The sequence below is a fragment of the Notothenia rossii genome (genome assembly GCF_949606895.1).
Source record: "Notothenia rossii genome assembly, chromosome: 1".
Lineage (NCBI taxonomy): Eukaryota > Metazoa > Chordata > Actinopteri > Perciformes > Nototheniidae > Notothenia > Notothenia rossii.
Window position 1 is genome coordinate 5880323 of NC_136912.1, and position 123148 is coordinate 6003470.

Consider the following 123148-nt stretch of genomic DNA (forward strand, 5'->3'; position numbering starts at 1 on the left):
GTGTTAGATGGCTGAGTAAATAACAAACAGTAACTGGACTCACCAAAATCGACAGCAAAAAACTCTTGTTTACATAAATGCCACGTAAATCCAGTGCGCAACACTTTATTCGCTGTCCTGCACGATAACGTCCACCTTTCCATATGTTTGGTTTGCGTTGAGGAACACCAACGCATCGACATGTGAGGGAAGGAGGCTTGACCGCTTTCGGGTGACAGTGTTGCCTGCCAGGGAAAAAACCCTCTCACTCGGGGTGCTTGTGGCTGGAATAGCCAGGTAGCTCCTCGAAAGCGGGGGAAGCGGTGCACGTTTTCTGCCCACCACTCCAGTGGATTATCCATTGTGGGGATATGCGGTGTCCGCTGGCAGTAACCCCGTAGCTCATCATCCGCATCACTGTTGACCCATGTTTTCTTGCTGCTCGTCTGCCTCTGTTCAGTGCTGACGCCGGTTCGTTGCTCACTGGTGCTAGCATTACTGCTAGTGCTGGCTGTCGGCAGCGGGTGTTTCATCTTCAGATGGTTGCGCATAACAGATGTATTTTTGTTGTACTTCAGTACAGCTGTACACAACTGACACTTCACTGTGGAGTTGGTTACATCTTCGTTGAAGTACTGCCATACATAAGAATGTCGGACGTGTTTTGGAGCATTTTGCAGAACCTCGTTTACCTCCATTTTTTTCAAGACTATTTGACTAGGGCCTACAGCGCCGACTAGTGGTAAAGGTAGTCGATTAGTTGGTGAAACCCCTAGTGTGTGTGTGTGTGTGTGTGTGTGTGTGTGTGTGTGTGTGTGTGTGTGTGTGTGTGTGTGTGTGTGTGTGCGATAAATAAAATAGCATTAAAAAAAGTAGAAAATAGACATGTTGAAAAAAAAAATTATGTACAGTAACAAAATATAAAGCATGATATTATAAACACATTAAGTGTGTAAGGAATGGAGTATTAAACATTAAATGGAATATAAATGTAAAATTATAGAAATAGATGGCGACTCGGCATGCCCCCAATTTAGAAAAGCTGACAAATCAGTGCAATGCTATGGACAGAGACAGCATGCCTTTATATGAACACTTTAGAAAGATGTTCCTGCTGATATCAAACTTTAACACTTCCTATGTGAAGTGAAATGATCCCAGAGTTTCAGGATCAGCAATCTGGACAGCGAGCCGACTGTGACAACTGGGAACGATCAGGCCATGATAACGTTTTATCCACAAATGATGAACTAATAACAATGTGAAAATATATATTGTTCATTATATGATCGTGTTTGTTAGTTAATGTTAACTTCTTCTCCTCCAGATGCTCCAAAGCCTCCCTCTGTGTCAGTGAGTCCCTCTGCTGAGATAGAGGAGGGCAGTTCAGTGACTCTGACCTGTAGCAGTGATGCTAACCCAGCAGCTAAATACACCTGGTACAAGAAGAGTGGAAACTTTGCATCTCTGAACAAAAGGCCAAAGCTTGTCTTCAGCTCCATCCAGTCCTCTGACTCTGCAGAGTATTTCTGTACAGCTGAGAACGAGCTGGGGAGGACATCTAAAAACGTCTTTATCAATGTAAAATGTGAGAGAAACGGCACCTTTTTAAAATGTAAAACAGAACTACTGAGTGTCTTAAAACAGTTGAATTTCTGTAATAACATTTCAACATTTATCTTTCAGACTCTCCGAAGCTTCCCTCTGTGTCAGTGAGTCCCTCTGAGATAAAGGAGGGCAGTTCAGTGACTCTGACCTGTAGCAGTGATGCTAACCCAGCAGCTAACTACACCTGGTACAAGGAGGATGGAAACTTTGCATCTCTGAATAAAAGGCCAGAGCTTGTCTTCAACTCCATCCAGTCCTCTGACTCTGCAGAGTATTTCTGTACAGCTGAGAACGAGCTGGGGAGCACATCTAGAAACGTCTTTATCAATGTAAAATGTGAGAGAAACGGCACCTTTTTAAAATGTAAAACAGAACTACTGAGTGTCTTAAAACAGTTGAATTTCTGTAATAACATTTAAACACTTCTCCTCCAGATGGTCCAAAGCTCCCCTCTGTGTCAGTGAGTCCCTCTGCTGAGATAGAGGAGGGCAGTTCAGTGACTCTGACCTGTAGCAGTGATGCTAACCCAGCAGCTAACTACACCTGGTACAAGGAGGATGAAGACTCTCCAAAAGCTTCAGGACAGATCTTCAACATCACTGACTTCAGAGCTGAACACAGTGGGAGTTATTCCTGTGGAGCCCAGAACAAGTTAGGACGTAGTAACTCCACCTTACAGCTCAGTGTTGTGGCAGGTAGGTCATACTCGTGGGAGTTAACATGACTTAAAGGTCACACATTATGCTAAATACACTTCTTCATGCATACACATGTCTCTTCTGCATCAACATGTGTCCCCTCTTCTTCATGTCTCTTCTGCATCAACATGTGTCCCCTCTTCTTCATGTCTCTTCTACATCAACATGTGTCCCCTCTTCTCCATGTCTCTTCTACATCAACATGTGTCCCCTCTTCTCCATGTCTCTTCTACATCAACACGTGTCCCCTCTTCTTCATGTCTCTTCTACATCAACATGTGTCCCCTCTGTGTAAAGAGACTCTGAAAGTTTCAGGAACAAAGATTCTCTCTCTTTTTGTCCTGATCCATTTCTATAAAGACCTGTCCGAAAATGAGCTGATCAGATTTTGGCCACTTTATGATGTCATAACGATGTGTTGGCTTGTGTAACCATTAGCCAATCAGCAACCAAGGTAACCCCCCCCCCACCCCTTATCACCTGAATCCAGGGCCGTATTCATGGAGTCAACATTGGGGGGGACCAAAAATTCCATAAAAATTTGAATACTAATTTCCTGCCACTCTAAAGGAAAATACATAAAAAATCACAAACACATTGGATACTTTAAAACCTGTTTAACCCCATGCCCCTGCCCGTGGGGGCAAAACACAACAATAGTCACGAAACTGAGAAGCATCCTCAATGTGGTTGGGACAATTTGACGGTGGGTGTGGGCGGGTGGGGGACCTAACCTCCTCTAGGGGGGTCCGGGGGCATGCTCCCCCGGGAAGAACATTTTTTAAATGTTGAAGTTAAAAGCATCAATCTGGTGCACTTTGAGAGCAACATTAGGGACTAAATCTATGGATACATCTCAACAACACCCATGTGAAACAGAACTGAACAGATTTACTTTTTCTTTATGCATATTTTACAAATCACTCCCTTTTTAAACTGTAGTATGAGTTGGAATGATTTCATACCTGTTATTCTCTTATTCTCTTATTTTGTATAACTATAATGAACATATAAAGGTGTGCCTTGGAAATATTTGTTTTGCATCAATCTTGATACAGGGTACTTATTATGTTATAGTTTGGATTCCTAAAGCTTTTAGTCTACTATCCCATCATTCAAGGGTGGTTTTCACAATAAGTAATGGTTTATGTTTTGCACGGACACTATCATTTACATTTTTTTACTATGTTCAAACTGAATTTACTTTAAAAACATCTATATTGATTCTGACTTTTTCTACATCCAACTCACAGGTTTATCATTGCTTTGAGAAAAAAGATTATTAATTTAACCATTTTTAGAAGCGAAGATATAGTCAATTGTTCTGCATCGCCCGTTGCCTTGTACTTTAGAAGCTGGCTTAAATTCCCACTCTCCTTCTGATCGCCTCGAAAAGCCAGACCTTGCCGCGCCAAGTACCTCACACCCTCAACAATCTTCATCAGATTTCTTCTTGCTTGTTGCTGCCGTCTTTCAAGCACACGTGAAAGTTGCACATTAGCAGGCTCTGGCTCCTGAATCCTAGTCATCACAGCTAATTTGTGACACTGGCTGTGTTTATGCACACAACATTTCTCCAGTGCCTTCTTCCAATTGTTAAAACCAGTCTTCACAAACGCTGAATCTGCTTTTGACGCAAGCTATGCAAAGTATTTAGCACAATAGAAACAGAGGACCCCTTTTACTGGGCTGTAATGGAGCCATGTATGATCTTCAAACCACTTCTCCTGAAAGTAGAGTTTTCTATGTGATAGGGTTTGACTGGTTATGACTTTCACATTTGGATGATTTGGGCAAAGTCCAAGCTCCTCCCCTTCCTTTCCTGTACCTTCATTTTCGCCTGCCTGGCTGCTCTCTCTCTCATTGTCAAACTCACTCTCCCTGCTTGATGATATTATCTGAAATACATATGAGGATGATCTCATCTTAAATTAACATTAACATTAGACTGCTATGTTGTCATTATTCTGTCTTAACCATCAATATAGCTCCTTTCTGACTTACCTCCATGTCACCAGCGCACACTCTCCCTGTCTGGTCGCCATGCTCACATTCTCTCTCTCCGTCTCTCTCTTTACTCTGAACACACCAGAGTGAACATGGAAGAAATATCAGTAAACTATTGACTAGAAAGACTGTTGATACACATTATACATATGGGGGGACACAGGAGTCTGTACATTAAAGTGGACCTATCATGCTATATTTGAATAATATAGTGTAGGACCATACCTATATAAGGCATATTTATACTTTAAATTTTTTTTTTTTTTAAAAACAGATCATGCATTTGAGCCATTCCTCATTTCGCTCAAATCAACACTGAGCCTGACATTTTGGATTCAATGAGAACAGCACCATCTTTTGGCCTTTTAAATGTACTACAGCTTCTCCAGCGCCTTAGAACGGCAAAGCAAGTGGCTTTCTCCTCCTTATTGGTGGAGTTGGCCCAATAGCCGTAGCGCCACCGACCTGACGTCAGGACGGTGCTCAATCTGGATCCGTTTTTTTCAGATCCGTTGCAGCCCCTTTTTTAGAGATTTGGGCACGGAGGAAAATAGAGAGGGTTGTGTTTTCTGACTCTTGGTGAGTTCCCTGACGCACCGGGGACACATATTCATGTTTAAAAGACGTACAAAGGTGCATTTTGCATGATATGTCCCCTTTAACATTAGACTGCTATGTTGTCATTATTCTATCTTAACCATCAATCTAGCTCCTTTCTGGCTTACCTCCATGTCACCAGCGCACACTCTCCCTGTATGGTCGCCATGCTCACATTCTCTCTCTCCCTCTCTCTCTTTACTCTGAACACACCAGAGTGAACATGGAAGAAATATAAGTAAACTATTGACTAGAAAGACTGTTGATACACATTATACATGGGGGGACACAGGAGTCTGTACATTAACATTAGACTGCTATGTCGTCATTATTCTGTCTTAACCATCAATATAGCTCCTTTCTGGCTTACCTCCATGTCACCAGCGCACACTCTCCCTGTCTGGTCGCCATGCTCACATTCTCTCTCTCCCTCTCTCTCTTTACTCTGAACACACAAGAGTGAACATGGAAGAAATATTATCAGTAAACAAGCTATCTGACTGGTAACAATACTCACTTTCTCACTGCTCTTAACTTACTTTTTTTCTTTTCTGAGGCTGCCCAAAAAACTGTCTAATGTCACTGCCACCCTTCCTCTTGCTCATGCTTACAGCTTGACCTCGGCGATCTGCAGTTGCTGATGCGATGAATACGGGTCAGCAGCGCTGGATATAAGATAATTAAACATGTTTATTAGCAATTCTGAGCGTTCTAAACCCAGCACAAGCTATGATGCACACTGCAAACCTCCTGCGTGTGAGTATCTTTTAAATGCTTCTGACGATTATGAAATACTATTTCATAATAATTGTAGAGTATTTATTATTTAATTAATTCTGGCACCTTTGGTATTCCATAGATGTCACACATCACAGTTTTAAATCTTTCCACACCCTACAAATTACAAAATAAAATAGAAATAATCCACATGAATAAATATCTATTGGATTACATCCAAAACGACACCATCATTTTCCACATAGCTGACACACCCGTCAAACCCTGGCTAACAACTGAAACCAGCTAGCCCACAGCTAGTTAGCTACTATTCCTGAAAAGTTCGGTTTTAACATCAGAACTACAAGTTACTTACACAAAGAAGCTAAACCGGAGGGTTCATTAACATTACCATTACGAAATAAAATAATATAGATTACTTTAGGGCTAACTAGAAAAGATACCAGAACTGATGGAGGGCAAATTAAAACATGACTGACCTGCTTGGAGCATCAAGCTAACTGAAGGTGGACTCAGACGTGCAACAGCGAAATACACCCCGGGTACAAAATAAGGAACCAATTTACATATGAAAAGAAATATCATTTTGGTGAAGTTCACAATAACAGAAAATATAGATTTTCAAGTATACAAATAAACAAAATAAAGAAGTCATAGAATAGCAATTTTATTTTAATTAAAAAATCCTAAAATGTAAACTTTTTTTTTATTTTTTATTGGGGGGGACAATTTGAGTGTATCTGAATATTGGGGGGGATATGTCCCCCCAATGTATATGGTGAATACGGCCCTGCCTGAATCTCCTCCTAGAGCACCATTGAGTTATTTTTAACAAAATCTCTCTCAGAGGGGCGTGGGGAGGGGCTCCTTATTTTTATCTAAAGTAACAGACAGAGAATCAGCAGTTTACTTCCAGACCATCCGGAAGATAGGTTTAAAATTGCATAAAAACGGAAAGCAGAACAGTTTGACGGACTTAAACATCCTGTATTGAAATTCCTTTTATTGCACAGATGCGTTGAGGTCACACATTGGGATAACACTCAGTTTCCTCCTGTTCATCATCATCATCATCTTCATCATCCTCTCTGCCTATCTGCGGACTAAGTGAGCTTTCCTATGACTATACTAACTAACACTAAGAATTCAGCAATTATAATCAAATGTTTTAATTGTATTTGTTTTTTCACCACCACTATCAAGAAGATACAGTTTGACCAATCAACGGCGCAAGCTCAGACAGACACTGAACAGCATTGCACAGGTGAGAGGAAGCGTTGAAAGATGTGTGCTATGCTATGCTAGCTCAATGGCTGTAAGGACGGAACATTTACTGGGTTGGTCTGAGTCGGAAAATATCTTATTTTAAGTGTTCTGTCGCGCCATCATAAGGCTCTTGTTTTAATCACATATCTCAGCAATGAATTGTAATATGTTTGATCTTCTGAGCCCTTACTCTAGCTATTTAATTGAACTGTTCATATCTTACACTGCACTGTAACTTTTATCCATGTATTTTTTCTTTGATTTTTAATGAATTTTTTAAATGCCATTTTCTTAATGTCTTTCATTTTTGTAAAGCACTTTGAATTGCCTTGTGTTGAAAAGTGCTATATAAATAAACTTGCCTTGCCTTATCAATTGTATTTATATATTACTATATTGTAATTTACACATTTATCTCAGGGGGATTTACATGCATGCTAGCTTGCTAAACTGTGATGGTAGACACTGTGTACATTATAACATGTTACCTCTCTCGTTTCAGACCCTGCCGCCCCTTACCTGCCCTCAGTTTGTCCACACAGTGTTTTCTGCTCTGACCAATCACCTGACCCGTATCATTCGTACACGCTGGCGTGCTGAATGCTCATCGATTTGATCTGAGAAAAGTTTTTATTCCCTCAGCAACATTGGAAATAAAATGATTGTTATGAAAACAAATATTTTTGCAAATGTTTGAGTCTGTCTTCATTTTTTCAAGAGAGGCTTGTCGGTGTGTTGCACAAAGTCTAACTTAGTCATACTTCCTGCTTTCTTACAGTGAAGACACTTTTCTGCCTGTTCTCGCCTCTGCTTCATTTTTCTGCAGAAATTCTTATTTATCTTCTCCGAAAACTTGAAGCGCCGGCTCCTAAACATTTATTAAAGGTGGTAGGTGTTTCCAAAGGATCTGAATATCTGAGTATCTCTTCCCTATAGTTTGCTGGGTGATATATCTGTTAATCATCCAATCAAAAAGTCAGGTGGAGAATTGACTGCCGAAAAAATCTGATGTAAGGTGGAGATATGACGTCCTAACTTGTTCTGGGCTCCACAGGAATGCACCACGTCTTTTTTTCCGTTCGGGTCTTGGAAGCTGTGGGGTTCATAAAAACATGTTCTTACTCAATATCAAGCACGAAACTTACTACCAATAGAAATACATTGCTTTTAAAATAGTTCTGTGTGACACGAAAAAAAGGGGGAAATCGTGTTGGTGAACACGAATCAATAGATTAAATGTTTTGACTATAACACGAAATGCCGTGAGACTGGGTTGTAGGAGATGGAGAAAAATCATCTTCAGTCACAGTATGACTCAACAATGTTTGGGTTTGAGTCTGTGGAGTTAGCTGAATACTAATCTTGCCATGAGACTAATATTTCAAAGCTTTTATATTGTCCATACTTATAATATGATGCAACCTAGGTCTGGTCTGCACTGTAAGCCATTGACTCACTGTGCGTGTCGTCTGTATGAATTATGATGTTATCAATACTAAAACTCTATAGAATAAAGCATCTTAAATCATCCACGTGATGTTTTAACACTCTGTAAATCATCTTTAAAATAATATATATTTATAAATAAATTGCAAATTGATGTGCTGATGATCAGTAATTTCTTCCCCCACATGCAGTTCCTTAAAATCAGAACCTGAATCCTTCAATGTTGAATAATTACCCATCTCTATTACTCCCTTTATATTATGAAGCTGATTTAAAAAAGCTCAATAACTTTTGAGCATAAATGACATTTTATACACGTAATAATCTGGCTTCAGACTCGTCATGGTTCTGAAGTGAAGACTCCTGTGAAACGAGCTCATCATTATTTACTGTTTATTACATCTGTGTTTAACTCATAAATGCCTAAAGCCCCTTGTATGTGTATGCTTCTAAATACACATTTAAATGTTAAACAACAAATTAGACCTTTCTTAACTGTCAGTGCTGCAAAGTCATACCTCCACTGTATGATTCTATCCCACATTGAATACTATTTGACAAACTGGTCGTTTGCTTGTGCCACAAACCTGAAACCCATAGAACAGCTGTTCAAGAGAGCTATCAAGGTGTTTGACAGAAAGACATATTGATACCACCACTGCACCATCCTTGATAAACACAATGTCCTGAGTTTGGACAATTTTAAGTCTTTTAAAAATATGTGTTTTTTTTATAAATGTTTACATTCCCCCCCCCCCAAAGCTCAAAGCTAAGTCTGGCACTGTTACGCTTGATACATTTGAATGTTTTAAGTGTTCATCAATGTGCTTTGTCCCTGCTAAATAAACGATTAAAGAAAAGAAAATTATCCAAAGTTACTTATTAATATTAAACATTTATGTACATCACTAACACTGTTTGTTGTGTGAATTCACTGTAACCTCATTCACTAAATGCAAACATGTTGTTGTACTCATGTGCAATGACAATAACGTTGAATATAATCTAATCTGTAAATGGACGGCATCTTCACATTCAGTGAGGCACCAGGAGTTCGTTATTTGCCAATTATTAAAATACAGGATTTCTCTCACATCTGGACATTTCCATCACAGAACATTACAACGGTTTGACTGTAGAGGGCAGGGGTACATCTTTACAAAACACAATCTGACTAACGTTTCTCATGTGCTCTGTGTTTGTGAAAAAGGACCCAAAGTGATACATTAGTGCTCTGTATTACTGTTATTCTGTCAATCAGGAGAGACCTATTTTTTGCCGTAAAGAACGTATATTGACACATGCACGATATGATAGAAATGTTAAAAGTCTTTGGTGATAAGAATCCAATCCTAAAATCGTATATCTTGAGGGCGTAGTGCAACCGGGATAATAGGAGTAGGCATTGGTGGTGGTGTTGAAGATCTTTATTGATGAGTTTTTTTTTTATTATTATTGGCAAGAAAATCTACAAGAGATTGTACAGTGCAATCAGAGAGATACAGTATGTCCACGTTTTTGAGCAAGTCCACGAATCCAGTCTTTGTCAAGTCTGTCACCACCTTCGCGCAGCTTCTGGCGCCACTTCGTCCGGTCCTCCGCCAGCCTCTCCCAGTTGTCCGTCGCAATGTCCAGGGCCTTCATGTCACGTTTTACGACATCCTTGAAGCGCAGCAGTGGTCGTCCTCTGCCTCTGGAACCAGCGCTCAGCTCGCTGTATAAGATGTCCTTCGGCAGGCGGCCATCTGCCATTCTGTGAAGGTGACCGAGCCACCGCAGCCTCCTGACCTTCAGTGTTTGGAACATTGACCTGTACGCGCCAGCACCGCCTCGTTCGTGACCTTGTCCCGCCATGTGATCCAGAGGATGTTGCGCAGGCACCGCATGTGAAAAGCATTTAGCTCTCTTTCGTGCCACGCGTAAGTTGACCACGCCTCGGAACCATACAGCAGGACGCTGACCACGCAACATTGGTAGATGTAGATGGACGTGTCTTAGTGCGCTCGGTGAGGTATTTGTTGCTCCAGGCTCTTGAGCGCAAACGACTGAAAGACGTTGCGGCTTTGCCGATACGAGTCTGGATCTCCTTAACTAATGACAGGTCACTGCTGATTGTTGAGCCAAGATACGTGAGCTGGTCAACAGTCTCCAGCACATGCTCGTTCACCATTACCGGCGACGCTGCGCTTCCCGCTTGGTGCATAACAACTGTCTTTTTGATGTTGATGATCAGTGCAAATTCAGAGCATGCTGCACTGAATCTGTCCATCAGGCGATGTAGACCAGCTGCGCTGTGAGACACCAGAGCTGCGTCGTCCGCGAACAACAGCTCACCAACTAGCACCTTCCGTACCTTTCTTTTCGCGCGCAGTCGGGCCAGATTAAACCGCTTCCCATCTGACAGCGTGTGCAGGAAAACGCTGTCTTTGTCCACGTGATCGCTGGATGCATGATGCAGCACAACAGAGAAGAAGATGCCGAAGAGCATGGGCGCTAACACGCAGCCTTGTTTCACTCCACTGCGAACGGAGAAGCTGTCTGAAGTAGATCCTTCAAAGAAAACCGTTGCTGACATGTCCTCGTGAAGCGATTTGACCTGCCCGAGCAGTGTCGGTGGGCATCCCAGTTTATGCAAGATGGCGAACAGTCCTTCCCGACTCACCATGTCGAACGCCTTCGTCAGGTCGACAAACGCCATGTGCAGTGGTTTGTTTTGCTCTCTGCACTTTTCCTGCACCTGGCGCACCGTGAAGACCATGTCAGTTGTTGATCGGCCACTTCGAAACCCGCACTGTGACTCTGGGTATACGCGAGCGGCCAGTTTCTGGAGCCGCACCAGCAGAATTCTGGAGAAGACCTTGCCAAGCACGCTCAGTAGCGAAATGCCACGGTAGTTGTTACAGTCCCCTTTGTCGCCTTTGTTCTTGTAAAGCGTGATCATCTTGGCGTCCTTCATGTCCGATGGGAAAGCGCTCGCTTGCCAGCATTGACAGAGCAGCTTGTGCATGTGCGGCAGTAAGCAGCTGTCACATTTGAGGAGATCAGCCGGGATGCCGTCCGTGCCCGCAGCTTTGCCCTCAGCAGTGTGCTTCAGCGCGTTCAGTAGCTCTTCCATGGTTGGCAAGTTGTCCAGCTCAGCATTGATGTCAAAGCTGGGTGTTGAGGCCAAAGCCACGTGGCTGATGCTCCTTGGTTTGCCATAGAGCTCTGAGTAGTGCTCAACCCATCGTGACATCTGTTGCCCTGTGTCAGTGATCAGTGCTCCTTCTGCAGACTTCAGTGGACAAACCTTCTTTGCTCTCAGCCCAATAGCCTTGGTCAGGCCCCTGTACAGTTCCCGCAGGTTACCAGTGTCTGAAGCCTGTTGGATGTCATCGCAGAGCTTGTTCCAGTACTGGTTAGCACAGGATCGAGCTGTCCTCTGAAGTTCATGCTGCGCATCCTTGAGTGCAGTGAGAGAACTCTGTGGACTACAGCATTTTCGGCCATCCGGTCTTCTTGCGGCGGCCTTTTCGTGCCAAAAGATTCGGTAGCCGCGTCATGCAGAGCAGCTCGCAGGCCGGTACTGCTTGCAGCCATCTTCTTTGCAAACGGCTTCCGGAATGCTATGACATTTTCTGCGCATTTCATTCTTGCGGTGTTTGGGCGCGGCTTCTCTTTTTGTCTTGGGGTAGGTTTTTGTTTAGGCATATTCATCTGGATTAGAACAAGCGAGTGGTCGGTATCACCACCAGCAGTGTGGTAAGTTCTGGAGCATCTGACTAGGCCAATGTCACGTCTTCTGACCAAAGCTAAGTCTAGCTGGTGCCAGTGCTTGGACCGTGGCTGCATCCATGTCACCCGCCGAAGTTGCTTCTGCTGGAACCAAGTGTTTGTGATGCAGAGCCCATGTTGACTGCACAGCTCGAGCACTCGCTGTCTGTTTTCGTTGATTTTCCAAACACCAAAGTGACCGATTGCATTGCCATGCCAGATAATCGGCGCCGACACGAGCATTGAAATCGCCGAGCAGCATCACGCAGTCCTCGGGGGTAATCTTGTTCAAGACGCCAGCCAGGCTGTCGTAGAACTGGTCCTTGACCCTAGCTTCACTCTGCAGTGTGGGGGCGTAGGCACATATCAGATGTATTGGGCTGGCAGATTGCTTGAGCGTCAGGGAAATTATCCTTTCTGACACACAGACAGGGGTGACAAACTCTTTCACCAGCTTGTTGGACACTGCAAAGCCTACGCCGTGTGAGCGGTGTTCATCTTTGGCTTTTCCCATCCAGAAGAAAGTGTAGTTTTGCTCTTTGATAGAACCAGAATCGGCTAGTCTGGTTTCCTGTAGCGCTGCGACGTCGACTGCAAGCTTGGCCAGCTCGGCCAGCTCCCGGTCGATCAGTGCTGTTTTGCGTGTTGCACCTTGACTTTGTACGTTGCAGTCTGGATCCGTAGTGAATCCCGGACACATGGTGCGAACATTCCAGCTTCCCAGCCGGAGATGTACATTTAAATTGAAATTGGAATTGTTATCTTTATTACGGTTTAGAGTTTTTCTTTGATTGGTAGGTGAGATTTTAACGTCCATGGTTGCTGCGACCACCCCATCGAAGCAATAGACGTGGCGGGTCAGAACCTAACTGGCCAGGGGCTGCCTGGCTTGAGGCGGGCGGTTGATGACCCTTGGGGCACGATGACCCCTCCCACCGACGCAGAGAACCCGTGGCGCTCCGTCTTATGCCAATCTGACTGGAGCATATAACCCGTAGACTTTCGCTCTGCCGTGGTGTTTCCCCGGCGTCTTTACGCCGCCGCGATGAAGTGTTCTCTCCATTGCGCTTGCCCGGGTGGGAATGAGGGCTCCAGCGTTGCCCAAGCTGCAGGAACCACACTTGGCCTCCGCTGACAGGACTCCAAGGAAAGACAGAGGTCAATACGTTGGCACCAACATTGGCTGTAGGAGATGGCCGTTGGCTCACGAGGAGCTCATCCGCCCTTTGACAGGTTTTGTATTTAGTCCTGCTGGGTGTCTCCATCACCCTCCACACAAGACCGAGGCCAGGTGGGGGAGCCGGTTTAGTCGCCGACGACCCGACCATGGAACAGCTAGCACTGGTTTACATGGTACCAGTGGAAGTCAAGGACTTAGCTGACACCATATCTGGATTGATGAGGTGTGGTTTTTGGATTGGCTCAACCTGGGTACTGGATATGATGACTTGATGTTTGAAACAGCTGAAATCACACCTGACTGCAGGAGAGGGGAGAGCAGATGAAGTTTGACTGCGGCACAATGATTGGCTGCTGGAAATTTTGGTAAAATGTAATTAAAAGTGGACGCCCATATTTAGCTGATTATATGCAGTAGGATGAATACTACGGATGAAGAAGAAATGCTTACTTTAATGATGATTTTTTCTTCATTTTAACATACTGTATCTTGTAACTGTTAAGAGGAAGGAAACAAGGGCAGCTTTTAACACATTGATATATTTTTAACCCAGCTGCACGAGTGACAGAGAAAACCCCCTACTCCATGTACAAACGTTTTTGGTGACTCACTGACAAACAGTATTTCTCCTGCATGTGATCTACCTGATGGTTTATCAGAGACGTGAGGAGCAGCTATGAGTCTACCAGCAGCAGCGAGAGGATTTCTCGTCTTCCTTCTCGTTGTACCAGGTACTGTACATCTACATTTATAGTGTTTGCTCCCTTTGGCATGGTACAACTATGTCTGTGTTGATTGAAATAATGACTGTGAATATTACGAAACAAGACTTTTTTAAATTTAAATAATTGTTAATTAAAATGTATCGTTCTGATGAACTTCCTCTTTCATCCTGCAGTCCTCACCACTTAACTTTAGCAAGTGTTTCTCAGCATTATACATTCAGCAGCTGTATTTGATAATGTAATTAATATAAGAAACTTACGGTAGGAGTTGCAACGTGGATAAAAAGTCACAAATGAATAATCATCTGACTTCAATCATCTCATCTTTTAGCGTATTGTTTTTCTTTTATTGCCAACAACTTTACTGTTTGTAGCTGCGCGCAGCAACGGATCGCTCTTTCTCTCTTTATGGCGGCCACAGTTTTGGCCCTAGGAGCCCGACATTTTACATGAAGGTCAAGTGTGTGTGAAGGTGTGTGTCCGTGAATGCATGAACGTCAGTTTGCATGCATGTACTGATCGTAGCTTTTGCATTTTATTCATTTCTTGCCTCCATTGGACGGTGAAAAGTGTAAAGACTTACTGGAAACAGGAAGAGAGTTCTGGGTATGACATGCAAAAAAGGCGCCGGGGCGATCACAGTAACAAGTTAGCGCTGTAACTCCCTATCAACGCAAAGTGCTATATGCCGCTTTCTTCAATTAATAGCCTCTCAAAGCTCTACACTTCAGACATCACCAAAATAAGGATAGACAAAGTTACTGCAGCATGAAGATGGGGACATAGCAGTATTTATCTGACAAAACAAGACTGAACATTGGATTTATGTTAAGAGTCATTTAGAAACATGACTTTATATAAATACTCATGTGGTTTAGTGGATATTGTTGCTTTGATAAATATCTAATTTCTGCAGAGAAGCCAGATGCTTTCTTTTACCTGACGATGAGGAGACCTAGGTGCAACATGCAACATGTGTGTTAACCTTTGTAAGCAATTAGCAGTCCAATAATTAGAAATAAACTCTCTGTCAGTCATTTGTTATCTTAATATCACACGCCTCAATGTTCTGCTTTTCTTAGAAGTTTCCATTCACGCCCTGCAGCAGCCTGATCACTGAGAGAAAAGCAAGCCAGAAAGAGGACTCATTGTTATGATCCACACCCTCTGATATTTGATTCTCATCTTTTTCTAAGGTTTGAAATCTAAGTATTTATCTTAGTATTTATCAGGTAAACACTGCGTTAAAGGTTAAATACACTGCAGCATGATGTCCTACGTCAACATTATATATGTTTTCCTGCCTCTGTTCACTGGAAACAACATTACAACTTTTTAAAAGTACAAACCCAGTTAGAAACAAACATCAAAACATTCCTCTGTATGCAAATTAATATTATTTGAAATAGTAAAAAGATGTGTTTGATAATGCTATGAAAGTCTAATGAGTCTGATTCTAGTTTCTGATGTGCTCTGTGTTTCAGTGGTTCAGGGTCAGGATGACTGGGGAGTGACTTACAATTCTACTGAGATCTGTGCAGTGAAAGGATCAACAGTGGAGATAAGATGCAGCTTCACATACCCATCCAGATGGAAAGGAAGTGTAAACAGAGTGGAGAAAACATTCTGGTTTAATTACAAGAAAGATGGTGAACCTGTAGATCTGACCACAGCCTCAGAGTATGCAGGTCGTGTAGAGGATCGCTGTGGAAACAACATCTGCACTCTGAGAATTAGAAACCTGACAGAGAGCGACTCAGCTGAGTACAGGTTCAGGTTCACAACAAACCAAAAAGGTGGAAAATATAGTGGTTCACCTGGAGTCACTTTGTCTCTCACAGGTAACACCAATCAGTTCCAAATGTTGAACAAAAATAATACAAAATATATTAAAATATAAAAGTATAACAGAATTTACTTTATCATCAGTTTGAGACGTTAAATAATATTGCTTCTTTTACTAACGTCCAGCTCTCCAGGTGCAGGTGATCAGAGCAAAGGTCTTCAACTATTCTACTGAGGCAGAGCTGAAGTGTCACAGCAGCTGCAGTCCAGCTGGTCCTCTGAACTACGTCTGGTTCAAGAACGGAGAGAATATCACATCCATGAATACATCTTCTTTTGAAGGCTTGTTTCAGCCCAGGGACAACATCTCATGTGCTCTGGAAGGACATGAAGACTTCCCGTCTCCTGCAGTGTGTGAGTTTACTCATACACAAACACTGACATTACAATACAATTACAATCTCAGAAAAAAACAAGACAGTAGTCTTATGATCGTAATGCAGACGCAGCAGTATTATTTATAGAGACAAAAATCTTTTCTAAGTAAAGCAACATACAGATTAAATAGATTTTGGTAGAGACCGCATTTACAACATATCAGAGGTAAAAACATAACAATGTCACCATACTTGGGATATGGACACACTATTTAATCCTTTAAATGTACATGTTGCACAATTGCAATTTACACCCATAATTTATTTATGTATCCCCAGATGGTCCAAGGATTCCTTCTTTGTCAAGACCCTCTGGGGAGATAGAGGAGGGCAGTTCAGTGACTCTGACCTGTAGCAGTGATGCTAACCCTGCAGCTAAATACACCTGGTACAAGAAGGATGGCAATGCAGACCTTCCTCCTCTCAGTGAAGAACCACAGCTTGTCTTCAGCTCCACCCAGTCCTCTGACTCTGGACAGTATTTCTGTAGAGCTGAGAACGAGCTGGGGAATAGCACATCTGAAAACATCTTTATTAATGTGAAATGTGAGTAATCATAACTTCTTTCTTACATCTAGGCTACTTGATTTATATTTACAGTCTGCTGTAAAAGACTGAGCAGCTTCAGGAGATAACAGAGGCTTAGTGTAGTTTAAGGACCTAGATTTAAATCGTGAACCATCCATTGGTCAGACCACCTTCAAAGTATACGATGCAGTTACACATAGCTTCTCACATTTTGTGATTTAAAATATCCTGTACAACATGTAATGTTAAAACACTCATTTAAACCTAGAAAATGATTTGTTTTTGCATCTCCTCCAGATGCTCCAAAGCTCCCCTCTGTGTCAGTGAGACCCTCTGCTGAGATAGAGGAGGGCCGTTCAGTGACTCTGACCTGTAGCAGTGATGCTAACCCAGCAGCTAACTACACCTGGTACAAGGAGAATAGAAATGCAGACCTTCCTCCTCTCACCACAGAACCACAGCTTGTCTTCAGATCCATCCAGTCCTCTGACTCTGGACAGTATTTCTGTAGAGCTGAGAACAAGCTGGGGAGGAGGACATCTGAAAACATCCTTATTGATGTGAAATGTGAGTAAGACAGTTTATTTAAAGATAACAAGCTTATATCTGTCTAGTTGTTTCTAGAGAAGATGTTACTTATCATCACTACTTTCTTCAGCTCAGCTTGCTTTACATTACATGGGATCCAGGGAACAAGTTGCTAATGATGACATCATTGAGGATCGACTGTTAAATATTGTTATATTTAACTAATTTAAATTAGTTCTACGCACGAAAGGTTTATTATTCCGCCAACTTATTTTGCCGCGATTCTCCTCCCGCATTGAACATCGCAGAAACTCCGTTCAAAAATCAAAACGTTCAGCTCGGTCGGGAATCGATTGCTTTTACTTTTTCTCATTCATAACTTTCATAATTCCAGAGATACATCCCATAATACATCCCATTTTTAACCATTGAAGTCAATGGAGAAATTCCTCAGACTTCAACAAATCTTCATGCAAATTGAACTGCTAACTGTTCATTCATACTTTCACTCAGAAACCTCATTCCAACTTTAAAATGTTACACATCTTTCTGACATTCTCCATGTAAAACAACTTTTAAATCTGATTCTTACTTTTAGAGATATTAAAAATTGTTCAGACCTTCCTTGTTTTAGAGGTTTTCTTCAGATTTTAACATTAACTAGAGTGCGTGATGTCACAGGGTAGAAGATATTGAAATTTGCGTTCATATATTTTTTTTAAACTGCCATAATTCCCAAACCCTACATTCCTGAGACATAATTTTTCATGACAAACGTAGGAAAACATCTCGTAGCTTGAAAAATGACAAATAATTAAGCAAAAATAATGAAACAAAATGCCTCTTGAGGGCATGAAGTGACAAAAACATTCAACATTCCTCCATTAAAACCCATTGTAATTTCAGGAGCCAGCAGCAGCCGCACACCTTTAGTGAAACTGCCAAAAAGGCCACATTATTGACCCGAAACTACATAAAAATTACACTTCAGATACTGAACTTCCTTGACATGCTTCACGTTTTGAAATTTCACAGATATCTGTTACGGTTCTTCAACAAAACGTTCACATGTAAGAGGTTTATCTCTCATTCAGAACAATGGAAACCTTTGATCTCTGGACGCCTCGTTAGCTCAACTATAAACACCTGTGTCATGGAACACGATGATGTCATCGCTCCAACTGACATGCTCAGAGCAGCAGACTTCAGATAAAGGTTAACGGTCCTGCCCTCAACAGCTCTACGTCAATTATGGGGTGTCATCATCATATGCCGAAGAGAGAGAGAAGAGAGAGAGTAATGTAATAAAACACAGTTCTCTCATAACTTCAGTCAAAATCCTCCAAACAACCCAAAACTTCACAGGTTTGGTAACGATGCAGCCATCAACGCATCTAAGCGTATTATGGAGTGTCTTCAAATGCCGTTGCCATGGCGACAGACAACTAGCCATGAAACAGGATGTCGCTGTAAGTCCAATGGACACGGTCCAATTGTCCCCCAATCTTCACTTGTATATCACCGGTCCATGCATCAACAGCTCTACGCCAAATCTGAGATCTCACCATATGCCGTTTCAATGGAAACGCATCCCTCGCCATAAAACGTGATGTCACTAAAACTCCTATGAAAATGTTTAAAAAGTGCTCAAACTTCACATGTGTGCTAACAGTCCAGCCGTGAAGACATCTACGGGACAGTTTTGAGATTTCTTCAAATGCCGTTGCCATGGCAACACAATGCTCGCCATGAAACATGGTTTTCTCATAACTTCAGTGAAACTGCTCCAAACGCCCTAAAACTTCACAGGTTTGGTAACGATGCAGCCATCAACGCATTTTATGCTACGTTCAGACCTGACGCAATGCAACGTTTGGGGGCGGCGCGATTACATGTAAAGTCAATGCAGAGACGCGATCAGATGCGAATTTGCTCCGACGGCGCGCATGAAGCGGTGGATGCGGCGCGAATCACGTGATTGAGGCGATTGAAGGGCGCCGCGTCAAACGCGAGAGTTCAATCAGCGTTGGGATTCCCTCTGACGTCCTGCTGTTGATCCTTACTTAGCTGAGACATATTGACAGGCGCTCCGCAGCTTAGAGGGATAGCCTGTAGTTTGTGTCCATCCGGGAAATCCTGACACCAACCCGAGCTAGAAGATCATCAAACTGGACACAGGTCATCCTAAAGTACCGCTGGAAACGGCAGCCATCCAGGCGCAGTTCCTTGATTAAACAATGATATTCACCAAACTGTGTGCGACGCTTGATTACATTGAACCCAGACAGAGCGGCGTTTGTTGCTACGTTTGTAGGACTTCCACAGAAGGTACAAAGCAGCAATAGTTGTTATATCCTCCATAGTCGACGACAGAAATAACTTTTCGATCTTGCATGGAAGTGTAAACAACCTCAACTGTCCGTCAACCGTGTGGAGCGGCGCGTCAACGGTATGTCTGTTTTGAATGACGCGATAAAACAAACTGCAAGCCGCGGTGAAACTTGAGCGATTAGAGCGAAGCGAATATTCGCATCGCGTCCGGTGTGAACGTAGCATAAGCGTAGTATGGGGTGTCACCAAATGCCGTTGCCATGGCGACAGATCATTCGCCATCAAGTTAGTTCAGAAGTTTGCAGTTCAAATATTCTGCTGCTTTTCCAAGTCTTTTTACTTTCTTTTCTTCTCTCATCACACATTCAAGCCCCCAGTGTTCACGTATCATTTCAATCTAAATTATTCACTTTCTTCTTACACATTACATTTCAGCATAGCAGTTTAGTGTCAGCTTTTCAGCATAAAGCATTCCCACTAGCAATTTCTTCAGGAATTGCATTCTCTAGTATTTACTGGTATTAACTGTACAAGGCTATCTCTAAATCCTTAAATTCCATTTCTCAATTCATGTTGTTACTTGGTAAAGTACTACACTAAACGGTATTTAACCAATAACAAATCATTACTTTATTATGACGAATAAGAATTCAGAAATAGCCATGAACAATTATTAACGTTACATATTAATTAATTTACATAATAAGACTTCAATTCTATTCACCTTTTGGACAAAGATTCAATCCGTCAAACATGCATTTTGTCAAACCATGTTCGAAGTCCAAAATGCAGCTACAGTTCATTCAGCGTTCAATAATGTAGATACTCTTTGAGCTAATCTAGTGAGCAACACATTTTTTATATGTTATGTTATAAAAATGTCATCTCCTCCAGATGCTCCAACTATTCCCTCTGTGTCAGTGAGTCCCTCTGCTGAGATAGAGGAGGGCAGTTCAGTGACTCTGACCTGTAGCAGTGATGCTAACCCAGCAGCTAACTACACCTGGTACAAGGAGAATAGAAATGCAGACGTTCCTCCTCTGAGTACAGAACCAAAGCTTGTCTTCAGATCCATCCAGTCCTCTGACTCTGGACAGTATTTCTGTAGAGCTGAGAACAGGCTGGGGAGTAGCACATCTGTTAACACCTTTATTGATGTGAAATGTGAGTAAGACAGTTTATTTAAAGATAACAAGCTTATATCTGTCTAGTTGTTTCAAGAGAAGATGTTACTTATCATCACTACTTTCTTCAGCTCAGCTTGCTTTACATTACATGGGATCCAGGGAACAAGTGGGTAATGAAAAGTGAACTGGCAGTATCTTCTAATCACATTTTATAGAGTTGCTAATGATGACATCATTGAGAAACGACTGTTCAATATTGTTATATTTAACTCATATTTACTGTTATTAACAAGGCTATCTCTAAATCCTTAAATTCCATGACTCAATTCATAGTTGTTACTTGATAAAGTGATACACTAAACTAAATTTAACCAATGACAAATCATTACTTTATTATGACCAATAAGAATTCAGAATTAGCCATGAACAATTATTAACGTTACATATGAATTAATTTACATAATAAGACTTCAATTCTATTCACCTTTTGGACAAAGATTCAATCCGTCAAACATGCATTTTATCAAACCATGTTCGAAGTCCAAAATGCAGCTACAGTTCATTCAGCGTTCAATAATGTAGATACTCTTTGAGCTGATAGTGAGCAACACATTTTTTATATGTTATGTTATAAAAATGTCATCTCCTGCAGATGCTCCAACTATTCCCTCTGTGTCAGTGAGTCCCTCTGATGAGATAGAGGAGGGCAGTTCAGTGACTCTGACCTGTAGCAGTGATGCTAACCCGGCAGCTAACTACACCTGGTACAAGAGGAATAACAATTCAGACCTTCCTCCTCTCAGTGAAGGACAACGTCTTGTCTTCAGATCCATCCAGTCCTCTGATTCTGGACAGTACTACTGTACAGCTGAGAATAAGCTGGGGATGAAGACATCTAAAGACATCTCTATTGATGTGAAATGTGAGTATCAGTTATTATCGATGTAATTTACAGTCAGTTGTAATTCAGCTTAAATCTGTCTAGTTCTCCATGAGAAGATTTGAATGATCATAAAAGCTCTCTTCAACTCCACCTGCTTCACATTGCATGGAATCCAGATAACAAATAGGTAACACATGATGTACAGGCAGTAACTTCTAATCACATTTTATAAAGTAGGTAATGTTTACCTAATTGCGAAACACTGAATGAACATTTTGTAAATTAACTAATGAGCAGTTGGTTCCTCACTTCTTTCCTTTTAAATACTAAACATTTAGTGCAATGTATCGTGGTTTAAGGGTGACATTTTATGCAGATTTGGGACCCAGATTCAAACCGTCAAACATGCGTTTTGTAGGACCACGTTCAATCCAAAATTCAGCTTCACTCTGGAAGAAAGAGCCTTATCCAAGTTCTCCTACAGAGAGAAGTACAGCTCAATATCATGTTTATTATCCTAATCTCCGAGAACACATCTTAGTGCACAGTGATTAACATCACAGTCTTCATACAGGGTTAGAGTTAGTCTGCTAGTAACATTAAGATATTCAAGTTTAAAATGAATAAAGATGTGTTTGTGACTGTCAGTGCTCATCAGCAGGAGGTGTTAAACATCCAGGATCTACATTACAATGTCACCATACTTGGGATATGGACACACTATTTACTCCTTTAAATGTACATGTTGCACAATTGCAATTGACACCCATAATTTATTTATGTATCCCCAGATGGTCCAAGGATTCCTTCTTTGTCAAGACCCTCTGGGGAGATAGAGGAGGGCAGTTCAATGGCTCTGACCTGTAGCAGTGATGCTAACCCAGCAGCTAACTACACCTGGTTCAGGGAGAATGGCAATGCAGACCTTCCTCCTCTCAGTGAAGAAGCACAGCTTGTCTTCAGATCCATCCAGTCCTCTGACTCTGGACAGTATTTCTGTAGAGCTGAGAACGAGCTGGGGAGGAGCACATCTGTAAACACCTTTATTAATGTGAAATGTGAGTAATCATAACTCTTTCTTACATCTAGGCCACTTGATTTATATTTACAGTCTGCTGTAAAAGACTGAGCAGCTTCAGGAGATAACAGAGGCTTAGTGTAGTTTAAGGACCTAGATTTAAATCGTGAACCATCCATTGGTCAGACCACCTTCAAAGTATACAATGCAGTTACACATAGCTTCTCACATTTTGTGATTTAAAATATCCTGTACAACATGTAATGTTAAAACACTAATTTAAACCTAGAAAATGATTTGTTTTTGCATCTCCTCCAGATGCTCCAAAGCTCCCCTCTGTGTCAGTGAGACCCTCTGCTGAGATAGAGGAGGGCCGTTCAGTGACTCTGACCTGTAGCAGTGATGCTAACCCAGCAGCTAACTACACCTGGTACAAGAGGAATAGAAATGCAGACGTTCCTCCTCTCACTACAGAACCACAGCTTGTCTTCAGATCCATCCAGTCCTCTGACTCTGGACAGTATTTCTGTAGAGCTGAGAACAAGCTGGGGAGGAGGACATCTGTAAACATCCGTATTGATGTGAAATGTGAGTAAGACAGTTTATCTAAAGATAACAAGCTTATATCTGTCTAGTTGTTTCAAGAGAAGATGTTACTTATCATCACTACTTTCTTCAGCTCAGCTTGCTTTACATTACATGGGATCCAGGGAACAAGTGGGTAATGAAAAGTGAACTGGCAGTATCTTCTAATCACATTTTATAGAGTTGCTAATGATGACATCACTGAGAAATGACTGTTAAATCTTGTTATATTTAACTCATATTTAGTGTTATTAACTTTACAAGGCTATCTCTAAATCCTTAAATTCCACGACTCAATTCATAGTTGTTACTTGATAAAGTGATACACTAAACTAAATTTAACCAATGACAAATCATTACTTTATTATGACCAATAAGAATTCAGAATTAGCCATGAACAATTATTAACGTTACATATTAATTAATTTACATAATAAGACTTCAATTCTATTCACCTTTTGGACAAAGATTCAATCCGTCAAACATGCATTTTGTCAAACCATGTTCGAAGTCCAAAATGCAGCTACAGTTCATTCAGCGTTCAATAATGTAGATACTCTTTGAGCTAATAGTGAGCAACACATTTTTTATATGTTATGTTATAAAAATGTCATCTCCTCCAGATGCTCCAACTATTCCCTCTGTGTCAGTGAGTCCCTCTGATGAGATAGAGGAGGGCAGTTCAGTGACTCTGACCTGTAGCAGTGATGCTAACCCGGCAGCTAACTACACCTGGTACAAGAGGAATAACAATTCAGACCTTCCTCCTCTCAGTGAAGGACAACGTCTTGTCTTCAGATCCATCCAGTCCTCTGATTCTGGACAGTACTACTGTTCAGCTGAGAATAAGCTGGGGATGAAGACATCTAAAGACATCTCTATTGATGTGAAATGTGAGTATCGGTTATTATCGATGTAATTTACAGTCAGTTGTAATTCAGCTTAAATCTGTCTAGTTCTGCATGAGAAGATTTGAATGATCATAAAAGCTCTCTTCAACTCTACCTGCTTCACATTGCATGGAATCCAGATAACAAATAGGTAACACATGATGTACAGGCAGTAACTTCTTATCACATTTTATAAAGTAGGTAATGTTTACTTAATTGCGAAACACTTAATGAACATTTTGTAAATTAACTAATGAGCAGTTGGTTCCTCACTTCTTTCCTTTTAAATACTAAACATTTAGTGCAATGTATCGTGGTTTAAGGGTGACATTTTATGCAGATTTGGGACCCAGATTCAAACCGTCAAACATGCGTTTTGTAGGACCACGTTCAATCCAAAATTCAGCTTCACTCTGGAAGAAAGAGCCTTATCCAAGTTCTCCTACAGAGAGAAGTACAGCTCAATATCATGTTTATTATCCTAATCTCCGAGAACACATCTTAGTGCACAGTGATTAACATCACAGTCTTCATACAGGGTTAGAGTTAGTCTGCTAGTAACATTAAGATATTCAAGTTTAAAATGAATAAAGATGTGTTTGTGACTGTCAGTGCTCATCAGCAGGAGGTGTTAAACATCCAGGATCTACATTACAATGTCACCATACTTGGGATATGGACACACTATTTACTCCTTTAAATGTACATGTTGCACAATTGCAATTTACACCCATAAATTATTTATGTATCCCCAGATGGTCCAAGGATTCCTTCTTTGTCAAGACCCTCTGGGGAGATAAATGAGGGCAGTTCAGTGACTCTGACCTGTAGCAGTGATGCTAACCCAGCAGCTAACTACACCTGGTACAAGAAGGATGGCAATGCAGACCTTCCTCCTCTCAGTGAAGAAGCGCAGCTTGTCTTCAGCTCCATCCAGTCCTCTGACTCTGGACAGTATTACTGTAGAGCTGAGAACGAGCTGGGGAATAGCACATCTGTAGACATCTTTATTAATGTGAAATGTGAGTAATCATAACTCTTTCTTACATCTAGGCTACTTGATTTATATTTACTGTCTGCTGTAAAAGACTGAGCAGCTTCAGGAGATAACAGAGGCTTAGTGTAGTTTAAGGACCTAGATTTAAATCGTGAACCATCCATTGGTCAGACCACCTTCAAAGTATACAATGCAGTTACACATAGCTTCTCACATTTTGTGATTTAAAATATCCTGTACAACGTGTAATGTTAAAACACTCATTTAAACCTAGAAAATGATTTGTTTTTGCATCTCCTGCAGATGCTCCAAAGCTCCCCTCTGTGTCAGTGAGACCCTCTGCTGAGGTAGAGGAGGGCAGTTCAGTGAATCTGACCTGTAGCAGTGATGCTAACCCAGCAGCTAACTACACCTGGTACAAGAGGAATAGAAATGCAGACGTTCCTCCTCTCACCACAGAACCACAGCTTGTCTTCAGATCCATCCAGTCCTCTGACTCTGGACAGTATTTCTGTAGAGCTGAGAACGAGCTGGGGAGGAGCACATCTGAAAACACATTTATTGATGTGAAATGTGAGTGAGACAGTTTATTTAAAGATAACAAGCTTATATCTGTCTCGTTGTTTCAAGAGAAGATGTTACTTATCATCACTACTTTCTTCAGCTCAGCTTGCTTTACATTACATGGGATCCAGGGAACAAGTGGGTAATGAAAAGTGAACTGGCAGTATCTTCTAATCACATTTTATAGAGTTGCTAATGATGACATCATTGAGAAATAACTGTTAAATATTGTTATATTTAACTAATATTTACTGTTATTAACTTTACAAGGCTATCTCTAAATCCTTAAATTCCACGACTCAATTCATGTTGTTACTTGATAAAGTGATACACTAAACGAAATTTAACCAATGACAAATCATTACTTTATTATGACCAATAAGAATTCAGAATTAGCCATGAACAATTATTAACGTTACATATTAATTAATTTACATAATAAGACTTCAATTCTATTCACCTTTTGGACAAAGATTCAATCCGTCAAACATGCATTTTGTCAAACCATGTTCGAAGTCCAAAATGCAGCTACAGTTCATTCAGCGTTCAATAATGTAGATACTCTTTGAGCTAATAGTGAGCAACACATTTTTTATATGTTATGTTATAAAAATGTCATCTCCTCCAGATGCTCCAACTATTCCCTCTGTGTCAGTGAGTCCCTCTGATGAGATAGAGGAGGGCAGTTCAGTGACTCTGACCTGTAGCAGTGATGCTAACCCAGCAACTAACTACACCTGGTACAAGAGGAATAACAATTCAGACCTTCCTCCTCTCAGTGAAGGACAACGTCTTGTCTTCAGATCCATCCAGTCCTCTGATTCTGGACAGTACTACTGTACAGCTGAGAATAAGCTGGGGATGAAGACATCTAAAGACATCTCTATTGATGTGAAATGTGAGTATCGGTTATTATCGATGTAATTTACAGTCAGTTGTAATTCAGCTTAAATCTGTCTAGTTCTCCATGAGAAGATTTGAATGATCATAAAAGCTCTCTTCAACTCCACCTGCTTCACATTGCATGGAATCCAGATAACAAATAGGTAACACATGATGTACAGGCAGTAACTTCTAATCACATTTTATAAAGTAGGTAATGTTTACCTAATTGCGAAACACTTGATGAACATTTTGTAAATTAACTAATGAGCAGTTGGTTCCTCACTTCTTTCCTTTTAAATACTAAACATTTAGTGCAATGTATCGTGGTTTAAGGGTGACATTTTATGCAGATTTGGGACCCAGATTCAAACCGTCAAACATGCGTTTTGTAGGACCACGTTCAATCCAAAATTCAGCTTCACTCTGGAAGAAAGAGCCTTATCCAAGTTCTCCTACAGAGAGAAGTACAGCTCAATATCATGTTTATTATCCTAATCTCCGAGAACACATCTTAGTGCACAGTGATTAACATCACAGTCTTCATACAGGGTTAGAGTTAGTCTGCTAGTAACATTAAGATATTCAAGTTTAAAATGAATAAAGATGTGTTTGTGACTGTCAGTGCTCATCAGCAGGAGGTGTTAAACATCCAGGATCTACATTACAATGTCAACATACTTGGGATATGGACACACTATTTACTCCTTTAAATGTACATGTTGCACAATTGCAATTTACACCCATAATTTATTTATGTATCCCCAGATGGTCCAAGGATTCCTTCTTTGTCAAGACCCTCTGGGGAGATAGAGGAGGGCAGTTCAATGGCTCTGACCTGTAGCAGTGATGCTAACCCAGCAGCTAACTACACCTGGTTCAGGGAGAATGGCAATGCAGACCTTCCTCCTCTCAGTGAAGAAGCACAGCTTGTCTTCAGCTCCACCCAGTCCTCTGACTCTGGACAGTATTTCTGTAGAGCTGAGAACGAGCTGGGGAATAGCACATCTGTAAACATCTTTATTAATGTGAAATGTGAGTAATCATAACTTCTTTCTTACATCTAGGCTACTTGATTTATATTTACAGTCTGCTGTAAAAGACTGAGCAGCTTCAGGAGATAACAGAGGCTTAGTGTAGTTTAAGGACCTAGATTTAAATCGTGAACCATCCATTGGTCAGACCACCTTCAAAGTATACAATGCAGTTACATATAGCTTCTCACATTTTGTGATTTAAAATATCCTGAACAACATGTAATGTTAAAACACTCATTTAAACCTAGAAAATGATTTGTTTTTGCATCTCCTCCAGATGCTCCAAAGCTCCCCTCTGTGTCAGTGAGACCCTCTGCTGAGATAGAGGAGGGCCGTTCAGTGACTCTGACCTGTAGCAGTGATACTAACCCAGCAGCTAACTACACCTGGTACAAGAAGAATAGAAATGCAGACGTTCCTCCTCTCACCACAGAACCAAAGCTTGTCTTCAGATCCATCCAGTCCTCTGACTCTGGACAGTATTTCTGTAGAGCTGAGAACAAGCTGGGGAGGAGCACATCTGAAACCATCCTTATTGATGTGAAATGTGAGTAAGACAGTTTATTTAAAGATAACAAGCTTATATCTGTCTAGTTGTTTCAAGAGAAGATGTTACTTATCATCACTACTTTCTTCAGCTCAGCTTGCTTTACATTACATGGGATCCAGGGAACAATTGGGTAATGAAAAGTGAACTGGCAGTATCTTCTAATCACATTTTATAGAGTTGCTAATGATGACATCATTGAGAAATGACTGTTAAATATTGTTATATTTAACTAATATTTACTGTTATTAACTTTACAAGGCTATCTCTAAATCCTTAAATTCCATGACTCAATTCATAGTTGTTACTTGATAAAGTGATACACTAAACTAAATTTAACCAATGACAAATCATTACTTTATTATGACCAATAAGAATTCAGAATTAGCCATGAACAATTATTAACGTTACATATTAATTAATTTACATAATAAGACTTCAATTCTATTCACCTTTTGGACAAAGATTCAATCCGTCAAACATGCATTTTGTCAAACCATGTTCAAAGTCCAAAATGCAGCAACAGTTCATTCAGCGTTCAATAATGTAGATACTCTTTGTGCTAATAGTGAGCAACACATTTTTTATATGTTATGTTATAAAAATGTCATCTCCTCCAGATGCTCCAACTATTCCCTCTGTGTCAGTGAGTCCCTCTGATGAGATAGAGGAGGGCAGTTCAGTGACTCTGACCTGTAGCAGTGATGCTAACCCAGCAGCTAACTACACCTGGTACAAGAGGAATAACAATTCAGACCTTCCTCCTCTCAGTGAAGGACAACGTCTTTTCTTCAGCTCCATCCAGTCCTCTGACTCTGGACAGTACTACTGTACAGCTGAGAATAAGCTGGGGATGAAGACATCTAAAGACATCTCTATTGATGTGAAATGTGAGTATCAGTTATTATCAATGTAATTTACAGTCAGTTATAAGAAGATTTGAATGATCATAAAAACTCTCTTCAACTCTGCTTCACATTGCATGGAGTCCAGATAACAAATAGGTAACACATGATGTACAGGCAGTAACTTCTAATCACATTTTATAAAGTAGGTAATATTTACTTAATTGCAAAATACCTATTGAATATTTTGTAAATTAACTAATGTTTACTTTAATTAATGTAAATAGGTATCTCAAAATCCTTCCTAAACCCTTATGTTGCGTTTGGGTCTCCCGTGACCCGTTTCAATTTCAAATTATATAATAACTACGCTCTAGTTTTTTTTTGATCAGAACAAGGCTTCATGATATTCTCTAACAGCTATATAAACACTACTGTACAAAAGAGATTTTGACAATTTTAGCCACGTCTGAAGGTCTCTCAAAAGAAAGTGTATAATTTGGTGTTCGGGTCTGGGGAGACCCAGCAGAATTGTTTTGGGTGACTCGGGGTAACATTTGGCCCAATCAAGATTCATCTTTGACTTTTAACCCTTTTTTATGACCCACCAATTGTTTATATATTTGTCTTATTGGTGGTAACATACTCAGTAACAACCAACAAGTCAGTACTGGGCACCATTTGACTGGAGGAGAGAGAAGTACAAACGAATATGTGGTTCATCATAAAGTCAGGATTTGTTATTGGTTAGGGGCTTTTTAGTGCAGTACACGGAAGCAATTGAGAGCTATGCATTTCTCACGAGATACTCAACAACTGAGATTAAGATATGGATATCTATGAGCAGTTGGTTCCTCACTTCTTTCCTTGTAACTACTAAACATTTTGTGCAATGTGTATGACATTTTAATGCAGATTTGGGACCCAGATTCAAACCGTCCCAGAGGCACATTGCTACACAAACTGTTGAGAAATGTTGTTTGTCTAGTGTGAGAAGATTTGAAGTCACTAAAATTGTTCTCAAAAAGAAGAGGCCGTGAAAAGAAAACTTGTGGCCAAATGTCATCATCAGGTCTATCAGGAACTATTTTAATCTGCTATCTTTGCAGAGGTGATAACACCCTGTCCCGTGGAGCATGTATTGTAGATGGATACTGTAGTGAGCTTACTCATTGTGTTGCTGCTTCTGGTTTGTTGTAGCCATATGCCCAAACAACTGGTTTCTCTCTTTTGTCCTCCAGATGCTCCAAAGACTTCCTCTGTGTCAGCGAGTCCCTCTGCTGAGATAGAGATTGGCAAATCATTGCAGCTGACCTGTAAAGGTGGCGCTAATCCAGCAGCTAACTACACCTGGTACAAGGACAACCAAACACTGCCTTGGGCGTCAAATGACATTCATCAACTCGCCTCCATCACGTTAGAGGACAAAGGGAACTACCACTGTGCATCGAAGAATAAGTACGGCCAGATCAACTCTACATCAGTACACATAGATGTCCAATGTAAGTCTGAAACATCAACAAGTCACCTAATATACATGTGTTGAGTAGAGATAGTGATTGTTAACATGTGATGATTTTTCCCTGGTAATAACATTATCTGAAATAAATTCATAGAGGACGTCTATCACCTTTTGATGACTAACATATTCACATGCCATGTGTATGTTAAAGGGGACCTATCATGCAAAATGCACTTTGTGATGTCTTTTATACATACATATGTGTCCCCGGTGCGTCGGGGAACTCACGCAGCGTCAGAAAATAAAACCCTTTCTCTTTTCTTCCGTACCCAAATATAAAAAAAACGGGTGTACAACGAGCGGATGCAGATTTCCATCCGAGGTGACGTCGGCGGACCCACAGAAAGTTGCTATCAGAAACAATGCCTGACGTGTTTTGGACGTCTTTGTTTACATTAGCAAGCCTCGCTAACACTCAGAGCTAACCTGTACTGTAGAGCACATGTGTTTAAAAAGCAGGAAATAAAAAGGGAACTCACCTTGTGATAAACCCGCAAGAGAAAAAGCATTTGAGCTCCATACTGTTTCAGAAATAATCCTTGATGTGGTTTAGAACAGGATGGCGTTTTATCACAACCTAATTTAAAGGGGACCTATCATGCAAAATGCACTTTTGTATGTCTTTTCTACATGAATATGTGTCCCCGGTGCGTCAGGGAACTCACCAAGAGTCAGAAAACACAACCCTCTCTATTTCCCTCCATACCCAAATCTCTAAAAGCGGGGCTGCAACGGATCTGATACAGACTGATCCAGATTAGAAATTGTTCTGACGTCAGAAACGGGGTGCTCCGCCTATATGGCAACTCTCCATCTATCAGGGGAATGAGAGGTTGCGTGGCATGGTAACAGCATGGTAACAGCATGGTAACAGCATGGCAACATGACGCTCGCAGTGTTAATTTCGTCAACGAAAACTATGACGAAAAATGTTCGTCAACGACCTTTTTTACATGACTAAGACGAGACGATGACGAGCTAAAAATAGATTCTTGATAACGAAATGTATATTTAGTTTTCATTGACGAGACGAGACAGGACTAAGGTGTTAATGGTGGACTATCGGACATTCAAAATGCAGCATATTTTCCCCCAAGTGTCCGTCTTGTCTCTCAAAATGCATCTTACGTTTCTAATTAGCAATATCATTGCTTCCGCTCTCTTCACTCCAGAAGAGCGATCTCCCTGTGTCTTTCTGTGTGCGGGGGGCGGGGCCTAACATATATGCTGCAGCGGACACAGAGATCTGCCGGGGACGGAGCGTTCAGAGAGTATAGAGACACATTTTGACTAAAATGTAATTTTTCATTGACTAAAAGTTGACTAAAACGTTTTGAGTTTTCGTCGACTAAAAATAGACTAAAACTACGAAGGATAGGAATGACTAAAATGTGACTAAAACTAATAACCATTTTCGTCTAAAGACTAAGACTAAATCAAAAACAGCTGCCAAAATTAACACTGGACGCTCGTGCCTCGCACCCCTCCTTTGCAGGGGGGCGTGGTCAGCTGCAGCTCATTTGCCGTAGAATCAGCCCTTGTGAAGACAGGGCTGGAATACAGCAAATAGAGCGAAATGAGGCAAGGCTAAAATGCATGATCTGTTTGGTATTTTGAAAAAAATACTTCACATACATGTTTTATATACTGTAGGTATGGCCCTACAATATATTATTAAAATATAGCATGATAGGTCCACTATAACTTTAACTCCGCTAGAATTTTGATCAGGCATTAGCTCCGCCTCCTCTTCTTTCTTTTTTTTCAAGCTAAGGACCCAAGATCTGCGTTTCTCTAACAGGGCTGCAAAAGAGGGGGTTTGAGCAGTATGAGGTGTGGCTACAATGGGGGATCTGTTTGGTATTTTGAAAAACACTTCACAGACATGTTTTGTATAGGTATGGCCCTACAATATATGTTTCAAATATAGCATGATAGGTCCACTTTAAATAAAGGTTTGTGATTCCTTGACTCCTTCCTCCAGTCCATGCCAGCTTGGAAGCAATGCCCCTAAAAAGAGTTGGATTTCATGTAATGCTAATATGTTACTGTTACTTCTAAGGTTTCATTTGTTTTAGTACAAAATGCCTCTGTGTTTAATAAAGGGATGACTCTTTATTGGCTGCAGCTGAAGGATTTGTGCCATTCGTGACATGAGCTCTCCATAAGTTACTCCATGATTTGCCTACTTGGCTTTCTTCATGTAAATCTTAGGGATGAACACATTTTTCATTTTTCTAGTTTTATTTTTTTTGGTCCACTTATGTCTGCTGAGAGAGTAAACCAACGTTTCAAATCAAATAAACTGTAGCTTTCAACTAAGGATACGACTCGAGCTAAGTGGCACAATCTCTGCAGGAACAAAGTACACATCGTAGGATCAAGAACATGTGTTTGCTGCTAATAGATTGATTGACTAACGATCTTATCAATCTCCTAAAATATTGCATGGTACAGAATCTAAATTGCAGTGCTCAGGTCACAAGCAAGGCCACAGGGAGAAATGTCCAGTTTGTTTCCCCTTCTGCACACCTTGATGATATCAAGTGGGGAATTAGTAGATCTACTTTACTAAAGATACACTTCTGCACATTCTCCTCCAGATGCTCCAGAGCTCCCCTCTGTGTCAGTGAGTCCCTCTGCTGAGATAGAGGAGGGCAGTTCAGTGACTCTGACCTGTAGCAGTGATGCTAACCCAGCAGCTAACTACACCTGGTACAAGGAGGATGAAGACTCTCCAAAAGCTTCAGGACAAATCTTCACCATCACTGACTTCAGAGCTGAACACAGTGGGAGTTATTCCTGTGGAGCCCAGAACAAGTTAGGACGTAGTAACTCCACCTTTCATCTGAGTGTTGGGGCAGGTAAATCATTTCGCACCACAGGACCTCCCAAGAGGCAAAGCAACTTACAAGTTCATATCATGCATGTAGTAAAGTCTCTGAACAACTACAGTTCTTTGAAGAGCCAAGATGCAATTTACTGTTACACTCTCTGGAAAGAATTTCTACAACACTCCCTCCTTCACATTCACAATCTGCTGCAGCTTTAGGAGATGTTAGCAGTTTGAATGCAGCTTTTGGACCCAGATTCAAACCTTAAAACATCCATTTGTCAGGACATCTTCAAAGTCTAAAATACAGCTTAACAAAGCCATAACCAATTTGTCATTTAAATTAGTAGAGATTAAATAGGACAAGATAAACTCCACATCCATACATATCAACACAAATGTGCAAATCTCTTCAACATACAGTGAGTTTAACTTGAATTGAGGGAAACAGTTATAAATATTTTATTTATATTTTATTACGTTTAGCTCACACTTTGTCCAAGTGCAATCAACCATGAGGATATAACAACATACAAGTATCTGACAAAGACTAACAGGAGACCAGGACTTAAAAACTAACATAATGTTGAATCTTCGTCAAAAACACAAAGGTAGCAGGTTAAATAATCAGGATGGGGCGGACAAACACACAGGCGGGAAAACACAAAGCCAGGAAGTGAAAACTAAAAAGTTGACTGAAATGGGAAGTTTAGAGAATGTCATGTCCTAGGTTCAGTGGACACAGATTTGGTTTTCAGTCTATGACTTTCTGCTGTTCTGGTAGCAATGGGGAACTCCTTCTACCAGTGTGGAGCCAGGATAGCTAACAGGCGTGTGTTTGTTGAGGGGTTCCTGGATCCCACTCACAGTTAAAGTATCTGACAACTGTTTACCTCCTTTTCTAGATACATCCCCAATGATGGTGAACATCACCAGGTTCTCTGTGGTGGTTCTGGTGCTGATTCCTCTGCTCCTTGTCTGTCTCTGGATGAGGTGAGACTATTCAACTTCCGCATTGACATTTATCATTTGGGGTACTTAGAGAAACACTTTTACTTATTGATCTGACTATGATTGAACACAATTCAGGAAGAAGAAGGCTGTGAGCTCCACCACTGAAGCGAATGAACCCATAGAGACTGTGGAGGTGAGATCCAACTCCAGCAAAGTGATATTACAGAATTGTTAATAATTGTGTTCACAAGGAGAATGTAATAATTCCTTGCTTCTTGATATACAATGACCAATATGTACTAATCCTCCTGTCATTCGTATCAAAAGAGAAATATATAAAACAGTCTTTCCGTTATTGAAAGGTTTAATTGTATCCAAATGACTTGAACGTTCATCTTTTCTTGTCTCGACTCTTCAGTTGGAGTCTGATCCTGTGTATGAGAACGTCTCAGACCTGAACATGGTCTCTGCAGAGCAGTCAGAAGAACAAGAGGAGCAGGAGGACCTGGTGTGAAGGTCAGCCAGCTATCAGTCAGCAGCATGGGGTGTTGAGTCATCTTTTAGTTAATTCCTATCTATTTGTGTAGACACATATGTTCAGACTTTAGAGGTTATAGGTCTTTCAAAACTCCTTAATGCTTAATACCAACGTTTTCCGACGGAGGAAAACATGTACTTTTTGTCCATTGCTGACGTTAAATTGACCGGACTTCCATCGGCGGATTGATTTGACGGCACTTAGTCCCTTGATCAAAGCGACCAAAGCAAAAAAAGAGCAGACCTCAGAATGTTTAAAAGTGTCCAATCAGCATAGAGTATTCAACAAAGCCAGTTTATTTATATAGCACCTTTCAACAAAAGGCTATTCAGAGTGCTTTACAAAAATGAAAAACATTAAGAGCATTCAGAAATAGTGCAGCAGAAACACAATGTGCACATGCTAACGTCCATCATCCTGAATGCCTATCATATTTACAGCATTCGTTCATTTTGTATACATGTCATAGTCAAAAGGTTATAATATTAGTGGAGTTGGGAAAATATAAAATAATGAAGAGAAAACAAAGGAAAATAAATGAGATTATCTTTTTCTAAAGAAGGTGTATAAATATATTTAAACACATATACATCTGTACAAACCTACACACACACAAACACATCCTCATATTTAATCAATATTTTCAAATATTATTATACTTCATTCGTTTTTTTTACTATGTTATTGTTTCTGGTTCTTAAATGATGGTTGAGTTGTAATCAGTTCCTCATTTCTCTTAGCTCTACTTCTAAGTATTCTTTATAAATAACTGTAACATGTTTTCTTCCTCTTTCAACAGAGTCTTAACCTCAGCCTCTTGTCCTTCAGCGTAGCACAAGCCTTATTTTATGTGTTTTTGGAAATGTTATTATTATTTGTCCTTATGAAACATGTTTAGTCATAGATCTTGTAAAGGGGTATGCTCTTGGTTGCTTTCTCTTTTTTAAATTGTCAAAGTATTTTTTAAGTTGTGAATTGTCTTTTAATTCTGAATGAGTATTTGTAAATATATTTGCAATCCTTTTGACCAAACCTTTGTCACATTGTCATTATTATACATTTATGTTTTCATATTGAGTTGTATAGAGTATGTCTATTCCATCTGTTTTACCCTTTCGAGTGTGCAGTGTCTTTTCTATCGAAGAGCACTTAGCTGTTGTGTTATCATTACTCCATTGTATTGCCTATGTGTTTTGTATATGAAATAAAGAAGTTAAAGGAAATACCTTTTTAAAGTGTATTTATTTAAAAACCATCAAACCTTTTCACTGGTAACCCCCAAAGTGTCAGACTCTACCAACCAGCATTAGTCTCAGTTAACTCCAGGTCCCAATGAGGCGTGTAGTAAAATGTGAATATTATTGACCTCTGCTGGTGACCAGCAGGTGTTACAACATCAAACAGACTAGTTAGTCTACTACATTTATGCTTAACCTTGCCTGAAAATTACAATTAAAAATGTTAATGCAGGATTTGATTTTACAAGACATAAGGGCAGGAATTCAGAGGAAAAGGAGCCGTTTTGAGCTCTGCTACTAAAAACTGCTTTTTTTTAACGTCATACGTCAAACGCGTCATATTACGTCACATGAGGGAGTTAACTTTCTCGGACTCGTTCTCTGCCCAATCCGCGGTAGTAGTTTGTAGTTGGTTTGAGCGGTTGTGATTTAGTGAGCTGGTATTTTTTCGGTAATTTTACATTACATTTCACCATTTGTAATCATAGTGATTATGTGATGATGTCAGTGTCAGGGCATCGAGTCCACAGTTTCCCTCACGGGAAAAGGACCGGAGCTAGCGTTCGTTCCTAGGTGCGTTGTGCATCCACCTCCCTGCAGCACATACTCCGTCTCCACAACTTTATCAAGAAACCGTATTACTTCTCTCTCCCCCCCTTCGCTGCTCTCTCTCCCCTCCGGTACACGGCACCGTAAGACGTAGTGTGGAGTTACATTAGATAACGCTGTGGTGGCTGTACTGCTCCAGCCGTCTCCTTTGTGTTTGTTTGTTTCCCCCTGTCTGTGTTATTTGTGTGTGCGTGGTGGCTGTCACTCCTGGCTCCCGGCTCAACATCCACTCACCTAATGCAATCAGCTGTGCACCCTCCCCGACTACACACCTGCTTACCATCAAGCCATTTACAACGACATATCAACGGAGGCTCCACAACCGCCAGATCGTCAAGTATCAGCCGTATCTCGCGTCTCCCCTCCGGTACACAGCACCGCAGTGGAGTTGCATTACGTAACGCCAGATACGGCTGATACTTGCGCATTAGTTTCTGTTATGGATCAGTATCAACAGTCCTGCCAGTAACGTTACTATATTATCAATACTACTTTAGTTATAGACTGATATATGATAGCTAACTTTACAGTGATGTGACTGACGTTAGCTAACATGCTAACGCCGGTCACTCACCAAGACAGCTGCTCTGTTCTCCACTGGTTCTCCTCACACCCAAAGCTCAATTTCTCTCCGATGGCCGTTATTTTTTCTAATCCTTGGCTGCTCCTGGTCTCTTGGACGCCTAGCAGGCTCATAATTATAATCATATGTATTCGAATATATATTTTCAACCTCTTCTGTGTCAAAACTAGCATTCTGATCCATGTTTATTAATACGTAACACCGGCTGCTCTCCCCCTTGTTTCCCCCATGTTACGTCACACGCGGGAGGTCACATGCCGAGGCTTTTTTATGCGGAAGTGAAAATGTCTTACTAAAACGACGCCAGATGTCACTGTAGTGTATATTTCTGTATATTTTTTGGAAAATCTAGTGTATTCATCATTTTCCTACACATTTATTCACTGGTGTCTCTAACCTACAAGTTGCTCTTTAAGAAAAAGTAGAAATACTATGAACTTGATTACAAGTTAAAGTTAGGAACTGAAAATGAGATTTAAGTAGAAGTACAGAAGAATCAGTCAATTGTAATCCAAATATCAAACTAAAAGTACTCATATTGCAGAATTGTCGTTTAACAGTATTGAATCAGCAAAGTATTTTAGAATATTATAATTGGGTTTTCATCCCCAGTGTACTATTTCAATGTTAAGCAATTGTTCAAGTACTCTTGTTGCCAAGTAGCACAGTACTGTATCATGTCATATCAAGTGTTTATATGTAAATAGAAGCTAAAACTGATAAATAAATGTAGTGGAGTAAAAATGTAGCTTTAAAGGTCTACTGTTATACAATTTTTAGGAATATAAATTATAGGTCTCAGATATATAATAACATGTCTATAAAGTGTTTTGCTCAACATACCAAACAGATCACCCAGTCTAGCCTCAAACCCCTCGATTTAACGCCATATTATGATTATGATGTGTCCATAGCTTTCAAAAATAATATTAAAAGAAAGAGAGGAGAGCTCATGCAGGAGAGTTCTACCCAGATTCTCAGCTAAAACGCTGCCGTGATTTAACGCCATATTATGTTCCAAACCACATCAAGGATTATTTCTGAAACAGTATGGAACTCAAATGCTTTCTCTCTCTCAGGTTAACCACAAGGTGAGTTCCTTTAACATCCTGCTTCTTCACACATGCTCTCTCCAGTACAGGTTAGCTCTGAGTGCTAGCTATGCTAATGTAAACAAAGACCATATTATATTCCCAAAACAGGCCGTGCATTGTTTCTGATAGCGACGTTTCTGATAGGGCCGTGGGCACATTTGAGTAATGTCGTCATGAAATCATGCAAATCTGGATCAGCTCCGTTGTACCCCCGTTTTTAGAGATGTGGGTAAGGAGGAAAAGAGAGGGGGTTGTATTTTCAGACACTTTGTGAGTCTCCTGTCACCAGCGGCACATATTTATGTATAAAAGACATCAAAAGGTGCATTCTGCTTGATAGGTGACCTTTAAGCTCTACTGTTGAGTAACCCCACAGAGCACATTTGTATCAGGTGGTTTGTTTAATACTACTGGATCATCTATCAACAAGGATTTGTCATGTTTACAGATAGTACGTTTCTCACTTTGTAACTTCTTTCTCCTTATTCAGTCGTTTTATCTCAGTATCTATACAACGATGCAACTATTTTGATGGCATTATTCTCAAGGGACACGTCCGTCTGTAGTAATGATGGTAGCAGGTGAGTTGTTAGTTCAAGTACACCTCCCACCTCAGCTATGACCTCCCATCTCAGCCGTGACCTCCCACCTCAGCTACCTCAGCTGTGACCTCCCACCTCGGCTGTACACCTCCCACCTCAGCTGTGACCTCCCACCTCAGCCGTGACCTCCCACCTCAGCTGTGACCTCCCACCTCAGCTGTACACCTCCCACCTCAGCCGTGACCTCCCACCTCAGCCGTGACCTCCCACCTCAGCAGTGACCTCCCACCTCAGCCGTGACCTCCCACCTCAGCCGTGACCTCCCACCTCAGCTACCTCAGCTGTGACCTCCCACCTCAGCTGTGACCTCCAACCTCAGCTGTACACCTCCCACCTCAGCCGTGACCTCCCACCTCAGCAGTGACCTCCCACCTCAGCAGTGACCTCCCACCTCAGCCGTGACCTCCCACCTCAGCTACCTCAGCTGTGACCTCCCACCTCAGCCGTGACCTCCCACCTCAGCTACCTCAGCTGTGACCTCTCACCTCAGCTGTGACCTCCCACCTCAGCTGTACACCTCCCACCTCAGCTGTACACCTCCCACCTCAGCTGTGACCTCCCACCTCAGCAGTGACCTCCCACCTCAGCTGTGACCTCCCACCTCAGCTACCTCAGCAGTGACCTCCCACCTCAGCTGTGACCTCCCTCCCACCTCAGCTGTGACCTCCCACCTCAGCTGTGACCTCCCACCTCAGCTGTGACCTCCCTCCCACCTCAGCTGTGACCTCCCACCTCAGCTGTGACCTCCCACCTCAGCTGTGACCTCTCACCTCAGCTGTGACCTCCCACCTCAGCTGTGACCTCTCACCTCAGCTGTGACCTCCCACCTCAGCTGTTCCTTTTCTAAAACCACAACCACAAGTCTTTCTGAAACTCTAACAGGAAGCTCTGATGATGTATAGACGCAAACCACATCCAAACGTCTGCTCTCAAACATTCTCTCTACAACGTGCACTCTGTCTACCGCCTTAATGTTAACATTGAGAAAGCCATGAGGTACAAATAAAGTAAATGTGGTTGTCTTTTCCTCTCTGAAGAACCAGCACCTTACCGTGGTAGAGAGGTTTGTGTGCCCTGATGAACCTGGGGGCTGTGTTGTCTGGAACCTTGTGTTCCTGGTAGGGTCTCCCATGGCAAATTGGTCTCAGGCAAGGGGCCAGACTAAGATTGGTTCACAAGACCTCATGAAAGAAAAACAAAGAAGTGAGGATACCCGGCCCGGAGGAAGCCCGGGGTCCCCTTCTGGAGCCAGGCCCAGAAGGAGGACTCGTCGACGAGCGTCTGGTGGCCGGGCTTGCCACGGAGCCCGGCCGGGCACAGCCCGAAAAGGCAACGTGGGCAACACCTCCGCTTCTCCGTCTCGCGGGCCCACCACTTACGGGAAACAGCGATGGGGTCGGGTGCGCTGCCAGAAAGGTGGCAGTGAAGGCAGAGGGTCTTGACGGACCAGACCCAGGCGACAGAAGGAGGCTTTCGGGACGTGGAACGTCACCTCTCTGGGGGGGAAGGAGTCGGAGCTTGTGCGGGAGGTGGAGCGTTACCAGTTGGATCTGGTTGGGCTCACCTCTACGCACAGCGTTGGCTCTGGAACCTTACTTCTGGATAGGGGTTGGACTCTATTCTTCTCCGGAGTTGCTCAAGGTGTGAGGCGCCGGGCGGGTGTGGGGATACTCACAAGTCCTCGGTTGGGTGCTTCGTTGTTGGAGTCTATCCCAGTGGACGAGAGGGTTGCCTCCCTACGCCTGCGGGTTATGGGGGGGAAAACTCTGACTGTTGTGTGTGCTTATGCACCCAACAGCAGTTCAGAGTATACGGCCTTCTTGGAGACCCTGGCAAGAGTCCTGTATGGGGCTCCTGAAGGGGACTCTTTAATCTGGCTGGGAGACTTCAACGCACATGTGGGCAATGATGGAGACACTTGGAGGGGAGTGATTGGGAGGAACGGCCCCCCTGATCTGAACCGGAGTGGTGGTTTGTTAATGGACTTCTGTGCTAGTCATGGATTGGCCATAACAAACACCATGTTCGAACATAAGGATGCTCATAAGTGTGCGTGGTACCAGAGCACCCTAGGCAGAAGGGCCGTATGTTTTGGACACTCGGGTAAAGAGAGGGGCGGAGTTGTCAACTGATCACCATCTGGTGGTGAGTTTGGTTGAGTGGCGGGGGAAGCCTCTGGATAGACCTGGTAAGCCCAAACGTGTAGTTCTGGTGAACTGGGAACGTCTGGAGGAGGCCCAAGTTCAGGAGGCCTTCAACTCACACCTCCGGTGGAGCTTTTCGGGCATTCCTGTGGAGGTTGGGGACATTGAACCAGAGTGGTCGGTGTTCAAAGCCTCTATTGCCGAATCCGCGGCGGGGAGCTGTGGTCTCAAGGTCCTAGGTGCCTCAAGGGGCGGTAACCCTCGAACCTCCTGGTGGACACCGGTGGTCAGGGAAGCCGTCCGACTGAAGAAGGAGGCCTTCAGGAATTTGTTATCCCGGGGGACTCCCGAGGCAGTTGCAAGGTACCGACAGGCCCGAAGGGCAGCAGCCTCAGCCGTGGCCGTGGCAAAGCAGCGGGTGTGGGAGAAGTTCGGAGAAGACATGGAAAAGGACTTTCGGGTGGCACCAAAGTTGTTCTGGAAAACTGTCCGACACCTCAGGAGGGGGAAGCAGGGAACCATCCAAGCTGTGTACAGTAAGGATGGGACGTTGTTGACCTCAACTGATGGAGTGTTAGGGCGTTGGAAGGAGCACTTTGGGGAACTCATGAACCCGACAACTCCGCCCTCTATGTTAGAGGCAGAGCTGGAGTATGACGGGGGATCGACACCAATCTCCCGGGGGAGGTCACTGAGGTCGTCAAACAACTTCACAGTGGCAAAGCCCCAGGGGTGGATGAGATCCGCCCAGTAATTCATGTGCTCATGTATATTAATAATGTAAAGAGGAAGGAAACCAGGCTGGCTTTAAACAGCAGCCGCAGAAGGAACACACTGTCTTCAAAGAACACATCCTCCTGTAGAAATGTTTCTGGTGATATACTGATAGAGTATCTCTCATGTGTGATCTACCTGCAAATCTAACAGAGACCTGAGGAGCAGCTATGAGGTTAAATGCAGCAGCGGGTGTTTTGGTGGTCTTCCTTCTCTCTGTGCAAGGTACAGTACATCTACATTGATATAAGTCAGTTAACACACCTCAGACAAACTGAGTGTTTGTCTGTGTGGGTAGAAATGATGACTGTACATAATAATTGCATTAGTAAACAAAACATGCTTTGAATAATTGCATATTAGAATTCATCGCCCTGTTGAACTTCCTCTGTCGTCCTGCAGTCCTCAACACTTAACTTTAGCGAGTCGTTCTCCGCATTAGAACACATTTAGAACTATTTGATCATGTAATAAATCAGAAACATATCATGAGCTTGTGTCATGTCTTTAGTGTTTTAAGAGATAACTTATGGTGGGAGTTGCAACGTGGATAAAAAGCTTCACTAATGAATAATCTTGAAATGAACAATGAGTCAAAGGAATGAGGGGCTGCTTGTAGAAATGAAAACACAATAATAATCACCTCACTAAAGTTTACGCTTCTTTTAGAGTACTGTTTGCTTTTATGGCCAAAAACTCTGTTTTTCAGCTGCGCCCTGCAACTGAACGCTCTTTCTCTCTTTTATGCTGGCCAGTTTTAGCCCTGCAGGTCAAGTGAGTGTGAAGGTGTGTGTCCGTGAATGCATGAACGTCAGTTTGCATGCATGTACCTGATCATAGCTTTTGCATTTTATTCATTTTTGGCCTCCGTTGGACGGTGAAAAGTGTAAAGACTTACTGGAAACAGGAAGAGAGTTCTGGGTATGACATGCAAAAAAGGCGCCGGGGCGATCACAGTAACAAGTTACTCACTATCAACACAAGGAACTATGCAGCTTTCTTCAATTAAAAGCCTCTCAAAGCTCTACACTTCAGACATTACCAAAATAAGGATAGACAAAGTTACTGCAGCATGAAGATGGGGACATAGCAGTATTTATCTGACAAAACAAGACTGAACATTGGATTTATGTTAAGAGTCATTTAGAAACATGACTTTATATAAATGCTCATGTGGTTTAGTGGATATTGTTGCTTTGATAAATATCTAATTTCTGCAGAGAAGTCAGATTCTTTCTTTTACCTGACGATGAGGAGACCTAGGTGCAACATGCAACGTTTGTGTTAACCTTTGTAAGCAATTAGCAGTCCAATAATTAGAAATAAACTCTCTGTCAGTCATTTGTTATCTTAATATCACACGCCTCAATGTTCTGCTTTTCTTAGAAGTTTCCATTCACGCCCTGCAGCAGCCTGATCACTGAGAGAAAAGCAAGCCAGAAAGAAGACTCATTGTTATGATCCACACCCTCTGATATTTTATTCTCATCTTTTTCTAAGGTTTGAAATCTAAGTATAAATCTTAGTATTTATCAGGTAAATACTGCGATAAAGGTTAAATACACTGCAGCACGATGTCCTACGTCAACATTATATATGTTTTCCTGCCTCTGTTCACTGGAAACAACATTAAAACTTTTTAAAAGTATAAACCCAGTTTGAAACAAACATCAGAACATTCCTCTGTATGTAAATTGGGTAACACTTTATATTAAGGTACACAAATTAACCATCAACTAATTGCATATTAACATGCTAACATGCATATTAGCAGTATATTGGCTCTTTAGTAGTCATAATAAAACACTTATTAATGCCTTATTCTACATCACCATATTCTACTAAGTAATAAGCCATTAGTTGAGAGTTTTTCCTCAATAACCCTCTAATTAGTGCTTATTTGTTAGAAGTAAGGAACTTATTGTACATGAGTTTTGGTCTTAATATGCGCTGCTCAATATGGGCCTAATAAGGCAGTAGTACCACAAGAATAGTAATTCTCCCATAATAACACTTAACAAATATGATCTATTCTTATGGAACAAGACATGAAACTTCAAGTGTTAATTAAGTCTAAACAACTCAAAATTAGGTATTTATATCTAAGAACATGTTCCCTATTCTAAAGTGAAGTCTTGTTCATAACCAATAAGCTAGTAGTTTGACTCTAATTAGGTATTTCTATCTAAGAACATGTTCCCTATTTTAAAGTGAAGTCTTGTTCATAACCAATAAGCTATTAGTTTGACTCTAATTGACCTGAACATGTTCCCTATTCTAAAGTTGCCTCCTCTTCACACTAAGTAAATACATTATAGCACACAACTACTGAAATTAACCTCAACAGTACATGAACAAAGTAGGCACACGTTGAAATATCTGTTTTATTAATGAACCACGAAAGAGAGGTTCAGACACATACCAAAACATGTCAAGTTTCTCCAAGGCTGAGAACACATAATGCAGCCTGTACTTTTTGATTTTTAACAGAGTTTATGTATTTGTGATCATACTGTGTGACCTGCTTGTATGTTCTGACACAATAGGTGTACTGTTCTCTCTCTGTGTTGTACTGTCTCAGTCAGTGCTTGAATTGGAATAAAAAAGGTGCCAGTACTCTAAATCAGCAACTGTTTCAAGTCAATTTATTTATACAGCCCAAAAACAAGTATTTGGCTCAAAGTCATAGTATATCCTATAATGCTGGTGGGTTTGTCTCTTTACTGTATATTTTAGAAAGGCTCACTGTACTTAAACACAATGACTCAGGGTGCATCTGAGATTAGAGGGGGTGCAGTGGTAAAGTGCTATTTTTATAAGTGGGGAGTGGACCTGACACCCTCTAGGGCAGTGGTTTTCAAAGTGTGAGGCGCGCCTCCCCTGGGGGGCGCCAGAGAGCTTCAGGGGAGGCGCAGCGTGAGACACAAAAGAACGAGAAAAAGACGAGTAAAGTGACACTTGCCCACTTGTGGCTGTCTGTGGAGACCGAGTTCCCCCACCTCGCCAAAAAGGCTGTAAAAGTGCTCATTCCCTTTCCCTCCACCTACCTGTGTGAGTGCAGGTTTTCCGCATTGACTTTGATCAAAAGCAAGTACCGGTGAAGGCTGCAGCCAGAGGATGATCTGCGTTTATTCCTGTGTGCATCAAATATGCAGACTCATTGTTCCCACTAAAGTAGGGGGGAGTGTAATAAGGAGGCAAAGTTGGCGTGCCGTGTGTTGCCGGGAGCATAGGATTTATCCACCATGTTGAAAATGTTAAAAAAAATATGTCTTGAGAACACGGCGTGCGGAAATATACGGATCGTGCTGCAGCTAGATGTGCCTGTCCTCTGTAAGAAGGTGTCGGCGACTGACATGCAAGGAAGAACGGCTGTCCACAGGCTGTTCCAACTTTAACAACTGTATTAACTTCCAGGGTAGTGAATTGAACATGCAATTGTAATTGGGTGTGTGGTATATTTTCATGCACGTCCACATGTTACACAACACACAAACTGAACAACACTCAATTTTCCGATCGCTACCAGCGTCCTTGCGATCTTGTTATAATAACAAGTGCACGTTACTGATGCAATATGGTTGAGACCATTCGGGCTTATTCTAGAGGGGTGCAAGGAATAGTCCAAGTAGTGGGGGAGTTTTATAAAATATGTTAAAAAAACATAAAAATAAAAAGGTTTAAAAAAGTTATTGTTTAATGTTTTAAGGAGGTGACGCTACTCAGCCAATCAAATCGGTGCAGTCAGCACGATAGATTCAAACACACACACACAGAGACGAGACAAGAGGAGAGAAGCAGTCGGAGTAATTTCAAATGGCGGAAGGTAGACAGCGAAAACAGAGCATTTAATTACATTTTCTCTTACTGGACCTCTTTGAAATGCAATTGAATACCCCTGCATTATAGCAACAACAACCATAATAATAATAATAATAATAATAATAATAACAGCAATAATAATTGGGAGGGGGGGCGCGGCTGTTCTTATGTTCTCTGAGGGGAGGCTCACCCTACCCACACTTTGAAAATCCCTGCTCTAGGGGGTTCCGGGGACATACTCCACCGGGAAGATTTTTTTTAAATATTGAAGTTAGATGCATCAATCTGGTGCACTTTGAGAGCAATTAATTTTTTCTTTATGGATATAAAAGAAAGTAAAGCCTGACTCCTACTGGCGGCTGGTTAAATGACTCCTTGTCCCTGAGTACACTCACCATCTTTCAGCAGGAAAGGAGAGAGGGAATCCTTGTCCGTCTCCCCCCTCTCCCCCCTGCTCCTCTTTGAGGCAACAGCAAAGACTAGTTTTAGCTCTCAACAAGTTTCTCTTACCTTTTTTCACATAGTTAACATTTTATTTGTATTATTCATGCATATTTTACTAATCACTACCCCCTCAAATGGAAATATGTGTTTACATAAATGGTGACCGACCGTTTGAGACCCACTAAGATAACTTACACTAAGTTAACTATCTAAACACTCAGAGAGTCATTTACTGAGCTGTAGTTATCAGCCTCTCAGTCTGACAGCATACAGGGCTGCCAACACTCACGCATTGACCGTGAGAGTCACGCAATTAACCCATATCTCACGCACTCACGCCACACTTGCCTTTCCTCACGCTAAGTTTTCGTCCAAAATAAATGTACATAAATATAAAAATAAAGTGAAGGAACAACAAACCGAGCGGTCTACGAAATGAGACAAGTCTTCTGGCTTAGTTCAGTAAAGTTGGAACGATATTTGGAGATTCTGATTTCACGGATCAATAACTCATGAACAAAACGTTATTCTGACACAAATGACGTCTCATAAGTACCGTGGTAAGGTTGAAAAAAAGCCAATACGCGCCGTCCTCCAAGCTGGACACATTACATTGGTCTCTATCCGCAGCCGGAGTAGAAACGAGTGCTCAGGGACCGTCTGCAAAGTGCAACTCAGAAGAAAGAGAATACAATAATATTAAATCAATATTATACAGCTTATTATTACTACCAAACTCACCACACATCAATAGTCTCCTGTGTCATACTACAGCAAGGAGTTTGGAAGAATATGCTTTTGAATAATTGTGGGGAATATTTAAGGCATTTTCTTAAATAACGTTACTATTATACAGTATATTTCTACCAAACTCACTATTTGCATTGTTGTTGTTAGCATCTGGTTAGCTAGCTGCGCTAACGGATATTAGAAGCTGTTTTTAAAACAAGGAAAGGGAGAGCTCTGCCCTGTCAGACTGAGATAATTACAGCTCAGTGAGGTAAGGGACTCTATTTAGATAGTTAACTTTAGTCTTGTTATCTCAGTGGGTCTCAAAAGTTTTGGTCACCATTTATGAGAATAAATGAAAAACAGTTATGAAATACTATATGGCAATTAAACAAGAATACAGTTTAAAGGGTGATTGATTTGTAAAATATCCATAAAGAAAAAGAAAATCTGTGTACAGTTCTGTTTCCTATGGGTGTTGAGAGATGTATCCATAAATTCCTTTTACTCTCAAAGTGCACCAGATTGATGCATTTAACTTCAATATAAAAAAAAAAAAAAGATCTTCCCGGGGGAGCATGCCCCGGACCCCCCTAGAGGAAGTGAGGACCCCCCCCCCACTTGCTTACACCTATATGACATTTTATATGCTGTGAGCTGATTATCGAGCCTTCATTGTAAGAGTCTTCCACTGTAGCCCCGGTACATTAATGGGAAACCCTAGTTTGTAACACTGAACACATGAAAGTTTCTTTTTTCGGTTCACCAAAAAAAAATCTCACTCCAAGCTGAACTCAAATGTTGGCAGCCCTGCACAGGACTCTCCCCCCACCTTGTTGTTGAAACAGCTGAGCTCCTTATATCCATTAGCGCAGCTAGCTAGCACCAGATGCTAACAACAATACACGTAACCGGTGCGCGCGCTTTCTCGCTCGCTCGCGCCACACATACACTAACACACACCCTCCTAATAATTAAAGCTGCGAGCAGCGTTGAGCGGGTCTTCGACGCTCCGCAGGCTGTTGTCCGCACGTCGACGTCAGGCAGATGTCTCGAGGACTCGGCCGTTGGCAAACGTGGGAAGTTTCAGGCCGATCGGACAACGTACACAGGAGTTACAGCAGTATCACAAACATTGTGTTTGATGGGGAGTGATCTGTCGCCATGGCAACGGAATTTGATGACACCCCATAATACGCCTAGATGTGTTGAGGGCTGCATCGTTATCAAACCTGTGAAGTTTTGGGCCGTTTGGAGCAAGTTAACTGGAGTTATGAGAGAACCGTGTTTCACGGCGACCATTTAGTTACCATAGCAACGACATTTGACGAAATCTCAAAACTGACACATATATGTCTCGAGGGGTTGACCGTTAGCACACATGTGAAATTTGAACACTTTTTGAACATTTAAACAGGAGTTTTAGCAATATCGTGTTTAACGGCGAGGGATGCGTTGCCATGGCAACAGCTTTTGAGGAAAAGTCACTATTGTCACATTGAGGTGTTGAGGGCCGGACCATTAACTGTGATCTGAAGTCTGGTGCCGTTTGGACCATTTTCCATTGAGTTAACACAACATCGTGTTTTTTGGCGAGGGATGCGTTGCCATGGAAACGGCATATGATGACATCGCATAATTGGCGTAGAGCTGTTGAGGGCCGGACCATTAGCCATCATCTGAAGTCTGTTGCCGTTTGGACGATTTTCCATTGAGTTAACACAACACCGTGTGTTATGGCGAGGGATCCGTTGCCATGGTAACGCCATATTAAGTAACATCGGATTTGACTTAGAGCTGTTAAGGGCCGCAGTGTTAATCATCATGTGAAGTTCGGTGGCGTTCTGAGCATGTCAGTTTGAATTATGACATCATCGTGTTCCATGGCGAGGGATGGCCTAGCATCGAGCGAACGCGAACTTTGGCGCCAAATCACGGCTGCGCCGTGCGAAAGACAAAAAGTTCCATGATAACTTTAGATCGCCCAAAAAAGTTCCGTGATAACTTTAGATCGCCCATTTGTCGAGAAGCTACCCGACGAATTTGGAGTCGTACGGATAAATTCCCTAGGAGGAGTTCGTTAAAGTGCGGAGGACGAAAAACGCGATAAATCGCGTTTTTCCAATGCCAAATTCAAAATGGCCGACTTGCTGTACGTTATTTTATACCCCTCCAAGAGGCTTTTTTGCTCGTCTCCGCACCCTAGATATGCGTAGCGAGTTTCGTTGGTTTACGTGAAAGTTAAAGTAGGGGGAGTTAACGTTAAAAACGGAAGTGGGCGTGGTCTACGCAATTTTTTACGCAAAGTTCCGGTACCAATTACACATCGCTATTTTCACGACTTGTGATGCGCATGCGAAATTTGGTGAGTTTTCACATATGTTGCGGGGGTCAAAAGTGCGCGCAATGTATTCAAATAATAATCAGAAGAAGAATAACAATAATAATAATCGGACCGATATCAATCATGTTTATGGACGGCCTAGGATGGCGCGAGCGCCCATGTGACTCGGTTGGCGTGGGCTACCTACTGTCATGATTTAGGCCACTTTTGCCCGTCTTTTGCCCTGTTTTGTGTGTTTCTGTTCTGCGCGACCGATTTCAATAGGGTCTTCGCCGACCTAGGTCTCAGACCCTAATAATAGATTTAATTTGTTAGCGCTTTTACAGGTGCTCAAAGACGCTTTACAGATAATAGTGAAGAGAAAAAGAAAAGAGAAGAAAGGAACAACAAATAAATATATAGTTAAAGTTAATGTCAAATAATACAAAAACAATCACACATGAAAAGCCAGATTGAAGAGGTGAGTTTTTGTGAGTTTTTTGAAGGTGGTGAGGTCGGTGCAGTCTCTGATGGGTTGTGGGAGTGAGTTCCAGAGGGAGGGGGCAGCGACGGAGAAGGCTCTGTCCCCCCAGGTCCGGTGATTGGTGCGGGTGGGGATGGATAGGAGGTTGGCTTCTGATGAGCGGAGGCAGCGGGAAGGGGTGTGGTGGTGCAGCAGGTCTGTGAGGTAGGGGGGGGCCTGGTTGTTGAGGGCTTTGTAAGTTATGAGGAGGACTTTGAAGTGGATTCTTTGACGGACGGGGAGCCAGTGGAGGTTCTGGAGGATGGGAGTGATGTGGTCTCGGGAGCGGGTGTGGGTGAGGAGGCGGGCAGCAGAGTTCTGGATATGTTGGAGTTTATTGAGGAGGTTGGATGGTATGCCATAGAGGATGCTATTGCAGTAGTCGAGTCGTGAAGTGATGAATGCTTGAATCAGGATTTCAGCAGCAGAGGAGGAGAGTGATGGGCGGAGACGGGCAATGTTTTTGAGGTGGAAAAAAAGGGGGTCCTGGTGATGTGATTTATGTGGTGGTTGAATTTGAGCTGACTGTCGAAAATGACTCCGAGGTTGCGGATGTGAGGGGGGGGAGATAGAGTGTGGCTGTCAATGGTGAAGTTGAAATTCTGGATGTCTTTGATACGGGATGGGGGGCCGATGATGATGAAACAAAAACAATTAACACTTATAGTTTCATGTCTTGTTACATAAGAATAGATCATATTTGTTATTATGGGAGAATTACTATTCTTGTGGTACTACTGCCTTATTAGGCCCATATTGAGCAGCGCATATTAAGACCAAAACTCATGTACAACAACTTCCTTACTTGCAATAAATAAGCACTAATTAGAGGGTTATTGAGGAAAAACTCTCAACTAATGGCTTATTACTTGTAGAATATGCTCATGTAGAATAAGGCATTAATAAGTGTTTTATAATGACTAATAAAGACCCAATATACTGCTAATATGCATGCTAATTAACAACTAGTTGATGGTTAATTTGTGTACCTTAATATAAAGTGTTACCGTAAATTGATATAATATAAAATAGTAAAAAGATGTGTTTGATAATGCTAAGAAAGCCTGTCTACTGACGAGTCTGATTCTAGTTTCTGATGTGCTCTGTGTTTCAGTGGTTCAGGGTCAGGATGACTGGGGAGTGACTTTCTCTTCTACTGAGATCTGTGCAGAGAAAGGATCAACAGTGGAGATAAGATGCAGCTTCACATACCCATCCAGATGGAAAGGCAGTGTTAACACAGTGGAGAAAACATTCTGGTTTGTTGAAAAGAAAGATGGTGAACCTGTAGATCTGACCACAGCCTCAGAGTATGCAGGTCGTGTAGAGGATCTCTGTGAAAACAGCACCTGCACTCTGAGAATCAGAAACCTGAGAGAGAGAGACTCAGCTGAGTACAAGTTCAGGATCGAAACAAACCAAGACGTTTATGCTAGTGGACCAGTCACTCTGTCTTTCACAGGTAACACTTTGTTTGTAACTATGTAAGTTAGCTCAACATTTGGTCAACACTGCAGTGAATGTCAGTGCATCTACTACACGTACAATGACAGTTCAGTTTAACATGTTTGTTTCCTCACAAATCCAGGTTTACAGGTGAAGGTGACCAAAACAAGTTCCTGCTATCAAGAAAGCTGTATATATGCAGACCTGGAGTGTCTCAGCAGTTGTCCTCAAGCTTCTCGTCCTTCCTACATCTGGTACAAGAATGGACTGAAATCGACAGAAACAAGAAAATCTTTTAATTACTATTTATATTCTAGAGAAAGCTTTGCCTGTGCTGTTAAAGGATATGAGAATTCCCCCTCTCCTTCAGTGTGTGAGTTAACTTACAGTCTTCCACCAACATGATGCTATACCTTATTACATAAAAGGGAGACACTGTCCACAGCAATACATTCAGCCCCGAGTTAAGGCAATTACATTTTCATAATAATTAACCAAAGATATTTCATTTTTCAGGTGTTTATGGTCAAGCCTGCAATACAGTGGCTTACAGTGAAAGAAGCATCTGTGCCCCCAAAGGATCCTCAGTGGACATTTCCTGCACGTTCAGCAGTTATAAAGACGATGTTAAATCTAAATTCTGGTTCAGTCCTGAGCGTAGTCATCAGGGACGGAATCCCTCTCAACCTGAGGACCTTAGTGAAGACTCCCAGTATGCAGGTCGTGTTCAGATCCTTGAGACAGAGAGAGGACGCTCCACTCTGAGGATCTCTGACCTGAGAGACTCAGATTCAGCTCAGTATCGCTTCAAATTCAAAACACCAAGCTTTGAATGGAGGAGTGATTTACCTGGAACCACTCTGACTGTCACAGGTACTGATCAACACACACTGATGTATACTGTATACACCAACACATTACAATTAGAGAATACTGGAAGTTGAGTTTGTGTGATTAATGTTGGATGAGTTTATTTGTTCAGCTACTTTAGAATGTTGTGTTGATGGTTATATATATTTATCATCAGTTTCATTTTAGACCTTGCTTATAATATTGTTTATTTTTCTCATATCCAGCTCTGCAGGTGCAGGTGATCACAGCAACAGTCCAGCAGTCTGATACCTTAGCAGAGCTGAAGTGTCACAGCAGCTGCAGTCCAGCTGGTGTTTCCTACGTCTGGTTCAAGAACGACGAGAAAATCCTGACGACGGTGACATCTTCTTATAAAGGCTTGTTTCACCACGCAGACAGGATCTCATGTGCTCTGGAAGTTCATGTAGGCTTCCCCTCTCCTGCAGTTCGTGAGTTTACTCACACACACACACTGACATTACAATACAATGACAATTTCAGAGGAGTCTTCTGAATCTGACTACAGATGCTGCAGTTATATATCGAAAAAGAAAGCTTAACTACAGCCAGTAAAAAAGCCATCTCGGGTAAAGAGATATAAAGAAGACATAGATTTTGGTGGAGACCTCATTTTAAATAAAGAAGAGTTACAAAGAAAACTAAATATCAACATTAACAGAAAATAATTCAGTCACCAATATACCCCACAAAGAAAGATATCATAAATTAGGTCATTCAAGGTTGCAGGTCCAAGATGAGAACACTTATATTTTGCAAGCACCTGCAGCGTAATTTAATCTTGATGAGAGCCCACAAGATCATTTAAGGAGGTGAAAAAACAAAAGCAGTAGCTATGAGTTTAATTGCAGTGGATTTGTTGTCTTCCTCCTCTCTGTGAGATGTACTGTACGATCTACATTTATATTGTATGATAGTTTAAACACTTCAGAAATACAGCAGCATTTAACATGCTAAAACTATGTCTGCATGGATGGAAATAGTGACTGTACATACAGTACCTACATTAACAAACAACACATGCTTTAAATAATTTGTTTAAACGGCATAATAATAAGGACGATCGTCCGTTCTGTGATTCTCCAGAACACACAAGTTATGATATTAGGGTCATGCAGAGTGAGATGAGATCGCTGTCCCTTTAAGAGAGAGAGAGAGGGGTGCGGCTTGTGCGTGTGTGTTTGTGAATGGTAGAGCGACAGTGAGGGAACGTGTGTTTCTGGAAGTGAAACGGGAAAGCACAAAAACAGAGGTCTGTGATGTCTTTTGTGAAACAGAAGAACAGCTAAATAAATGCAACGTCCTCCCAAGAACAGCTCGCCTCTCTCCAGTCATTTAAGCTAAAGTGGGTTATTGAACCTGAAGCTTGTTGCTTCTGCCCTCCTCGACTACGGTCTGGGATGGCCAGTCCGCCCCTTTGTAGCATATTATTTCGATGAGAGATGAGCAGATCGCCACTGGGCTTTCAACTAAATAAACACAGCCACGCAAAAACTGCGTCATTTGTACAGCTCCTTATGGGTACTGCAATTAGTGAAGTGCTTTCCTCCGTGGTGAAACGATCAGCACTGCACCACGGAGGAAAGCGGTAGAAAGTCACCTGGAGATAAAGAGAGCGGGGCTGCGTTGCGTGCATGGCTTCCTTCTGCAGGTAACGGGGAGACGCGCTCTGGCGGCGGTCTCGCGTTCAGGATCCGAAAATTAATTTAAATATTTTGCACACTTATTCCACTTATTCCTAGTGTGCCGCTGGTTACGGTGCCGCGTGCCAGTGCTGGCACGCGTGCCAGGGGTTGCCGACCCCTGGTTTAGAGGTTCAACACGTGGTGCATGTTGTCCTGCCTCAGTGCACTAACATCACTTACTCATAACTCTATACCTTAGACACTATGGCATAACATGGAAACAGCACTAAAGTTATATTCACAATATATTCAACCCATTAAGGTAAATTATTATAATATGAACACTGTAAGAAAAACCTTTAATAGTGAGTTTTGTAGAGTTTCCCCAAGCTCCTCAACCCAAAACCAGGTTAAGGAGGTGAACAAACAATAAGATAATTACAAATAAATAAAACAAGGTTCTCATACAGAGAGATGTACAACATTATAATAATCTTCAATAATACATTTGAGTTCATAGTGATTAACATCACAGTCTTCATTCGTTGCCCTGCATAGAATAAAAATCAAGTGTAAAGTTTCAATGTTGTGCACCTTTTGGACAAAGGTTAAATCCGTCCAACAAGCATTTTGTCAAACCATGTTCAAAGTCCAAAATAAAGCAACAGTTCATTCAGCGTTCAATAATGTAGATACCCTTTGAGCTAATCTAGTGAGAAACACATTCTAAATATTTTCTCTTTACACTTCTCCTCCAGATGCTCCAAAGCTCCCCTCTGTGTCAGTGAGACCCTCTGCTGAGATAGAGGAGGGCAGTTCAGTGAATCTGACCTGTAGCAGTGATGCTAACCCAGCAGCTAACTACACCTGGTACAAGAAGAATAGCAACGCAGACGTCCCTCTTCTCAGTGAAGGACCACAGCTTGTCTTCAGATCCATCCAGTCCTCTGACTCTGGACAGTATTTCTGTAGAGCTGAGAACGAGCTGGGGAGGAGCACATCTGCAAACATCTTTATTGACGTGAAATGTGAGTAAGACAGTTTATTTAAAGATAACAAGCTTATATCTGTCTAGTTGTTTCTAGAGAAGATGTTACTTATCATCACTACTTTCTTCAGCTCAGCTTGCATTACATTACATGGGATCCAGGGAACAAGTGGGTAACGAAAAGTGAACTGGCAGTATCTTCTAATCACATTTTATAGAGTTGCTAATGATGACATCATTGAGAAACGGCTGTTAAATCTTGTTATATTTAACTAATATTTACTGTTATTAACAAGGCTATCTCTAAATCCTTAAATTCCATCACTCAATTCATACTTTTGACTTGATTAAAGAGCCTGTGAAACGAGTTTCCCCCATCATCCAAACCCATCAATTTGAGTAAATATTTTCCCCTTGAAAACCGTTACTGAACTGATTTTGGATATTTGTACTTTGATAACCATTAATCTGCCTTTCAATGTTCACCATTTTCTGGATCTGCTCGGGGATTATTCAAGTCCCGTCATTCAAGGTTGCAGGTCCAAGATGAGAACACTTATATTTTGCAAGCACCTGCAGCGTAATTTAATCTTGATGAGAGCCCACAAGATCATTTAAGGAGGTGTAAAAACAAAAGCAGCAGCTATGAGTTTAACTGCAGTGGATTTGTTGTCTTCCTCCTCTCTGTGAGACGTACTGTACGATCTACATTTATATTGTATGATAGTTCAAACACTTCAGAAATACAGCAGCATTTAGCATGCTAAAACTATGTCTGCATGGATGGAAATAGTGACTGTACATACAGTACCTACATTAACAAACAACACATGCTTTAAATAATTGCCAATTCATGGCTGTGTTGAACTTCCTCTATCGTCCTGCAGTCCTCAACATAACTTTAAATGAATGTTGTTCAGTGGATATTGTAGCTTTGATAAATATCAAGACATTTCTGCAGAGATGCCAGATGCTTTCCTTCTGTCAATGAGGAGAGATGTAGCAGGTGCAACATGCAGGAAGTAATCGATGCTTTTGTCGACTTGAAATCAATTAGCAGTCGAATACTTAAAAATAAACTCTCTGTCAGTAATTTGTTATCTTAGTTTTACACACGTCAATGTTCTGCTTTTCTTTCAAGTTTCCATTCACACCCTGCAGCAGCCTTTCCACAGAGAAACACTCACCATAGCAAAGAAGACTCTTTTTATGTTCCACACCCTCTAATATTTATTCATTTATTTTGTGTAAGAAATAATGTGTTAAAGTTTAGAGGTTCAACACGTGGTGCATGTTGTCCTGCCTCAGTGCACTAACGTCACTTACTCATAACTCTATACCTCAGACACTATGGCATAACATGGAAACAGCACTAAAGTTATATTCACAATATATTCAACCCATTAAGGTAAATTATTATAATATGAACAATGTAAGAAAAACCTTTCATACTGAGTTTTGTAGAGTTTCCCCAAGCTCCTCAAGCCAAAACCAGGTTAAGGAGGTGAACAAACAATAAGATAATTAAAAATAAATAAAACAAGGTTCTCATACAGAGAGATGTACAACATTATAATAATCTTCAATAATACATTTGAGTTCATAGTGATTAACATCACAGTCTTCATTCGTTGCCCTGCATAGACTAAAAATCAAGTGTAAAGTTTCAATGTTGTGCACCTTTTGGACAAAGGTTAAATCCGTCCAACAAGCATTTTGTCAAACCGTGTTCAAAGTCCAAAATAAAGCAACAGTTCATTCAAAGTTCAATAATGTAGATACCCTTTGAGCTAATCGAGTGAGCAACACATTCTTAATATTCACTGTCCACTCTTCTCATCCAGACTCTCCAAAGCTCCCCTCTGTGTCAGTGAGATCCTCTGGTGAGATAAAGGAGGGCAGTTCAGTGACTCTGAACTGTAGCAGTGATGCTAACCCAGCAGCTAACTACACCTGGTACAAGGAGGATGGAAACTTAACATCTCTGAATAAAGGACCACAGCTTGTCTTCAGCTCCATCCAGTCCTCTGACTCTGGAGAGTATTTCTGTTCAGCTGAGAACGAGCTGGGGAAGAGGACGTCTGAAAAAGTCTTCATTGATGTAAAATGTGAGAGAAATTGTTTATTTAAAGCTAAAATGTGCCCAGTACCTGGATGGGCAACGTTTACTGATCTGAATTTCTACAACACTCCCTCCTTCAAATTCACAATCTGCTGCAGCTTTAGGAGATGTTAGCAGTTTGAATGCAGCTTTTGGATCCAGATTCAAACCTTAAAACATCCATTAGTCAGGACATCTTCAAAGTCTAAAATACAGCTTCACAAAGCCATAACCAATTTGTTATTTAAATTAGTAGAGCTTAAATAGGACAAGATAAACTCCACATCCATACATATCAACACAAATGTGCAAATCTCTTCAACATACAGTGAGTTTAACTTGAATTGAGGGAAACAGTTATTTATTTTCTTTATATTTTATTACGTTTAGCTCACACTTTGTCCAAGTGCAATCAACCCTGAGGATATAACAACATACAAGTATCTGACAAAGACTCACAGGAGACCAGGACTTAAATACTAACAGAAATAACATAGACAAGACATAGTCGAGAGAGGAGGCAAAAACACAAGGGTAGACGGTTAAATAATACGGATGGGGCGGACAAACACACAGGCGGGAAAAAACAAAGCCAGGAAGTAAAAACAGATTTAACACAAAGTGCCCAAAACCTTTTCAAATAAAACATGAAGCAAAAAAAAGTGACCGAAATGGGAAGTTTAGAGAATGTCATGTCCTAGGTTCAGTGGACACAGATTTGGTTTTCAGTCTATGACTTTCTGCTGTTCTGATAGCAATGGGGAACTCCTTCTACCAGTGTGGAGCCAGGATAGCAAACAGGCGTGTGTTTGTTGAGGGGTTCCTGGATCCCACTCACAGTTAAAGTATCTGACAACTGTTTACCTCCTTTTCTAGATACATCCCCAATGATCGAGAACATCACCAGGTTCTCTGTGGTGGTTCTGGTGCTGATTCCTCTGCTCCTTGTCTGTCTCTGGATGAGGTGAGACTATTCAACTTCCGCATTGACATTTATCATTTGGGGTACTTAGAGAAACACTTTTACTTATTGATCTGACTATGATTGAACACAATTCAGGAAGAAGAAGGCTGTGAGCTCCACCACTGAAGCGAATGAACCCATAGAGACTGTGGAGGTGAGATCCAACTCCAGCAAAGTGATATTACAGAATTGTTAATAATTGTGTTCACAAGGAGAATGTAATAATTCCTTGCTTCTTGATATACAATGACCAATATGTACTAATCCTCCTGTCATTCGAATCAAAAGAGAAATATATAAAACAGTCTTTCCGTTATTGAAAGGTTTAATTGTATCCAAATGACTTGAACGTTCATCTTTTCTTGTCTCTACTCTTCAGTTAGACCCTTTTTCTGTGAATGAGAACGTCTCAGACCTGAACATGGTCTCTGCAGAACAGTCAGAAGAACCAGAGGAGCAGGAGGACCTGGTCTGAAGGTCAGCCAGCTATCATTCAGCAGCATGGGGTGTTGAGTCATCTTTTAGTTAATTCCTATCTATTTGTGTAGACACATATGTTCAGACTTTAGAGGTTATAGGTCTTTCAAAACTCCTTAATGCTTAATACCAACGTTTTCCGACAGAAGAAAACATGTACTTTTTGTCCATTGCTGACGTTAAATTGACCGGACTTCCATCGGCGGATTGATTTGACCGCACTTAGTCCCTTGATCAGAGCGACCAAAGCAAAAAAAGAGCAGAACTCAGGATGTTTAAAAATGGTCCAATCAGCATAGAGTATTCAACAAAGCCAGTTTATTTATATAGCACCTTTCAACAAAAAGCTATTCAGAGTGCTTTACAAAAATCAAAAACATTAAGAGCATTCAGAAATAGTGCAGCAGAAACACAATGTGCACATGCTAATGTCCATCATCCTGAATGCCTATCATATTTACAGCATTCGTTCATTTTGTATACATGTCATAGTCAAAAGGTTATAATATTAGTGAAGTTGGGAAAATATAAAATAATGAAGAGAAAACAAAGGAAAATAAATGAGATTATCTTTTTCTAAAGAAGGTGTATACATATATTTAAACACATATACATACATCTGTACAAACCTACACACACACAAACACATCCTCATTTTTAATCAATATTTTCAAATATTATTATACTTCATTCGTTTTTTTTACTATGTTATTGTTTCTGGTTCTTAAATGATGGTTGAGTTGTAATCAGTTCCTCATTTCTCTTAGCTCTACTTCTAAGTATTCTTTATAAATAACTGTAACATGTTTTCTCGCTCTTTCAAAAGAGTCTTAACCTCAGCCTCTTGTCCTTCAGCGTAGCACAAGCCTTATTTTATGTGTTTTTGGAAATGTTATTATTATTTGTCCTTATGAAACATGTTTAGTCATATATCTTGTAAAGGGGTACGCTCTTGGTTGCTTTCTCTTTTTTAAATTGTCAAAGTATTTTTTAAGTTGTGAATTGTCTTTTAATTCTGAATGAGTATTTGTAAATACATTTGCAATCCTTTTGACCAAACCTTTGTCACATTGTCATTAATATACATTCATGTTTTCATATTGAGTTGTATAGAGTATGTCTATTCCATCTGTTTTACCCTTTCGAGTGTGCAGTGTCTTTTCTATCAAAAAGCGCTTAGCTGTTGTGTTATCATTACTCCATTGTATTGCCTATGTGTTTTGTATATGAAATAAAGAAGTTAAAGGAAAGACCTTTTTAAAGTGTATTTATTTAAAAACCATCAAACCTTTTCACTGGTAACCCCCAAAGTGTCAGACTCTACCAACCAGCATTAGTCTCAGTTAACTCCAGGTCCCAATGAGGCGTGTAGTAAAATGTGAATATTATTGACCTCTGCTGGTGACCAGCAGGTGTTACAACATCAAACAGACTAGTTAGTCTACTACATTTATGCTTAACCTTGCCTGAAAATTACAATTAACAATGTTAATGCAGAATTTGATTTTAAAAGACATAAGGGCAGGAATTCAGAGGAAAAGGAGCCGTTTTGAGCTCTGCTACTAAAAACTGCTTTTTTTTACGTCATACGTCAAACGTTTCATATTACGTAACATGAGGGAGTTAACTTTCTCGGACTCGTTCTCTGCCCAATCCGCGGTAGTAGTTTGTAGTTGGTTTGAGCGGTTGTGATTTAGTGAGCTGGTATTTTTTCGGTAATTTTACATTGCATTTCACCATTTGTAATCATAGTGAGCTTGAGTTTTTGCAGGTTGCACAAACTCAAGCCTGTCAGTGTCAAGGCATCGAGTCCACAGTTTCCCTCACGGGAAAAGGACCGGAGCTAGCGTTCGTTCTTAGGTGCGTTGTGCATCCACCTCCCTGCAGCACATACTCCGTCTCCACAACTTGATCAAGAAACCGTATTACTTCTCTCTCCCCCTTCGCTGCTCTCTCTCCCCTCCGGTACACGGCACCGTAAGACGTAGTGTGGAGTTACATTAGGTAACGCTGTGGTGGCTGTACTGCTCCAGCCGTCTCCTTTGTGTTTGTTTGTTTCCCCCTGTCTGTGTTATTTGTGTGTGCGTGGTGGCTGTCACTCCTGGCTCCCGGCTCAACCTCCACTCACCTGCTGCAATCAGCTGTGCACCCTCCCCGACTACACACCTGCTTTCCATCAAGCCATTTACAACGGCATATCAACGGAGGCTCCACAACCTTTCTCCTCCAGATCGTCAAGTATCAGCCGTATCTCGCGTCTCCCCTCCGGTACACAGCACCGCAGTGGAGTTGCATTAGGTAACGCCAGATACGGCTGATACTTGCGCATTAGTTTCTGTTATGGATCAGTATCAACAGTCCTGCCAGTAACGTTACTATATTATCAATACTACGTTAGTAATAGCCTGATATATGATAGCTAACTTTACAATGTTGTGATGTGACTGACGTTAGCTAACATGCTAACGCCGGTCACTCACCAAGACAGCTGCTCTGTTCTCCACTGGTTCTCCACACACCAAAGCTCAATTTCTCTCCGATGGCCGTTATTTTTTCTAATCCTTGGCTGCTCCTGGTCTCTTGGACGCCTAGCAGGCTCATAATTATAATCATATGTATTCGAATATATATTTTCAACCTCTACTGTGTCAAAACTAGCATTCTGATCCATGTTTATTAATACGTTACACCGGCCGCTCTCCCCCTTGTTACGTCACACGCGGGAGGTCACGTGCCGAGGCTTTTTTATGCGGAAGTGAAAATGTCTTACTAAAACGACGCCAGATGTCACTGTAGTGTATATTTCTGTATATTTTTGGGAAAATCTAGTGTATTCATCATTTTCCTACACATTTATTCACTGGTGTCTCTAACCTGCAAGTTGCTCTTTAAGAAAAAGTAGAAATACTATGAACTTGATTACAAGTTAAAGTTAGGAATTGGAAATGTGACTTGAGTAGAAGTACAGAAGAATCAGTCAATTGTAATCCAAATATCAAACTAAAAGTACTCATATTGCAGAATTGTCCTTTAACAGTATTGAATCAGCAAAGTATTTTAGAATATTATAATTGGGTTTTCATCCCCAGTGTACTATTTCAATGTTAAGCAATTGTTCAAGTACTCTTGTTGCCAAGTAGCACAGTACTGTATCATGTCATATCAAGTGTTTATATGTAAATAGAAGCTAAAACTGATAAATAAATGTAGTGGAGTAAAAATGTAGCTTTAAAGGTCTCCTATTATGCAATTTTTAGGAATATATATTATAGGTCTCAGATATATAATAACATGTCTATGAAGTGTTTTGCTCAACATACCAAACAGATCACCCAGTCTAGCCTCAAACCCCTCTATTTCAGCCCTGTTAGAGAACGGCTGATTCTGTGTCCGTAGCTTTCAAAAATTAAATTAAATGAAAGAGAGGAGAGCTCAAGCAGAAGAGTTTCACCCAGATTCTCAGCTAAAACGCTGCCGTGATTTAACGCCATATTATGATCCAAACCACATCAAGGATTATTTCTGAAACAGTATGGAACTCAAATGCTTTCTCTCTCAGGTTAACCACAAGGTGAGTTCCTTTAACTCCCTGCTTCTTCACACATGCTCTCTCCAGTACAGGTTAGCTCTGAGTGCTAGCTATGCTAATGTAAACAAAGACCATATTATATTCCCAAAACAGGCCGTGCATTGTTTCTGATAGCGACGTTTCTGATAGGGCCGTGGGCACATTTGAGTAATGTCGTCATGACGCAGCAAATCTGGATCAGCTTCGTTGTACCCCCGTTTTTAGAGATGTGGGTAAGGAGGAAAAGAGAGGGGGTTGTATTTTCAGACACTTTGTGAGTCTCCTGTCACCAGCGGCACATATTTATGTGTAAAAGACATCAAAAGGTGCATTCTGCTTGATAGGTGACCTTTAAGCTCTACTGTTGAGTAACCCCGCAGAGCACATTTGTATCAGGTGGTTTGTTTAATACTACTTGATCATCTATCAACAAGGATTTGTCATGTTGACAGATAGTACGTTTCTCACTTTGTAACTTCTTTCTCCTTATTCAGTCGTTTTATCTCAGTATCTATACAACGATGCAACTATTTTGATGGCGTTATTCTCGAGGGACACGTCCGTCTGTAGCAATGATGGTAGCAGGTGAGTTGTTAGTTCAAGTACACCTCCCACCTCAGCTATGACCTCCCATCTCAGCCGTGACCTCCCACCTCAGCTACCTCAGCTGTGACCTCCCACCTCAGCTGTACACCTCCCACCTCAGCCGTGACCTCCCATCTCAGCCGTGACCTCCAACATCAGCTACCTCAGCTGTGACCTCCCACCTCAGCTGTGACCTCCCACCTCAGCTGTACACCTCCCACCTCAGCCGTGACCTCCCACCTCAGCCGTGACCTCCCACCTCAGCCGTGACCTCCCACCTCAGCCGTGACCTCCCACCTCAGCTACCTCAGCTGTGACCTCCCACCTCAGCTGTGACCTCCCACCTCAGCTGTACACCTCCCACCTCAGCTGTGACCTCCCACCTCAGCTGTGACCTCCCACCTCAGCAGTGACCTCCCACCTCAGCTGTGACCTCCCACCTCAGCTACCTCAGCCGTGACCTCCCACCTCAGCTGTGACCTCCCACCTCAGCTGTGACCTCCCTCCCACCTCAGCTGTGACCTCCCACCTCAGCTGTGACCTCCCACCTCAGCCGTGACCTCCCACCTCAGCTGTGACCTCCCACCTCAGCTGTGACCTCCCTCCCACCTCAGCTGTGACTTCCCACCTCAGCTGTGACCTCCCACCTCAGCTGTTCCTTTTCTAAAACCACAACCACAAGTCTTTCTGAAACTCTAACAGGAAGCTCTGATGATGTATAGACGCAAACCACATCCAAACGTCTGCTCTCAAACATTCTCTCTACAACGTGCACTCTGTCTATCGCCTTAATGTTAACATTGAGAAAGCCATGAGGTACAAATAAAGTAAATGTGGTTGTCTTTTCCTCTCTGAAGAACCAGCACCTTACCGTGGTAGAGAGGTTTGTGTGCCCTGATGAACCTGGGGGCTGTGTTGTCTGGAACCTTGTGTTCCTGGTAGGGTCTCCCATGGCAAATTGGTCTCAGGCAAGGGGCCAGACTAAGATTGGTTCACAAGACCTCATGAAAGAAAAACACAGAAGTGAGGATACCCGGCCCGGAGGAAGCCCGGGGTCCCCTTCTGGAGCCAGGCCCAGAAGGAGGACTCGTCGACGAGCGTCTGGTGGCCGGGCTTGCCACGGAGCCCGGCCGGGCACAGCCCGAAAAGGCAACGTGGGCAACACCTCCGCTTCTCCGTCTCGCGGGCCCACCACTTACGGGAAACAGCGATGGGGTCGGGTGCGCTGCCAGAAAGGTGGCAGTGAAGGCAGAGGGTCTTGACGGACCAGACCCAGGCGACAGAAGGAGGCTTTCGGGACGTGGAACGTCACCTCTCTGGGGGGGAAGGAGTCGGAGCTTGTGCGGGAGGTGGAGCGTTACTAGTTGGATCTGGTTGGGCTCACCTCTACGCACAGCGTTGGCTCTGGAACCTTACTTCTGGATAGGGGTTGGACTCTATTCTTCTCCGGAGTTGCTCAAGGTGTGAGGCGCCGGGCGGGTGTGGGGATACTCACAAGTCCTCGGTTGGGTGCTTCGTTGTTGGAGTCTATCCCAGTGGACGAGAGGGTTGCCTCCCTACGCCTGCGGGTTATGGGGGGGAAAACTCTGACTGTTGTGTGTGCTTATGCACCCAACAGCAGTTCAGAGTATACGGCCTTCTTGGAGACCCTGGCAAGAGTCCTGTATGGGGCTCCTGAAGGGGACTCTTTAATCTGGCTGGGAGACTTCAACGCACATGTGGGCAATGATGGAGACACTTGGAGGGGAGTGATTGGGAGGAACGGCCCCCCTGATCTGAACCGGAGTGGTGGTTTGTTAATGGACTTCTGTGCTAGTCATGGATTGGCCATAACAAACACCATGTTCGAACATAAGGATGCTCATAAGTGTGCGTGGTACCAGAGCACCCTAGGCAGAAGGGCCGTATGTTTTGGACACTCGGGTAAAGAGAGGGGCGGAGTTGTCAACTGATCACCATCTGGTGGTGAGTTTGGTTGAGTGGCGGGGGAAGCCTCTGGATAGACCTGGTAAGCCCAAACGTGTAGTTCTGGTGAACTGGGAACGTCTGGAGGAGGCCCAAGTTCAGGAGGCCTTCAACTCACACCTCCGGTGGAGCTTTTCGGGCATTCCTGTGGAGGTTGGGGACATTGAACCAGAGTGGTCGGTGTTCAAAGCCTCTATTACCGAATCCGCGGCGGGGAGCTGTGGTCTCAAGGTCCTAGGTGCCTCAAGGGGCGGTAACCCTCGAACCTCCTGGTGGACACCGGTGGTCAGGGAAGCCGTCCGACTGAAGAAGGAGGCCTTCAGGAATTTGTTATCCCGGGGGACTCCCGAGGCAGTTGCAAGGTACCGACAGGCCCGAAGGGCAGCAGCCTCAGCCGTGGCCGTGGCAAAGCAGCGGGTGTGGGAGAAGTTCGGAGAAGACATGGAAAAGGACTTTCGGGTGGCACCAAAGTTGTTCTGGAAAACTGTCCGACACCTCAGGAGGGGGAAGCAGGGAACCATCCAAGCTGTGTACAGTAAGGATGGGACGTTGTTGACCTCAACTGATGGAGTGTTAGGGCGTTGGAAGGAGCACTTTGGGGAACTCATGAACCCGACAACTCCGCCCTCTATGTTAGAGGCAGAGCTGGAGTATGACGGGGGATCGACACCAATCTCCCGGGGGAGGTCACTGAGGTCGTCAAACAACTTCACAGTGGCAAAGCCCCAGGGGTGGATGAGATCCGCCCAGTAATTCATGTGCTCATGTATATTAATAATGTAAAGAGGAAGGAAACCAGGCTGGCTTTAAACAGCAGCCGCAGAAGGAACACACTGTCTTCAAAGAACACATCCTCCTGTAGAAATGTTTCTGGTGATATACTGATAGAGTATCTCTCATGTGTGATCTACCTGCAAATCTAACAGAGACCTGAGGAGCAGCTATGAGGTTAAATGCAGCAGCGGGTGTTTTGGTGGTCTTCCTTCTCTCTGTGCAAGGTACAGTACATCTACATTGATATAAGTCAGTTAACACACCTCAGACAAACTGAGTGTAAACTGAGTGTTTGTCTGTGTGGGTAGAAATGATGACTGTACATAATAATTGCATTAGTAAACAAAACATGCTTTGAATAATTGCATATTAGAATTCATCGCCCTGTTGAACTTCCTCTGTCGTCCTGCAGTCCTCAACACTTAACTTTAGCGAGTCGTTCTCCGCATTAGAACACATTTAGAACTATTTGATCATGTAATAAATCAGAAACATATCATGAGCTTGTGTCATGTCTTTAGTGTTTTAAGAGATAACTTATGGTGGGAGTTGCAACGTGGATAAAAAGCTTCACTAATGAATAATCTTGAAATGAACAATGAGTCAAAGGAATTAGGGGCTGCTTGTAGAAATGAAAACACAATAATAATCACCTCACTAAAGTTTACGCTTCTTTTAGAGTACTGTTTGCTTTTATGGCCAAAAACTCTGTTTTTCAGCTGCGCCCTGCAACTGAACGCTCTTTCTCTCTTTTATGCTGGCCAGTTTTAGCCCTGCAGGTCAAGTGAGTGTGAAGGTGTGTGTCCGTGAATGCATGAACGTCAGTTTGCATGCATGTACCTGATCGTAGCTTTTGCATTTTATTCATTTTTGGCCTCCGTTGGACGGTGAAAAGTGTAAAGACTTACTGGAAACAGGAAGAGAGTTCTGGGTATGACATGCAAAAAAGGCGCCGGGGCGATCACAGTAACAAGTTACTCACTATCAACACAAGGAACTATGCAGCTTTCTTCAATTAAAAGCCTCTCAAAGCTCTACACTTCAGACATTACCAAAATAAGGATAGACAAAGTTACTGCAGCATGAAGATGGGGACATAGCAGTATTTATCTGACAAAACAAGACTGAACATTGGATTTATGTTAAGAGTCATTTAGAAACATGACTTTATATAAATGCTCATGTGGTTTAGTGGATATTGTTGCTTTGATAAATATCTAATTTCTGCAGAGAAGTCAGATTCTTTCTTTTACCTGACGATGAGGAGACCTAGGTGCAACATGCAACGTTTGTGTTAACCTTTGTAAGCAATTAGCAGTCCAATAATTAGAAATAAACTCTCTGTCAGTCATTTGTTATCTTAATATCACACGCCTCAATGTTCTGCTTTTCTTAGAAGTTTCCATTCACGCCCTGCAGCAGCCTGATCACTGAGAGAAAAGCAAGCCAGAAAGAAGACTCATTGTTATGATCCACACCCTCTGATATTTTATTCTCATCTTTTTCTAAGGTTTGAAATCTAAGTATAAATCTTAGTATTTATCAGGTAAATACTGCGATAAAGGTTAAATACACTGCAGCACGATGTCCTACGTCAACATTATATATGTTTTCCTGCCTCTGTTCACTGGAAACAACATTAAAACTTTTTAAAAGTATAAACCCAGTTTGAAACAAACATCAGAACATTCCTCTGTATGTAAATTGGGTAACACTTTATATTAAGGTACACAAATTAACCATCAACTAATTGCATATTAACATGCTAACATGCATATTAGCAGTATATTGGCTCTTTAGTAGTCATAATAAAACACTTATTAATGCCTTATTCTACATCACCATATTCTACTAAGTAATAAGCCATTAGTTGAGAGTTTTTCCTCAATAACCCTCTAATTAGTGCTTATTTGTTAGAAGTAAGGAACTTATTGTACATGAGTTTTGGTCTTAATATGCGCTGCCCAATATGGGCCTAATAAGGCAGTAGTACCACAAGAATAGTAATTCTCCCATAATAACACTTAACAAATATGATCTATTCTTATGGAACAAGACATGAAACTTCAAGTGTTAATTAAGTCTAAACAACTCAAAATTAGGTATTTATATCTAAGAACATGTTCCCTATTCTAAAGTGAAGTCTTGTTCATAACCAATAAGCTATTAGTTTGACTCTAATTGACCTGAACATGTTCCCTATTCTAAAGTTGCCTCCTCTTCACACTAAGTAAATACATTATAGCACACAACTACTGAAATTAACCTCAACAGTACATGAACAAAGTAGGCACACGTTGAAATATCTGTTTTATTAATGAACCACGAAAGAGAGGTTCAGACACATACCAAAACATGTCAAGTTTCTCCAAGGCTGAGAACACATAATGCAGCCTGTACTTTTAGATTTTTAACAGAGTTGATGTATTTGTGATCATACTGTGTGACCTGCTTGTATGTTCTGACACAATAGGTGTACTGTTCTCTCTCTGTGTTGTACTGTCTCAGTCAGTGCTTGAATTGGAATAAAAAAGGTGCCAGTAATCTAAATCAGCAACTGTTTCAAGTCAATTTATTTATACAGCCCAAAAACAAGTATTTGGCTCAAAGTCATAGTGTATCCTATAATGCTGGTGGGTTTGTCTCTTTACTGTATATTTTAGAAAGGCTCACTGTACTTTAACACAATGACTCAGGGTGCATCTGAGATTAGAGGGGGTGCAGTGGTAAAGTGCTGTTTTTATAAGTGGGGAGTGGACCTGACACCCTCTAGGGCAGTGGTTTTCAAAGTGTGAGGCGCGCCTCCCCTGGGGGGCGCCAGAGAGCTTCAGGGGAGGCGCAGCGTGAGACACAAAAGAACGAGAAAAAGACGAGTAAAGTGACACTTGCCCACTTGTGGCTGTCTGTGGAGACCGAGTTCCCCCACCTCGCCAAAAAGGCTGTAAAAGTGCTCATTCCCTTCCCCTCCACCTACCTGTGTGAGTGCAGGTTTTCCGCATTGACTTTGATCAAAAGCAAGTACCGGTGAAGGCTGCAGCCAGAGGATGATCTGCGTTTATTCCTGTGTGCATCAAAGATGCAGACTCATTGTTCCCACTAAAGTAGGGGTGAGTGTAATAAGGAGGCAAAGTTGACGTGCTGTGTGTTGCCGGGAGCATAGGATTTATCCACCATGTTGAAAATGTTAAAAAAAATATGTCTTGAGAACACGGCGTGCGGAAATATACGGGTCGTGCTGCAGCTAAATGTGCCTGTCCTCTGTAAGAAGGTGTCGGCGACTGACATGCAAGGAAGAACGGCTGTCCACAGGCTGTTCCAAGTTTAACAACTGTATTAACTTCCAGGGTAGTGAATTGAACATGCAATTGTAATTGGGTGTGTGGTATATTTTCATGCACGTCCACATGTTACACAACACACAAACTGAACAACACTCAATTTTCCGATCGCTATCAGTGTCCTTGCGATCTTGTTATAATAACAAGTGCACGTTACTGATGCAATATGGTTGAGACCATTCGGGCTTATTCTAGAGGGGTGCAAGGAATAGTCCAAGTAGTGGGGGAGTTTTATACAATATGTTTAAAACATAAAAATAAAAAGGTTTAAAAAAGTTATTGTTTAATGTTTTAAGGAGGTGACGCTACTCAGCCAATCAAATCGGTGCAGTCAGCACGATAGATTCAAACACAGAGACGAGACAAGAGGAGAGAAACAGTCGGAGTAATTTCAAATGGCGGAAGGTAGACAGCGAAAACAGAGCATTTAATTACATTTTCTCTACTGGACCTCTTTGAAATGCAATTGAATACCCCTGCATTATAGCAACAACAACCATAATAATAATAATAATAATAATAATAATAATAATAATAATAATAACAGCAATAATAATTGGGAGGGGGGGCGCGGCTGTTCTTATGTTCTCTGAGGGGAGGCTCACCTACCCAAACTTTGAAAATCCCTGCTCTAGGGGGTTCCGGGGACATACTCCACCGGGAAGATTTTTTTTTAAATATTGAAGTTAGATGCATCAATCTGGTGCACTTTGAGAGCAATACAATTTTTCTTTATGGATATAAAAGAAAGCAAAGCCTGACTCCTACTGGCGGCTGGTTAAATGACTCCTCATCCCTGAGTACACTCACCATCTTTCAGCAGGAAAGGAGAGAGGGAATCCTTGTCCGGCGACAACCGCAGTCTTTTCGCACTATTATTAAGCCACGCTAACATTTTCGAAATGCTAACGTTATGTGATGTCTTTTCTGCTCTAGTCTATCGCTGCAGCGCGTCATAGGTACGCTGGACATATTTGTTGTCATGCGTCAATCAGGGCCGGACTGGGACAATAAGTCAGGCCGGGAATTATACACCCAGCCAGGCCAGTACCAGTTTTATGAGCCATTTTGCTGGATTTATTTGTCAATATTTACAGCGTTGCTAGTTTAAATCTACTACCCAAAAATAAACATATGGACATGGGTTACTATTTTTAAAAAATGTGCAAATCTATTTAGGAACCTGTCCATGTGAACATATTTTAAGTGGGGGTGGACCTCAGAATCCTATAGGGGGGTCTCCCGGTAAAACATTTTTTAAAGGATGGACTTAAATGCTTCAATCTGGTGCACTTTGAGGGGGAAATAAAGAGAGACTAAACACATATGAAACAGAACTGTATACATTTAAATAATCATAAAATCATAAGTACATGGCCATAACCAATAACATACCATATCCAATATGAAAAAACATTGAAACTTGTTTATTTATTTGTTTTTGGTTCATTTATAGTTGTGAGTGTGTCTGTGCTCCTGAATCAGCCTCTCCTGTCTCCCCCCTCTCCCCCCTGCTCCTCTTTGAGGCAGCAGCAAAGACTAGTTTTAGCTCTCAACAAGTTTCTCTTACCTTTTTTCACATAGTTAACATTTTATTTGTATTATTCATGCATATTTTACTAATCACTACCCCCTCAAATGGAAATATGTGTTTACATAAATGGTGACGGAACCGTTTGAGACCCACTAAGATAACTTAGACTAAGTTAACTATCTAAACACTCAGAGAGTCATTTACTGAGCTGTAGTTATCAGCCTCTCAGTCTGACAGCATACAGGGCTGCCAACACTCACGCATTGAGCGTGAGAGTCACGCAATTAACCCATATCTCACGCACTCACGCCACACTTGCCTTTCCTCACGCTAAGTTTTCGTCCAAAATAAATGTACATAAATATAAAAATAAGGTGAAGGAACAACAAACCGAGCGGTCTACGAAATGAGACAAGTCTTCTGGCTTAGTTCAGTAAAGTTGGAACGATATTTGGAGATTCTGATTTCACGGATCAATAACTCATGAACAAAACGTTATTCTGACACAAATGACGTCTCCTAAGTACCGTGGTAAGGTTGAAAAAAAGCCAATACGCGCCGTCCTCCAAGCTGGACACATTACATTGGTCTCTATCCGCAGCCGGAGTAGAAACGAGTGCTCAGGGACCGTCTGCAAAGTGCAACTCAGAAGAAAGAGAATACAATAATATTAAATCACTATTATACAGCTTATTATTACTACCAAACTCACCACACATCAATAGTCTCCTGTGTCATACTACAGCAAGGAGTTTGGAAGAATATGCTTTTGAATAATTGTGGGGAATATTTAAGGCATTTTCTTAAATAACGTTACTATTATACAGTATATTTCTACCAAACTCACTATTTGCATTGTTGTTGTTAGCATCTGGTTAGCTAGCTGCGCTAACGGATATTAGAAGCTGTTTTTAAAACAAGGAAAGGGAGAGCTCTGCCCTGTCAGACTGAGATAATTACAGCTCAGTGAGGTAAGGGACTCTATTTAGATCAGGGATGGGCAACTTTGAGGATAGTGAGGGCCAAAAAAAAATGTCCTCACTACCAGAGGGCCACTTCGTGACCATTCACTTCCATCGGCAGGATACTATATCCACGACATTTAAATAGCCAACTTTAGCTACTAATTTAATGAAAATAACTAAATATATATAGGCAATAAATGTTTATTGTACCAAACACCAACACTGAGTTTAACAACGAATATTCATCTTTGTATTGTGTTTCTATGCTTCCCTCACATTCCATACATAAAACCAAGAACATATGCATTTTTCTGAACTTCACCCACAGCTGGATCAGTAAGCTATACATCTTAATGAGATACTTGTGGCCTCTCCTGCTGCTGCACAATAGACTGAATGTCAATATCAACATTTGTACATCCGATTTGCATGAGATGGAACAGTGTCTCATCTGTCAGTCTGTTTCTCTCCCTTGACTTGATGTGCTTCATCATAGAGAAGTTGCTCTCGCAGATGTAAGTGCTGCCAAACATGCTGGCCATTGAGAGCGCAAAAATCCCTGAGGAGTGGAAAGCGGGACTCGGGTAGCAGTCTCCAAAAGGAAATTCCCCTCTCCTGGCGCTTTGCTAGAAAGGGGTCTGACTGTAGTTCGCACATTTCAAGCTGCAACTCAGGGGGCTGCTCGATGATTGCAGCCGAGAGGGGGTTTGTGAATAACTCGATGCGTGGCTGCATGGTGTGGAAATCTTGAAAGTGCTTCTTAAACTGCTGCTGCAGTGTTTCTATGTCGGCTCTGTACTTGGGTAATGTTTTCTCACATTCGGGGGCATCTTTGCGCATCTCTTCACATGACGGGAAGTGCGCCAGATTAGGACGGTCGGCTGAAAATCCGTCTTTAAACAGAGTCAGTTTAGTAACAAATGCGTTCATGTGCGCATATAGATCCGACACGGTTTGGCATCTTCCCTGTAACCGCATATTCAGGTGATTAAGATGCGAGGTAATGTCCGCAAGGAAAGCCATGTCGAGAAGAAAATCTGTATTCCTGAGTTTTGCGCAGTACGCACTTGTATCACATTGGATGGTGTCCTCCAAGAACACAGGGATTTCTGCGCGTAGCGCGAAAAACCTCTCCAAACATTTTCCACGGCTCATCCACCTTATCTCTGTGTGCATCTGTAAATCACCGTACGCGGCGTTCACTTCATCCAAAAAGGCTATACACTTCCTGTGATTGAGAGACCGGTTCCCTCCTCGAATGAGATTAGTAGTCTTTGTAACTAAATCCATGACATGGCTAAAGTTCATTGATTTGGCACAAAGAGCCTCCTGCAATATCAAAACGAAATTTGATTTAGCCTGATTTTTTTTTTTACAAAGAATGCCCACATTCAAAACCATTAGAATAGCTAACAATAATGTTACCCACCTGATGTATGATGCAGTGCAGTCTTGGACAGTCAACGCCACTCTGGCGGAGGAGGCCGGCGAATCCAGTGCGCTTTCCTTGCATTGCTGGCGCACCATCGGTAACAACAGCTGAGAGCTTGTGAAATCCTCCGTGCGCACTTACAACATTTTCAACAGCGGCGAAAATATCTTGTCCTTTGGTAGTGCCATGCAAAGAAGCCAGTTTCAATAACTCCTCGTGCACTTCAAATGAACTGTTAATGGCCCGTGTGTAGATGAGAAGCTGGCTCACATCAGTCACATCAGTGCTCTCATCCAACGCTAAGGAAAAGTATGCACAGTCATGCATGACTTGTTTTACCTTTTGTTCGACATGATTTTGTATATCAAATATTCTTTGTGTCACTGTCCTACGAGACAAAGAGACGGTTTCAAAGTTTTTAGCCATGTTGTCATCTCCAAATGCTTTAGCCATCTGGACTGCACAACTCTTCACCATTTCGCCGTCAGACAGGGGCTTCTTAGCTTTAGCAAGCTCAAGGGAAACGGCATAAGACGCCGTGAGAGACGATTGCTGTGTAGTCGTGGCTCTGGTAAAAAAGGTCTGCTGCTGGCATATTTTCCCTTTTAGGTCAGCAACGATGGCGACTCTGGCAGCTCCTGTGTGCTTTTCATATTTGTCTTTATGGGTGCTGTTGTAGTGGCGACTTAAATTGTAGTCCTTCATTGCCGATTTAGTTTCAAGACACACCAAACACATAGGTTTGCCTTTGAATTCTGTAAACAGATAATCTATTTTCCATTTTGGCTGAAAGAGACGGTTTTCTAGGTTCAGTTTTCTTTTTTGGGCGCTCCTGTTTCTTTTCCCACTAACGGAGGAAAGCCGCGAGGTAAACAGAAGACAATATACACTTGGCTGCAGGCCTCATTAATTTGGGGGGAGCGCCCTCTAGCGGTGAATATTATTAATTACAAGTGGGGTCTGGTTCAAATGATTTGCTTGTTTACAACTGTGAAACCAATATATTTTTGTAAATTGACTCGCGGGCCGCACAAAGTGAGGGCGGTGGCCACATGCGGCCCGCGGGCCGCCAGTTGCCCATCCCTGATTTAGATAGTTAACTTTAGTCTAGTTATCTCAGTGGGTCTCAAACGTTTTGGTCACCATTTATGAGAATAAATGAAAAACAGTTATGAAATACTATATGGCAGTAAAACAAGAATACAGTTTAAAAGGTGAGTGTTTTGTAAAATATCCATAAAGAAAAAGAAAATCTGTGTACAGTTCTGTTTCATATGGGTGTTGAGAGATGTATCCTTACATTCCTTTTGCTCTCAAAGTGCACCAGATTGATGCATTTAACTTCAATATAAAAAATATCTTCCCGGGGGAGCATGCCCCGGACCCCCCAAGAGAAAGTGAGGACCCCCCCCACTTGTAAAATAGCACTTTACCTCTGCTTACACCTATATGACATTTTATATGCTGTGAGCTGATTATCGAGCCTTCATTGTAAGAGTCTTCCACTGTAGCCCCGGTACATTAATGGGAAACCCTAGTTTGTAACACTGAACACATGAACGTTTCTTTTTTTGGTTCCCCCGAAAAAAAATCTCACTCCAAGCTGAACTCAAATATTGGAAGCCCTGCACAGGACTCTGCCCCCACCTTGTTGTTGAAACAGCTGAGCTCCTTATGTCCGTTAGCGCAGCTAGCTAGCACCAGATGCTAACAACAATACACGTAACCGGTGCGCGCGCTTTCTCGCTCGCTCGCGCCACACATACACACTAACACACACCCTCCCGAGCTTGAATGACACACAGAGACCAATGGAGGGCATTAGTATGATCTGTATGAAAGTGGCCATGTCGGCAGGCCACATCATGTAGATAGCCAGATAGTCAGACCCACATTTGCGCAGCGTTGCGTTCACAATACATAGGCTACGTATTTAAAAAAATCCTCAGGCCAGCAGACCACTTAACAGGCCAGGCCATCGGGAAACCTCCCGGTCCTCCTGATGGCCAGTCCGGGCCGTCATGACGTGCCGCCGGCGGCTGAGTAACGTACGCAGTCACAACTTGAAGCTATCCCCCAAGAAGTGCTTCTTCCTGCGGAGAACAGTGAAGTTTCTCGGCCATATCGTGGTGAAAATGGTGTTTCAACTGATCCATCTAAGGTGGAGAGCATCGCGAACATGACGAGTGCAGACCTCATGGAGCTGGATGGCAAGACACCGTCTCAGAAGATTCCTTGGGATGGTCAATTATTATCAGCATTTCGTGCCAAGGTTCTCTGCTGTTGCCAAGCCGCTGTTTGACCTGTTGAAAGGTGTGAAAAGAAAGAGTAAACGGCCTAACGTCAAAGTGCAGGAGGTTGTGTGAGTCTGATTGGACTCATGAGCAGGAGCAGTCTTTTGGCGACCTAAAGGCTTCACTAATCTGCAGTGCTGTCCTGGCTCACCCTGACTTCACCCGTCCATTCTTGTTGTCAACTGATGCATCCCTTGATGGATTAGGGGCTGTTCTGTCTCAAGTCCAGGAGGGTGATACACGTGCCAGACCCATTGCTTTCGCCAGCAAGTCACTCTCTCAGTCACAGAAGAACTATCCAGCGCACCGGTTGGAGTTTCTGGCTCTGAAGTGGTCCGTGTGTGACAAGTTTAGTCATTGGCTAAAGGGCCACAAGTTCACGGTTTGGACGGACAATAACCCGCTGACTTATATCCAAACGTTTCCAGTATGTTGTTCCTGATTCACTCAAGACAATCGTTTTGCAAGGGGTCCATGACCGAGCCGGACACCAAGCCCAGTCCAGAACTCTTAGTTTAACACGACAGAGGTTCTTTTGGCCAAGTTTGGACAAAGACGTGAGAGATTATGTGCATCATTGTAAGAGATGCATAGTGAGTCAGACAGCTGAGCCTGATGGGAGAGCCCCTCTGGAGAGTATAACATCTAAAAGGCCGCTGGAACTAGTCTGTATAGACTTTTGGTCAGCTGAAGACTCCAAGAACAAGTCCATCGATGTTCTAGTAATAACAGACCATTTCACAAAGATGGCTCAGGCATTTCCCTGTAGGGACCAAACAGCTAAACAAGTCGAGAAAGTGCTGTGGGATCGGTACTTCTGTGTGTATGGATTTCCTGAGAGGATCCATAGTGATCAAGGTGCTAACTTTGAGAGTCATCTCATAAGTGAGCTTCTCAGAGTGTCTGGCATCAGAAAGTCACACACAACCCCCTACCACCCCATGGGAAATGGGAGTGTGGAACGTTTCAACCGCAACCAGGTGGTATGATTCGTGCATTGCCGCCTGAGGAGAAAAGTGACTGGCCAAGACGGTTACAGACCCTAACATTCATGTTCAACTGTACAGCCCACGAGACAACGGGATATGCGACTTTCTACCTCATGTTTGGCCGTGTCCCTCGCCTACCTGTTGATGTGCTTTTTAGTACAGTCTTCCATGACTCTGCTGTGATGAGTTACGACAAATATGTAGCCTGTCTTGCTGTTGACCTGAAGGAAGCAATGGAGGTCGCTCAGGCTCATGCTGGAAAGGAGCAGTGCAGACATGCACAGTTGTACAACAGGAAAGTGAAAGGCTCTACCATTGACGTTTGTCACAGGGTGTTAATGGTCAACAGGAGAGACAGAGGAAAAAATGTGGCCTTTTTTAACGTCGATTTAGAGGAATATCTGAATTTAAATTAACATTAAGACTGTTGTGATGTCTTCACCCCCATGCCAGCTGCTCTCCCTGCACTGTCGGCCTCCTCATGCTTATAGTCTTAATAATTGACCAGCACAAGTAGAAATGAAAACAATTGTAACAAGAAAAAGTTTGACAAATAAAATACATTTATTTATAAAATGTCAATATAAAAGAAAACATAGCAGCCTTTTAAGAAACAATAGCAGCCTTTTCCTTTAGTGCATTTTTTTTTTTAAGTGTAACAAAATTAGAACCAGAATAATATATATATAATATATATTATACAAAAATAAAAGTGCATGTTTTTGTTTGTGTGTTTTGGTTTACATGACATGTCTCATGTTGTAGGTGTTTGTGGCAGATTTTGATGCCTTGATGACAGAGGGAGGGGGCTCCCATTTGAAACACTGTGGCTCAAGGTTTGCCATCTTCACAGTCATGATGGATGATAGAGTTCCATCAAGAGCCAAACTGTTTTGGGTTTTGGTTTTGTTCAGTCCCACCACAGAGAACACTCGTTCAGCATTTGAATGTGGAAGTACCAACACCAACTTGGCAATACGAGAGAGCCTCCCTAATCTGCTCATACTGGTCACCTTTGAAAAATGTACATAGGAAGCCTAATTACTCTCAAGTATTTTTGTATAGAATTAAGTTGATTACGTCAATGGGTATTTCAAAGGGTGCAGAATAATTCTTACCTTATTCTTCATTGATGCCATGTTCCCCCAAAAGCTCTCAATGTCGAACGTGGTTGGGTCTTCGGGCATGGCAATGTCCATGGACTGGTAGTCCAGAAACTCCTCACTCAGTTTGTCACGCTCGTCAGGTCCGTTGTATGGGAGAAGTTTAGGAAACCTAAAAATAACACAATGTGGTAATGTAGCTGAAACGGGTTGTTTTTCAGATGTGGTCATTAAACTTTACAATCTATTAAGAAAATGTTAAGAAAATGTGACAAGAGCCAAGAGTCTACCTGACATCTTTCAGACTTTCAAACTAACGGACAAACATCAGACAGAAATCGAAGTATACAGTTAAGGAATGAATGATCCAGTCTCAAAAGATAGCTACATGTTACTGTTTGATTGATTGAATATTGTATTCGACAGAAATGCAAACAGCACAGGTACAGTACTTTAAATTCCCTTAGCTCATAGCAAGTATCCAGATTAGCTCACAAACGCAAATACGTGATGATTTAACTAACACTGCTATTAGTCACGGTTGTTTGTTGTTAAACCCACCGCAGCAACCTGCCACACTGCTCACCAGCAGCCTTTATAACGTTCAGTCTCAAGTAGTCAGACCCAAGGTTGACTTCATCAAAATAAAAATATTTGTAAAAATAATGTGTTTGTAAAAATGAAGTGGTCACCTACCGTTTAACCTCCCGCTTCAGATGAAAATGTCAGTCACGGCATTATTGAGGCGCTGACAGACATCTCACGTTTACTTTTCAATTTATCCGCCATAAGTGTTGTTCTCATAGAGTTGTCTTCATAGGATAGAGACGCAATGACCCGCCCTAAGCTGCCTCTGATTGGTTTGTATACGTGGTGCCTTTCGTTGGGGGCTGATGATTGGTTATCACATATCTCGGTCAGCCAATCGGGGGCAGAATAGGGCGGGCTCACCCTGTCCCTGACTCGAACTACGGAAAGCCTCAAGCAACAAGTTATGGAAATATATATGATTAAATAAAAACATTATTATAAAGTAGTGAGAGGGGGAAAAAGCGTGTGAAATGGCAAGTGTGGCGTGAGGCGTGTGAAGAGGTTAAATTGCGTGACTCTCACTCTCAAAGGGTGAGACTTGGCAGCTCTGCTATAAATAAGCTAGTATGAATAAATACTAAAGTGACATTGAAGTGAGTGCTGCGGAGGATGCGCAGCGTGGATTCAAGGAGAATATTGTTTTTGTTCTCAGTCCTCAGAATAAATGCCAGAAAACACCCCAGATGCTTCGCTGTCGTAAATTGAATGATAACAGGTCGCTTACAGTTGTGACCCGTTACACTAGCATGTATGCTGACGCTACCGTGTATGCTAACGGTAGCGTGAATGCTAACGCAAATGCTAGTGCAAATGCTAACACATTTTCTCATTGTGTTTAAACATTTCCACATGTCATCACATAAACACAATACATGTTACTAATCCTTACAGTGTAAGTGTAAGGCTCACACTTACAGTCATTGCTTTCTGACGGACTTGACCCTTTTACTCTTCAGGCTGCATAGGGAAAATTAGTGGCAGTGTCATGGATGTCTACTGGTCTACTGCCATTCTATTCAGTTCACATTCTCCTACTTCCTGTACCCGGTTTCCTGTCTAACCTTCAGTACAAATTTTACAAAAATATAAATGTGCAAATATGAAACATAGAGGTCAATATCACCTTGCTATTGGTAGCTGAACTGTCAATACCCCAAAACATATTATATATATATATATATACATACCTAATTTTGAGTTATTCAGACACAATTAACACTTATAGTTTCATGTCTTGTTACATAAGAATAGATCATATTTGTTATTATGTGAGAATTATTATTCTTGTGGTACTACTGCCTTATTAGGCCCATATTGAGCAGAGCATATTAAGACCAAAACTCATGTACAACAACTTCCTTACTTGCAATAAATAAGCACTAATTAGAGGGTTATTGAGGAAAAACTCTCAACTAATGGCTTATTACTTGTGGAATATGGTCATGTAGAATAAGGCATTAATAAGTGTTTTATAATGACTAATAAAGACCCAATATACTGCTAATATGCATGCTAATTAACAACTAGTTGATGGTTAATTTGTGTACCTTAATATAAAGTGTTACCGTAAATTGATATAATATAAAATAGTAAAAAGATGTGTTTGATAATGCTAAGAAAGCCTGTCTACTGACGAGTCTGATTCTAGTTTCTGATGTGCTCTGTGTTTCAGTGGTTCAGGGTCAGGATGACTGGGGAGTGACTTTCTCTTCTACTGAGATCTGTGCAGAGAAAGGATCAACAGTGGAGATAAGATGCAGCTTCACATACCCATCCAGATGGAAAGGCAGTGTTAACACAGTGGAGAAAACATTCTGGTTTGTTGAAAAGAAAGATGGTGAACCTGTAGATCTGACCACAGCCTCAGAGTATGCAGGTCGTGTAGAGGATCTCTGTGAAAACAGCACCTGCACTCTGAGAATCAGAAACCTGAGAGAGAGAGACTCAGCTGAGTACAAGTTCAGGATCGAAACAAACCAAGACGTTTATGCTAGTGGACCAGTCACTCTGTCTGTCACAGGTAAGATTTTGTTTGTAACTATGTAAGTTAGCTCAACATTTGGTCAACACTGCAGTGAATGTCAGTGCATCTACTACACGTACAATGACAGTTCAGTTTAACATGTTTGTTCCTCACAAATCCAGGTTTACAGGTGAAGGTGACCGAAACACATTACTGCATAGGAAGCTGTATATGGGCAGACCTGGAGTGTCTCAGCAGTTGTCCTCAACTTTCTCGTCCTTCCTACATCTGGTACAAGAATGGACTGAAATCGACAGAAACAACAAAAACATTTAATTACTATTTCTATCCTGAAGAAAGCTTTGCCTGTGCTGTTAAAGGATATGAGAATTCCCCCTCTCCTTCAGTGTGTGAGTTCACTTACAGTCTTCCACCAACATGATGCCATACCTTATTACATAAAAGGGAGACACTGTCCACAGCAATACATTCAGCCCTGAGTTAAGGCAATTACATTTTCATAATAATTAACCAAAGATATTTCATTTTTTAGGTGTTTATGGTCAAGCCTGCAATACAGTGGCTTACAGTGAAAGAAGCATCTGTGCCCCCAAAGGATCCTCAGTGGACATTTCCTGCACGTACAGCAGCTTTGAAGATGATGTTAAATCTAAATTCTGGTTCAGTCCTGAGCGTAGTCATCAGGGACAGAATCCCTCTCAACCTGAGGACCTTAGTGAAGACTCCCAGTATGCAGGTCGTGTTCAGATCCTTGAGACAGAGAGAGGACGCTCCACTCTGAGGGTCTCTGACCTGAGAGACTCAGATTCAGCTCAGTATCGCTTCAAATTCAAAACACCAAGCTTTGAATGGAGGAGTGATTTACCTGGAACAACTCTGACTGTCACAGGTACTGATCAACACACACTGATGTATACTGTACACACCAACACATTACAATTAGAGAATACTGGAAGTTGAGTTTGTGTGATTAATGTTGGATGAGTTTATTTGTTCAGCTACTTTAGAATGTTGTGTTAATGGTTATACATATTTATCATCAATTTCATTTTAGACCTTGCTTATAATATTCTTTATTTTTCTCATATCCAGCTCTGCAGGTGCAGGTGATCACAGCAACAGTCCAGCAGTCTGATACCTTAGCAGAGCTGAAGTGTCACAGCAGCTGCAGTCCAGCTGGTGTTTCCTACGTCTGGTTCAAGAACGGAGAGAAAATCCACACAACAACGATATCTTCTTATAAAGGCTTGCTTCACCACGCAGACAGGATCTCATGTGCTCTGGAAGGACATGTAGGCTTCCCCTCTCCTGCAGTTCGTGAGTTTACTCACACACACACACTGACATTACAATACAATGACAATTTCAGAGGAGTCTTCTGAATCTGACTACAGATGCTGCAGTTATATATCGAAAAAGAAAGCTTAACTACAGCCAGTAGAACACTTATATTTTGCAAGCACCTGCAGCGTAATTTAATCTTGATGAGAGCCCACAAGATCATTTAAGGAGGTGAAAAAACAAAAGCAGCAGCTATGAGTTTAACTGCCGTGGATTTGTTGTCTTCCTCCTCTCTGTGAGACGTACTGTACGATCTACATTTATATTGTAAGATAGTTTAAACACTTCAGAAATACAGCAGCATTTAGCATGCTAAAACTATGTCTGTGTGGATGGAAATAGTGACTGTACATACAGTACCTACATTAACAAACAACACATGCTTTAAATAATTGCCAATTCATCGCTGTGTTGAACTTCCTCTATCGTCCTGCAGTCCTCAACATAACTTTAAATGAATGTTGTTCAGTGGATATTGTAGCTTTGATAAATATCAAGACATTTCTGCAGAGATGCCAGATGCTTTCCTTCTGTCAATGAGGAGAGATGTAGCAGGTGCAGCATACAGGAAGTAATCGATGCTTTTGTCGACTTGAAATCAATTAGCAGTCGAATACTTAAAAATAAACTCTCTGTCAGTAATTTGTTATCTTAGTTTTACACGCGTCAATGTTCTGCTTTTCTTTAAAGTTTCCATTCACACCCTGCAGCAGCCTTTCCACAGAGAAACACTCACCATAGCAAAGAAGACTCTTTTTATGCACCACACCCTCTAATATTTATTCATTTATTTTGTGTAAGAAATAATGTGTTAAAGTTTAGAGGTTCAACACGTGGTGCATGTTGTCCTGCCTCAGTGCACTAACGTCACTTACTCATAACTCTATACCTCAGACACCATGGCATAACATGGAAACAGCACTAAAGTTATATTCACAATATATTTAACCCATTAAGGTAAATTATTATAATATGAACAATGTAAGAAAAACCTTTCATACTGAGTTTTGTAGAGTTTCCCCAAGCTCCTCAACCCAAATACAGGTTAAGGAGGTGAACAAACAATAAGATAATTAAAAATAAATAAAACAAGGTTCTCATACAGAGAGATGTACAACATTATAATAATCTTCAATAATACATTTGAGTTCATAGTGATTAACATCACAGTCTTCATTCGTTGCCCTGCATAGACTAAAAATCAAGTGTAAAGTTTCAATGTTGTGCATCTTTTGGACAAAGGTTAAATCCGTCCAACAAGCATTTTGTCAAACCATGTTCAAAGTCCAAAATAAAGCAACAGTTCATTCAGCGTTCAATAATGTAGATACCCTTTGTGCTAATCTGGTGAGAAACACATTCTTAATATTTTCTCTTTACACATTTCCTCCAGATGCTCCGAGGACTCCCTCTGTGTCAGTGAGACCCTCTGATGAGATAGAGGAGGGCAGTTCAGTGAATCTGACCTGTAGCAGTGATGCTAACCCAGCAGCTAACTACACCTGGTACAAGGAGAATAGCAACGCAGACGTCCCTCTTCTCAGTGAAGGACCACAGCTTGTCTTCAGATCCATCCAGTCCTCTGACTCTGGACAGTATTTCTGTAGAGCTGAGAACGAGCTGGGGAGGAGGCAATCTGCAAACACCTTTATTGACGTGAAATGTGAGTGAGATAGTTTATTTAAAGATAACAAGCTTATATCTGTCTAGTTGTTTCAAGAGAAGATGTTACTTATCATCACTACTTTCTTCAGCTCAGCTTGCTTTACATTACATGGGATCCAGGGAACAAGTGGGTAATGAAAAGTGAACTGGCAGTATCTTCTAATCACATTTTATAGAGTTGCTAATGATGACATCATTGAGAGACAACTGTTAAATATTGTTATATTTAACTAATATTTACTGTTATTAACAAGGCTATCTCTAAATCCTTAAATTCCATCACTCAATTCATAGTTTTGACTTGATTAAAGAGCCTGTGACACGAGTTTCCCCCATCATCCAAACCCATCAATTTGAGTAAATATTGTCCCCTTGAAAACCGTTACTGAACTGATTTTGGATATTTGTACTTTGATAACCATTAATCTGCCCATTTTCTCATCCACTGAGAGATGTCTGCTAGGCAAGCAGAGATGCGTGCGACGACCTGGGTCTCTGAGCGGGGAAAGGACAGAATTAGTTGGGTGTCGTCAGTGTAGCAGTGGTATGAAAAACCATGCGGGCTAATGACTGATCCGAGCGAGTTTGTGTACAAGGAGAAGAGGAGGGGACCAAGAACAGAGCCCTGAGGGACCCCTGTAGTTAATTGACAAGGGTCGGACTTGGACCCTCTCCAAGTAACCCTGTGGGTGCGGTCTTTGAGGTATGAGGTGAGGAGGGAAAGTGCAGTGCCTGAAACTCCAAGTTCTTGGAGAGTGCGAAGGAGGATCTGATGGTTCACCGTGTCGAATGCAGCAGACAGGTCCAGAAGGATGATGACAGAGGAGAGGGAGGCTGCTTTAGCCGTGTGCAGTTCCTCAGAGACAGCAAGGAGAGCAGTTTCTGCTGAGTGACCTGCCTTGAAACCAGACTGGTGCGGATCCAGAAGGTTGTTCTGATGGAGATAACAGGAGAGTTGTTTAAAGACAGCGCGTTTAAGTGTTTTAGACAGGAACGGGAGGAGAGAGACAGGCCTGTAGTTTATAACATCAGACGGGTTGAAAGTGGGTTTCTTTAGGAGAGGGTTTACTCTTGCCTCCTTGAGACTGTTTGGAAAGTGACCAGAAGTTAGAGAAGTGTTGATGAAATGGGTGAGAAACGGTAGAATATCAGGAGCGATAGTCTGAAGGAGGTTTGAGGGGATAGGGTCCAGAGGACAGGTGGTAGGACGGGCAGAGGTAACGAGGGTAAGAACCTCACTTGGAGAGAGAGGGGAGAAGGAGGTCAGTGTGTGGGTGAAGGGGGGTCAGGTGACCCAGCGGTGAGTAAAGGTGAGTCAGAAAAAGAAGAGCGAATATCATCAACCTTTTTTTCAAAGTGGTTAACAAAGTCGTTTGACAGAAGGGAGGAGGGGGGAGGGGCTTTGGGGGGGTCCAAGAGGGTGGAGAAGATAGAAAAGTTTTTTGGGATTGGAATAGGAAGATTGGATCTTATCTTGAAAGAAAGTGCTTTTTGCCTGAGAGATGTAAGCAGAGAAAGAGGAGAGGAGAGCCTGATAGGTTAGGAGGTCGTCATGGTGTTTGGATTGCCACCATTTCCGCTCTGCTGCCCAAAGGATGGTTCTTTTAGCACGCAGTGCGTCATTTAGCCAGGGAGCAGGAGGGGACTGACGAGCCGGCCGAGATGTGAGAGGACAGAGAGAGTCCAGAGAGGATGAGAGAGTAGAGAGGAGAGTTTCTGCAGCCGAGTTTGGAGGCAGGAGTTTGAACGAATCAGAGGAAGGGAGGGCTGAGAGTACCGATGAGGCAAAGGTAGAGGGGGAGAGGGAACGAAGGTTGCGGCGGACAGGTGCAAGATGAGAAGAGATTAGGTTGTTATGTTTGGAAAGGGGTAGAGAGAATGAAAAATCAAGTGTAAAGTTTCAATGTTGTGCACCTTTTGGACAAAGGTTAAATCCGTCCAACAAGCATTTTGTCAAACCATGTTCAAAGTCCAAAATAAAGCAACAGTTCATTCAGCGTTCAATAATGTAGATACCCTTTGAGCTAATAGTGAGAAACACATTCTAAATATTTACTGTTCACACATCTCCTCCAGACTCTCCAGAGCTCCCCTCTGTGTCAGTGAGACCCTCTGCTGAGATAAAGGAGGGCCGTTCAGTGACTCTGACCTGTAGCAGTGATGCTAACCCAGCAGCTAACTACACCTGGTACAAGGAGAATAGCAACGCAGACGTCCCTCTTCTCAGTGAAGGACCACAGCTTGTCTTCAGATCCATCCAGTCCTCTGACTCTGGACAGTATTTCTGTAGAGCTGAGAACGAGCTGGGGAGGACATCTGCAAACACCTTTATTGACGTGAAATGTGAGTAAGACAGTTTATCTAAAGATAACAAGCTTATATCTGTCTAGTTGTTTCAAGAGAAGATGTTACTTATCATCACTACTTTCTTCAGCTCAGCTTGCTTTACATTACATGGGATCCAGGGAACAAGTGGGTAATGAAAAGTGAACTGGCAGTATCTTCTAATCACATTTTAGAGTTGCTAATGATGACATCATTGAGAAACGACTGTTAAATCTTGTTATATTTAACTAATATTTACTGTTATTAACAAGGCTATCTCTAAATCCTTAAATTCCATCACTCAATTCATAGTTTTGACTTGATTAAAGAGCCTGACACGAGTTTCCCCCATCATCCAAACCCATCAATTTGAGTAAATATTGTCCCCTTGAAAACCGTTACTGAACTGATTTTGGATATTTGTACTTTGATAACCATTAATCTGCCTTTCAATGTTCACCATTTTCTGGATCTTCTCGGGGATTATTCAAGTCCCGTCATTCAAGGTTGCAGGTCCAAGATGAGAACACTTATATTTTGCAAGCACCTGCAGCGTAATTTAATCTTGATGAGAGCCCACAAGATCATTTAAGGAGGTGAAAAAACAAAAGCAGCAGCTATGAGTTTAACTGCAGTGGATTTGTTGTCTTCCTCCTCTCTGTGAGACGTACTGTACGATCTACATTTATATTGTATGATAGTTTAAACACTTCAGAAATACAGCAGCATTTAGCATGCTAAAACTATGTCTGCATGGATGGAAATAGTGACTGTACATACAGTACCTACATTAACAAACAACACATGCTTTAAATAATTGCCAATTCATCGCTGTGTTGAACTTCCTCTATCGTCCTGCAGTCCTCAACATAACTTTAAATGAATGTTGTTCAGTGGATATTGTAGCTTTGATAAATATCAAGACATTTCTGCAGAGATGCCAGATGCTTTCCTTCTGTCAATGAGGAGAGATGTAGCAGGTGCAGCATACAGGAAGTAATCGATGCTTTTGTCGACTTTTGAAATCAATTAGCAGTCGAATACTTAAAAATAAACTCTCTGTCAGTAATTTGTTATCTTAGTTTTACACGCGTCAATGTTCTGCTTTTCTTTAAAGTTTCCATTCACACCCTGCAGCAGCCTTTCCACAGAGAAACACTCACCATAGCAAAGAAGACTCTTTTTATGTTCCACACCCTCTAATATTTATTCATTTATTTTGTGTAAGAAATAATGTGTTAAAGTTTAGAGGTTCAACACGTGGTGCATGTTGTCCTGCCTCAGTGCACTAACATCACTTACTCATAACTCTATACCTCAGACACTATGGCATAACATGGAAACAGCACTAAAGTTATATTCACAATATATTTAACCCATTAAGGTAAATTATTATAATATGAACACTGTAAGAAAAACCTTTCATACTGAGTTTTGTAGAGTTGGCCCAAGCTCCTCAACCCAAAACCAGGTTAAGGAGGTGAACAAACAATAAGATAATTAAAAATAAATAAAACAAGGTTCTCATACAGAGAGATGTACAACATTATAATAATCTTCAATAATACATTTGAGTTCATAGTGATTAACATCACAGTCTTCATTCGTTGCCCTGTATAGACTAAAAATCAAGTGTAAAGTTTCAATGTTGTGCACCTTTTGGACAAAGGTTAAATCCGTCCAACAAGCATTTTGTCAAACCATGTTCAAAGTCCAAAATAAAGCAACAGTTCATTCAGCGTTCAGTAATGTAGATACCCTTTGAGCTAATCGAGTGAGAAACACATTCTAAATATTTTCTCTTTACACATCTCTTCCAGATGCTCCAAAGCTCCCCTCTGTGTCAGTGAGACCCTCTGCTGAGATAGAGGAGGGCAGTTCAGTGACTCTGAACTGTAGCAGTGATGCTAACCCAGTAGCTAACTACACCTGGTACAAGGAGGATGGAAACTTAACATCTCTGAATAAAGGACCACAGCTTTTCTTCAGCTCCATCCAGTCCTCTGACTCTGGAGAGTATTTCTGTTCAGCTGAGAACGAGCTGGGGAGGAGGACATCTGAAAAAGTCTTCATTGATGTAAAATGTGAGAGAAATTGTTTATTTAAAGCTCAAATGTGCCCAGTACCTGGATGGGCAACGTTTACTGATCTGAATTTCTACAACACTCCCTCCTTCAAATTCACAATCTGCTGCAGCTTTAGGAGATGTTAGCAGTTTGAATGCAGCTTTTGGACCCAGATTCAAACCTTAAAACATCCATTTGTCAGGACATCTTCAAAGTTTAAAATACAGCTTCACAAAGCCATAACCAATTTGTTATTTAAATTAGTAGAGATTAAATAGGACAAGATAAACTCCACATCCATACATATCAACACAAATGTGCAAATCTCTTCAACATACAGTGAGTTTAACTTGAATTGAGGGAAACAGTTATTTATTTTCTTTTTATTTTATTACGTTTAGCTCACACTTTGTCCAAGTGCAATCAACCCTGAGGATATAAAAACATACAAGTATCTGACAAAGACTAACAGGAGACCAGGACTTAAATACTAACAGAAATAACATAGACAAGACATAGTCGAGAGAGGAGGCAAAAACACAAGGGTCTCAGGTTCAAAAATCAGGATGGGGCGGACAAACACACAGGCGGGAAAAAAACAAAGCCAGGAAGTAAAAACAGATTTAACACAAAGTGGCGAAAACCTTTTAAAATAAAACACGAAACAAAAAAAAGTGACCGAAATGGGAAGTTTAGAGAATGTCATGTCCTAGGTTCAGTGGACACAGATTTGGTTTTCAGTCTATGACTTTCTGCTGTTCTGGTAGCAATGGGGAACTCCTTCTACCAGTGTGGAGCCAGGATAGCTAACAGGCGTGTGTTTGTTGAGGGGTTCCTGGATCCCACTCACAGTTAAAGTATCTGACAACTGTTTACCTCCTTTTCTAGATACATCCCCAATGCTGGTGAACATAACCAGGTTCTCTGTGGTGGTTCTGATGCTGATTCCTCTGCTCCTTATCTGTCTCTGGATGAGGTGAGACTATTCAACTTCCGCATTGACATTTATCATTTGGGGTACTTAGAGAAACACTTTTACTTATTGATCTGACTATGATTGAACACAATTCAGGAAGAAGAAGGCTGTGAGCTCCACCACTGAAGCGAATGAACCCATAGAGACTGTGGAGGTGAGATCCAACTCCAGCAAAGTGATATTACAGAATTGTTAATAATTGTGTTCACAAGGAGAATGTAAATATGCCTTGCTTCTTGATATACAATGACCGATATGTACTAATCCTCCTGTCATTCGAATCAAAAGAGAAATATATAAAACAGTCTTTCCGTTATTGAAACCGTTTAATTGTATCCAAATGACTTGAACGTTCATCTTTTCTTGTCTCTACTCTTCAGTTGGAGTCTGATCCTGATTATACTAACGTCTCAGACCTGAACATGGTCTCTGCAGAGCAGTCAGAAGAACCAGAGGAGCAGGAGGACCTGGTGTGAAGGTCAGCCAGCTATCAGTCAGCAGCATGGGGGTGTTGAGTCATCTTTTAGTTAATTCCTATCTATTTGTGTAGACACATATGTTCAAACTTTACGTTATGGGGCTTCAAAACTCCTTAATGCTTAATACCAACGTTTTCCGACAGAGGAAAACATGTACTTTTTGTCCATTGCTGACGTTAAATTGACCGGACTTCCATCGGCGGATTGATTTGACGGCACTTAGTCCCTTGATCAGAGCGACCAAAGCAAAAAAAGAGCAGAACTCAGGATGTTTAAAATGGTCCAATCAGCATAGAGTATTCAACAAAGCCAGTTTATTTATATAGCACCATTCCACAAAAGGCTATTCAGAGTGCTTTACAAAAATCAAAAACATTAAGAGCATTCAGAAATAGTGCAGCAGAAACACAATGTGCACATGCTAATGTCCATCATCCTGAATGCCTATCATATTTACAGCATTCCTTCATTGTGTATACATGTCATAGTCAAAAGGTTATAATATTAGTGGAGTTGGGAAAATATAAAATAATGAAGAGAAAACAAAGGAAAATAAATGAGATTATCTTTTTCTAAAGAAGGTGTATAAATATATTTAAACACATATACATACATCTGTACAAACCTACACACACACACAAACACATCCTCATATTTAATCAATATTTTCAAATATTATTATACTTCATTCGTTTTTTTTACATGTTATTGTTTCTGGTTCTAAAATGATGGTTGAGTTGTAATCAGTTCCTAATTTCTCTTAGCTCTACTTCTAAGTATTCTTTATAAATAACTGTAACATGTTTTCTTGCTCTTTCAAAAGAGTCTTAACCTCAGCCTCTTGTCCTTCAGCGTAGCACAAGCCTTATTTTATGTGTTTTTGGAAAGGTTATTATTATTTGTCCTTATGAAACATGTTTAGTCATAGATCTTGTAAAGGGGTATGCTCTTGGTTGCTTTCTCTTTTTTAAATTGTCAAAGTATTTTTTAAGTTGTGAATTGTCTTTTAATTCTGAATGAGTATTTGTAAATATATTTGCAATCCTTTTGACCAAACCTTTGTCACATTGTCATTATTATACATTCATGTTTTCATATTGAGTTGTATAGAGTATGTCTATTCCATCTGTTTTACCCTTTCGAGTGTTCAGTGTCTTTTCTATCGAAGAGCACTTACCTGTTGTGTTATCATTACTCCATTGTATTGCCTATGTGTTTTGTATATGAAATAAAGAAGTTAAAGGAAAGACCTTTTTAAAGTGTATTTATTTAAAAACCATCAAACCTTTTCACTGGTAACCCCCAAAGTGTCAGACTCTACCAACCAGCATTAGTCTCAGTTAACTCCAGGTCCCAATGAGGCGTGTAGTAAAATGTGAATATTATTGACCTCTGCTGGTGACCAGCAGGTGTTACAACATCAAACAGACTAGTTAGTCTACTACATTTATGCTTCACCTTGCCTGAAAATTACAATTAAAAATGTTAATGCAGGATTTGATATGTTTTACAAGACATAAGGGCAGGAATTCAGAGGAAAAGGAGCCGTTTTGAGCTCTGCTACTAAAAACTGCTTTTTTTTAACGTCATACGTCAAACGCGTCATATTACATCACATGAGGGAGTTAACTTTCTCGGACTCGTTCTCTGCCCAATCCGCGGTAGTAGTTTGTAGTTGGTTTGAGCGGTTGTGATTTAGTGAGCTGGTATTTTTTCGGTAATTTTACATTGCATTTCACCATTTGTAATCATGGTGATTATGTGATGATGTCAGTGTCAGGGCATCGAGTCCACAGTTTCCCTCACGGGAAAAGGACCGGAGCTAGCGTTCGTTCCTTGGTGCGTTGTGCATCCACCTCCCTGCAGCACATACTCCGTCTCCACAACTTTATCAAGAAACCGTATTACTTCTCTCTCCCCCCCTTCGCTGCTCTCTCTCCCCTCCGGTACACGGCACCGTAAGACGTAGTGTGGAGTTACATTAAGTAACGCTGTGGTGGCTGTACTGCTCCAGCCGTCTCCTTTGTGTTTGTTTGTTTCCCCCTGTCTGTGTTATTTGTGTGTGCGTGGTGGCTGTCACTCCTGGCTCCCGGCTCAACCTCCACTCACCTGCTGCAATCAGCTGTGCACCCTCCCCGACTACACACCTGCTTTCCATCAAGCCATTTACAACGGCATATCAAAGGAGGCTCCACAACCTTTCTCCGCCAGATCGTCAAGTATCAGCCGTATCTCGCGTCTCCCCTCCGGTACACAGCACCGCAGTGGAGTTGCATTAGGTAACGCGAGATACGGCTGATACTTGCGCATTCGTTTCTGTTATGGATCAGTATCAACAGTCCTGCCAGTAACGTTACTATATTATCAATACTACGTTAGTAATAGCCTGCTATAATAGCCTGCATATTATATATGATAGCTAACTTTACAATGTTGTGATGTGACTGACGTTAGCTAACATGCTAACGCCGGTCACTCACCAAGACAGCTGCTCTGTTATCCACTGGTTCTCCTCACACCACAGCTCAATTTCTCTCCGATGGCCGTTATTTTTTCTAATCCTTGGCTGCTCCTGGTCTCTTGGACGCCTAGCAGGCTCATAATTATAATCATATGTATTCGAATATATATTGTAAACCTCTTCTGTGTCAAAACTAGCATTCTATCCACGTTTATTAATACGTTACACCGGCCGCTCTCCCCCTTGTTTCCCCCATGTTACGTCACACGCGGGAGGTCACATGCCAAGGCTTTTTTATGCGGAAGTGAAAATGTCTTACTAAAACGACGCCAGATGTCACTGTAGTGTATATTTCTGTATATTTTTGGGAAAATCTAGTGTATTCATCATTTTCCTACACATTTATTCACTGGTGTCTCTAACCTGCAAGTTGCTCTTTAAGAAAAAGTAGAAATACTATGAACTTGATTACAAGTTAAAGTTAGGAAGTACAGAAGAATCAGTCAATTGTAATCCAAATATCAAACTAAAAGTACTAATATTGCAGAATTGTCCTTTAACAGTATTGAATCAGCAAAGTATTTTAGAATATTATAATTGGGTTTTCATCCCCAGTGTACTATTTCAATGTTAAGCAATTGTTCAAGTACTCTTGTTGCCAAGTAGCACAGTACTGTATCATGTCATATCAAGTGTTTATATGTAAATAGAAGCTAAAACTGATAAATAAATGTAGTGGAGTAAAAATGTAGCTTTAAAGGTCTCCTATTATGCAATTTTTAGGAATATATATTATAGGTCTCAGATATATAATAACATGTCTATAAAGTGTTTTGCTCAACATACCAAACAGATCACCCAGTCTAGCCTCAAACCCCTCGATTTAACGCCATATTATGATTATGATGTGTCCATAGCTTTCAAAAATAATATTAAAAGAAAGAGAGGAGAGCTCATGCAGGAGAGTTCTTCCCAGATTCTCAGCTAAAACGCTGCCGTGATTTAACGCCATATTATGTTCCAAACCACATCAAGGATTATTTCTGAAACAGTATGGAACTCAAATGCTTTCTCTCTCAGGTTTACCACAAGGTGAGTTCCTTTAACATCCTGCTTCTTCACACATGCTCTCTCCAGTACAGGTTAGCTCTGAGTGCTAGCTATGCTAATGTAAACAAAGACCATATTATATTCCCAAAACAGGCCGTGCATTGTTTCTGATAGCGACGTTTCTGATTGGGCCGTGGGCACATTTGGGTAATGTCGTCATGACGCAGCAAATCTGGATCAGCTCCGTTGTACCCTCGTTTTTAGAGATGTGGGTCAGGAGGAAAAGAGAGTGTTGTATTTTCAGACACTTTGTGAGTCTCCTGACACCAGCGGCACATATTTATGTATAAAAGACATCAAAAGGTGCATTCTGCTTGATAGGTGACCTTTAAGCTCTACTGTTGAGTAACCCCACAGAGCACATTTGTATCAGGTGGTTTGTTTAATACTACTGGATCATCTATCAACAAGGATTTGTCATGTTGACAGATAGTACGTTTCTCACTTTGTAACTTCTTTCTCCTTATTCAGTCGTTTTATCTCAGTATCTATACAACGATGCAACTATTTTGATGGCGTTATTCTCGAGGGACACGTCTGTCTGTAGTAATGATGGTAGCAGGTGAGTTGTTAGTTCAAGTACACCTCCCACCTCAGCTGTGACCTCCCACCTCAGCTGTACACCTCCCACCTCAGCTGTGACCTCCCACCTCAGCCGTGACCTCCCATCTCAGCCGTGACCTCCAACATCAGCTGTGACCTCCCACCTCAGCTGTGACCTCCCACCTCAGCTGTACACCTCCCACCTCAGCCGTGACCTCCCACCTCAGCCGTGACCTCCCACCTCAGCTGTGACCTCCCACCTCAGCAGTGACCTCCCACCTCAGCCGTGACCTCCCACCTCAGCTACCTCAGCTGTGACCTCCCACCTCAGCTGTGACCTCCCACCTCAGCTGTACACCTCCCACCTCAGCCGTGACCTCCCACCTCAGCAGTGACCTCCCACCTCAGCTGTGACCTCCCACCTCAGCTGTACACCTCCCACCTCAGCTGTGACCTCCCACCTCAGCTGTGACCTCCCACCTCAGCAGTGACCTCCCACCTCAGCTGTGACCTCCCACCTCAGCTACCTCAGCCGTGACCTCCCACCTCAGCTGTGACCTCCCTCCCACCTCAGCTGTGACCTCCCACCTCAGCTGTGACCTTCCACCTCAGCTGTGACCTCCCTCCCACCTCAGCTGTGACCTCCCACCTCAGCTGTGACCTCCCACCTCAGCTGTGACCTCTCACCTCAGCTGTGACCTCCCACCTCAGCTGTTCCTTTTCTAAAACCACAACCACAAGTCTTTCTGAAACTCTAACAGGAAGCTCTGATGATGTATAGACGCAAACCACATCCAAACGTCTGCTCTCAAACATTCTCTCTACAACGTGCACTCTGTCTACCGCCTTAATGTTAACATTGAGAAAGCCATGAGGTACAAATAAAGTAAATGTGGTTGTCTTTTCCTCTCTGAAGAACCAGCACCTTACCGTGGTAGAGAGGTTTGTGTGCCCTGATGAACCTGGGGGCTGTGTTGTCTGGAACCTTGTGTTCCTGGTAGGGTCTCCCATGGCAAATTGGTCTCAGGCAAGGGGCCAGACTAAGATTGGTTCACAAGACCTCATGAAAGAAAAACAAAGAAGTGAGGATACCCGGCCCGGAGGAAGCCCGGGGTCCCCTTCTGGAGCCAGGGCCAGAAGGAGGACTCGTCGACGAGCGTCTGGTGGCCGGGCTTGCCACGGAGCCCGGCCGGGCACAGCCCGAAAAGGCAACGTGGGCAACACCTCCGCTTCTCCGTCTCGCGGGCCCACCACTTACGGGAAACAGCGATGGGGTCGGGTGCGCTGCAAGAAAGGTGGCAGTGAAGGCAGAAGGTCTTGACGGACCAGACGCAGGCGACATAAGGAGGCTTTCGGGACGTGGAACGTCACCTCTCTGGGGGGGAAGGAGTCGGAGCTTGTGCGGGAGGTGGAGCGTTACCAGTTGGATCTGGTTGGGCTCACCTCTACGCACAGCGTTGGCTCTGGAACCTTACTTCAGGATAGGGGTTGGACTCTATTCTTCTCCGGAGTTGGTCAAGGTGTGAGGCGCCGGGCGGGTGTGGGGATACTCACAAGTCCTCGGTTGGGTGCTTCGTGGTTGGAGTCTATCCCAGTGGACGAGAGGGTTGCCTCCCTACGCCTGCGGGTTATGGGGGGGAAAACTCTGACTGTTGTGTGTGCTTATGCACCCAACAGCAGTTCAGAGTATACGGCCTTCTTGGAGACCCTGGCAAGAGTCCTGTATGGGGCTCCTGAAGGGGACTCTTTAATCTGGCTGGGAGACTTCAACGCACATGTGGGCAATGATGGAGACACTTGGAGGGGAGTGATTGGGAGGAACGGCCCCCCTGATCTGAACCGGAGTGGTGGTTTGTTACTGGACTTCTGTGCTAGTCATGGATTGGCCATAACAAACATGTTCGAACATAAGGATGCTCATAAGTGTGCGTGGTACCAGAGCACCCTAGGCAGAAGGGCCGTATGTTTTGGACACTCGGGTAAAGAGAGGGGCGGAGTTGTCAACTGATCACCATCTGGTGGTGAGTTTGGTTGAGTGGCGGGGGAAGCCTCTGGATAGACCTGGTAAGCCCAAACGTGTAGTTCTGGTGAACTGGGAACGTCTGGAGGAGGCCCAAGTTCAGGAGGCCTTCAACTCACACCTCCGGCGGAGCTTTTCGGGCATTCCTGTGGAGGTTGGGGACCAGAGTGGTCGGTGTTCAAAGCCTCTATTGCCGAAGCCGCGGCGGGGAGCTGTGCTCTCAAGGTCCTAGGTGCCTCAAGGGGCGGTAACCCTTGAACCTCCTGGTGGACACCGGTGGTCAGGGAAGCCGTCCGACTGAAGAAGGAGGCCTTCAGGGATTTGTTATCCCGGGGGACTCCCGAGGCAGTTGCAAGGTACCGACAGGCCCGAAGGGCAGCAGCCTCAGCCGTGGCCGAGGCAAAGCAGCGGGTGTGGGAGAAGTTCGGAGAAGACATGGAAAAGGACTTTCGGGCGGTACCAAAGTTGTTCTGGAAAACTGTCCGACACCTCAGGAGGGGGAAGCAGGGAACCATCCAAGCTGTGTACAGTAAGGATGGGACGTTGTTGACCTCAACTGATGGAGTGTTAGGGCGTTGGAAGGAGCACTTTGAGGAACTCCTGAACCCGACAACTCCGCCCTCTATGTTAGAGGCAGAGCTGGAGTATGACGGGGGATCGACACCAATCTCCCGGGGGAGGTCACTGAGGTCGTCAAACAACTTCACAGTGGCAAAGCCCCAGGGGTGGATGAGATCCGCCCAGTAATTCATGTGCTCATGTATATTAATAATGTAAAGAGGAAGGAAACCAGGCTGGCTTTAAACAGCAGCCGCATAAGGAACACACTGTCTTCAAAGAACACATCCGACTGTAGAAATGTTTCTGGTGATATACTGATAGAGTATCTCTCATGTGTGATCTACCTGCAAATCTAACAGAGACCTGAGGAGCAGCTATGAGGTTAAATGCAGCAGCGGGTGTTTTGGTGGTCTTCCTTCTCTCTGTGCAAGGTACAGTACATCTACATTTATATAAGTCAGTTAATGCACCTCAGAAAAACTGAGTGTTTCTCTGTGTGGGTAGAAATGATGACTGTACATAATAATTGCATTAGTAAACAAAACATGCTTTGAATAATTGCAAATTAGAATTCATCGCCCTGTTGAACTTCCTCTATCGTCCTGCAGTCCTCAACACTTAACTTTAGCGAGTCGTTCTCCGCATTAGAATACATTTAGAACTATTTGATTATTTAATAAATCAGAAACATATCATGAGCTTGTGTTATGTCTTTAGTGTTTTAAGAGATAACTTATGGTGGGAGTTGCAATGTGGATAAAAAGCTTCACTAATGAATAATCTTTAAATGAACAATGAGTCAAAGGAATGAGGGGCTGCTTGTAGAAATGAAAACACAATAATAATCACCTCACTAAAGTTTACGCTTCTTTTAGAGTACTGTTTGCTTTTATGGCCAAAAACTCTGTTTTTCAGCTGCGCCCTGCAACTGAACGCTCTTTCTCTCTTTTATGCTGGCCACAGTTTTGTCCCTGCAGGTCAAGTGAGTGTGAAGGTGTGTGTCCGTGAATGCATGAACGTCAGTTTGCATGCATGTACCTGATCGTAGCTTTTGCATTTTATTCATTTTTGGCCTCCGTTGGACGGTGAAAAGTGTAAAGACTTACTGGAAACAGGAAGAGAGTTCTGGGTATGACATGCAAAAAAGGCGCCGGGGCGATCACAGTAACAAGTTAGCGCTGTAACTCCCTATCAACGCAAGGTGCTATATGCAGATTTTTTCAATTAAAAGCCTCTCAAAGCTCTACACTTCAGACATCACCGAAATAAGGATAGACAAAGTTACTGCAGCATGAAGATGGGGACATAGCAGTATTTATCTCACAAAACAAGACTGAACATTGGATTTATGTTAAGAGTCATTTAGAAACATGACTTTATATAAATACTCCTGTGGTTTAGTGGATATTGTTGCTTTGATAAATATCTAATTTCTGCAGAGAAGTCAGATGCTTTCTTTTAACTGACGATGAGGAGACCTAGGTGCAACATGCAACGTTTGTGTTAACCTTTGTAAGCAATTAGCAGTCCAATAATTATAAATAAACTCTCTGTCAGTTATTTGTTATCTTATTATCAGACGCCTCAATGTTCTGCTTTTCTTAGAAGTTTCCATTCACGCCCTGCCGCAGCCTGATCACTGAGAGAAAAGCAAGCCAGAAAGAGGACTCATTGTTATGATCCACACCCTCTGATATTTGATTCTCATCTTTTTCTAAGGTTTGAAATCTAAGTATAAATCTTAGTATTTATCAGGTAAATACTGCGTTAAAGGTTAAATACACTGCAGCACGATGTCCTACGTCAACATTATATATGTTTTCCTGCCTCTGTTCACTGGAAACAACATTACAACTTTTTAAAAGTATAAACCCAGTTTGAAACAAACATCAAAACATTCCTCTGTATGCAAATTGGGTAACACTTTATATTAAGGTACACAAATTAACCATCAACTAGTTGCATATTAACATGCTAACATGCATATTAGCAGTATATTGGCTCTTTAGTAGTCATAATAAAACACTTATTAATGCCTTATTCTACATCACCATATTCTTCTAAGTAATAAGCCATTAGTTGAGAGTTTTTCCTCAATAACCCTCTAATTAGTGCTTATTTGTTAGAAGTAAGGAACTTCTTGTACATGAGTTTTGGTCTTAATATGCGCTGCCCAATATGGGCCTAATAAGGCAGTAGTACCACAAGAATAGTAATTCTCCCATTATAACACTTAACAAATATGATCTATTCTTATGGAACAAGACATGAAACTTCAAGTGTTAATTAAGTCTAAACAACTCAAAATTAGGTATTTATATCTAAGAACATGTTCCCTATTTTAAAGTGAAGTCTTGTTCATAACCAATAAGCTAGTAGTTTGACTCTAATTAGGTATTTCTATCTAAGAACATGTTCCCTATTCTAAAGTGAAGTCTTGTTCATAACCAATAAGCTAATTAGTTTGACTCTAATTGACCTGAACATGTTCCCTATTCTAAAGTTGCCTCCTCTTCACACTAAGTAAATACATTATAGCACACAACTACTGAAATTAACCTCAACAGTACATGAACAAAGTAGGCACACGTTGAAATATCTGTTTTATTAATGAACCACGAAAGAGAGGTTCAGACACATACCAAAACATGTCAAGTTTCTCCAAGGCTGAGAACACATAATGCAGCCTGTACTTTTTGATTTTTAACAGAGTTGATGTATTTGTGATCATACTGTGTGACCTGCTTGTATGTTCTGACACAATAGGTGTACTGTTCTCTCTCTGTGTTGTACTGTCTCAGTCAGTGCTTGAATTGGAATAAAAAAGGTGCCAGTACTCTAAATCAGCAACTGTTTCAAGTCAATTTATTTATACAGCCCAAAAACAAGTATTTGGCTCAAAGTCATAGTATATCCTATAATGCTGGTGGGTTTGTCTCTTTACTGTATATTTTAGAAAGGCTCACTGTACTTAAACACAATGACTCAGGGTGCATCTGAGATTAGAGGGGGTGCAGTGGTAAAGTGCTATTTTTATAAGTGGGGAGTGGACCTGACACCCTCTAGGGCAGTGGTTTTCAAAGTGTGAGGCGCGCCTCCCCTGGGGGGCGCCAGAGAGCTTCAGGGGAGGCGCAGCGTGAGACACAAAAGAACGAGAAAAAAGACGAGTAAAGTGACACTTGCCCACATGTGGCTGTCTGTGGAGACCGAGTTCCCCCACCTCGCCAAAAAGGCTGTAAAAGTGCTCATTCCCTTCCCCTCCACCTACCTGTGTGAGTGCAGGTTTTCCGCATTGACTTTGATCAAAAGCAAGTACCGGTAAAGGCTGCAGCCAGAGGATGATCTGCGTTTATTCCTGTGTGCATCAAAGATGCAGACTCATTGTTCCCACTAAAGTAGGGGTGAGTGTAATAAGGAGGCAAAGTTGACGTGCAGTGTGTTGCCGGGAGCATAGGATTTATCCACCATGTTGAAAATGTTAAAAAAAATATGTCTTGAGAACACGGCGTGCGGAAATATACGGGTCGTGCTGCAGCTAAATGTGCCTGTCCTCTGTAAGAAGGTGTCGGCGACTGACATGCAAGGAAGAACGGCTGTCCACAGGCTGTTCCAACTTTAACAACTGTAGGGTAGTGAATTGAACATGCAATTGTAATTGGGTGTGTGGTATATTTTCATGCACGTCCACATGTTACACAACACACAAACTGAACAACACTCAATTTTCCGATCGCTACCAGTGTCCTTGCGATCTTGTTATAATAACAAGTGCACGTTACTGATGCAATATGGTTGAGACCATTCGGGCTTATTCTAGAGGGGTGCAAGGAATAGTCCAAGTAGTGGGGGAGTTTTATACAATATGTTTAAAACATAAAAATAAAAAGGTTTAAAAAAGTTATTGTTTAATGTTTTAAGGAGGTGACGCTACTCAGCCAATCAAATCGGTGCAGTCAGCACGATAGATTCAAACACAGAGACGAGACAAGAGGAGAGAAGCAGTCGGAGTAATTTCAAATGGCGGAAGGTAGACAGCGAAAAAAGAGCATTTAATTACATTTTCTCTTACTGGACCTCTTTGAAATGCAATTGAATACCCCTGCATTATAGCAACAACAACCATAATAATAATAATAATAATAATAATAATAATAATAACAGCAATAATAATTGGGAGGGGGGGGCGCGGCTGTTCTTATGTTCTCTGAGGGGAGGCTCACCTACCCACACTTTGAAAATCCCTGCTCTAGGGGGTTCCGGGGACATACTCCACCGGGAAGATTTTTTTTTAAATAAAAAGCCTGACTCCTACTGGCGGCTGGTTAAATGACTCCTCATCCCTGAGTACACTCACCATCTTTCAGCAGGAAAGGAGAGAGGGAATCCTTGTCCGGCGACAACCGCAGTCTTTTCGCACTATTATTAAGCCACGCTAACATTTTCGAAATGCTAACGTTATGTGATGTCTTTTCTGCTCTAGTCTATCGCTGCAGCGCGTCATAGGTACGCTGGACATATTTGTTGTCATGCGTCAATCAGGGCCGGACTGGGACAATAAGTCAGGCCGGGAATTATACACCCAGCCAGGCCAGTACCAGTTTTATGAGCCATTTTGCTGGATTTATTTGTCAATATTTACAGCGTTGCTAGTTTAAATCTACTACCCAAAAAGAAACATATGGACATGGGTTACTATTTTAAAAAATGTGCAAATCTATTTAAGAACCTGTCCATGTGAACATATTTTAAGTGGGGGTGGACCTCAGAATCCTATAGGGGGGTCCCCCGGTAAAACATTTTTTAAAGGATGGACTTAAATGCATCAATCTGGTGCACTTTGAGGGGGAAATAAAGAGAGACTAAACACATATGAAACAGAACTGTATACATTTAAATAATCATAAAATCATAAGTACATGGCCATAACCAATAACATACCATATCCAATATGAAAAAACATTGAAACTTGTTTATTTATTTGAGTTTGGTTCATTTATAGTTGTGAGTGTGTCTGTGCTCCTGAATCGGCCTCTCCTGTCTCCCCCCTCTCCCCCCTGCTCCTCTTTGAGGCAGCAACAAAGAGTAGTTTTAGCTCTCAACAAGTTTATCTGACCTTTTTTCACCTAGTTAACATTTTATTTGTATTATTCATGCATATTTTACTAATCACTACCCACTCAAATGGAAATATGTGTTTACATAAATGGTGACCGACCGTTTGAGACCCACTAAGATAACTTACACTAAGTTAACTATCTAAACACTCAGAGAGTCAAATTTACTGAGCTGTAGTTATCAGCCTCTCAGTCTGACAGCATACAGGGCTGCCAACACTCACGCATTGAGCGTGAGAGTCACGCAATTAACCCATATCTCACGCACTCACGCCACACTTGCCTTTCCTCACGCTAAGTTTTCGTCCAAAATAAATGTACATAAATATAAAAATAAAGTGAAGGAACAACAAACCGAGCGGTCTACGAAATGAGACAAGTCTTATGGCTTAGTTCAGTAAAGTTGGAACGATATTTGGAGATTCTGATTTCACGGATCAATAACTCATGAACAAAACGTTATTCTGACACAAATGACGTCTCCTAAGTACCGTGGTAAGGTTGAAAAAAAGCCAATACGCGCCGTCCTCCAAGCTGGACACATTACATTGGTCTCTATCCGCAGCCGGAGTAGAAACGAGTGCTCAGGGACCGTCTGCAAAGTGCAACTCAGAAGAAAGAGAATACAATAATATTCAATCAATATTATACAGCTTATTATTACTACCAAACTCACCACACATCAATAGTCTCCTGTGTCATACTACAGCAAGGAGTTTGGAAGAATATGCTTTTGAATAATTGTGGGGAATATTTAAGGCATTCTCTTAAATAACGTTACTATTATACAGTATATTTCTACCAAACTCACTATTTGCATTGTTGTTGTTAGCATCTGGTTAGCTAGCTGCGCTAACGGATATTAGAAGCTGTTTTTAAAACAAGGAAAGGGAGAGCTCTGCCCTGTCAGACTGAGATAATTACAGCTCAGTGAGGTAAGGGACTCTATTTAGATAGTTAACTTTAGTCTTGTTATCTCAGTGGTTTTCAAACGTTTTGGTCACCATTTATGAGAATAAATGAAAAACAGTTATGAAATACTATATGGCAGTAAAACAAGAATACAGTTTAAAGGGTGATTGATTTGTAAAATATCCATAAAGAAAAAGAAAATCTGTGTACAGTTCTGTTTCCTATGGGTGTTGAGAGATGTATCCATAAATTCCTTTTGCTCTCAAAGTGCACCAGATTGATGCATTTAACTTCAATATAAAAAAAAAAAAAAGATCTTCCCGGGGGAGCATGCCCCGGACCCCCCTAGAGGAAGTGAGGACCCCCCCCACTTGCTTACACCTATATGACATTTGATATGCTGTGAGCTGATTATCGAGCCTTCATTGTAAGAGTCTTCCACTGTAGCCCCGGTACATTAATGGGAAACCCTAGTTTGTAACACTGAACACATGAACGTTTCTTTTTTCGGTTCACCAAAAAAAAATCTCACTCCAAGCTGAACTCAAATGTTGGCAGCCCTGCACAGGACTCTCCCCCCACCTTGTTGTTGAAACAGCTGAGCTCCTTATATCCATTAGCGCAGCTAGCTAGCACCAGATGCTAACAACAATACACGTAACCGGTGCGCGCGCTTTCTCGCTCGCTCGCGCCACACATACACTAACACACACCCTCCTAATAATTAAAGCTGCGAGCAGCGTTGAGCGGGTCTTCGACGCTCCGCAGGCTGTTGTCCGCACGTCGACGTCAGGCAGATGTCTCGAGGACTCGGCCGTTGGCAAACGTGGGAAGTTTCAGGCCGATCGGACAACGTACACAGGAGTTACAGCAGTATCACAAACATTGTGTTTGATGGGGAGTGATCTGTCGCCATGGCAACGGAATTTGATGACACCCCATAATACGCCTAGATGTGTTTAGGGCTGCATCGTTATCAAACCTGTGAAGTTTTGGGCCGTTTGGAGCAAGTTAACTGGAGTTATGAGAGAACCGTGTTTCACGGCGACCATTTAGTTACCATAGCAACGACATTTGACAAAATCTCAAAACTGACACATATATGTCTCGAGGGGTTGACCGTTAGCACACATGTGAAATTTGAACACTTTTTGAACATTTAAACAGGAGTTTTAGCAATATCGTGCTTAACGGCGAGGGATGCGTTGCCATGGCAACAGCTTTTGAGGAAAAGTCACTATTGTCACATTGAGGTGTTGAGGGCCGGACCATTAACTGTGATCTGAAGTCTGGTGCCGTTTGGACCATTTTCCATTGAGTTAACACAACATCGTGTTTTTTGGCGAGGGATGCGTTGCCATGGAAACGGCATATGATGACATCGCATAATTGGCGTAGAGCTGTTGAGGGCCGGACCATTAGCCATCATCTGAAGTCTGTTGCCGTTTGGACGATTTTCCATTGAGTTAACACAACACCGTGTTTCATGGCGAGGGATCTGTCGCCATGGCAACGGCATATGATGACACCCCATAATGGAGTTAGAGCTGTTCAGGGCCTGACCGTCACCCATCATATGAAGTCTGGTGCCGTTTGGACGATTTTCCATTGAGTTAACAGAACATCGGGTATTTTGGTGAGGGATGCGTTGCCATGGCAACAGCTTTTGAGGAAAACTCACTATTGTGACATTGAGTTGTTGAGGGCCTGACCATTAACTGTGATCTGAAGTCTGGTGCCGTTTGGACCATTTTCCATTGAGTTAAGACAACATTGGGTTTTATGGAGGGGGATGCGTTGCCATGGAAACGGCAAATGATGACATCCCATAATTGGCATAGAGCTGTTTAGGGCCTGACCATCACCCATCATATGAAGTCTGGTGGCGTTTGGACGATTTTCCATTGAATTACGACAACATAGAGTTGTATGGCGAGGGATGGATTGCCATGGAAACGGCATACGATGACATCCCATAATTGGCATAGAGCTGTTTAGGGCCTGACCATCACCCATCATATGAAGTCTGGTGCCGTTTGGACGATTTTCCATTGAGTTAACAGAACATCGTGTTTTTTGGCGAGGGATTCGTTGCCATGGAAACGGCATACGATGAGATCTCAGATTTCATGTAGAGCTGTTGAGGCATTCACCGGTGATATAAAAGTGAAGATTGGGGGACGATGGGACCTTGTCCATTGGAGTTACAGCGACACCGTGTGTTATGGCGAGGGATCCGTTGCCATGGTAACGCCATATTAAGTAACATCGGATTTGACTTAGAGCTGTTCAGGGCCGCAGTGTTAATCATCATGTGAAGTTTGGTGGCGTTCTGAGCATGTCAGTTTGAATTATGACATCATCGTGTTCCATGGCGAGGGATGGCCTAGCATCGAGCGAACGCGAACTTTGGCGCCAAATCACGGCTGCGCCGTGCGAAAGACAAAAAGTTCCTTGATAACTTTAGATCGCCCAAAAAAGTTCCGTGATAACTTTAGATCGCCCATTTGTCGAGAAGCTACCCGACGAATTTGGAGTCGTACGGATAAATTCCCTAGGAGGAGTTCGTTAAAGTGCGGAGGACGAAAAACGCGATAAATCGCGTTTTTCCAACGCCAAATTCAAAATGGCCGACTTGCTGTACGTTATTTTATACCCCTCCAAGAGGCTTTTTTGCTCGTCTCCGCACCCTAGATATGCGTAGCGAGTTTCGTTGGTTTACGTGAAAGTTAAAGTAGGGGGAGTTAACGTTAAAAACGGAAGTGGGCGTTGTCTACGCAATTTTTTACGCAAAGTTCCGGTACCAATTACACATCGCTATTTTCACGACTTGTGATGCGCATGCGAAATTTGGTGAGTTTTCACATATGTTGCGGGGGTCAAAAGTGCGCGCAATGTATTCAAATAATAATCAGAAGAAGAATAACAATAATAATAATCGGACCGATATCAATCATGATTATGGAAGGCCTAGGATGGCGCGAGCGCCCATGTGACTCGGTTGGCGTGGGCTACCTACTGTCATGATTTAGGCCACTTTTGCCCGTCTTTTGCCCTGTTTTGTGTGTTTCTTGTTCTGCGCGACCGATTTCAATAGGGTCTTCGCCGACCTAGGTCTCAGACCCTAATAATAAATTTAATTTGTTAGCGCTTTTACAGGTGCTCAAAGACGCTTTACAGATAATAGTGAAGAAAAAAAGAAAAGAGAAGAAAGGAACAACAAATAAATATATAGTTAAAGTTAAAGTCAAATAATACAAAAACAATCACACATGAAAAGCCAGATTGAAGAGGTGAGTTTTTTGAAGGTGGTGAGGTCGGTGCAGTCTCTGATGGGTTGTGGGATTGAGTTCCAGAGGGAGGGGGCAGCGACGGAGAAGGCTCTGTCCCCCCAGGTCCGGTGATTGGTGCGGGTGGGGATGGATAGGAGGTTGGCTTCTGATGAGCGGAGGCAGCGGGAAGGGGTGTGGTGGTGCAGCAGGTCTGTGAGGTAGGGGGGGGCCTGGTTGTTGAGGGCTTTGTAAGTTATGAGGAGGACTTTGAAGTGGATTCTTTGACGGACGGGGAGCCAGTGGAGGTTCTGAAGGATGGGAGTGATGTGGTCTCGGGAGCGGGTGTGGGTGAGGAGGCGGGCAGCAGAGTTCTGGATATGTTGGAGTTTATTGAGGAGGTTGGATGGTATGCCATAGAGGATGCTATTGCAGTAGTCGAGTCGTGAAGTGATGAATGCTTGAATCAGGATTTCAGCAGCAGAGGAGGAGAGTGATGGGCGGAGACGGGCAATGTTTTTGAGGTGGAAAAAAAGGGGGTCCTGGTGATGTGATTTATGTGGTGGTTGAATTTGAGCTGACTGTCGAAAATGACTCCGAGGTTGCGGATGTGAGGGGGGGGAGATAGAGTGTGGCTGTCAATGGTGAAGTTGAAATTCTGGATGTCTTTGATACGGGATGGGGGGCCGATGATGATGAAACAAAAACAATTAACACTTATAGTTTCATGTCTTGTTACATAAGAATAGATCATATTTGTTATTATGGGAGAATTATTATTCTTGTGGTACTACTGCCTTATTAGGCCCATATTGAGCAGCGCATATTAAGACCAAAACTCATGTACAACAACTTCCTTACTTGCAATAAATAAGCACTAATTAGAGGGTTATTGAGGAAAAACTCTCAACTAATGGCTTATTACTTGTAGAATATGGTCATGTAGAATAAGGCATTAATAAGTGTTTTATAATGACTAATAAAGAGCCAATATACTGCTAATATGCATGCTAATTAACAACTAGTTGATGGTTAATTTGTGTACCTTAATATAAAGTGTTACCGTAAATTGATATAATATAAAATAGTAAAAAGATTTGTTTGATAATGCTAAGAAAGCCTGTCTACTGACGAGTCTGATTCTAGTTTCTGATGTGCTCTGTGTTTCAGTGGTTCAGGGTCAGGATGTCTGGCGAGTGAATTGCTCTCCTACTGAGATCTGTGCAGTGAAAGGATCAACAGTGGCGATAAGATGCAGCTTCACATACCCATCCAGATGGAAAGGCAGTGTTAACACAGTTAAGAAAACATTCTGGTTTGTTGAAAAGAAAGATGGTGAACCTGTAGATCTGACCACAGCCTCAGAGTATGCAGGTCGTGTAGAGGATCGCTGTGAAAACAGCATCTGCACTCTGAGAATCGGAAACCTGAGAGAGAGAGACTCAGCTCAGTACAAGTTCAGGATCATAACAAACCAAGACGTTTATGCTAGTGGACCAGTCACTCTGTCTGTCACAGGTAAGACTTTGTTTGTAAGTTAGCTCAACATTTGGTCAACACTGCAGTGAATGTCAGTGCATCTACTACACGTACAATGACAGTTCAGTTTAACATGTTTGTTTCCTCACAAATCCAGGTCTCCAGGTGAAGGTGACCAAAACACATTACTGCTCAGGAAGCTGTATATATGCAGACCTGGAGTGTCTCAGCAGTTGTCCTCGAGCTTCTCGTCCTTCCTACATCTGGTACAAGAATGGACTGAAATCGACAGAAACAACAAAAACATTTAATTACTATTTCTATCCTGAAGAAAGCTTTGCCTGTGCTGTTAAAGGATATGAGAATTCCCCCTCTCCTTCAGTGTGTGAGTTAACTTACAGTCTTCCACCAACATGATGCTATACCTTATTACATATAAGGGAGATACTGTCCACAGCAATACATTCAGCCCTAAGTTAAGGCAATTACATTTTCATAATAATGAACCAAAGATATTTCATTTTTCAGGTGTTAATGGTCAATACTGCAATACAGTGGCTTACAGTGAAAGAAGCATCTGTGCCCCCAAAGGATCCTCAGTGGACATTTCCTGCACGTACAGCAGTTATGAAAACAATGTTCAATCTAAGTTCTGGTTCAGTCCTGAGCGTAGTCATCAGGGACAGAATCCCTCTCAACCTGAGTACCTTAGTGAAGACTCCCAGTATGCAGGTCGTGTTCAGACCACTGAAACATGGAGACGACGCTCCACTCTGAGGATCTCTGACCTGAGAGACTCAGATTCAGCTCAGTATCTCTTCACATTCAAAACACCAAGCTTTGAATGGAGGAGTGATTTACCTGGTACCACTCTGACTGTTACAGGTACTGATCAACACACACTGATGTATACTGTATACACCAACACATTACAATTAGAGAATACTGGAAGTTGAGTTTGTGTGATTACTGTTGTATGAGTTTATTTGTTCACCTACTTTAGAATGTTGTGTTAATGGTTATATATATTTATCATCAGTTTCATTTTAGACCTTGCTTATAATATTGTTTATTTTTCTCATATCCAGCTCTGCAGGTGCAGGTGATCACAGCAACAGTCCAGCAGTCTGATACCTCAGCAGAGCTGAAGTGTCACAGCAGCTGCAGTCCAGCTGGCGTTTCCTACGTCTGGTTCAAGAACGGAGAGAAAATCCTGACGACGGAGACATCTTATTATAAAGGCTTGTTTCACCATGCAGACAGGATCTCATGTGCTCTGGAAGGACATGAAGACTTCCCCTCTCCTGCAGTTCGTGAGTTTACTCACACACACACACTGACATTACAATACAATGACAATCTCAGAGGAGTCTTCTGAATCTGACTGCAGATGCTGCAGTTATATATCGAAAAAGAAAGCTTAACTACAGCCAGTAGAACACTTATATTTTGCAAGCACCTGCAGCGTAATTTAATCTTGATGAGAGCCCACAAGATCATTTAAGGAGGTGAAAAAACAAAAGCAGCAGCTATGAGTTTAACTGCAGTGGATTTGTTGTCTTCCTCCTCTCTGTGAGACGTACTGTACGATCTACATTTATATTGTATGATAGTTTAAACACTTCAGAAATACAGCAGCATTTAGCATGCTAAAACTATGTCTGTGTGGATGGAAATAGTGACTGTACATACAGTACCTACATTAACAAACAACACATGCTTTAAATAATTGCCAATTCATCGCTGTGTTGAACTTCCTCTATCGCCCTGCAGTCCTCAACATAACTTTAAATGAATGTTGTTCAGTGGATATTGTAGCTTTGATAAATATCTAGACTTTCTGCAGAGATGCCAGATGCTTTCCTTCTGTCAATGAGGAGAGATGTAGCAGGTGCAACATGCAGGAAGTAATCGATGCTTTGTCGACTTGAAATCAATTAGCAGTCGAATACTTAAAAATAAACTCTCTGTCGTAATTTGTTATCTTAGTTTTACACGCGTCAATGTTCTGCTTTTCTTTAAAGTTTCCATTCACACCCTGCAGCAGCCTTTCCACAGAGAAACACTCACCATAGCAAAGAAGACTCTTTTTATGCACCACACCCTCTAATATTTATTCATTTATTTTGTGTAAGAAATAATGTGTTAAAGTTTAGAGGTTCAACACGTGGTGCATGTTGTCCTGCCTCAGTGCACTAACATCACTTACTCATAACTCTATACCTCAGACACTATGGCATAACATGGAAACAGCACTAAAGTTATATTCACAATATATTTAACCCATTAAGGTCAATTATTATAATATGAACACTGTAAGAAAAACCTTTCATACTGAGTTTTGTAGAGTTCCCCCAAGCTCCTCAACCCAAAACCAGGTTAAGGAGGTGAACAAACAATAAGATAATTAAAAATAAATAAAACAAGGTTCTCATACAGAGAGATGTACAACATTATAATAATCTTCAATAATACATTTGAGTTCATAGTGATTAACATCACAGTCTTCATTCGTTGCCCTGCATAGACTAAAAATCAAGTGTAAAGTTTCAATGTTGTGCATCTTTTGGACAAAGGTTAAATCCGTCCAACAAGCATTTTGTCAAACCATGTTCAAAGTCCAAAATAAAGCAACAGTTCATTCAGCGTTCAGTAATGTAGATACTCTTTGAGCTAATCTAGTGAGAAACACATTCTTAATATTTTCTCTTTACACATTTCCTCCAGATGCTCCAAAGCTCCCCTCTGTGTCAGTGAGACCCTCTGCTGAGATAGAGGAGGGCAGCTCAGTGACTCTGACCTGTAGCAGTGACGCTAACCCAGCAGCTACATACACCTGGTACAAGGAGAATAGCAACGCAGACGTCCTTCTTCTCAGTGAAGGACCACAGCTTGTCTTCAGATCCATCCAGTCCTCTGACTCTGGACAGTATTTCTGTAGAGCTGAGAACAGGCTGGGGAGGAGGACATCTGCAAACACCTTTATTGACGTGAAATGTGAGTAAGACAGTTTATCTAAAGATAACAAGCTTATATCTGTCTAGTTGTTTCTAGAGAAGATGTTACTTATCATCACTACTTTCTTCAGCTCAGCTTGCTTTACATTACATGGGATCCAGGGAACAAGTGGGTAATGAAAAGTGAACTGGCAGTATCTTCTAATCACATTTTATAGAGTTGCTAATGATGACATCACTGAGAAACGGCTGTTAAATCTTGTTATATTTAACTAATATTTACTGTTATTAACAAGGCTATCTCTAAATCCTTAAATTCCATCACTCAATTCATAGTTTTGACTTGATTAAAGAGCCTGTGACACGAGTTTCCCCCATCATCCAAACCCATCGATTTGAGTAAATATTTTCCCCTTGAAAACCGTTACTGAACTGATTTTGGATATTTGTACTTTGATAACCATTAATCTGCCTTTCAATGTTGACCATTTTCTGGATCTGCTCGGGGATTATTCAAGTCCCGCCAAATGATGTGTGACGTCATTGCGTGCACAGCGCTCCAGCTGCACCGTTCAGGATCCCAGCATCTGCATGTAAACGCACGATGGCGCACACAGCAGCAAGCTCAGACAGCGATGACAGTTTAATTTTGAACGTGTCTGAGAGCTCATATGAGGCTGAAGGATCGGTTTATGTTGTATCTGTTAGAAGTTTAGGAATTAGGTGCGTCAATATGGGCGATCATACGGTCATGTAGCCAGTGGTGGACTGGGACTAAAAATCATCCCGGGACTCTTGACCGGCCCACTTCGGTACCGCTAGTAAATTGTCTACGGGGGGAGTGGGGGATGTGCTAGTGAATTATCCGACCGGCCCACTTCGGTACCGGCCCATCGGGATTCGTCCCGATGGCCAGTCCGCCACTGCACCCAGCCCAGCCCACGTAAACTGTCAATGGGGGGAGCCTCGCTGCGGGGAAACGGTGGACCTAGTGTCCCGATCGGAGTGGGAATAATAATAATAATAATAATCCGTGCATTTTATCCATTAATTTCCCCAACATTGTGGTAAAGAAACCACACGTTGAATCCATGTTGGTGTACTACAACTACAAAAAGCATTGGTTTGTTTTCTCATCAGGAAATGCAGACCGGCTCAAACAAACAATTTTTAAATCATCATCCTCACGATCATTTAATGTATCATATGTTTGCCGAATTGACATGAAAGCACTAATAAATGTGGTTTCATCCACTTGAGTTTACAACTACAAAAATAATCGGTTTGTTTTTATATCACAGCCGACGGGAGGAGCTCTCACTACCGATTTGTAATCCTAATTTAATCATCATCTTCACCACGATCATTTATGTTTATGTTCGCCGAATTGACATGAAAGCACTGACAAATATGAATATACAACACACTCTCACTCCATAATCGTCCAGGAGCTACGTTTGGTCAGGGTCCCGTGACGCTCCTAGGCTCCTACAGCATCATAAAGGGACGCAAATAGCTTTCAACTGATTGCAATGTATTCCCATCTGCGGCGGGATTTGACGCTCATGGAAGCACGGCATTCGTTTGTGTCGGCTGTCCTTAAAGGCAATGTGAGCGTCCATTCCCATTGGATAACGGAGAATTGTACACCCGGAAGTAAGTATTCCCCTTTCTGTCGATTGATTTTATAGTAATATCTGCACTACTCATCGACTAAAAAACACCAGATTATCCTTGTTAATTACACAACATTGATTGGTTTAAATTGTGTGCAATGCTTTTGTATTTTTCCCCTTCGATTCGGAGTAACAAATATTTTTTCGGAGTAAAGGATGGCAGAACCACACTACACTACCCAGAATCCCCAGCTATCGTTTAGGACTACACTTTGTGCTCTGTTTGACAACCCCCCTTTTTTTTCACCATTCATTCCAAGAGCTGGCGTCTATGTCACGTGATCTTCAAATTTCTCCCTGCAGAAAAGAAAAACATGGCCGAACTTCGTTTTATCCTCGGTGGAAAATGCCTATTTTAAAGTTAGTTTGGCCATTAAAATGTGTTTTGATGTCATTTGATGCGAGGAAATATGAGTTGTTATTTCAGATTATGTGTGCAGTGGATGTACATGATCTTTAGTTTGCTAGTTATTACGAAGATTACTTCAGGAAATTGCGTCGATAGAACGTTTTCATTGTTACCAAGGTGGTTGCTAGGGACGCTGCTATCGATATTATTTCTGTTATGTTGTGTAACTGTTTAATGATGTTATCTTTATTGCTACCCCCTTCTCCTTCCCCTTGTATAGTGTTGGTCCACAGCGCAAACGTATTAGTTTAACAAAATCCGCATCTAAAGATACGTTATTTTCCCCTGTGCAATTCCAGTCTCACATCTCACATCACATCGTCATTAACAAATAGACCGAAAACATTTAAAAAAAAAAATAACAATACTTTATTCGGAGTGTGCTTGCTTTTCTCTTTGAAAGTCATCACATAACGGCATTGTAATACACGGTTGGGCTGCATTAAATATTACATATCTGCCGTAGTTCTCTATTTATAGAGCCCTCATGAGAAGACTTCTAGACAAACACGAGGAACTGCCGCCAACACTGAAAACGTGACGTGGATCATAAATATATCAGCAATTAAACAACATCTTACATTTCTTTTCACACAATACGTCTCTTCGCAGGATCAACACTAATTCGGCTGACTTTTATATTTGATCGAATTGGTAGATAGGCTGTATTTACACCATAAAGGTGATAGACAGGGACACCTGGTGGTTAAAGCATGTTATTGAATTTCATTATTTTTATTATTAGATATTAATAGGATCCCTATAAAGTATATTCATTACTCGTTATTCTCTACTAATAAATAATTAAAGACTGTATATAATGACTATTTTGCACATCCCTTTTAAGATTTCAAGATTTTTTAAGGTTTATTGACATATCGTATTCACAAACGGTGTAGTTATGCAAAGAATGAAAAACTTGGGTTGAAGGTTCCTCAATATTGCATTACAAGACATCTATCAATATTTGTGCATACCTCCAGCAATGTTAACTATGTTGAAGCACTTATTTTAACTGATATTATACATATGTATTACACTCTTATAGGATGTATATAGATATTTCATCTCCGGCCTTGTCAGGTATTGAACAATCAATAAATAAAGAACACAGAATTATAAAATATAAAACACAGAATTTGTGTGATTATACTAAATGATTTACAAATAAACACCACTGCATATTTACAACTGTTACACATGCTGATGTAACGCAAATGTTTCCAACTTGGGATCAATAAAGTATATCTTATCTTAAGATGATCGATGGCTACTGCCATATTTGCAAATTTGCCTCTGAACCTTGACAAGTGCATGTTTTAGGCTTATCAATTAATGTAATGTTATCAATTAACAACAGGAGGGGTCACAAACATAAGACCAGCTGTTAAATAAAGCTCTTCTGACCTTAGCTGGCATGTGGGTATATATTAATGCTGCCCATTATGGGCACAAGCAATTTTCACCCATTTATTAATTATATGTTTTAAATTTGAGTGTTTCCTATCCCCTAAACCTCCAGGGATGTACACAGTATACTGGCAACTTCTTATAATGGGAAATACGAAAACTTATTTTAAAACTACAACTCCCAGCAGAGACGTGCCATAGATAGAGAACATGTTGCAAAACACAATATCGATAGCAGCGTCCCTAGCAACAAGTAACAAGTAGTTAATAATAATAAAAGACATTAAGAAAAAGGCATTTTAAACAGTCATTAAAAAGCAACACAATCTACCTGCATTGCATTACTCTAAACGTGTAATAACGTGCTTTAACCAGTAGGTGGTTTGGGTTTAAAAGCTGTCAAGTTTACAGTGTTAACAAAATAAAATATACTGCTGTTTCTGGTTTAGTTTACGACGGATATATTTAGTGATTGTTTTGATATTTGTAACACAAAAGCGATGGAAAAAACCCACAGCAACACAGAAAAGATGGTCTTAACATGACCCAGCGGTCTAGTAGTTAATAAAAAACAATAATATCAAAACAAAATATTACTACTAACTTTATTGTGAAATTCAAACTGAACGGTAAAAGAATAGTTTCCGGTCTATTCTGAGCCCGATCTCTGTAGATAAATAAAAATAAAGAACTACGACAGATGTGTAATATTTTTAATGCAGCCGAACCATTTATTACAATGCATTCATGTGATGAATTTCAAAGAGTAAAGCAAGCACTGCTGAATAAAGTATGATTTTAGCTTTTACGAAACGTTTTTTTTTCATATGGAATGCAGTTGGAGGTCAACCAATCACAGAGCTTGAGAACTAATCACGGGGTTTGTCAAACCGAGCACATGGTGTAGTCCTAAACGATAGCTGGGGATTCTGGGTAGTGTAGTGTCTTCTGCCATCCTTTACTCTGATATATTTGTTTCTCCGAATCGAAGGGGAAAAATACAAAAGCATTGCACACAATTTAAACCAATCAATGTTGTGTAATTAACAAGGATAATCTGGTGTTTTTTAGTCGATGAGTAGTGCAGATATCACTGTAAAATCAATCGACAGTAAGGGGAATACTTACTTCCGGGTGTACAATTCTCCGTTATCCAATGGGAATGGACGCTAACATTGCCTTTAAGGGCAGCCGACACAAACGAATGCCGTGCTTCCATGAGCGTCAAATCCCGCCGCAGATGGGAACACATTGCAATCAGTTGAAAGCTATTTGCGTCCCTTTATGAAGCTGAAGGAGCCTAGGAGCGTCACAACTGCACGCCACGGGACCCTGACCAAACGTCGCTCCTGGACGATTATGGAGTGAGAGTGTGTTGGAATATACTGTAGTCAACTTCTTTAAAACGTTATTAACGTGCCTAAACTCAGTAATTCACCATTTCTACGCATGACAACACACTTTGTCCGTGTTTGGCTCTCCCGCCGCACAGTGAAGCATTCCCGCATTGACGTCACTTCCGGCTTCCAACAAAACTTCAAAATGAGTCGAAGGAATTTCCCCGTGATGTTCGAAATATTGATATTTATCGGAACGGTATCGCACCTTCTTTTTTAAACTGACGGTTCGAGATGACTAGTAGCCCAATATTTCATTGCACAACAGTTGTTGGGAGGCTGTCACAGGCTCTTTAAGTGATACTCTAAACAGCATTTAACCAATGACAAATCATTACTTTATTATGACTAAAGAATTCATAAATACCCATGAACAATTATTTACAGCACATATTAATTCATTTACATAATATTTAACAGTTGTTTCTCTATAATGTAATCATTAGCTACACTGAAAAATGTGATTAGGAAATACTCAACAACTGTCTGTCAAGTAGTGATTAAATTCAAGTGTACTTTATTGGATACCCTTTTTGCTATCTAGCGAGCAACACATTCTTAACTTTGAATATTTTCTGTTAACACATCTCCTCCAGCTGCTCCGAAGATTACTTCTTTGTCAGTGAGTCCCTCTGCTGAGATAAAGGAAGGCAGTTCAGTGACTCTGACCTGTAGCAGTGATGCTAACCCAGCAGCTAACTACACCTGGTACAAGAGGAATGGAAATGCAGACCTTCCTCTTCTCAGTAAAGAAGCACAGCTTGTCTTCAGCTCCATCCAGTCCTCTGACTCTGGACAGTATTACTGTTCAGCTGAGAACAAGCTGGGGAAGAGGATATCTAATTACATCTCTATTGATGTGAAATGTGAGTATCAGTTATTATCAATGTAATTTACAGTCAGTTGTAACTCAGCTTAAATCTGTCTAGTTCTGCATGAGAAGATTTGAATGATCATAAAAGCTCTCTTCAACTCCACCTGCTTCACATTGCATGGAATCCAGATAACAAATAGGTAACAAATGATGTACAGGCAGTAACTTCCAATCTGTAGGTAATGTTTACTTAATTGCGAAACACCTAATGAATATTTTGTAAATTAACTAATATTTACTTAAATTAATGTCAATAGGTATCTCATAATCCTTCCTTAATAACCTGCTTTCACCGTAATATTTTTTTATGACCCAACTATTGTTTATATATTTGTCTTATTGGTGATAATATACTCAGTTACAACCAACAAGTCAGTACTGTGCACCATTTGACTGGAGGAGAGAGAAATACAAACGAATATGTGGTTCATCATAAAGTCAGGATTTGTTATTGGTTAGGTGCTTTTTAGTGCAGCTTCACTCATGAGTTTAAACTTTGAATAACTATGTTACTAATCTAGTAAGCAACACATTGTCTTGGAATAATCTCTGTTATCACATCTCCTCCAGATGCTCCAAGGGTTCCTTCTGTGTCAGTGAGTCCCTCAGATGACATAAAGGAAGACAGTTCAGTGACTCTGACCTGTAGCAGTGATGCTAACCCAGCAGCTAAATATACCTGGTACAAAGGGAGGAGAAATCTCGACCTTCCTCCTCTCAGTGAAGGACCACAGCTTGTCTTCAGCTCCATCAATTCCTCTGACTCTGGACAGTATTGCTGTACAGCTGCGAACAAGCTGGGGACGAAGGAATCTAAAGACATCTCTATTGATGTGCATTGTGAGTCATTGTAGTTAGTTTCTTATATATATATATATATATATATATATATATATATATATATATATATATATATAGATGCTTTACATTCACAGTCTGGTGTAATAACTGAGAAGCTTCAAGAGATTATAGAAGCTTTGTTCCGTCTAAAGTCCCAGAATCAAAAAATGACCCATCCATTTGTCACTCCACCTTCAAAGTCTAAAATGCATCTACACAGAGCTATTCACATGTTGTGATTTAAATACCCTGTACAACATGTACTACATGAGAAACAACATCACCTAGGGTCATCTTTGTTAACACATTTCTCCTCAACAACTGGAGCAGAACTTTCCCATAACTGGGCTAAAGTGTAGATCCAAGAAAGATCAATGCACAGTACTGCCCCCATGGAAGAAAGGCTGAATATATTATTAGCAGAAGAAAGTCAGAATGAGCAGCTGCAGTGGGGCAAGCCTCAGTAACATCAGTAATCATAGGAGGGCTTCTCATCCTCTTTTGACCTGAGGCTTCAGTAAAACTCCGGTCTGTGTGTAAGGACAGCTCTGTCGGATGCCTTATTATGGTGTCAGTTATTTCAGTATTTACACTGGGTGTCAGTTAATTCATTATGTGGTGACTATTGCCACTCAACATCACCTGGGATCGACCCAACTGGGTTTAACTAATTGGACGTGTGTAATCTCCATGTACGACAAAGTTTAGCTTTCAATATCTTTTATTTTCAAAGAAAACAGCGTGTTCACAGACACGACAGACACGCGCAAAAGACTATTGCTCTCCCAGTCACAATCAATGCACCTGTGCCTGGAGACCACTTATATGCTGTTGACCCATTACGCCATCTAGTGTTCAAATAACAAAACATATAAACCATTCTAATGGGCGCAACACATTATGTTAATCAGGCATGTCTGATAAATATCCAAGCATACAGTATACTAATACTACAAATGCAAATACTGTGATTCTGGCATAACATGGGCTATGGACTAGTGCTTACATTTTAAATGTGCTATAGATGAATATTCATCCTGACCGTGGCCACTCAACAACTCATTATTTCAATGTATATTTGGAAATGTGTCTTTCTTATATCTTTCCAGTTGTGTGTATAAAACCGCAGGAGGTCAGTCTCCTAACTGACCAAGCTTGAATCCATGTTGACACATTTAATGCCACTGGTGGGGTGTTAAAACATGTGAAGTACATGCAGCGTCTTTCTAAGTAAAGCCATAACAAATTGCTGTTACTTTTGTTATTGCAACATTTGAGGTCCCTGAGGGACATTGCTACACAAACTGTGTTTGTCTTCAGTGTGAGAAGATTTTGAGTCACTTAACATTGTTGTGATGCATCTTCTTCAAAAAGAAGAGGCCATGAAGAGAAAACTTGTGGCCAAATGTCATCATCAGGTCCATCAGGAACTATTTTAATCTGCCATCTTTGCAGATTTGATAACACCCTGTCTCATGGAGCATGTATTGTAGATGGATACTGTAGTGAGCTTAATCATTGTGTTGCTGCTTCTGGTTTGTTGTAGCCATATGCCCAAACAACTGGTTTCTCTCTTTTGTCCTCCAGATGCTCCAAAGACTTCCTCTGTGTCAGCGAGTCCCTCTGCTGAGATAGAGATTGGCAAATCATTGCAGCTGACCTGTAAAGGTGGCGCTAATCCAGCAGCTAACTACACCTGGTACAAGGACAACCAAACACTGCCTTGGGGGTCAAATGACATTCATCAACTCGCCTCCATCTCCTTAGAGGACAAAGGGAACTACCACTGTGCATCGAAGAATAAGTACGGCCAGATCAAATCTACATCAGTACACATAGATGTCCAATGTAAGTCTGAAACATCAACAAGTCACCTAATATACATGTGTTGAGTAGAGATAGTGATTGTTAACATGTGATGATTTTTCCCTGGTATAAACATTATCGGAAATAAATTCATAGAGGACGTCTATCACCTTTTGATGTCTAACATATTCACATGCCATGTGTACGTTAAAAGAAGGTTTGTGATCCCTTGACTCCTTCCTCCAGTCCATGCTAGCTTGGAAGCAATACCTCTAAAAAGAGTTGGATTTCATGTAATGCTAATATGTCACTGTTACTTCTAAGGTTTCATTTGTTTTAGTCCAAAATGCCTCTGTGTTTGATAAAGGGAGGACTCTTTATTGGCTGCAGCTGAAGGATTTGTGCCATTCGTGACATGAGCTCTCCATATGTTACTCCGTGATTTGCCTACTTGGCTTTCGTTAAGTAAATCTTAGGGATGAACACATTTTTCATTTTTCTAGTTTTATTTGTTTGGTCCACTTATGTCTGCTGAGAGAGTAAACCAATGTTTCTTTGTGGCTTTCAACTAAGGATACGACTCGAGCTAAGTGGCACAATCTCTGCAGGAACAAAGTACACATCGTAGGATTAAGAACATGTGTTTGCTGCTAATAGATTGATTGACTAACGATCTTATCAATCTCCTAAAATATTGCATGGTAAAGAATCTAAATTGCAGTGCTCAGGTCACAAGCAAGGCCACAGGGGGATATGTCCACTTTGTTTCCCCTTCTGCACACCTTGATGATATCAAGTGGGGAATTAGTAGATCTACTTTACTAAAGATACACTTCTACACATCTCCTCCAGATGCTCCAAAGCCTCCCTCTGTGTCAGTGAGTCCCTCTGCTGAGATAGAGGAGGGCAGTTCAGTGACTCTGACCTGTAGCAGTGATGCTAACCCAGCAGCTAACTACACCTGGTACAAGGAGGATGGAGACTCTCCAAAAGCTTCAGGACAGATCTACAACATCACGGTCGTCAGAGCTGAACACAGTGGGAGTTATTCCTGTGGAGCCCAGAACAAGTTAGGACGTAGTAACTCCCCCTTACATCTGACTGTTGTGGCAGGTAAGTCATTTCGCACCACAGGACATCCCAAGAGGCACAGCAACTTTAGCACTACAATTCTTTGAAGATCCAAGATGCATTTTACTGTTACACTCTCTGGACAGAATTTTCTTTTTGAATTCTAAATCTGAGGTTTGCTGCTCGAAGTTGCCGGACTTTTTGTGATGCCCCAATAATTGCAAGCACACACATAGTCTACTTCCCCTTTCTGCTAGGCCACAGGCATCGACAACAACCTCTGCATTACACTGCATTGGGTTGTCAACCAGTACAACCAATCAATATTTATTTTTGCCTTACCATTGGTCATCTTGCTAAAGTGAGGCTTTTTGACTACTTGCAAGTCTTCCAACACTCTCTGCTCTCCCAGTCGAGGTCAGCACTTCTTCACTTTTGACAAGATGCTAGGAAAGGTCTTGCCTCCCTTTTTTTTCAGTCACCTGACAGATTGCCAGAATATCTTCGAGTCCCTCTCTTTGGCATCGAAAACTATAGTTTGCCAAATTTTCCATGAAATATTTATTTGGAGTGGGCAGCATTCCTGATAAGGTGATTAACCTCACCACTAAGTTAGGATCAGCTGACTGCTCTGCTAAAGAATCCAAGACAGAGATTTAAACATTTGAGTGCAAAGTCAACTATTAATCGTTAGTCTGGGGGGGGCGCCAATGTCAACGGTTGTTTCCGGTTTTAAAACACTGTTGTGCTGTTGATCATTTATGGGATGCAAAACCGAAAAAAAAACTGTGATGAGTTACTATTTTAAATGCTTCTCTCTTAAGATCTCAGATGTAATAATGACCGATAATCACATGTTAAGGAACTCAAAAATAGCTGTAATAGAAAAGCTAATTGTCACTGTTTCCCAGGTGTAATGAAATCAGTCGCTGCTGGATCAATAACTGCTGTTATTATGGGTATCATATTCCTCATTGCCTTTCTGTTGATTAGGTAAGCAGTTCAGTTTTACTTTGATTACGTTCAGTTATGCTTCACAGTTATTTAATGTTAAGATTCATTTCTTTGTTAATTCACTTTGTTTTCCAGAAGAAAGAGGTCCTCGAAACCAACCACGGAAGCTGGAGAGAGACCAGACAACGACGCTCAGGTGAGAAAGAAGATTTCAGGTATCACTTAGGGTCAACCTTCACCTGTAACTCATTTGAACAGTGCATCATGTCCCGGTTTGGAAACGTCCTTTTCCCAAACTAAATATTTTACCTTAGGGAAACGTGACTCAGGAGGTAAAATCGAGCATCCATTAATCACAGCGTTGGGGCTTTGATCCTGTCTGTGTTTTTAAAGACCAAAATAAACGTAATCAAGATGCTCTTCATGGGCCATGTAGTACTTCTTCTGTGAAGCTTTGTCGCCATCTGTGTGTGAGTTTGGTGAATGGGTGATTGAGAGGCCTTTTTGCAGTGCTTACCAGTGTGCAGGCGATTACCATTCCTGTCCCTATCATACTTTCTTTTTTCCTCCTGTTAAATTAAATTTGATAAATCCATAGCTATGCTTTTGTCATACCTTAGTTTGCCTTTCCTCCGTCATTCTGCGGTTATCAACATTATGTGTAAGGCGTCTTTGGTCTTTCCGTTGCTTGGGATGTAAACCTTTCCATACATGTAAGCATTTTTTAAATATTGGGGGATACAATGACAATAACAGAAGTGATCTCAAAGCAAGCAGCCACCTCAGGTATGAAAGATGAAGCCAATGCCAAAGTGCCTTAAGGCTGCATTCTTTCCAACGGCCAGCAGAGAGCGAACCCACTGGCTATAACACGGAATCTGATTGTGTAGAATTCTATGAGAAAATGACCCTACTTTTAACATGATTGATGACCTGAGTAAAACAACTCCTGATGAGTTTATAGTCTTTCTTGCTGGTTTAAAGTCTTCTTTAATACATCACAACTTATTTGTTGTTAGTTATGCTACCATTTAGAGTATATTAGCAAAAAGGTGACTTGTTATCAAAAAACATGAAGTTGTCCACAGTTGATTTTTTACAACTTGAACCCATTTGCAGTTTTTGTAACATGTTTTTTATTCTTTGCTAAACCTTTTCATGTCACTAACAGAACATTGAGGTGGCAGTGGGCAAAATACCAAATTCAAGGCTTCAACACCATAATTAGCCAAATTCATATTGATCATGTCAACTTCTTAAATACAGTCTATGCCTCAAACCTTTTAATCACTTTTAGGCTTTGAAAATTCTGATTGACCCTAAAAGATGAGGACATTTAATAAATCGAGGAGTTTTTGGTGCCTGATTTGGAATTTTTAAATGTACTGAAATTGCAAAGAAGCCCCATTGCAAAAGTAATGGTCATTTCGTCTTAAAGGATGGACACTATGAGACACAAACCACTACAAATATATGTTGTGTTTTTTGTCTTTGTGATGTTTCCTTCAGGTACGCATGTATGACCGCCCTTCAGCTGCAGTACGGGGTGCAACACCAGAGCCGGAGGCCGAGGTTTGCTATGCCAGCGTGAGATTCATTCAAAACCAGGAAGAGGCTCTCTACTCCAACATCAAGCCCGCTCATCTCCGCAGACACAAGAAGGACGAGAAGGACATGGAGGAAGATGTTGACCACTCTACTGTCACACTTAAAAGTCACAGTGCTACAGCAGAGTGAGTAAAAGATCATTTTTCTTTGCTACATAAAGTTATTCCGGCTGTTTCATCCTTCTTTACAAAAACATGTTCTGAGTCAGTAATGTGAGTTTATATTTTGCTTTATCAACAGATCAGAGCGTCATGAGGCTGCGGAGGATCCATCTGCATTGTACAGCGTAGTTAACAAAAAACCAAGAGTATTGAAATAACATCTGTGTTCTTTTCAACAGTGTTCAAACTGTTTAAACACACATGTATAAATATAAGGTCTGCTAGATTACTATTATCATGTAGCTAACGTATGCTGAAGCTTGTAATTTATAAATTCCAAGACAAAAAAAGTACCCTACATTTCTCTATGTACAATATATATGTACCACAATCTTTTTCTGCTCTGATTTTCAGATTAATTGCCATTTTATTGTTTAACATTTTGATAATATTCCTTTTATTCATATTTAACTTCTGCTTCATTATAATCATAAATTAGTGTTTTGTTAAAGTACTCATCCCATAACTTAAATAGATTTGTTTATAATTTGTAAAACTGATTTGATGTCACTGATTTGTATTGTTTGTAAGTAACCATATCATTAAATAAAGTTATTCAGTTAATTACCTGTTACTGATTGTCAACATTTCTAAGCCAGGTGTTTAATGTTTAAGTCACGAGGGAGCCAGAGGGACATCCTAATAGTTTCATAAGGGGCTTCATCTCAAAACAGTGTTTTATTATGAACTCCTAATGTGGCTATGACTACATTGGTGAGAGCTATGGCTCATGGATATCTACAAATCAAAGGATCAGAGGTTCAGTCCCCTGCAGTCATACTTGTCAACCCTCCCGATTTTCGCGGGAGACTCCCGATTTCATTGCCTTCTCCCGGTTTCCTCCCGGGGTCTTATTTCTCCGCATTTCTCCCGATTTCTGACAAAATCAGATTTACACACGACTGTTTCCACTCAGACTTTAATACAGCTACACCATTGTTTGGTTTCCATGGTAACACGTCTCTTTAGTAGTGCGAGCAACTCAAAGTCTGAGAGGGTGAGGACGATATTCACAGAAAACAGAACAAGAATCGAAAACTGCTCACTCCTTTCCTGTAAAATACAGGTCCAGCCCACACATATGCTCCATCAAGGACGGTGCTACAGGCCGCAAGTCAGTGCACTTACAACTACAATAAGCATGTTAATGTTAATCTAACAGCTCCGGCGATCCACTAGCACCCCCCCTCCCCCCCCCCCCCCCCCCCCCATTTTTCATTTTGAAATGCTCCCCGATTTCTGAGGTCTAAAGGTTGGCATTGGCAAGTATGCCTGCAGTCAACATGTCAAACTGTCCTTTGCAAGATACATAAGCCACATTGGGTCCTGCATGTCTACCCTATTGTAGGTAGGTTGCTTTGGATACAAGTATCAGCTAAATTACACTTGTCAGCTTTGCATTTATCCAGTTTCCCTGAATAAAGGTTATTTTCAGTTAAAACATTTGTCTGTCTGCATTTGGGTCCGGCCTGTGCTGCTCAACCTTAACAATAGGACCTGATTGTGTCACATGAAGACTCAATGTGACACAATCGTTATGTTCTGTCTGATTAATGTTTTACTAATCATATCATAGGCTTTCCTGTTCCTTCTCTGCACCTCCACACTGTCTCAGTTCTGTGCCATTGCATTCAGTGCGTTGTTTGCAAAACAACAGTGAGTTCTTGATCTCATAGCAGGATCAAGTTCTGGATTTTAAGTTGAGACTTACTGTACAGTCGTTCGTATTTTTAAACTGTGAAAAGGAAGGAACCAGGCTAGTTTTTGACACATTGATGAAGTGACAGAGAAACGCCCTGTTCGATGCAGAAAGGTTTTTTGGTTACTAACTGACCAACAGTATTTTCCTGCTGATTCATCAGAGATGAGAGGAGCAGCTATGAGTTTAACAGTGAGAGGATTTTTCGTCTTTCTTCTCTCTGTACAAGGTACTGTTCATTTATCTTTATATTTTAAGGCAGTGAATGCACCTCAGAAATAAGATATTTATATGTTAACAAATTTAATCTTCAACACTAAAGTATTGTGCACCATCACAGACAATTAAGTTGTATTTGGGTGGATGAAACTAATGACTTATCTGAGTAATGATCTTTTTTAGTTCCCAGAGAGACCAATATTTGACGCTGTGGTAATGTCAAAAAATGTGAAGCAACCTCTCGTCTGTACTATACATCATTGCCTGTGCTTTGGCATTTTTTTATGCCAGTATTTTAAAAAGACATTGTATTGATGAATATTGTTTATGTGAAATGTTTGCCTGAATATTCTTTGTATGAATTATGATGCTTTAACCCTCCTGTTGTGTTCGTTTTCCCCCCTTTACTTTGGTGTCCGCGGTCAAATTTGACAGGTCCC

General features: G+C 41.7%; 6 protein-coding genes and 2 long non-coding RNA genes across 9 annotated transcripts in view; 6 read left to right on the forward strand and 2 right to left on the reverse strand.

The window, feature by feature from the left end:
* Positions 1 to 7571, forward strand: part of LOC307038728 (B-cell receptor CD22-like) — a 16239-nt gene extending 8668 nt beyond the window's left edge. The window contains exons 6-11 of the mRNA XM_079680370.1: positions 1307 to 1567; positions 1666 to 1923; positions 2022 to 2282; positions 6641 to 6734; positions 6831 to 6891; positions 7396 to 7571. Coding sequence (XP_079536496.1) covers positions 1307 to 1567; positions 1666 to 1923; positions 2022 to 2282; positions 6641 to 6734; positions 6831 to 6891; positions 7396 to 7509 — 1049 coding nt within the window. The 3' untranslated portion in view covers positions 7510 to 7571. The remainder of the gene's footprint in view (positions 1 to 1306; positions 1568 to 1665; positions 1924 to 2021; positions 2283 to 6640; positions 6735 to 6830; positions 6892 to 7395) is intronic.
* LOC307038733 (uncharacterized protein) lies at positions 2293 to 6972 on the reverse strand. Of its 2 annotated transcripts, XM_079680384.1 has the most exons (5): positions 5429 to 6972; positions 5260 to 5334; positions 5018 to 5092; positions 4290 to 4364; positions 2293 to 4183 (listed from the first exon to the last, which is right to left on the reverse strand). In XM_079680384.1, the coding sequence occupies exons 1-5, from the start codon at positions 5492 to 5494 to the stop codon at positions 3926 to 3928; spliced, it is 549 nt and encodes a 182-aa protein (XP_079536510.1). In that variant the 5' UTR covers positions 5495 to 6972; the 3' UTR covers positions 2293 to 3925. The 2 variants fall into 2 exon arrangements, with proteins under 2 accessions (XP_079536510.1, XP_079536511.1); XM_079680385.1 differs by lacking the exon at positions 5018 to 5092.
* Positions 7572 to 16618: 9047 nt separating the features above from the next.
* LOC307045325 (basement membrane-specific heparan sulfate proteoglycan core protein-like) lies at positions 16619 to 36051 on the forward strand (the record flags this gene model as incomplete). Its single annotated transcript, XM_079690914.1, has 14 exons — positions 16619 to 16697; positions 21386 to 21655; positions 22408 to 22649; positions 23773 to 24112; positions 24865 to 24953; positions 26229 to 26568; positions 27321 to 27587; positions 27867 to 28136; positions 28757 to 29026; positions 30223 to 30483; positions 33107 to 33367; positions 34242 to 34329; positions 34426 to 34483; positions 34709 to 36051. 14 exons carry the CDS (start codon positions 16619 to 16621, stop codon positions 34802 to 34804), a joined length of 2931 nt encoding a protein of 976 aa, XP_079547040.1. The 3' UTR covers positions 34805 to 36051.
* Positions 36052 to 51313: 15262 nt separating this feature from the next.
* LOC307035508 lies at positions 51314 to 52361 on the forward strand. Its single transcript, XR_013807122.1, has 3 exons — positions 51314 to 51532; positions 51676 to 52032; positions 52236 to 52361. It is a non-coding gene; the product is annotated as an uncharacterized lncRNA (long non-coding RNA).
* A 637-nt stretch (positions 52362 to 52998) lies between these two features.
* LOC307045334 (vascular cell adhesion protein 1-like) lies at positions 52999 to 57271 on the forward strand (the record flags this gene model as incomplete). The annotated part of the gene is made up of 3 exons (XM_079690928.1): positions 52999 to 53017; positions 54413 to 54682; positions 56487 to 57271. 3 exons carry the CDS (start codon positions 52999 to 53001, stop codon positions 56876 to 56878), a joined length of 681 nt encoding a protein of 226 aa, XP_079547054.1. The 3' UTR covers positions 56879 to 57271.
* Positions 57272 to 64731: 7460 nt separating this feature from the next.
* On the forward strand, positions 64732 to 84750 carry LOC307035052 (uncharacterized protein). The gene is made up of 7 exons (XM_079674017.1): positions 64732 to 65300; positions 78995 to 79342; positions 79468 to 79695; positions 79839 to 80195; positions 80399 to 80623; positions 82041 to 82310; positions 84389 to 84750. Exons 1-7 carry the CDS (start codon positions 65246 to 65248, stop codon positions 84661 to 84663), a joined length of 1758 nt encoding a protein of 585 aa, XP_079530143.1. The 5' UTR covers positions 64732 to 65245; the 3' UTR covers positions 84664 to 84750.
* Positions 76224 to 78203, reverse strand: LOC307035478. The gene is made up of 3 exons (XR_013807116.1): positions 77428 to 78203; positions 76747 to 76903; positions 76224 to 76641 (listed from the first exon to the last, which is right to left on the reverse strand). It is a non-coding gene; the product is annotated as an uncharacterized lncRNA (long non-coding RNA).
* A 10368-nt stretch (positions 84751 to 95118) lies between the features above and the next one.
* Positions 95119 to 121073, forward strand: LOC307045337 (B-cell receptor CD22-like). Its single transcript, XM_079690954.1, has 14 exons — positions 95119 to 95284; positions 105319 to 105666; positions 105785 to 106012; positions 106156 to 106512; positions 106716 to 106940; positions 108355 to 108624; positions 114073 to 114342; positions 114921 to 115190; positions 116778 to 117038; positions 117849 to 118109; positions 118979 to 119060; positions 119157 to 119217; positions 120531 to 120754; positions 120870 to 121073. The coding sequence occupies exons 1-14, from the start codon at positions 95230 to 95232 to the stop codon at positions 120946 to 120948; spliced, it is 2991 nt and encodes a 996-aa protein (XP_079547080.1). The 5' UTR covers positions 95119 to 95229; the 3' UTR covers positions 120949 to 121073.
* The last annotated feature ends 2075 nt before the right edge of the window (positions 121074 to 123148 follow it).

Bases quoted from the DNA above. Each gene is read 5' to 3' on its own strand.
- LOC307038733 (XM_079680384.1), bottom strand. From the start codon at position 5,494: ATGAGCAAGAGGAAGGGTGGCAGTGACATTAGACAGTTTTTTGGGCAG. The intron at 4,365-5,017 runs GTAAGCCAGAAA...TGGTGTGTTCAG, and splicing joins TGTGCGCTGGTGACATGGAG to AGTAAAGAGAGAGACGGAGA. The intron at 4,184-4,289 runs GTAAGTCAGAAA...TATGTATTTCAG, and splicing joins TGTGCGCTGGTGACATGGAG to ATAATATCATCAAGCAGGGA.
- LOC307035052 (XM_079674017.1), top strand. From the start codon at position 65,246: ATGAGGTTAAATGCAGCAGCGGGTGTTTTGGTGGTCTTCCTTCTCTCT. The intron at 79,696-79,838 runs GTGAGTTCACTT...TTCATTTTTTAG, and splicing joins TTCCCCCTCTCCTTCAGTGT to GTGTTTATGGTCAAGCCTGC. The intron at 82,311-84,388 runs GTGAGTGAGATA...CATCTCCTCCAG, and splicing joins CACCTTTATTGACGTGAAAT to ACTCTCCAGAGCTCCCCTCT.
- LOC307045337 (XM_079690954.1), top strand. From the start codon at position 95,230: ATGAGGTTAAATGCAGCAGCGGGTGTTTTGGTGGTCTTCCTTCTCTCT. The intron at 108,625-114,072 runs GTGAGTAAGACA...CATCTCCTCCAG, and splicing joins CACCTTTATTGACGTGAAAT to CTGCTCCGAAGATTACTTCT. The intron at 114,343-114,920 runs GTGAGTATCAGT...CATCTCCTCCAG, and splicing joins CATCTCTATTGATGTGAAAT to ATGCTCCAAGGGTTCCTTCT.